General features: G+C 38.5%; 1 protein-coding gene and 1 pseudogene across 2 annotated transcripts; both read left to right on the top strand.

Moving 5' to 3' along the window:
• Nucleotides 1-42,441: 42,441 nt before the first annotated feature.
• Nucleotides 42,442-95,604, top strand: Lnpk (lunapark, ER junction formation factor). 2 transcript variants are annotated; one of them, XM_036185183.1, is made up of 13 exons: nt 42,442-42,570; nt 47,770-47,858; nt 51,290-51,331; nt 52,270-52,457; nt 60,432-60,490; nt 65,697-65,737; nt 68,937-69,020; nt 69,105-69,156; nt 78,841-79,038; nt 84,720-84,825; nt 86,297-86,367; nt 87,082-87,252; nt 94,647-95,604. In XM_036185183.1, exons 2-13 carry the CDS (start codon nt 47,832-47,834, stop codon nt 94,883-94,885), a joined length of 1,278 nt encoding a protein of 425 aa, XP_036041076.1. In that variant the 5' UTR covers nt 42,442-42,570; nt 47,770-47,831; the 3' UTR covers nt 94,886-95,604. The 2 variants fall into 2 exon arrangements, with proteins under 2 accessions (XP_036041076.1, XP_036041077.1); XM_036185184.1 differs by lacking the exon at nt 94,647-95,604 and adding an exon at nt 88,730-89,193.
• A 22,261-nt stretch (nt 95,605-117,865) lies between these two features.
• Nucleotides 117,866-118,017, top strand: LOC118583292 (annotated as a pseudogene).
• The last annotated feature ends 26,162 nt before the right edge of the window (nt 118,018-144,179 follow it).

Genomic DNA, 144,179 nt, shown 5'->3' with positions numbered 1-144,179 from the left:
AAAGCCCTAGACATAAGTGCAAGACAATTACAATGGAAAGATGGGGAAGGGCATTCCGGGACTATGCAGCCCTATGTGCTGGAACTCCCGATTTCCCTGTGGGGCAGAGACCTTTTAAAAGATATGGGTTTCAGGTTAAGTAATGATTGCTCCCCAGCATTATTTACGATGATGAATAACATGGGTTATCACCCAGGTTATGGATTAGGGAAATTTCTGCAGGAAAGAAAAGACCTCATTAGGGTACAACACAGGAGCCATAGACAAGGCCTGGGTTTTTCCTAGGGGCCACTGAGGGAGGTATCCCCATATCTTGGAAGACAGAGGAGCCCATATGGGTTCCTCAGTGGCCGCTTTCCCCTGAAAAGCTGACTGCTGCTAGGGCACTAGTGGAGGAGCAACTCTCTTTGGGACACATTAAGCCTTCAGTGTCCCCATGGAATACTCCTATTTTTGTAAAAAAGAAAAGGTCGGCAAATGGTGCCTGTTACATGACTTGCAGGCCATTAACAAGCAGATGCAAGTTCTGGGCCCTGTACAGCGTGGCTTACCATTACTTTCCTCCTTGCCAACCTCATGGCCTGTCATCGTCATTGATATTAAAGATTGCTTCTTTTCTATTCTGCTATGGGCTCAAGATAGTGAGAGATTTGCCTTCACTGTTCCTTCCCTAATTATGAGGAACCTGACAAAAGATATGAGTGGGTGGTCTTGCCTCAAGGCATGGCCAATAGTCCCACCATGTGTCAACTTTATGTAGATGAGACTATTGCTCCACTTTGGCAGGATTATCCTGCCCTGAGATGCATACATTATATGGATGATATTTTACTAGCAGCAAAAGAAACACAAATGCTGGAACAAGCCTATGTAGATCTGGTCAAGATGCTTGAAGGGAGGGGGCTGTTTATAGCCCCTGAAAAGGTACAAAAGGACAAAATTATTAATTATTCAGGAGCAAAGGTTAATGAGAGATGTATCATCCCACAAAAAATAAAATGGAGAAAAGATAATTTACGAACCCTAAATGATTTTCAAAAATTGTTAGGAGATATAAATTGGATTAGATGTTATTTAAAGTTACTAAATTATGACTTAAAGCCTCTTTACAACATCTTAAATGGGGATTCTGCATTAGATTCCCCGAGACAATTAACTGAGGAGGCACGGAAGGCTTTACAAAAGGTAAAAGAGAGGTTACAGGGTGCCTTCTTACAGAGGTTACAAGAAGGTAAAGATATTATCCTGTGCATACTTCCTACCTATTACCAGCCCACTGGGTTGTTATGGCAGGATGGGTCATTATTCTAGATTTATTCCAAGATTTTGCCAACTAAATCCATTGAACATTACCCTACTGCTGTGGCAAACCTTGCCATGATTGGAATCCAACAATGCCTACAGTATTTTGGGGTTGCTCTGGTTACCATTATAGTGCCTTATACCAGTCATCAAGTTCAAACATTGTGTGCTACATTAGATGATTGGGCCATTTTGCAATGTAGCTTTACTGGATGCATGGATAACCATTACCCCAAACACCACACCCACTATTAGGGTTCTTTAAGGAACACCCGCTGATATTCCTCAGGATAACGTCATCACAGCCCATCCCTGATGCCCTAAATGTGTTTACAAATGGATCTAAGACTGGATGTGGCATATACATGATAGATACACAAGAGCCTGTACAACACCAATTTCAACCTGGCTCCCTCAGATTGTAAAATTAAAGATAATGATTGAAGCCTTTAAGGCTTGTCCTTTCCCTTTTAATTTGATATCAGACTCTGCCTACATTATTAATGCCCTCAAAATTTTGGAAGTAGCTGGACCAGTTAAAAGCTGCAGTCCGGTCTACATTTTGTTTCAACAACTACAACAATTGATTTGGCATAGGAAGTCCTGCTTTTATCCCCAACATTTTAGAGCTCATACAGGCCTGCCAGGGTGCCTGAACAAAAGTAATGATATACTAGATCAATGGACTCTAAAGGTATGGATATTCATTAGCTCTGCCTTAGACAGAGCCAGAACCTTTCATAAAACATTTCACGTCAATACAAAAAGGTTACAACAAAAGTTTCAACTTTCTCAGCTGATGCTCAACAAATGATTTTAGATTGCCCTCCATATGTAGTTTATCAACATCCACCCAGTATTGGGGTAAATCCCCGGGGTCTACTCCCGCTAAAGGTCTGGCAAATGGATGTGACACACATCTCTAAATTTGGACACATAAAATATGTGCACGTGTCTATGGACACCTGCTCAGGCGTCTTGCATGCCACACCTTTGACTGGGGAAAAGGCATGCAATGTTATTGCCCATTGTTTGGAGGCCTGGGCGGCCTGGGGAAAACCTCATCAACTTAAGACTGACAATGGACTTGCTTACATGGGACAACAGTTTGCCTCCTTTTGTCATCAGATGGAGGTGCAACTTGTACATGGCTTGCCCTACAATCCCCAAGGTCAAGGCATTGTGGAACGTGCTCACCTCACATTAAAAGAATGCCTGCAAAAACAAAAAGGCTCGGCCATACCCCAAAGGAAAGACTTTCTCTTGCTTTATTTACCATCAATTTTTAAAATTTGGATGCTCAGGGCTATTCCGCAGCAGATAGGCATCATGAGTCTCATGGTACAGCTAAAGGAATGGTAAAATGGAAAGATGTGTTGACAGGGCTCTGGCGCGGGCCCGATCCCATGCTGACATGGGCACGAGGTTCTGTTTGTGTTTTCCCTCAGGATCAACAAGATCCGGTGTGGGTGCCTGAACGCCTCACTAGAAGAGTCCAGTATGGGAAAATCCACGATGGTCGAAATGACGATCCTCCTGCTCTTCCTCGTGACAATGCAGCCGGGAATGCTGGAGAAAAGATGGGGGATACTGTCCATGTTCCCGAGACCGATGCCAGTTCGCCATGATACCAAGTTGTTTCCATGGTTATTTAGCATTATAATTGGACCGGAGAGTTTGACAACCTGATGGAACAGCTGAGGGTGGCTATTGTCATGGTGAACTTGACCCGGGTGGATGCTGGATTGGCGGAGGGATTGTCTTTGTGGATCTCTAATGCCATGAATCATCTCAAGGAATGGGCGGGTCTAGGAGCCTTGATGGGCCTTCTGGTGTGGGTCTCCTTAGTTTGTCTGTGGTGTATTTGTCAGATTAAGGTTTCCCAGCATTGCAATGCAGCCATGATCATTCAGGCCTTACAGCTGTTGAGTCAGGACAGTCCCCTCAGGCCTGGCTGGCCACCCTTAAAGATTATTGAAGTGCAGGATGCGAGGCTGGTGCACTGCACTTGGGGCACATGCCATGATCAAGTCCCGAGAAGAGCATGTCTGATTGCATGTGGGTTGATACCCCATTTCCCACCTCTAAAAAAAAAAAGGGTATCAGACAGGTCAAGTGTTCTCTTTGTGGATGACACCTGGACAAACACCAGTACATTGTCCTAAATTTTTTCTGCAGAGATCGGACCTCTACTCTTACCTGTTGCTATAATAAAGAAGGGGGAACTGTAGAGAGCTGTGCACAGCCACACCCATAAGATGGCGCTGTCTTCCACCCCCACTTTCCCGATAGTGAGTGCTCTCGGGAGTAAACAACTCCATATTTGGCTTGGTCCTAGGATCTGGCTTGCTTCTGTGAATCTGGACCTATCTGCAGTGCCCACGTGGCAGGCTGGGGTTGGCCACCCAGGGGCTATTTAGGTCATGGGCGGGCTTTCCCCAGGGTCAGAAGATTGTTCAAGGTTCCTGAGTAAACTGCTGAAAGAAGAGCTTGGTGTTGCGTCTTCCTTGCTGGTTGAGGCGGTCGTGGCACTGAATTATAGTTAGTCAAGTGTTATTGCTTTATTCTGATGGTACTGTTTGGCCTTCAGCTGCTATTCGTGCCTAAAAGAGATCAATGTAAGAAGCATCCTTCTTAAAAGAATATTATGACCAAGATTAGAGAATTATAAACAAGCCCCTTAATGTTTGGAAAAGGGAGTAGCCCAAGAAAAAATATTATATTGTGTTTTAAGAAACCTAGTACGAGGTCAGTTTCTCTGTGGTCCCTTTGAAGGAATTAACAGTTCCTCGTAATATGTAGAAATTGGGTATGGCTGAGAGGCATTTGTTTTTCTAGATGTCCTAATAAACCTACATATATTCATATATATTTTAGTCATAGAAAGACATAGAACATGTATGTTTTGTTGACTTAAACAACTACCTTGGGACAAAATGTAGAAACAGTAATCTGGTGTCTCATTGGAATTATGAGAACAATGTTGTGGATATCACTCTGTATAAATAAAGTGCTGATTGGCTAGGAGCCAGGCAGGAAGGATAGGGTAGGTGGGACAAGAAAGAGGAGAAGGCGGGGAACAGGAAGGCTGGGAGGAGACACTGCCAGCCGCTGCCATGAGAAGCAACATGTAAAGACACCAGTAAGCCACAAGCCATGTGAAAAAGTATTGACTAACAGAAATGGGCTAAATATAAAAGTAAGAGCTAAACAATGGTAGGCCTGACCTAATGGCCAAGCAGTTTAAATAATATAAGTGTCTGTATGATTATTTTATACGTGGGTTGTGGGACTGAGGGGAGCTTGGTGGATCCTGGAGAGAAGCTCTCCAACTACAGAACAATGTTAGGGTCTGAGAGAAGACCCCAAGAAAGACCCAACAGTCATGTATGCAACTTAGCAAGGGCGTTTATTGTTTCCAACAGTTGGATGGCCAATAGGACCCCAAGGGAGGTTGCAAGCTCCTTTTAAGCAGAGTTAGGGGAATTCCAGGGAGGAGGGATTAATCTGGTGCTGATTGGTGGAGGAAAGATTAGTCTGGGAACTGATTGGTTGGAGGCTGTAATGGTTAGGGACCGGGATGGTAGAAAAAGCCATCTTTAGCTAGCAGAAGGCTGGGTGGGGCCATCTGCTGAGCCAGCCAGAGGGGCTTCAGGGTACCTGCTGAGCCAGCAGAAGGCTGTGGGCCGCCTGCTGATTGGTTGCCCCTGAGTTGTGTGATCGTCTAATGAACTGCTTGCTCAGCTCCAGCCAGATCTGGTAAAAGGAAGCTAAGGCCTGGTCCCTGTCAGGGCTGTTAGAAACCCGTCAAGGCTCTGGTCTGCCTTCCCAGCCCTCTCAAACAAAAGGTTTTTGTCTTAGGTTTTTTGTTGTTGTTGATTTTTCAACAAGACAAGAGTTTCTCTGTGTAATAGTCCTGGCTGTCCTGGAACTTGCTTTGTAGACTATGCTGGCATGGAACTCACAGAGATCTGACTGCCTCTGCCTCCCAAGTGCTGGGATTAAAGGCGTGTGTCACCATTTAGTTTTTTGTTTTTTTTTTAAACTTGGGATGGAACCCTAGGCCTTGTATCTGACATGTGACCACTCTACCACCAAGCTACAGCCCCTGAGAACAAAAGGTTTTAAGAGTCGGATTTTTATATTAAAAGTTGAGATTTGGAAACTGGTGACAGCTCATCAATTGTTTTGAATTGGTTGCCAGGCAGCCTGAACTATGGCAAATTCTGTAATTCTCATGTAATTTTATGTCTTAATTTACTAGTGACTTCCAATAAAAATATTACAGACACTAATGACATGACCTTGCAAGATGACTTATCTTCTGAGAGTCTTGCTTGTTTCTGAATGAGTAGTTAACTATGCATCTTCACACTCCCACGTTTTTATTGAGTGCTTAGAGGGTGCAAAACATGTTGCCTGAGTTATCTTTGCTCATTCCACATAAAACCTTCATAACATAAGCATTATTACTTCCTCATTATACCAACAAGGATACAGACTGAAAGAAGCGAAACCTTCCCAAGGAATTGTTTGTTCATAAACTCAGCAATGGGATTAAGGCAGGTCTGGTGGGCTCTAAACTAGAGCTCTTTGAAGTATACTGTTGTCTAGATGGTAAACTCATGATAAATACAATTTCTAAAAAAACTAGAGGAAGGATTTTGAGTGTTTGCACCATAAGAAATGATGGTTTAGGGGCTGGAGAGATGCTCAGAGGTTAAGAGCACTGGCTGCTCTTCTAGAGGACCTGAGTTCAATTCCCAGCTCCCACATGGCAGCTCATAACTGTCTGTAACTCCAGTTCTGTAGCAAAACACCAATGCACATAAAAAAAAAAATTTAAAAAAAAAAGGAAATGATTGTTTAAGGAGATAGATCTATTCCCTTGGAAATACAAATTACACACCACACAAGTATTGAATAACCACATGACATTCCATAGATATTTATAGTTTCTATGATTTTTATGTATCAGTTAAAAAGAAAATGAAATTAAAAAATAAAAATGAGGTTTTTTTTTTGAAGTTGAAGTTCTCAGGCTGTGTGGTCGTTCTTAGGTATATAATTTTAAAGTGACAGGAAGTGGTGATGGTATCATGGGCCTATGAGGATGCTGGACTAAAGTCTATCAAATTGTGCAAACAGGAAAATTGTATACTATGTGAGTTATCTGTCAATAAAGATCTTATATATAAAAAAAAAAACAGCAACAACAACAAAAAAGAATTTTAAAGTGGAAATGGAACACAGACACCTTATTGTCAGGTTTTGTGGTCCAGAGCGTTGCTCTGGTTTCTTGCAAAGTTGTTACAGTATGGGTTTGTGGGTGTGTTATGTAGGCTAGGAGTCATTCATTAGCAACTCAAGAACAATGGTTTTACTGTGTACTTTGTCTTTACATATATATTTATTTATTTGTGATTATTTTAAAATGATTTTAGGCTAGCATTATTTAATTCTAGAAAAATCTGTTCTAAGCCTTTCTACATGAGAAAAAAACCTAAGGAGTAGGAAGAGCAAGTGACTCTCCTGAGATGTAGAAACATGGAGACACACCTTCAAACCACACCTCTTAATCTTGATATTATTTATATGTACGGTGCTTGTAAAGCAGCTAAGTAAAATTCTGTCTGATGATATTAATTAATAGTGATTTAAAACTATCCAAGTAGGAAGAAATGTAGTATTATTTTCACATACAAGCTGTTCAAGATAGAATGACATGTGGCAGACAGGTAAGTGTTAATGTGTGAAGGAAATTGTTTTAAACAAGGTGTAATTATTACTCGATACTTCTGAAGGCATAGAGATTGTCTACCCCAAGCTTAACAAAGATGCCTAAGGGGGTGAGGGGATGGTTAGTTTCTCTGTAGAGGCAAGGAGCTTCTGAGGACAGTAGTATCCATCCTTTTCACTGAAGAAAGACACTGACATGACCTAGTTTCTGGAATCTCATTTGCTCACTGGAAATATAGACATAAGCCTTATAGTAAGACATCATAGACAACTTTCTTCTAAGTTTCTCTTTCTTTTTCCCAGAAATCGAGATAAAATAATTCCTTTTTCATTGTCAACTTCTCTGGGACCTTCAGTAGTTCCCTTTCTCTGCTGAAATCTAATTCTTTCTCTTAAGATAATCATGAGCGGGTTGGAGAGATGGCTCAGCAGTTAAGAGCATCGGCTACTCTTCCAGAGGACCTGGGTTCAATTCCCAGCACTCACAACTCTCTGTAACTCCTGTTCCAGGGGATCTAACACCCTCGTGCAGTCATACATGCAGGCAAAATACCAACGTATATAAAATAAAAACAAATAATTAAGAAAAAAAAGATAATCACAAGGTACAACTAACAATAAAAAGTGCCTCCCAAGAACACAGAGAAGTTTCATGGGTTCCATAGGTGGTTGTTTGTTTTACCATTGACATAACTTCTGACCATATGCTTCTAGACACGGAATGAAGTAAGGCCCAGGATATTCTTGAGTCTTCAAACGGCTCTCTACCCCACACCTGCCCAAAGTACTTGCTCCATTTCCTGAAGCTGGGACAGCAATTAGGCCCATAAAAATGAAGTTCATTAATGAAAACTAATTGAAAATTAATTCACCATGACTCCAGGGAAGAGCTTGCATTTAAAACATTGTGTTGTTAGCAAGTGAGACTGTAATCATCAGAGCATGGCAAAATACTTCAGAATGACACATAGGTTAATGAGGTGGCAGAGCGTCAGAAAAGCAAAGGCTTGTAACATTAAAAGAGCCACCATGCTTAGAATGCTGCCCTGCCCTTCCGCCTGCCTTCCCTGCCCTTCCTTGCCCTTCCCTGCCCTTCCGCCTGCCTTCCCTTCCTCCTCAGCCCACCTTCTTTATTCTGTTCTCACCTGACAGAGCAGATGCCACACCACTATCCCTTCACCCAATCATCTTTCCACAGGAAAAACTCGATGGTAATTCTCCCATTTTTGAGTATTAAGTATCATTTCTGCAATCTAACCACTTTTTAAACCCTTAGGAAAATTATTTTATGAATTTTAAGTGTGTCCTTATAGAAAATTCAGAATTACATGAGAGAATGGTGGAATAAAATCCTCTCCCCTGCTTCCAACAGTCATCTACCACAGACATATTTTAAGACCAAAATTCAAATTCAAAGACCAAGATTCAGATTTCTGAGACTTTTGTCTTTGCAAATTAGATATTGCATCAGAAACACATTGACTTCTTTTTGTCTTTATTTACTTAAAAATTGTTTACTGGGCTTGAGATGTAGCTCAGTTGGTAAGGCATTTGCTTAGCATGTGCAAAACCTTGGATTTGAGCCCTCCCACCAGGACACCAAAAGTGTTAAAGGTGTGCAGGTGTGACTATAAGAGTGAATGGGCACTTAGTCCTTCAAAGTTCATTTACATTTCTCCTAAAAGCTTATCTAAAGCACCCTCTGAAGCTGTTTTAATCTACAAGTTTCTAATTTTTTGTTTGTGTGTATGGATTTAAATTAAAATTTTGTTGGTTTTATTCACTTTGAGTGTGATTGTTATCCATGAATACAAGCTTTCAAGCTTTCTTTTTTCTTCTTTTCCTTCTTTCTTTTTCTTTTTTCTTTCTTTCTTTTCTTTTCTTTTTTTTTTTTTTTTGGTGAGAGTGGGTTCAAGACATGGTTTCTCTAGCTCTATAGACCAGGCTGGACTCGAATTCACAGAGATCTGCCAGCCTCTGCCTTCTGATTGCTGGGATTAAAGGCATGAGCCACCACACTTGGCTGAAAGTAATCTTTCTTATTTAGCTCTTGATATCATTCATAGTTAGTTTTGACATAGAAATATTGGTAAGAATCTAAGGAATGGCTACCTTTCCTCTCTACATGTGTTTATTTATCTATCATCATCATACATGACATGAATTTTGTCATGTATGAAAGAAAACTCAGTAGATTGGCCAATGTGATAGTAGAGAAGAGATTGTGGTGTGATGAATCAGTTCTTTTCAGATCACAAAAGAAAAAAAAGATGTCTTAGTTAGTGTTCTTATTGCTGTGAGAAAACACTGTTATCAAAAGCAACTTTGAGAGGAAAGGGTTTATTTCAGACATGTCTGATCACAATACCTCATGACAAGAGGTCAGGGCAGGAACCGAAGGCAGGAGCTGAAGCAGAGGCTGTGAGGAAATGCTGCTTACTGGCTTGCTCGTTATGGCTTTCTCAACCTGCTTTCTTTTTTCTTTTTTAAATAATTTATTTATTTTTATTTTATGTGCATTGGACTATATCCATGTGAGGGTGTTACAGACAGTTGTTAACTGCCATGTGGGTGCTGGGAATTGAACCTGGTTCCTCTGGAAGACCAGTCAGTGCTCTTAATTGCTGAGCCATCCTTCTAGTCCCTCAGCCTGTCTTCTTATACAACCAGGATAACCTGTCCAGGGATGGCACCACCAGCAATGGGCTGGTTCTCTTGCATCAGTCATTAATCAAGAAAATACCCCACATTACTAAGCAAATGTGTTATTAACAGTATTTCAGATCTGTAATGTTTTGAAACAAGACTTTGTTTTGTTTTGTTTTCTTTTTCTTTTTCTTTTTCTTTTCTTTTTTTCCCAAACAGGATTTCTCTGTGTAGCTCTGGCTGTCCTGGAACTAGCTCTGTAGACCAGGTTTCCTCAAACTCACAGAGATTTGCCCATCTCTGCCTCCCAAGTGCTGGGATTGACACCATGTGCCACCATGCCTGTCGAAACAAGAGCTTTTAAAAACAAAACACAGATGAAATAAGGAGGTGTGGCAGAGTAAAGAGTTAAACAGCAGATGACATTCCCAGCACTGTCCAGGTGGGAAGAGACTGACATTGGGTTCAGATTTTGACTTTTTTCCTTAGAATTTAACTGCTAAGAAAAATTCTATGTACTTCAATTTTTAGAAGACTTGATATATCATATGAACACCCCAAATCTTACTTGACCCATCTTCATAGAGGAGCCAGAGACACAAAAATGATGTTAAATGTACCTGCTGTACTTGGTCAGATGTTTTCCTCCCTGGATTGCATTTTTCCTATGTTTACAGCGTTCGGGGGCATATTATGCTGTCTATTTCACGGGACATCTTTGCCCTTCTCTGGAATGTACAAGAATGCGGCTTTTAGTACAAAGCACAGAGTAAGTTAGCAAGAGTCAGGGGCCGTAAGGGAAGGGGGTGGTTGAACTACAGAGTCATACTGTGAGAGGAGTCCAAGGCTGACTGAAGACAACAGCATAGAAAGTTCTGCTCTGTTTTACAGGAAGGCCAGGACAGACACGGAGTGTGTGCCTTCTGAGAGCTTTGCCAAATGGAACGCATCTGCATGTTTCTTGAGTTTCCCCATGTAGCTTCCTAAATGCTGCACTTCCTGTCTATTAGTCTTTGGCAGATGCCAACATAGCGACTTTTAAAACAGGAGCCATGTATTGAATGACAGCATCAAAGAGACTATGTCCAAGTCCCTTTATTACCAGCAGCTAGGCGATTCAATGCCTCCACTTTTCCTTGGATAACAGACATGGAACTTACAGCAGAGACTCGCTCTTGGAAACAGTTACTGGTGAGAAAATAGAAAAAAAGAGACCCTTGACTTAATTTTAGTTTGAGCATTTCAAAGCTGGTATTTGCAAACTCAGAAAAAGGGGCGGGGGAGCTTTTCATTAATCCAGTATTTTGGAAACAGTAACTCCTAGCTCACAACTGCATACAAATACAAAATTCCTAATGGGACTATTTTCTTACTAAGCCAGTAACAGTTTACATTCACCTAATGGCCTGGGGTTATGAGCAAACTACTCAATTAGAGAATTTAGGCTGCTTGCCCACATATTTTAGAGCAAATTATCCTTTCACAAATGCAGAACCCCCTATATAAAAAGCCTAACTAGTATTTCCTGGAAAAAAAAAAAAACAACATACTATTCCCCAAATTCCCACCTTGAACCTGCTAAGAGTTTGTCTTTCTGCTAGGGCAAAGATTTTTATGAAAATATTTGTTTTTATGTCACATACTTTACTGTTGGTCTTCCTGCTGGCTTGTGTTTTGACTTTAAAGTAGCTGTGGAATTATAATCAAAACACTTCTAAATGAGGACTTTCTTTCTAAGGCCTTTTCTGAAGTTGAGGATTTTAGATTAGAAAGTATTGAATCTGGCCAATTCTTTGATAACAGATCTCGGCTTGGGGGGTTAAATGAATTTCATGGTTATTCTTAACACTTACTATTTCTTCTTGGGCCTCTTTCATTTAAAAGGGGGTCGGTGCTTCCAATCTATAAACACCCATTAAAAGTTGTCCGCCCTTTTATACTTGGCTGCTGGTCTTAATTGTCTGCAGATGGGTGGAGCGCTGCATTTTATTTCAAAGGTAGAGATTTGCAAAATGTAAACGGGCCTATTAAAAGTACTAAATCAAGACTCTCAACATCCATTAAAAGAATCCATGTGTAAATGGGAGTTGAACTCAACAGGAAAGTGTCTTTTGCTATCAAACATTTGTAGCTACTTTAAAGAAAAAGTATCTATTACCACCAGTGAGTTGCTCGTGTGTTCAACACAATGCATTGTTGGAGAGTTATCTTAAAAATTCCTGCACAGGTTGGAAGTAAGGAAACAGGAGCTGCTGTGCACCTTATCAATTTACATTGCCTTTAAGAGGAATAGAAACATTTGTTACACATTCCATAATAAAATAAAATTCTACATATTTAGTCCTGTAGAGTATTGAATAGAGAATCTTAAAACATGACTATTTCCAGTCCATCTATTGAACTATTACTTTCTATCCTATTAAAATTCCTTCCAAAAAGTGAATGGTTCTCACTTCTGCCCAGGGACTGAGAGCTGAACCCAAGCTCACTGATCTTGCCACTGTAGTGTTCTGGCTTATCTTGCCTAAGGGGGTTGACAGTTTATCTCAGATCCTACCGTTTCATTTACCCCTCCTGCACCAGCCTTTGTCTTGCTTCTTTCTCATTAGCCCACCCTGAGGGCTGACAACTTCTAATCCATAAACTAAGCACACCTTAAACCCATTGCAGATGTGATTTAATTTGATTTTCCTGGATTTAAAATGAAATATTCTGGATAGTACAGGACAATGCTGGAATCTTTGTCCTTAGAAAAGCAACCTTATATAATCACCTTCCAGTCAAGACTATAGTGGAATTGCTGTGGAATATTTTGTTCACTTGGGCTTTGAGACCCATAATCAATACCCAGTAGTCCAATAGAGCCTTGAGCATTTGATACGTATATTGCCTTCATCCTTTCCCTAAGTACAATGAACCATTTAGTTTGAGACAAATAATATTTCCCCCTAAACTCAGTTTCAACAGGGAGGTTACAGTGACAAGGTTTAGAAGATGTTCTAATCTTTGAGATTGCTATTTATTTATTACATTTGGGTACCTCAACAGAAACACACACGTGTGTGTGTGTGTGTGTGTGTGTGTGTGTGTGTGTGTGTGTGTGTATGTTTGCAAAAACACATAAGCTTTAAACAAAATTTTATTTTCAAAAACCATTTCAATATTTGTTATCTTTTTTTGGGATAAGATCTCCAATACTTTTCCATGTGGCTCTTATTATGTGAATAGCTATCTAAACTTGCATATGTAATTGTATGAATTACGAACTGTGACTTTATTTCTTTTATAATCTTTGTAGTTCTTGCCATGACTTTTACATGTCTATGTCTGGCATTATGTAGCTTTGAAACTGTGCCAAAAATATTTATTGTCGTATATCTGGCGTTCTCATTCTATGTGGTTGGGTTTGGTCCCCAAGCTGGGTAAAGCTTGTTAGCAGATACAGTTCTTGGCATTTGTGTGAAAATGTCTTAAGTAATTTTGGTATGTCCCTGAACTATATATAGCCTTTTGCATTCCTTGAAACAAATATGAAATTGGAATTCAATGCTTGAGTTATCTTTTTTTTTTTTAAACTCATAAGGTGGGGAAAAAAGAAACAAAAATAACAATAACAAATAAATAAAACCACCTCAGAAAATAGAAGTATAGGTTTAACTGCAAACTGGAATATTCTGAAATATTCACATGACAAGACTGGATAAAATATTTCCTTATATGTAAATCCCAGAAAGCTGGGGCAGACACTGATACCTGGCAGTGTTGGTGTTCTGTGGTTGTGTGAACTGATGATGATAATAAAAAACAAAACATCCATGAACAATCCTTTCCTTAGTCTCCTGGCAGCACGATTGCTTTATGGAAATATTGCAAAGACATTCAGATCCTGTGCTTAGGTTTGTATGTATCTTACTCTTCTTCACACGGCTGTTTATTATATTCAGACGCAGCACCATGTCCTTCTACAGTTCATTCTCGATATACTTTTGTGTACATAAAAACAGTAACCTATTAGCATTGTTTAAAGTGTTTCAAAGGTATTCTTAAGCTGTAAAGTTCTTTACAAATTATTTTTCAATCATCTTATTGCGTGAATGTTTTGCCTGCATGCACACATGCACACCATGAGCATGCCTGGTATATGAGCAGGTCAGAAGAAAGCACTGGGTTCTGTAACTGGAATTGCCACTGCTTGTGGAGACATCTGTCATCTAAGTGCTGGCAAGTGAACCTGCCTGTGACTCCAGGATAGCTGACCCCCTTCTTCTAGCCTCAGTGGGTGCCCAAACTCACGTGTTCAAACCCCCACACAGACATACACACATACACATAATTAAAAGTAAAATAACATTTTTAGAAAGAGGTGAGAGACTCTAGACCTGTGGGCTGAAGACAGATGCCCCAACTTTACAAAAAAAACTTTGGATGTTGTCTAGGCTGCCAGCTGTCTCTGTCTACTCTTGCAAGAAAGTTGCTTGAGTCCATCTCCCATTTCTCAGGTAGTATTATATCCTTCTGAGGTCTTTGATGTAGTTGAAGCTAGATAGTTACAATTTTCCTTAGTTATGATAAAAGATAAGTTAGATATAAAACCTTAGACTCACAAATATAGGATAGATTGAATATCTTTAATTTTGCCAAATATAAATAGACTAGATATTATAAATAGACTAGACAGCATAACTGTAATTCTTGCTTGATAATTGTTTTGTTATCTGTAATTTTACTATGTGAAAGTTAAAACCTTCCTATTTGAAAAAAAAAAGAGGGGAAGTGCTGTGGGATGTTCTGTTTGTCAGATGTGTTGCTCTGATTGGTTAATAAATAAAACACTGATTGGACAGTAGCCAGGCAGGAAGTATAGGTGGGACAAGCAGAGAAGAGAATTCTGGGAGGTGGAAGGCTGAGGCAGAGAGATGCTGCCAGTTGCTGCCATGACAAGGAAGATGTAAGGTACTGGTAAGCCACAAGCCACATGGTAACTTATAGATTAATAGAAATGGGTTAATTTAAGGTAGAGAAGTAGATAATAAGAAGCCTGCTACAGCCATACAGTTTGTAAGCAATATAAGTCTCTGTGTGTTTACTTGGTTGGGTCTGAGTGGCTGTGGGACTGGTGGGTGAGAGAGATTTGTCCTGACTGTGAGCCAGGCAGGACCAGAAAACTCCAGCTACAAAGAGGGGCTTGAAAGATGACTCAGCAGTTAAAAGCATTTGCTGCTCTTGCAGAGGACCTGAGTTTGTTTCTCAGTGCCCACATGGCAGCTCACAACCACCTGTAACTCCATCACTATTGCATGTAACTCCATTTCCAGAAGATTTGATATATACTTCTGGCCTAGACAGTCATCAGGTGCCAGGCACACACATGGTGCAAATACATATGCTCGGGAAAAACACTGATACACATAAAATAAAATACAAATTAAAAAAAAAATCCTTCTGGAATCAGGGGTACCTCGGTGGTAAGGTATTTGCTGTTCATGTCCAAAGCTCCAAGATTCAATTCTCAGCATTGCAAAGAACACTCTCCTGAGGTTGGCAGGAGGACCAATCAGGGAATGTGGGAAACAAGACAGGAAGAGAAGACAGAAAAGTAGGACAAATACCAGACTGATTCCATCATAGGAGGTGGCTTCAGCCTCCCTCGACCGGCCCATATCTGGAATGTAACTTAGGCCCAGAACTGTCCTGATTAGGGAGAAGGGACTGACCCTCATATGCCTACACCCAGCAGTCCCCCCAGAGGAGGGAAAAATGGGGGAAAGGAAATGCCAGTCACTTTCCAGGGTTGGCAAAATGGGATACTGTGTCCCAATGACATCTTAGGAAAAAGAGTTGGGCGTCTGCTGTTGGAAGCAGAAGCAGCAGACAGAGAGGTCAAAGAGGATTCGAAGCTAGTGCCAAGAAGTGCCACTCTCCTGAGGCAGCCTCATGGGAATAGTGTTTCTCCACCTTGATGGTTGGAATTCAGGGTGACGCAGCCTAGAGATAGTAACAGTGACCTTAAGAATTTGATATCCAAAGCAAGATCCAGGAAAGGCACAAAACTTCACAGAGAAACCCTGTCTCAAAAAAAGAAAACCCGCTTTGGGGACCCTTTCCCTTCTGCTGGTTTGATTCCTCCAGCCTCCATGAGGGACTGTACCGAGTCACATTGTAACTGGATATGCCATGTTCAGCTGATATCCCTGGGAGGCCTGGCCTTTTCTAAAGGGAAACAGAGGATAAATGGATCTGGGAGAGAGAGAGGGGAGGTTGGGGGAGGGACTGGGAAGAGAGGAGGGAGGGGACACTGTGCTTGAGATGTAACACATGAGAGAAGAATAAATAAAAGTAGACAATGCTGATACAAAGTGATAGTGACAGAGGGTTCCCTGGAAGATGCCATGGAGCCGAGTTTTTTTGATGTAGAATATACACCTAGGAAAAGAAGGTCAGGGCAATAGGCCACTTTAAAGCCATTGCATTGTTTCTGCATCTTTATCACAGCAAACCTGCACTTTTCCAGTCAATGCAAGATGTCTTATTTTTTACCAAAAATTATGTGTATTGTTATTTTTCCCTACTAGAATATGTGTTATAAGAGAGTAGGAGATTTGCATTGTTCCCATCGGTACCAGGTAAGTATTTACTTAGTGAATACCTGAAAGTATAGGGCTGAAGTCGTAGCTCGGTGGTGGGGCACATACTTGCAGCCCTGGGCTCTACTCCCAAACATCACAGAAAACCAAAAATGTAAACTGTCTGTCTCTCCTCTGCTCTGCAATAGTGGACATAAATTATATCATAATGGGAGAACTTACTGCAAAGCTAGGTATGAGTGATATGTAACAAGTGAAAAAGGTCAAGGAAAAATAACCTAGAGAAGAAAGTGAAGTAGTGATATATTAAATATGGAAAGAAGATAAATTGCATACTGTAGAAAAAACCAGGTGCCAGAGCGCCTTGTTATGTGCTGTAGTGTATTGGAAAGGTGATTACAAAGTGCTTGCTGACCAATTGTTTCCCATGTCTTCAGAGGAAAACTCAGCAGCAAAGAGCTTAAGCTGACCTGACAGTGATAGTGATTAAACATTAGAGAAGGCTCCAGGGTGATGTTGTAAAGACTCTGTCTCAGGTGAATTTTAGGGAGAAACCATCAGTCTTAGACATTTTAGGCAAAGCCTTGCAAGAAGAGAGAGGTCTGGATTAAATGATGCCTTGCTCTGGCTTCTTTTCAATTTTAGATGCCATTGCCACTATGTAGGGCAAGGAGGGGGGGGTCTGGTAAGCACATCGTTCACTACAAGGACCAATCTGATCAACTGGCATTTCCTGTCTCTAACCAGAGAGCTAGATCTTAGGTTTGAGTTAGAGTACAGGGAAATGAAAGATTAGCTGACTAAATAACAATATTAAAAAGTATTTCTTGCATCTAGACCTTCTAAGATACTAAGCGATTCCCACACAATAAAAATGAACCAGAGAAGTCTTAAATCTTATTTGATACATTTTAAGTGCTATGCTTTATTTAGTAAGATTAAATTTAATAACAATGATATAAGCATAATGCTTTACTGTTGACAGGGAAACACCACAGTAGAAAATAAAACTGTTTATGTTTATTTGTAAGGTTTATTTACATTAGTGGTAGAACTATAAAAAATGTAATATTTATTAAAATTATGGTATTTTAATACTAGGTTGGCATGATGGTCCATGCCTTTAATTCCAGCACTCAGAAGGCAGAGGCAGGCAGATCTCTGTGAATTTAAGGCCAGCCTGATCTACATAGTGAGTTCCAGATCAACCAGGGGTACATAATGAGATCCTGTCTCAAAATAATTGTACTGTTTTAATGTTTCTCATTAATAATCATTGTAGTAGATTTCCCATCACTCTGACAAACACTTGAGAGAACAACCCAAAGGAGGGAAGATTTTAGCTCACAGTGCAGAGGTTCATGGCCAGTTTGCTTCATTTCTGTGGGCCAGTGGTGAGGCAGAAAACCATGACCCCAAGAGCACATACTGAGACAAAGTGATTCACCTCATGGAAGCCAGGAAGCAGATGGATGGACTGGGACAAGTCATTTCTTTCTAGGGCACATCCTCTACCTACCTTCTTCCTCTAAGTAGCCTCTAAGTAGCTGGGCCCTTTTCCACCAATCACTAATTAAGAAAATGTCTTACAGCCAGCTCTTATGGAGGCATTTTCTCAATGAAGGTCCCTCCTTTCAGATAGCTCTAGTTTGTGTGTCAAGTTGACAGAAGACTTGCCAGCACACCCTCATCCTACTTTTTGCCACTGGCCAACAGTGCCATCTTATTCTGAGCGCATCACAGTACTCATCCATGGACGAAGCCAGAGCCTCCACGCTCCAGTCGCTTCTCTAAAGTACCAGCTCTCACTATTGATGCTCTGCAAAACAATCCTCTGACTCCTGAGTCTTTTTGCTCATACTTCATGTCCAAACCATAGTTATGTTAGAAGCTCCGTAAAGACAAACTTTCATTAGAAGAGGGTGCTGCCTCTGTGAGAGTTTTTTCTTAAAGTTTGGTTTCTTATTACTGAATAGTACCATAACAATTGCTTTCAAAGTAAACATTTAAATTTTTGTAACTTCAAAATTCTACTTTGAATTTTTATTTTGTAGTACTCAAAAGAAATATACAAGTAACTTTATACTTTTATATAAAACTGTATTTTATACTTTGGCACAGTGTTGTGGGAAACAAACACTAGAATTTATTTATTTTGGCAGATTTCCAATTTTATTGTTACATAATTTTACATATCTGTTTTCGTTCCAAAGATGGAATTTTGAATTCTTCCAGAAATAGCTGGAAATGTGTCTCTATTTTAAGAGACTATAGTATAGTTCTTTCTTTATTTAAATGCCAGATGCTGGAAAGTTACAACTTGGTAGGTCTTTATTTCATTGAGGGTGAAATGAATCTAGTTAGGTGTAGTAGGAAATCGTTGACTGCTCTTCAAGCAATGAAGGTGAGAGTGAACAGTGCTCCTTTAAACACACAAAATTATGTTTAACCTCACTCAAAATTTTAAGAGTACAAATTAAAACTATAAATTTTTATCCTCTCATTTCTACAAAGTTAAAAAATGATCACAATCTGGTCTGAGAAAGAGAGAAAAGGGTACATTGATGAAAGGCATGTGATTTAGGACAACTTCCATGGGGGGGGATGTTTGTCAACATATGTCAAAATTATAATTACACATATCTTTTAATTAGCAATTATACTTCCAGATTTTTTTGTTAATAATGGATGTTGACACATAAAGAAATAGCACATGTACTATGTGACATACTGAAGTGTTTATTGTAATCGTGGGAGCCCAGAAGGTCAATGCCCACTAAGTGAAGACTAGCTAGAAATGCTACATCTGTTCAGTTGAATACAATAGAGACACCAAAATGAAAGAAAATATTTTTCCTTTGAGAATAATTCTTAAGATATATAGAGTAGTGCATTAGATGACCCCTGTGTTAAACAAATAATAAAAGCCAGGGATGTAGCTCAGTAGCAGAGTGCTTGCATGAGAGAAGTCTCTTAGTTCCTAAAACATTACAGAGGGAGGCAGAAAGAGGAGGGAGCAGAGAAGGAAGGAGAAGAAAAGAGGGGGAGGAGAAGGAGGAGGAAAGATTACATCTAAAAGTCTACCCAAGAACTGATAATACTCATTGCCTCCAGAGGAGACTGTCACATGTGTGTAGGCAGAGAGGCTAGGAGAAAGACTTAATTTCACTGTACATACACTCTTTCTACAATTTTAACATTTTGTATATGTGGTGGTTTGAAAGAAAATGGCCCTCCAAGGGAGTGACACCATTAGGGGGTGTGGCTGTATTGGAGTAGGTGTGGTCTCATTGGAGGAAGTGTGTCACTGTGGAGACAGGCTTTGGGGTCTCATATATGCTCAAACCACGCCCAGTGAGATAGTTCATTCCTGTTCCCTTCAGACCAAGATATAAGGACTCTCAGCTCTGCTCCATCACCATGTCTGCACACCAACATGTCACATCATGAGGATAGTGGAGTAAACCTCTGACCTGTAAGCCACTCCAGTGAAATGTTTTCCTTTCTAAGAGTCGCCATGGTCATGGTGTCTCTTCACAGCTGTAGAAACCCTAAGACAGAAGTTGGTACCAGAGACTGGGGTGTTGCTGTGATAGGCTGGACCATGCTTTTGTTTGGAGGAAAGTGGACTTTGGACTAGACAAGCAGTTGGATACTTGAAGTGGGCCTGAATGGGCCATCCTAGTAGGAACATGGAAGACAATGGTGCTGAGGGTGAGTTGAACTGTGGGGGCCTGTATCAAGAGGGTTCACAGGAGAATGTTAGTATGTGACCTAGAGACTGGTCTTGTGATATTTTGGTAAAGAATGTGGCTGCTTTTTGCTCTTGTCTAAAAAAATCTGCCTGAGGCTAAGTGTTTTGGATTAATTCCATTGGCAGAGAAAATCTCAAAACAGCCTAGTATAGACTCTGCTGTGTGGTTATTAGTGTTAACTCTGACAAAGATTTATAATGAAAAGGAGCAAGCTGAGCAAATAAAAATACAAAATGCACAGATTGAGAAAAGGGACACGGGGAAGTGGAATAGAGCTAAACCTGTGTTCAAGGAGATGACTGAATTAAAAAATGAATAGAGAGTGGTGACCTCAGGGCAAGATCCCACCCAACTTGTGGGATTCCAACTGCCTAAGGCACCTTCTGATTGGTTTAATAAAGAGCTGAATGACCAATAGCTAGGCAGGAGAGGATAGGCAGGACTTCTGGGGGGAGAGAGAGGCACTTGGGGGAAGAATCAGAGAGGCAGAGTTTCTCCAGTGAGACATGGAGGAAGTCAGATGTACAGTATGGAGGAGAGGTAACGAGCCAAATGGCAGAATGTAGATGAATATAAACAGGTTAGTTTAAGTTATAAGAGATAGTTGGGAACAAGCCTAAGCTGAGGCCAAGCTTTCATACTTAATAAGAAGTCTCTGTGACATTATTTGGGAGCTGACAGTTCAAAGAAAGTCTGTCTACAGCAACTCTTATAAAGGAAAACATTTAATCAGGGCTTACTTACAGTTTCAGAGGTTATGCCATTATCATCACGATGGGAAGCGTGGTGGCATTCAGGCAGGCCTGGTGCTGGAGGGGTAGCTGAGGGGTCTGTATCCTATCTGCTGACTGAGAGAGAGAGAGGCCTCAAGTAAGGGAGAGGAAGGGGGCAGGGGAAGTGAGGGGAGAGAGGGAGAGAGAGACAGAGACAAGACTGCCATGGACTTTTGAAACCCCAAAGCCCACCCCTAGTGACACCCTTCCTCCGACAAGGCCACACATTAGAATGCTTTCAAATAGTGCCACTCTCTGGTAACTAAGCACCCAAGTATATGAGTCTATGGGGACATTCTTACTCAACCCACCACAGTCCTAAATACAATTTGGCTAAATAATTTTCATGGAAAGCAAGAGTGCTTGGTTGGTATGCAGTGGACCATCTACAGGAACACAAAAGTCTCTCACTACTGAATGTGATCAGTGAGCCATGTTGCATGCATAAGGTTGAGAGGGACATTTAAATTATTTCAATATAAAGGTACGTTTGTCTAGAATGAAATTGTGTCCAATAAAAAGTTAAAAAGATATTCTTGGTTTTTCCTTTAATTACACTTGTTGTTGTTTTTTTTTTGTTTTTTTTTTTTTGTTTTGTGTGTGTGTGTGTGTGTGTGTGTGTGTGTGTGTGTGTGTGTGTGTGTGTGTGAATGGTATGTAGTCAGAGGACACTTTGCAGGAATCAGCTCTCCCCTTCTACTTTATGGGTTCAGAGACTGAACCCAGGTACTCAGGCTTGGTGGCAAGTAGCTTTATCAGCTGAGCTCCTTCTCTGGCCCTTATTAAAAGCTTTTAAAAACAGGGGATTACTTTTCAATATCATAATATATTTCAAAGAGATTTGATTGCATTTGTCTGTCCTGTAGGCTCAACTTTTAGGATAAAAAAATTACTATTGATGATGTTAAAAGTTGGCATCTGTAAAAATACAGATGTATTTTTGTAATGAAGATAAAATTTAAAAATTTCTGGAAGTAATTCTGAAGAGAAAAATTATTACAAAAATTTCAATCAGTTTATGGTCACCAGTATGAAGCCAAGCCATACTGAAGTGTATGTATGTGTACCTGAGTGAATTTATGCATGACACATGTGTTTATGCAGGTACCTACTGATGCAACGATATTGGGTAGTGCATGAGTCTTGAGAGATTGTGTGTTATTGACATGAATACAGCTGTGTCAAGGACCCTAGTGCCTCAGACTCTGGGAATGGCAAGGCCTTTCTCTGGTGGAGTGTGGATATTTACACAGTGTATAAAAAGTAAAAAGCATCAACTCCTCTTCCTCTTCCTGGATGTTGACAATGTGTCAATGTGGTTGAATATATCAGCCACGTGACTACAGCCTGATTCTACTTTCTTACAGAGCCCACTTACTGAAACTGGCTACTTCTGCCTCCTCCGTGCTGCCTATGATAAATGCTTTGGGCTGTGGCTGGTACCTCTTCATAAGAGCATGTGGCCCACTTGATTCTAGCTTTTCTGGAAATGTGACAGCCATTTCTGCATTCTCCCATCAGCCCAGTCAGGTCAATGACAAAGTCATGCAGGTTGTGGCACCAAAGGATTCCCTGGAACTGGAGTTACCACCAGATGTGGGTGCTGTGAACTGAACGTAGGGCCTCTGCAAGGGCAACAGGCATTCTTAATCCTTTAGCCACTCCCCCTGTCTCTCTCAAGCACCCTTTGGCTGATATATGAAGAATACTATAAAGATGAATAAATATAAGGCTACTATAAAAATAAATGACAAATAATGACTTTATGAACTATTAAGTTAAAAAAAAAATCTGATCCTTGGGTGGTGGTGGCTCATGCCTCTAATCTCCTTGCTCTGCCTTGTGAGTTTGAGGCCAGCCTGGTCTACAAAGTGAGTTCTAGTATATCCAGGGCTGTTATACAGAGAAACCCTGTGGTGGTATTGTGTTCCCCAAAATATTCTGCACCCTAATAAATTTATCTGGGGTCAGAGACAGAACATCCACAATATTATACATGAGGATAGGCAGTGGTAGCTCACGCTTTTAATCCCAGCATTCCAGAGGCAGAAATCTATTTGTTCAAGGATACAGCTAAGCATGGTGACTCATGCCTTTCATCCCAGGGAGTGATGGTGGAAAGGAAAGATATATAAGGCGTGAAGACCGCAAACTAGAAGTATTTGGCTGGTTAAGTTTTTAGGCTTTGGAGTAGCACGGTTCAGCTGAGACCCGTTCTGGATGAGGACTCAGAGACTTTCAGTCTGAGGAAACAGGATCATCTGAGGAACTGGCAAGGTGAGGTAGCTATGGCTTGTTCTGCTTCTCTGGCCTTCCAGCATTCACCCCAATACCTGGCTCCGGGTTTGTTTTCATTAATAAGAACCTTTAAGATTCCTGCTACAAAACCCTGTCTTGAAAGATAAACCAAAACAAACAAACAAACAAACAAAACAAACCCCCAAACCAAAAAACCCCAGACGATTCAGGAAATTATATGTCCTTATCTATATTTGTCTCCATAAAAATGGTGACAAAGAAGTGAATAATTTGCTTCTGACACACAGTCTTTTCTTGAAGTCTCCAAATATGTTAGATCCTTCCTCAGGAATTAGATATTTGAGCCATGCTCTGAAAGAAGTGTGTGAATTCACCAGAAGAAGAAAAGAAACAGGATATTTTGAGCAATGAGGAAAACTCAGTAAAACCTGGAGCTAAAGTCTGTAGGAAGTTTTACCCTAAAGTAAACTAAAAATTTAGGACCCCTTTAAAAAACAGTACAAAGTTCTATGGAAGAAACAGTAATTCTATACTTAAAAAATTATTAAAAGATTTTTCCTGCATGTATGTATGTGTACCGTGTGTGTCTGCTATCTACAGAGGCCAGAAGAGGGCACTGGAGCCCTGGAACTGGAGTTACAGTGGTGAGCTGCCAGGTGGGTGCTGGAAACCTGAACCTTGGTCCTCTAGAAGAGCAACAAGTGCCCTTAGCTTTTGAGTGCTCTCTTCATTCCCAAGAATCTGTATGTTTGCAAAACTTGCTTGTGCTGAGGTATTTTAAGTACTGTTAGTTAAGATTGTGTGCCTTTGATTTCTGGCTTTCCTTTCATCACACTTGGCCTTGATGGTGGGGTTCTGGGACTGTCAAGATTTGCTTCTGACACACAGTCTTTTCTTGAAGTCTCCAAATATGTTAGATCCTTCCTCAGGAATTAGATATTTGAGCCATGCTCTGAAAGAAGTGTGTGAATTCACCAGAAGAAGAAAAGAAACAGGATATTTTGGGCAATGAGAAAAAAAAATCTATCTATTTGAGATAAGAGTTTCTCTGTGTATCCCTGGTTGTCCTGGAATAAACTCTGTAGACTGTCTTGGTCTTGAACTCAGAGGACTGTCTGCCTCTGCCTCCAGAGTGCTGGAATTAAGGCTATGTGCTACCACATCTGGCTCTTTTGTGATGTTATGATTGGCACCTGGACAGCAGGGATAGGTTGATAGTGAGATAGAGACAAACTTTGCAGAATATGGAGACAGAAAGTAGTCTGGAAAATTCTTTCAGTCATCAGACAAGCAGAGTTGTAAATTGTAGGTTAAACTTTCACCAGCATGTAATGGAATTTGGTTACTATAAAGAACACTTGTTCATACAATGTACACAATGATGTACATCTCACATAGTTTTTTGATAGGAATTATGCAAATTATTTTACTTTTATCTTTACTTTCGTGTGTGTGTGTGTGTGTGTGTGTGTGATATGTGAGTGCATGTGTGCGGGTGTGTGTGTGTGTACATGGGTCTGGAGGCCGGAGGCCAACTCCTTGATTATTCTCCTTTCTTTGTATTGAGACAGGGTCTCTTGCTTGGACCCAGCGCTTGCTTCCTTGACTTCTCTAGCTAGCCAGTTCCCCCCTAGGACGTCCTGTACCTGCCTCCTGCACCGGGATTATAGATGGCTGCCAAGCCCACCTGCCATTTGTGTGGGTGCTGGGGATCCAAACTCTGGTTCTCAAGCTTTTCCTATCGAATCATTTCCCCAACCCCAGCATTCCGATTACATGTTCGTAAGTACTTTTAGAAAGTCTTTTTGTTTGGTTTTGTTTTGTGACAAAGGGTCTAATTCCATATCTAGGCTGTCTTTGCACTCAAGGCAATCCTCTTGACTTAGACTCTCAAGTTTTGACATTATAGGTATGATCCATGACTCCTAGTCTAATCCTGTTTTATTAATAGATTATTTTCATGTTAGACATTATTTATATTTATACATTGTATTTATGTATTTATTATAAATATATTTATTATTATTATACATTATTTGCATTTGAAGACTGCAGGTAGCAACAGAGAAGCACATTTTCTTGTATTACACATAAAGAACAGGTGGTAACTTTCCCTTTTATTCTGAAGTGCCGAAAGAACAGTCGAAGCTGTTATGTCTTAGAGGGAACTGTGGACGTTATTGATGACAATAATGGACATGATGCAAATTATTAAAATCCAATGCAACTCCTAGAGCTAGTTATTGATTTCAGCTAATTTTTGCATGAGACTTGAAGGAAAGATGTTCCAAATGAAAACAATGGCAATTTGTGAATGATTAATTGAAATAATGGGAAATATGTGTACACAGCGAGGCACTCAGCAAATGAACAGTTGCCAACTACCGCTCTTACGGTGTAGATTCTGTCAGATGTAAGCAATGCCGTTAGTTATTGTGCTTTACTGCTCTGACTAAAAAGCTTATGAGTCGTTTTTCAATTTTGTCACCAATGGAAAACTGGCCTACAGCTTTATTCAAGAATGTGGAGCATGGGCCAGGTCTGGTATGCACATCTTTAATCCCAGCATTGGCGGTGTGTGTGTGTGTGTGGTGTGTGTGTGTGTGTGTGTGTGTGTGTGTGTGTGTGTGTGTGTGTACAGGCAATCTCTAAGAGTTCAAGGCCAGACTGGTCTATAAAGTAACTATCAGGATAGCCAGGGCTACATAGAGAGATTTTGTCTCAAAACAAACAAACAAACCCCCAAACAAAAACAAAAACAAAAATCTTCCAAACAAAACAACAATGAAAAAGAATGTGGAGCAAAGTTTGGACAATAGTACCCGGTGGCTGAAAACATTCGACAAGACCGCAGCTGTGAAACTTGTGGAGAAGCCCCCAGTACCCTTTAAAGATGGTAATAAGCCTGCGGTATGCACATCGCTTGTAGCTCAGTCCTTCACTCCACTGAAAATCTATGAAAATCTTTGAAAAAAAAATCTATCTCCACAGTTGCTAACCACTCTGGCCTTTACCTGCTTCTTTTTCTTTTCGGGTTCCCCTCAGAATTGGGGATGCTAAATACACATGCTAAGACGGGTTTTTTAAGTTGAAGTATAATCTAAGGCACTAGCTATTATAAAGCCATTCAAGGCTTGCAGCACAAAAGTCAAGTACATTTATATATTTTTAGATGCAAAATTTTGTTTTTGAAGGCTTGGAAGGAACATACAAACAAAACAAAACAAAAAACAAAAACAACCCCTCTCTCCCCAAAACCGCCCCCCCCCAAAAACAAAAACTAAAAAACCAAACCAAACAAACAAAAACAACAAAAACCAAAACCAGAAACAACTACAAAAACTTATTCTAAAAGCTGACAAAGACCTGAAATTCATCATTTTGATTGCAACCCAGAAAGACACTTTGGAACATTCCAGCAAGTCACTTAGGGAAATAAAATTTGCATGAAGGGAACCTCTTTTATGTCTTTAAAAGTATTTATAAAGAACCAAGAAAGTTTATAAAAAGTGGAATATGGAATAAAAATAAAAAGACATTGGCAAAAATCACTCTAACATTGATCATAAATTGTAAAAACCAAAGATTTGAAATCAGAATGAAGTCAGGACTGTACTAGAAGGAATACATTTCAGAGAGAACCAATGAAGAGGTTCTTTGGTTGTATGATAATCCAGTTAATGAGAAAAGGGGATCATACACATGCGCATTGGAAAAGGATTGAAAATTCTACTTTATTTGACATAATAAAACAGAGCAAAAATAATAAAAAAAATAATGTTACTGCAACAAGAACATCAAGGGTGGATAGTAATTGTCACTGATTAAAAAAAGTTTCTGATTGATTGTTGCACAAAATTCTAAAGCCCTGAATTAAAAAAAAATCTATGTGTGTGTGTGTGTGTGTGTGTGTGTGTATGTGTGTGTGTGTGTGTGTGTGTGTGTGTGTGTGTGTGTGTGAGTGTGTGGGTGTACTCGTCTGGAGGCCAGAAGACAACTCTGAAGTAGCTTCTCTCCTTCCACCTTTACATGTACTCTAGGGCTCAAACTCAGGTCATTAGGATTGCACCAAAAGCAGCTTTACCCACTAACCCATCTTGCCATCCTGAGCCCTGCATTTTTATAGTACAGATACAAAACCCTAAAGCACTCTTCCCACATTTGACATCTGTCCTAAACATTTATCCATTATTAATGCAAAGTTGAAACATCACTATCAGTAATAATTAACCAAACTACTCAATTACGTTTCTCTTCTTTATAGGAGATATTAAAAAATCATTGTCAAATCAACAGATTATCAAAAAGTGTACAGGCTGAGGGGCGGGGAATTTTATTAGTGGGGTGGGAGTGTGGCATAACCCTTTAATCCCAGCACAAGGGAGGCAGAGACAGGTGGTTTGAGGCCAGCCTAGTCTACAGAGTGAGTTCCAGGACAGCCAGGGCTGTTACACAGAGAAACCAGGTCTTGTAAAAGAGATATTACTGAAGCGTTGGAGCTTGGAGCTGCAGCATAGGTCAGTGGTGGAGGATATGTTTAGGGAACTCGAGGCTTTAGTCAGATCTCCATGCTCTGCCTCCATCACAGCAAAGGAGGCAGGTGGAATTCCTGATGTCTGATATTTGATATCTGTTTGATAATTAACAACTTGAAGTTCTAAACAAAGCCCATGAAACAATTACCTGGCAACTTTAAAGAGTGAAGCATAGTGGGGGCCATTGGGAGGTGAGCTATTCAGAGGTGAGTGTCTCGTTACTCTCTTTTACTCATGGCCAAGGGCTCCTGAGAGGACCACACATCTGAACTGCAGACAGTTACAATTCTCAGATCCTAATTTCTGTCCAGAAGACCAGGAAAAGCACTGCTCACAGGCCAGACTGCACATGGTAATGTATTTTTTTTCTTGGCTAGTCAAAGGCAGACAAATAGTGGAGATAAGTCTGTGTTCTCTTTTTCTGTTCAGAGGAGTTGACAAACAGGGATGTACTGACTCTCAGAGAGTTCATAGTTCTAAAAATCATTCTTTTTTTCTCTTGCTATTTCCTTTGTGGGTGGCCCCAGCTTGAGAAGCCTGGCAGCTTGGATAGGAAGAGGAATCCTACCGTTCTACCAGAAGATTAGGAAAAGGACCCCTGTGGACTGCAAGATGAAGGAGAAATCCTGGAAGATAAAGGCTTGAAGGTGATCCTCCAATTCTGATAGTAAATCAGCATAATACTTGGTTTCACTTTTGAGCTGCACATGTGCAGAACAGACCCAAAGCTACATAGCCCACGGCTTTGACGGCTGACTATAAATCTCCAAAGTCAGACTAAACAATAGGTGGTACATGAGACAAACATACCAGCTTAGCTAGACAAAACAAAAAAGAGCAAAGCAGACACTCCCCGACCCTCAAACATTGGCCCATTACTTACAGGAGAGATAAAGTCTGTTTTCTGATACATGCCAATGAACCAAACTATGAGGAATCAGTCAATGCCATCCAGACTTCTGAACACATTCAAATCAGGGTCTCCCCAAAACCATGCTTTGTTTATAATTCACTGGAAATGGTTTTTTTTCTTTCTTTCTTTTTTCTTTTGTGTAGCCCTGGCTGTTCTGGAACTTGCTCTGTAGACCAGGCTGGCCTCAAACTCGTAGAGATCCACCTGCTTCTGCCTTCCAAGTGCTGGGATTAAAGGCGTGTGCCACCCGCCGGACCATGCTCCACATGCTTGAATAAGACTATAGGCCAGTTTTCCATTGGTGACAAAGTTGAAAGCAACTTGTAAGCTTTTTAATAACAGCAGTAAAGCACAATAATGGCCAACTAATGACATTGCTTATATCTGACAGAATCTACACTGTAAGAGCAATAGGTCCTTTTCTGATAACTATGTTTTCTAATTCAAAATTAGATGTGTATTGATGTATGTTTCCATGTATCGTATGTGTACCTTCACAAGTCAGGAAAGGGCATAGGATCACCTACAGCTGGAGTTACAGTTGTGAGCTGCCATTTGGGTGCTGGAAATTTAACTCTGGTTCCCTCCAAGAACAAGTGTTCTTAACCTCTGAGCCTCCTCTGCAGCCCCCATTATCATTTCTTTTGAAGACAGGGTCTCAGTAGTCCAGGCTGCCTTGAAACTCTAACTCTGTAGTCTATGTTAGTCTTTAATTTGTGGCAGTGCCTGTCTCAGCCTTTCTGGTATTAGGATTATAGGTGCGAACTGCCATACCTACCTGCTGCATCACCACCACCAACCACACATCACCACCACCAGCATCATTCATTGTGTTTTGCATTGTTTGGTGTCCAGTTAAAGATTTGAGCATGCTAAGTAAGTGCTCTATCAGTTAGCTCCATCTTCAGCTCACACACATGTTTTATATGTGTATATATATGTTAGCAAATAAGTAATGTGTTTCATTTCAGCATTTTCACAAATAACTTGTTCTTATTCACCTCCCCCCCACTGCCTTCCCTGTTCCATGTCATCTGTCCCAAGTCCTCCTTTGCTTTCACGTTACATCTATGTGATTGCACTCCTTGCCTGGTATACACAGAGGCCCGAGAAGGGTGGTAGATGCCCTGGAACTGGAAGTAAGGATGGCTGTTTGCTGCCATGTTGGGGCTGGGGATCAAATGTGGTCCTCTGGAAGAGCAGCCAGTGCTCTTAACCACTGAGCGCTCTCTCTAGCACCCTGCATGTTTGATTCTGAATGTTTTTTTTTGTTTGTTTGAATGTTCATTTATTTCTCTAGACTTGAAAATTTTTCTGCTGTAATTTTATAACTAAATTTTCCATGCCTTTAATACTTAGCTCCTTCCCCCCATCTTGTAGATTCTTAGGTTTGGGCTCCTGAATAGTTCTAGGAAGTTTGGGTCATGCTCATTTTTTCCCTTTCTATATGTCTGAATGCAGTATTGTCTCAATACTATCCTCTGTCTCCAACATCTATTCTTTGGCTTGGTGTTGTCTGGTAGTGTTTGAATTTTTACATCAGTGTATACTTTGCATTGTAAAAAAAACAAAAACAAAACAAAGTCTAGTGGTTGAGGAACAATGTTTTAAAACTAGAAAACAGAAAATGTGTAGACTGAACTTAAGTATACCTTGTGTGAGGGGCAAAGATGACAGGTATGTTTGAAATGTGTGGTGGAGAGAAAAATGCTGTGAAGTGAGCTTGGAGGATCTGACGAGATCCAGATCATGGAAGATCAAAGCTGGAGTAAGTATTTCATAGTAGGTGAAATGGAAGCTTCTATAGTGGAAGAATAGCATAATAGAAACTGTGTTTAGAAGGTCACATGCTGTCATATGGAGTTCGGGTAAGAGGAGAGGACAAAGTCAGATACCTAGGAAGCTGCCATACAAGTTCTTTAGTGTGTTAGCTTTTATTTTTGAGAGTGGGCCTCCCTGTGTGGCCCTGGCTGGCCTGGAACTCACTCTGTACACCAGGTTGGCCACTGTGTTGATGACACACTTTCATTCCAGCATGTCTGTTTCCTTACTGAAAATGTCCTCTATGATTCTGACTATCACCTTCAAATTTCTTCTTCATTCATGCTGTTTAACTTTGCTATCTAGATTGCACAAATTGATTTCCTTATTCATCTGCTTATCGAGTCCTCTATGTGGTCACTGGTCCTTTTAAAAACTTCTGGAATTTCAGCTCATCTTTAGTCCCTAGCGCTGGAGGTGTGAGCTGCAGAGGTGCGGTGGCTTCATTTCTCTGATTGTGTTTCTTCCATGTATTTTGTCTGCTGGGGAGGGTGTGGCCTCCAGTTTTCACCTTCCCTTTTGGCTCACTTCCCACTAATTGGTTTCTGTGTCTGTGGTCCTTCCTAGTAAGCTGTCACCTGAATTTATGGTTCCCACTCTGCTTTGGGAAGGAAGCCTGCTGCAGTAGCGCCCACAATGACTTGACAGCAGTGCTGTTGCCGGCCTGCAAAAGTAGGCATTTACTTTACATGGATCCCAGAGAAGGTGCAGAGACAGCAGCCCCAGGGACTGGACTGAGAAAAATGTAGTTGACAGTGTGTTTAGAACCATCATGATTGATAGTTAAGATGTAAAATGATGGGAAAAGAGGGAGCAAGGAATGAGCAACATGGAAACTGCATGGTTAGAGGAAAGAGGATGATGAAGGAAAACAGTGGAGACACAGGAAAAAGGTCATAAAACAGCACAGAAAGGGAATGGTTGGAGGGAAGAGGGCTACAAGGGGAAGTATTGTATATACTGGGAAAGTGGTCAGAAAAGTCTTTTCACGTGAGTTATAACCTAAAACAAAATGAAATCAAAGTGTGTGAATATGTATATTTAGTTATGGGGTTAGTGGGGATAGTGGCCAGGAAGCTAGAAAGGGCCATGGAGTGGGCTTTAAGGCAGGAGGTGGGAGGGGAGCAGAACATGTGATATAAAGAGGGATATTGGAGGGAAGGTTAGAGCAGAGATGGTGGTGGAATGGGAAGGTGTGTGTGTGTGTGTGTGTGTGTGTGTGTGTGTGTGTGTGTATGAAACAATCAAAATCCATGTTAAGAAAATACCATAAAGAAACCTGCTACTTTGTAAAATAAAATAAAAAAAAACAAAAAATGAAATTGAAGCTATTTTATTATCGCTGTTTCTTGTAGCTGGGGTGAATGTGGTTTCTCCATCTCATTTGTAGCAGGGTCTGCAGGAAGAAGAGGGCTGTTAGCCTCAGTTATTCAAATCAGAATGCTTCTCCAGCTTACTACACGGAGCTCCACTTTCTACAGCAATTCCCCACTGTGAGACTCTTGCCTGTCCTTAACAACTTTGTCTCTGGTGTGCTGGTGTGCTGGTAATCATATTTCCTATTCTTGGCTTTCTGTGGCTGAGGCTATGAGGAGTGTGGCAAGCTTGTCCACACTTGTGTTTACCTTGGTTACTGGGTATTAGTGTCTTGCTGGATCTTGGCTTCCCCCCATCCAAGTTCAGCATACTTAAGTTTCTGTGTTGTTGCTTCCCTGACTGTGGTGAGTGGTAGCTTCTCTGGGCTGCTCTGGGCTCCTCATCTTCAGGTTCCTGACACACTTCTCTCCATCTCTCTGCCTATAGTGTATCCTGCCCCTGATCATATCTCCACAGTTCACTCAGTCATTTATAGATTTCATTCAACTTTAGTGTATAGGCATTCTAAAGGTACACTTATCTTGACTCACCTAGAATGACTGTTTACTTCAGAAGAGTGTGATGGATAAATCCAAATAGGCAAACAATGCATACCACAGTGTGATCTTGCAGATGCCACTCTACAGAAAAGCCTCTCTGATGAACTATCAAAGATATTTTGCTTGTAAGAAAGGATTTTCTTTTTTCTGCAGTTAAAACATTGCTATGTTTAAAAAATTTTGAAATAGTGTGTTCGAACACATCTCTATGCCATGGCACATGTGTGAAGGTCACAAAATAATCTGTGTGGGTTGTTTCCCTTCCTCCACCATGTGGGTAACTGGATCAAACTCAGGAAGTCAGTCTTGGTATCAAGTGACTTTACTCACTGAACCATCTAGCTAGCCCCAGCCATACATTTAATACCTTGAAGTAGCATCATCATATTGTTCTGTAGGTCAAGAATCCAGACAGAGTAGCTTAGCCTGTTCTGTTTTAGGTTTCACAGAATTTGAATATCAGCAGGGTGTGCTCCTTCTGCTGCCTGAGAAGAAAGTTTCCAGGTTTCCTTGGAGTTTGAGTTTAACTCTGTCATTGGCAGGGCTGAGTTCTTACTTGCCAGCCGTTAACCAGGCCAGCCTCTGAAGGGTAACTGCACTCCTTGGCTCCAGACCCTTCCCGTTTTCGAGTCACAGATGAAGCACCAAATCCTTCTTATGATTTGACTGCCTCTGATTACTTCCTATCTCATGGTTTTGCTCATTTTTCCTCTTGTGCCATATCTCTCGGACTCCAGCTAAACTTCTCTTCTTGCCAGGGAAGCAGTTCAATTGGCTCCACTCAGATGGTCCAGGAGAATTCTCCCTTCTAAAAGGTCTATAGCTTCAATTTCTTCTGCACATTTCCTTGATAGCAATACTTGGATTATTATTTTATTGACTAACCAGAGGTGAGAATCTTACAGGAATACTTTCAGAATCCTGTCTTTTACAAGGTATGGAATATAATGAAAACGAGAACAAATTTGGAGATTAAGAGGCTTATATGGGAACATTGTAGACACAAACCATGTTCCAGAAAGGCTTACATGAAAGGAAATGAATATACACAAAGAAAGTTGAATGAAAGTCCAATTGGATTTTTTTTGGGGTGGGGTGAGGTTCTTGAAAACTTGATTCCAAAGACAAGACAAATAAAAGGCAAAAATAGTAATTGACCACAGAAAGGCAAGTATATTCTGTAACTCTTTTTGTGAAGTTAGCTAGGCTGCCCTTGATACTAAAAGCAGAGAAAGACCTTAACTGACAAGTAATTACAAGTCCAAACCATTTGTGAAAGCTCTCTACATCTGAAGCAGAATAGCATATCAATCCAGCAATATACAAAAGGATAATAGCTCAACAGAAAAGAAAACCAAAGTCAGAACTATTTCACACATGTATTACTTTTCCAGTTTACAAGCAAATGCTATGGCTATACGTGTCCCCCAAAGGCCCATGCATTTAAACTTGCTTGACAGACTGCTGTTGGGAGGTAGTGGAGCCTTTCTGAAGAGAGTCCTAGTGAAGGGAGTTAGGTCTTTTGGGCTATGCACAGAAGAAGATACTGGGAGTCCAGTTCTGTCTTTTCCTCTCTTTTTTGCTTGCTTGCTATCACAAGGCAAGGTAAGGAGATTCTTCTACCACATGTTCTTATTGTGATGTGCCTTCTTGTCATAGGCTCAAAATGAAACCCCAACAAAGTACTGCAGAGCGGAGCACGTCCCCTCTTCCTATTGTTCATTCTCCCCAAGGAGAGGAGTGAAGAACTTCAGTGGTCACCTTTTCTCTAATTTAAGAAAATACATTTCTAGAGCAAAGGAAAATACTAAAATTTTAGAGAAAAAGTCTTAATGTAGAAAGGCAAGAAGAGATCTCTGAAATAGGAAACAGGTATTACTAATAAAGGAAAAGACCAATAAATTGATTTCATTAGGAATTTTTTCCCATCAAGATATTATGAGTGAAGAGATGAACCATAAAAGTGGGAAAAACCACTCTTAACATATAATCAACATAAGATTTATTTCCCCAGTATGCAATGCACTAACACAAATCAATAAGAAAAATACCAACAACACACTATACAAATGGGAAAACACTGAATAATGAGAAAACTTTCAGGTGAAGGTGATTGGCTTTTCATTACAAAGAAATGCAAGACAGACCATTTCTTTGGTTGGTGTACTATATCCATTAGATGGGTGAAAATCGAAATGTCTGAAGACATCACGTGTTGGTGAGGGCAGGCTGTGGTATGAGTTACAGTGCCTTTATTATAACATTTTCTTGTCTTTGGAAACTTAATAGCTTAACTACACAAAGCAAGGGCTTTTATAGGAGTACTTCCATCCATCAATATTTCCATCCATCATTGCTCAGCATGTGTCAAATTAGCATGGCTTTGATTGTATTATGTTAGAATACTTGATTTTCAAAATTACTGCTTGAGTTGCTGGCTTAAGCCTCATAAAAACTGTTAAATTTTGTGTGGATTTAGGACAAAATTTCAAACAATATTGGAAATATTGGAAATAGTCCTAAACATACTTCTGTCACTTTGCACTGAGTATTTATCATAGCACTGACAATAAAAATAAAAATCCTGATAAGCTCTGAAAAGTGTTGATGATATTCTTTTATTTTTTTTAATAAATAATTTTTTTATTATTATGTGTTTTAAATTTTATACATCAGCCATGGGTTCCCCTGTCCTCCCCCATCCCGCCCCCACCCCGGCCTTCCCCCCAGTCCCTCCCCTCCATTCCCATGTCCTCCAGGATCAAGGCATCCCTGGGGATTCATTTAATCCTGATAGATTCAGTACAGGCAGGTCCTGTCACCTCCTTCCAGACTGAGCAAAGTGTCCATGTGTAAGCCCAAGGTTTCAAACAGCCAGCTCATGCACTAAGGACAGATCCTGGTCCCACAGACTGGATGCCTCCCAAACAGATCAAGCTATTCAATGGTCTCACTTATCCAGAGGGCCTGATCCAGCTGGGGGCTCCACAGCCTTTGGTTCATAATTCATGTGCTTCCATTCGTTTGGCTATTTGTCCCTGTGCTTTTTGCAATCTTGGATTCAACAATTCACGCTCTTGCAGACCCTCTTCTTTCTCGACAGTTGGACACCTGGAGCTCCACCTGGGGCCTGGCTGAGGATCTCTGCGTCCACTTCCATCAGTTATTGGATGAAAGTTCCAGCACGACTGTTAGGGTGTTTGGCCATCTGATCACCAGACTAGGTCAGATCAGGCTTTCTCTTGACCATTGCCAGCAGACTACAGAGGATATATCATTGTGGATTTCTGGGGACCTGTCGAGCACTCTGCCTATTCCTGGTCTCATGTGGTCTTCATTTATCATGGTCTGTTATTCCTCATTCTCCCTTTCTGTTCTTGATCCAGCTGGGATCTCCTGATCCCCTAAGCTTTCTTTCCCTCAAATCTTGCCCTTCATTACTCCCACTGTCATCCAGGTTGTTCATGTAGATCTCATCCATTTCTCTGTCATTGGGTGATCCTTGGATCTTTCCTAGGGTCCTGTTTTTTAGGTAGCCTCCCTGGAGTCGTGTAGCAGTCTAGTCATCTTTGTTTTACATTTAGTATCCTCCTATGAGTGAGTACATACCATGTTTGTCCTTCTGAGTCTGGGTTACCTCACTCAGGATGATTTTTTTCTAGATCCATCCATTTGCCTGCAAACCTCATGATGTTATTGTTTTTCTCTGCTGAGTAGTACTCCATTGTGTATATGTACCATATTTTCTTTATCCATTCTTCAGTTGAAGGGCATCTAGGTTGTTTCCAGGTTCTGGCTATTGCAAACAAAGCTGATACGAACATAGCTGAGCAAATGCCCTTGTGGTATGATTGAGCATTCCTTGGGTATATGCCCAAGAGTGCTATAGCTGGGTCTTGGGGGAGATGGATTCCCAATTTTCTAAGGAAGCGCCATATTGATTTCCAAAGTGGCTGTACAAGCTTGCATTCCCACCAGCAGTAGAGGAGAGTTCCCCTTGCTCCACATCCTCTTGAGCATAAGCTGTCTTCTGTGCTTTTGATCTTAGCCATTCTGGCAGGTATAAAGTAGTATCTCAGAGTCATTTTGATTTGCATTTCCCAGATAATTAGGGATGTTGAGCAATTCCTTAAATGTCTTTCAGCCATTTGAACTTCCTCTGTGGAGAATTCTCTGTTTAGTTCTATAGCCCATTTCTTAATTGGACTGTTGGGCATTTTGATGTCTAATTTCTTAAGTTCTTTATATATTCTGGATATCAGCCCTCTGTCAGATGTGGGGTTGGTGAAGACCTTTTCCCATTCTGTAGGCTGTTGCTTTGTCTTGTTGACCGTGTCCTTTGCTCTACAAAAGCTTCTCAGTTTCAACAGGTCCCATTGATTGATTGTTTCAGTGTCTGTGCTACTGGTGTTATATTTAGAAAATGATCTCTGGTGCCAATGCATTCAAGAGTACTTCCTACTTTCTCTTCTATCAGGTTCAGAGTAGCTGTATTTATGTTGAGGTCTTTGATCCACTTGGATTTAAGTTTTGTGCACGGTGACAGATATGGATCTATTTGCAGCCTTCTACACATTGACATCCAGTTATGCCAGCACCATTTGTTGAAGATGCTTTCTTTTTTCCATTGTACATTTTTGGCTTCTTTGTCAAAGTGTTGATGATATTCTACAGCCTATTTAGAAGCTGTTCTCGACTTGTGAGTGGAGAACCTGGTGTCGAGTGACCTTTCACAGGGGACACCTAAAACCACTGAAAACACAGTTATTTACATTATGATTCATAACAGTAGTAGAATTACAGTTATGAAGTAGCAACAAAAATAATTTTTATGGTTGGGGGTCACCACATCATGAGGAATTGTATTGAAGGGTCACAGCATTGAGAATGTTGAGAACCATTGTCCTATAGTATTAAAATACTTAAACAAGACTTAAAAATAAACAAAGCATATCTACCTCATGTAATGTGAATATTTTGTCTTTTTTTTTTTCCCTCTGAGACAGGGTTTCTCTGTGTAATAGCTCTGGAAGTAGTACAAAAAAGTTATCTAAGTGGGCTGAGGGCCATTTCTGTGAACAGGGCAGGAGTCCCAGGCTAAGAGCCAGGAAATTTATCTAGCTTGTAGATTGCAAGGCCCAGTTTCCTCAGAGATGCCTTACTGTGGAGGACCTAGGCTACCTCCATTAAAGATGAAGGGGGGTTGGGGATTTAGCTCAGTGGTAGAGCACTTGCCTAGCAAGAGCAAGGCCCTGGGTTTGATCCTCAGCTCAAAAAAAAAAAAAAAAAAAGATGAAGGGTAAAGCATTATCCATAGGAGATGATACCATCTTCCTTTCTCTATGTTTTTCTTCTTCTAATTCCTAGTGATTTTAATTCGCAGGGCCCAGGAATCTGTATTTTTAAAAAATAATTTGCTAATTTATTCTGAAGGGTAGAGCTTTTATGGCACAAACACCACCTTTGAAGTAAATGTAATACTAGTTGTCTATAGTATGTTAAAAACTATAAAGCAGAGATAATGTTTAGAATTTCTATGAAGCCAAGAACATTAACAGTCTAGTGCTCAGGCCAGAGAAAGGCATTACTACAAAGGAAAGGATAGTGATCACATCCTTTATGAATTAAAATTGTAAGTTCCAAACAAATTATTACCAAATAAAATCAACTATGTACAAAGAAGTATATAGTTAAACCAGTGAGATTTTTTTCTCACTGTCAAAGTCTGTTTCATTCTTCAAAAATCAACTAAGTAATTCATCACATTAACAGTAACAAGGAAAATCATGTTAATCAGGTAAATACACATAGGAAAATATTGACAAAACAGAATAGCGATTTGCAACACCAGTTTTCTAAACTTCATAGAGAAAACTGTATAGGAATTGGTAATATAACTCAGAGATAGACTGCATGCTATCATGTTTGAGGCCTTGTATCTTCAACAATGCAAAACATACCAAGGAACAAACTCAGGCTGGTCAGTGGTGGCGCATGACTTTAATCCCAGCACTCAGGAGGCAAAGGCAGGTGGATCTCTGTGAGTTTGAGGCCAGCCTGGTCTACAGAACGAGTTCCAGGACAGCCAGGGCTGTTACACAGGGAAACCCTGTCTAAAAAACCAAAAACCCAAAACCAAAAAAAGGAAACAAAAGCAAAAGTATGCAAAAAAAAAAAAAAAAAACAGAAAGAAAAAGAAATGGCTGTATCTTCTTAATTCTATTTTATTTGTCTATTTATTTGCTTATTTTAATATATAATTAATGGAACCCAGGTCCTAGTACATGCTAGACAAGTGATCCGCCAATGAGCTACATTCCCAGTATCTCAATAACGGTTTTTTCTTTTATTGAAAAATAGATTTTCCATGCACTACATCTTGATTACCATTTCCCCCCTTTCCTTCTCCCAGCACCCCCTACTTCTCTTCCAAACGGACCCACTCCCTTTTTGCCTCTCATTAGAAAACAAACAGGTAGGGCTGGAGAGATGGCTCAGTGATTAAGAGTGGCTGCTCTTCCAGAGGACCCGGGTTCAAGTCCCAGAATCTACATGGCAGCTCACAACTGTCTGTAATTCCAGTTCAAGGGATCTGACATCTTCACACATGCAGACAAAACATCAAAGCACATTAAAAATAGTGATTTTTCTCATTTCTCAAAAGAGAAGACAAACAGGTATCTAAGGAGTAATAAAATACAAGATAAAATAAGACCAAACACATTGGAGTAGGTCAAAACAAACAGCAGGAAAAGAGTCCAAGAAAAGGCAAAAGAACTAGCTACTGATGCAGAAAACCACTTGTTTGAACACTCAGGAATCCCATAAAAACACAAAACTGGAAGCCATCATAGATACAAAGGACCAGCAGGGTAAAAAGAGAAAAAAAATTGGAAAAACAAGAAAAGAAAGAGCCTAGACAGGACATTTATGAGGCAAGGAACCTTGAAAGATGTCCCTGAGTTAGTTTGCTGTTGGCCATCGACTGCTGGGCATGCGGCCTACCCTTAAGAGTGCTTTGTTTCCCCACCCGCTGAGAAGAGTCTGTATTTTAGTAAGTACCTTGGTATTCTCATGCAGTTAGTCTCTGGCACCATAGTACATGCCTTGAATAAACTTAGTTATAGAAAGGATCAATAGTGACACTTATTAAAAATACAAATTTCAGGCCCCATAACAGACAAGTTAAGGGGAAGCCTGAGAACTGTTTTTTTTTTTTTTTTTTTTTTTAACAAGGCCCTGGTGATTCTCAGGGAACCCTGGGAAACTGCTATGGTGACTTCTATTTTGTATTTTCTATTCTAAATGTAAGACCAAACAACTTACTTAGAATGAGGACACTCCATATGAAAGAAAGTGGCTACAGAAAAGGCAACACATTTTTGTCTAGCCCAGACTTCTTGGTGTTTCAGACCCATAAAACCAACTGTTTATACTTCCCTTTGAAGTCGTAAAAACACCCTAAACTCTTTGTTCAAGTCAAAGTCCCTATTTTCTTCTAACCCTGGCTCTTTTCCAGTGTTCCCCATATCTCCATGATGGCATTAGCAGTGATCTAATGGGACCACCAGAAATCTCCAGTTATTTTTAATTTCTCGTTCCTTAAATTTTGATCTGAATCTGTCACCAAGGCCTCTCATTTTACTTTGTAGTTTGTTCCATTTGCCCTACTTATTTCCACTTCCTTGTTCTTATCTCCCTTCACCTGCACTATATCCAACTGCACTCATCACTTTCGTACCCTAAATGGTCCAGATTTGACCACATTTTGTTTGGATCCATCAAATCTGCTGTTTTCTCAAGGAAAGGATTAACTTTTGTTTTTTAAAAAACAAGGCCAGAAAAAAAGGTCTTTCAGTGTGGTGCCCAGTTTCACACTGTATCACTGTCTCCCTGTAGTCTATGACCCAGTCACAATGGCCTCTTTTTAGTCTCTTAGGCTTGCAAATGCCTGCTTCTAACAAAAGGCCTTTACATATGACATTCCTTGTGTTTTTCCAGTTATGTTTCTTATTCTTTGGATCTAATTTGAGTGTGACTTCCTTAAGGAAGCTTTCTCTAACACCTCTGACCAGATTGATGAATGCCCCTCCTGTAAGTTTTTATAACACTTATTGAAATTGATTTTTTTTTTTTTTTGCTGAATCAGACCACTTAGGATTCCACCAGCTTGAACAGTTTGCTTCCTCTCTCAAAGCATTCTCTGGATTTCACTTCTTTAGATGCAGTCCTGTTAAGTTTAGGCTTAGTAGGGAGCCATTTTTGAGATCTGGATTTGCTAAAGCAGCCGTTTCCCTGGCTCTCTGACATGGCCCCTGGCTGCTGTGCTGTGTTCTAACACCTTGAACACAGGTTTATACCACAACACTTAACTTGCAGGTTTTCTCTCACTCCTGTTGGACGCTTCATTACAGCTCTTGTACATTTCCTTATATTTCACACAGGGCCTTGTTTGTAGTCTGTAGTTTAGCAATCCATCCCATGATTAGTTCTCTGCTGCTCCCCCCCCCCCCCCCAACTCTTCCTATTTACTTCCTCTTTCATTGTACTGAGGACTGAACCCTGGGCCTTGTACACACTAGTGTCCTACCATTGAGTTATATCCTCAGTGAAGCTCTTACCTCCCCATATAGAAGACAAAACGGTATAGTGCTTTCTTTAACAGCCTACATATCCTACTTAGTTTCCTCATTTAAAAAATGATACTTACTTTGAAAGATTTGGGGGATGATTTAGAGTTTATGTTTTCCTTTCAAACCTGACTAGGCTAAACCTTTTTCTAACTTTATTCCCCTAGGACATTTTCTCTCAGGATTAGATTTTTAGACTCTCTTGTAACCCACTAGCTCTTCTCTGTCTTGCTGTCCTGTTTTTGAAACTCCCTTTATGGCAGTCCTTGATGGCCCATTGAAAAGCTAGAGGACAAAATATTAGCATGTTCTTCCCTGTTCTCTTGAGGAAAGACCCGAGACAAGATGCAGCTAGCTGCACAGCAGCACAAGATTTCAATGCTTAGAAGATGCAAAGGCAAGGAAACAAAATGGTAAAATTTCCAAATCAAACCTGGTGAAACATGTGTTTATTTTCTTCCACATTTGTGAGGTGACTCAAACTGCACACTAAAGTTTAGAGCTCTCCTTCAATTCTTTTTACAGAGCCGTGGTGGAAGATTTTAACAGAGAATCATCTTACCAATTAGATAGACTGTCATCTTCTCCTTCTTCACCTGTGTCATCATTGTAAACATAGCATATTATACCTGTTATACCTTGAAAATCAGTAACATTTTATTTAGTAACTAAAGTACAAGAACCCATAAAAATGATTGCACACAGGATAAAACATAAAAGCCTTTGTTGAAGTTTCCCTTCTTGTTACGGGTACACATCTCTAGTTCGTTCTCTCTCTCTCTCCTCATTCAAGTGTCATTTATTATTGATACTTGACTAGGAAACTTAACATTCTTTAGGCAGTTTTCAACTCTTAGGAAAATACATCACGATGGTTTCAGGCAGGCTCAGTTATTTAGAGCTTTAGGAGAGTGTTCTAGAGGTTAAGAGTGTAAAGATGTAAAGCTCAGCCTTCGTTGCTACCTACAGGTTTGAAAAGGCCATCCTTTGCATTTGAAGTTCATCTCATTCTGGTGAGGTAAGCGCCCAGTCATCAAAGGACCCTTTTTGACGTCCACGAGCAACAGACGACTCAAGCTCTCATAGGGTCTAGCCAGGCCTATATATATGTCTCCACTGGCTTGGCTGGGACTGGTCTCTTCTGAGCTATGTAGTGTAAACCTTTTTTGCTGCTTGCTGGATCCGTGACAGCTGATCTGGGACCTCAGGTACCTCGTTTAGACCTTCAGCGCCCCTCCTCTTTGTCCTCTCCACTCAGAGGGACGGGGCAATCGGGATCAGTTTCTTTCCCCGGCGGGACCTGGGGGAGGGCGGTTGTTCAGAAGGAAAGGAGGCAAAGGAAGCCTAAGAGTCAGAGACTAGTGAGAGTCATCGGAGCGGCCATACCCTGCAGGGATCTAAGGACCGACAGCCTACCCGGGCCGCAGAGGATACGGAGCCCGAATCCCCAGGCCAAAGGCATCGCTCCGAAGCACCAACCCCTGGGCGGGCCGGGTCACGTGACGGGGGAGCGGCGCGCGCCGGCCGCGGCGCCCATTGGCTGGCGGCGGGAGCGCGGGGTTTGATGGGAAGGCATTGGCCGGGCCCAGCTCTCGCTCAGTAGCTGCTGCTGCCTGCTCTAAGAGGCGGGCTACGCTGTGGCGACCCGGGGCCTGTGGGAGCGGACGCCGGGGCCGGGCGGTTCCTACTTCCCTCAGGTAGGACGGTGAGCGGGGAGGGCCGCGTAGACGGAGGCGTTCCGGGCTGCGGGAAGCAGTTCCCGGGTTCCTCGGCGCGCCGGCCCGGGTGCCTCCGCCCATGCCAAGTGGCCTAGGGCTCGGCGGCGGCGGCGGCTGGGGACACGCCGCGGGGCTGAGCCCCCCGTACACGGTTGCCACCTTCTCCCGTGGATTGCCCAGCACAGCTGCCCGAGCGGCTCCGGAGGGCACGAGAGCCGGTGTTCTCCCGGCTGTGTTCTCAGGGATTCCGGGCAGGGGTTGTCCGAAGCTCGAACCCCTGGCCCCACCTGTGTTGAGAAGTGCCCGAAGGTCCCAGAAAGCGCATCCCTAGCTGAAATAGCCACCCCGGGCCCTCTGATCACCTCCGCGTCCACTTGAGCTGGCCGGATGGGAAAACTGTCAGTGTCATGCTGCTCAGACCGCGGTGTGGGCGTGGATTGTGAGCGACTTGGAGGAGCTGCTCCACGACCATTGTCCTTATTTATTAGGAGGACAGCGGCCGGCCCGAGGGGTGGGGAGGAAGGAGGAAGATGAGTAGTGTTAGCGACAGCTGGGGCAAGGCAACTCCAAACGACATCAGTAGATTTAATCCTTTGATGATCTTTTCGGACGGAGAGTTCGGATTGGTGAATTTAAGTTTTGTGTGTGCAGTTGTAAGCAACACCTGTGACTCACTGAGTTTTCCATGTTCTTCTCTTCCTTGTTGGCTTCTGGTTTGTTGTGCTGAGAGTCTGTTTTCTGTCCCAGTGGCCTCGGCCTCAGCGTTGACAGAATTGTCCAGACGAGTAAAGGATTATGAGTAAATTTAGTGTCATGCATTTGTTGAAGCTGGCAGCAGCACTAATCCCTAGTCCCCAAAGCTCTCCATAGTGCCTTCTTCGGGGAACGGAGTTGATTGTGAATACATTTTCTTAAACAAGAGTGGCTCGTTTAAACGTTGAGTTTTAAAAAAGTTCCTTGACGTCTATTGTCAGCACAGTAGTGCTATTAATAAACGTATATTGTATTTATATGTTGGAAGAATGCAAGGTAGGACAGGTGACTATCATGAAGGTATGATCTCATATAGAAATCCCCCCTTTTTTGTGGCAGTCATCTCACACATCCAAAGTGCTTTTAGAGGTGTGCTTCTTTTCATTTATTTTTGGGCAATAAACCTGGTATAAGAGATTTCAGAATTGCCTATTTGGATATTTGAAAGCGATTTTGAACAAGTTACATTGAATTCTAGATTGTGTAGTAACATGAAAGTGCTATTGAAGATTGACTAGTTTATATTTAAGTTTGGAACTTAGAGTTAAACACAAAACTTTTGCTATTTCCTATGAAGGCCTACAAGTTTATTATAATGAGAAGTGCCTGAAGAATATTGTTATTTATTCCCATGCTACAGTAAATGAGAAAAATATTTTCAGTAAAGATGCAAACTTATTTTTAAACATTTTAAATTATGAAATAAGTGCTCATTTTTATAAAAAGTTAGGCATGTGCTTTATTTAAATTTTACATGTGGGTTTTTTTTTTGTAATAGCAGTAGTAATAGCTACAATTTATTATATACTATGTGCTGCACATTGCTTAGTGATAATTTCATTTAATTTATACAATTCCATGGAATGTAAGTCTTTTCACTGCTTTATAAGCCGAGGCTTAGAGTGTCCGTGGTCTACCCAAGATCATATAGCTAGCCTATAGCTCAACCATGCTTTGAGTCACCATCCCGTTGTTGTAATGTGATTTGAAATGAGCTGAAAACTCAAGAAAAACATTTAAGATTTTAAGTTCTGTCACTTAAACTTGAGTGTGAACAATAGAAAATGTCATGTAATTTGGTAGGCATTGTTGTTTATTGAGAAACGTTGTTAGGAGAGATGGCTTAGAGGTTTGGAGCACTCAGGACCCACATGGTGGTTCACAGCCATCTGTAACTCCAGTGCTAGGGTATCTCACATCCTTTTCTGACTTCCCTGGGCTCGAGGCACACATATGGTGCTCATATACATGCAAGCAAAACATACAAATACAATTAAGTAAATCTAAAAATTAAAATACATTTAGATGTACTCAGTCCTTAAGGTCATACATGCTAAGTCTCATTGTGATATCAGAGTTGGAAAGAAGTGGTATAGTTTGGAGACAAGCAGCTTGAGGTCTGGTTAGTGACAAGTGAGTGATTTGAGCTTTAGAAAGAAATGCTAGAGTTACTTGGCAACACAGTAGAGATGGATTAGAAAATGGCAATAACTACAGTAAGAGAAAATTTATTCTGAGTAATTACTGTATTATCAGGCACTGGAGTAAATAGTGTAGGTCATGTTATTTAAGCCTTTCAGCATTTAAGAGGATTCTAACTATCCCTCTTTTGCAGAAATCGAGAAATAGGGATGTGTAAGTAATTTATTTGCTCATTGTTTCACAGTAAATGATGGGCAATCAGAATTGGAGTTAAGATGTTTAGTTGGAAAGGACAGAAGTAGTGGGTGAGATAGAAAAATGAACTTAAAAGTATAGAAATGTTTACTCTTTTTGTGTTTCATATCTATTAAAAACTATATGTGCATATCATTTATAGTAAATCAGCTTCTTTAATAATAGAATTTGGAGGTTGGGGATTTAGCTCAGTGGTAGAGCACTTGCCTAGCAAGCGCAAGGCCTGGGTTCGATCCTCAGCTCAAAAAAAAAAAAAATAGAATTTGATAGAAAAAATTTCTGAATCAATAAGAATTGATTCTTTGCTTATGAATATGAAAGCATGGATTTAATGACTATCACTAATATTTCAGAGGGTAGATTTAAAAGCACAACTTCTTGCTTCAGGGAGACTAGATACTAACTCATAGTTTGTGTCTTTAACACAAAACATTCTCCAAATAAATAATTGATATAAAAATAGATATTTATTATGAATTATGAGTATAGTTCATACACTCATTCAAAAGGTAATATACAGTAATGACTGCTTTAGGCCATTGCTCTAAAAGTTCTAACTGGAGTCTTAGAAATTTAGCAAGCCATTTAACTTCTCTCTAATGCAGATTTTGGCACTCGTATTTAATCTGATAAAGGAGTTGGGCTACCTGATACATTGCCATAAACACTGTCTTTTGTGTTTATAACTCATTCTCCACTTTAGCAACTCTGTTTATCAACTATTTGAGATGGTCCAAGGTGCTTTCCTATATTTTATTTCACTTGCTTTTTATTTTTGTTTTTTACGGTGCTGAGAGTTGAGCCCAGGACTCCACATGTACTAGGCAAATGCTCTGCTTCTGACCTGTATCCTCAGCTATCTATATCTTATACATAGATAATCTAGCCTATTTTGATATATTCCAGCCTATGCTATATAAGTTTTCTCCATTTCTGATTTTATGCTGTTGGGAATAACTGTTGCATTAAAAAAAATCAAAACTAGAATGCAATGTTTGGTTTTGCTACTTAATATCTTTGGAGCTTAACATATTACTTCTCTAGCCTCAGGCTCTTAGTTTGTGAAGCGGAGGGACAGTATCTAAATGATAAAGTTCTTGCAAACCGTCTGTTTTAGGGCCCTTTAGAGATCTAGAGCCAAGTGAGTAACTGATGTTGTCATTAATTTCAAACAGTAAAAATCTGTCTAAGCCAGGCAGGGCATGATGGTGCAGGTTTGTAATGTCATTACTCAGGAGGCTGAGGCAGGAAGGTGGAAGTCGAGGGTAGGCTAGACATATAGGGAGACCCTGTCTCCAAAAATCCAACCAAAACAAAATTTGGTCTCAAGGTGTGATGGCTACAAGCTTGAATTGGAAGGATGTAGTTCTTTTAGAAATGGAACTATGTAGTCCAGTTGTGCATGAAACACTGTCAGATATCACATGCTAGTTTCAAAAGAGCAGGGTGATGTGTAATTTGAGAATATCAAATTAAGTAGTTCATCTGAATCTCTTTCCTTCTACCTTTCTAGGTAACTATTTTTAGAATCTTAAGAAGGTTTTAAGATTTGTTTAATATCTTGTCTCAGAAATGTATTCTTTTTGTTCGTTAGAGCTCCAGAATACCTCACTGTCACATTCTAGAATTTTGAATACTGAGCTAATATTGCAGGATTAATAATTGCAACTTATTTGTCATTTATAAAATTATGTTTATATGTTTCAGAAAGTCTTAGAACAGATATATTTTTGTCCTGAAGAATCACTTTGTACATGAAAGTGCTTTAAAATTAGGCATTTATTACTTTCCTAAGAAAAGAAACTCTTAAAATAGGTATGCCTTGAGCTAATTCTGATATATAAATAGTATTGAAGTTCTTACTGGGTACTGATAATTATTTTTTATGGATAAGATATGGGGGATATACCTATGAAAATAAGTGAGTGTGTGTGTGTGTGTGTGTGTGTGTGTGTGTGTGTGTGTACGTGTGTATAAATGAAGTAGCTTCACACAGATAAGCATATACTTCTAACCTGATAAAAACATGTCAATTTGAAGGTATAATTTTACCTTTTTCAACTTAAAAGAATAAGAAATTATATAATGATTATCTGTTAAATTGATTTATGATATTATTATTTCTGAGTGCTTATACAATGTTTAAGAATCATAGATAACAAAGGGAATCCAAAGTTAGCTGAAATGAAGGTTACCCAGCTTGAGAGTCTTAGAATTTTAGTAACACATACTTAGCTGGGTATTGAACAGTAGTGTTTTTAGAGATGGGAACCAGAAGTCTGAAGATAGAGGAACTTTAGGCAGATTTCTTACGTGCTATTGGACAAATCACTCACTCCATTGTCATCAAGTTTTCTTGTCTCCAAGGTGACTTATGCTAAAGGCTGTTCTGTGACAAGCTATTGACATGATTCACTTTAATTGACAAAGCAATTAAGGCTCAAACTATTGAAGTATTCATTCTTTTATAACAAGAATAACATAGGGAAACTATTATAAAAAATAGAAAGTCTGTAGATATGTGTATACTTCTAAAGTGGTTCGTCATTAAAAAATTCCAACTCAGTTTTTACCTTTAAATATGTCCTCACTTTGAATATACTAGTGGCTATCTGGATTCAAGTTTCATTTAAGTGGAAGCTAACAAATACTTTATGGTATTTTAATGTAGTACTACAACATAAAAATTTTAGAGAGAATGTGATGGGTATTTAACTTAAAAGTTTAAATTATTTGCTTTGTTTCTAGCTGTGACTTCTTTTGGACAATCCATGATATTTATTATTGTGCCAAGTTTCTACAAATAAAAGATGGGTGGATTATTTTCTCGATGGAGGGTAAGAAAACATATTTTCTGTATTGCAAGTTTTCAAATCTAACATAAAAATGTTTTTTGTAAAGGTCTCCTTTGGGGTTTACTTTTCAGTGAGTTATTTATTTAATGTCATTTAACTCCATTTAGAGTTACCTCTTTGCACATTATTTTGGTAGTTCTGTATATTTCATGGGTATCTAATGTCTCTAGTAATTCATTCTTATTTATGAGTCTTATACAAGTAGTTTTCTTCTCATCTTGCCCCAGTTCCAAGTTTATTTTAAAAGTAGTTGAATTTAAAAGTTTTATAGTTATGGTTTTTATAGACTATATAATCTGTCTATTAACTTACTTAGCTGTCTGTTTATTTAGTTACTTATTTTGGAGATAGGGTTTCACTGTGTAGCCTTGAACTCACGGAAATCTGCCCTACCTCTGCTTTCTTAGTTCTGGGACTTAAGGACTTGTAATTTTTTTTTTTTTTTTTTTAGCATGTCACATAAATTTACTGATGTCACACTAAATATGCTTTTAAGTGTTATAGGTTGAACTAAATTAAAAATGAAGATTTTATTAGTTAAGCCTTTAGAGAGAATCTCAAATTTAGAGATATAAAATATAAATTATATTGATAAATATTCTTCTTTTGTAAGAAGAGATAATATAGTCTAGGACCAACTAATTTCCTTATTTTTTCTTATTCTTTATCATAATAATAAAGACTAGTGATGATTTATCCTTTGGCTTGTTAGATTAATCCATGTTTTAGATTTGTGTTAAATTGACTTCCTCTTTTTTAAAAATCCACAGGTAAAATTGTATGTATTTATCATATGCAACATGATGTTTTAAAGTATGTACATTACATTGTTTGATCTAGCTAATTAACATATGCATTAGCTCACATAATTATACTTTTTTGTGGTGAAAAAAATAATATTGCCTTTGTTAGCATTTTTCAGGAATATAGTATATGAGGACTAGAGAGATAGTTAGGGTTTAAGAGCACCTGTTACTCTTGCAAAGAGCCTGAGTTCAGTCCCCAGTACCCCAATCCAGTTATTCCACCTGCCTGGAGTTCCAGTATCAGGGATGTGGCACTTCTGGCTTGATACCTGTACTTGTGTGTGTATACACAGGCACACGTGTATGTGCATACTTAAAACTAAAATAAACTTTTTTGAGAAACTCAGAAAAAGATATAGTATATCACTATAAGCTGTAGTCATCCTGCTGTATGGATCTGTAAAATTTATTCTAGAGTTTTGTATCCTTTGACCCCTAATCTTTCAACCCTCTAGCTCTCTACCTCCAATTTCCCTAGACTGGTAGCTTTTTACTTTCTTCTTCTGTGGGATCAACTTTTTTCATTCAGTAGATGAATGAAATGACTCTTCTTTAAAAACCTATTACAGACTGAAAAATATTATTATTCCTTTGTTTTTCTTATTTGTTTGAATTATATGAATTTCAAGTATTCTGCTTTGACATACAAAAATGGCATTTTTGTGTGGTTCAACCTATGTTAACAACTCTAGGGACTATAGTGTTGCTGGAGTTTCCCCAGTTCTGCCTGGGCCCGCAGCCACTCAGTCCCAAATAAACACACAGAGGCTTATATTAATTAAAACTATATGGCCTAATGGCTCAGGCTTCTTGCTAGCTAGATCTTACATCTTAAATTAACCCATTTCTATAAATCTATACCTTGCCACAAGGCTCATGGCTTACCGGTATCTTTACATGGCGGCAGCTGGCAGTGTCTCCTCATTCTTCCTTCCTGTTCCCAGAATTCTTCTCTCTGCTTATCCTGCCTGTACTATACTTCCTGCCTGGCTACTGGCCAATCAGTGTTTTATTTATCAATCAATCAGAGCAACACATTCACAGCAGGATAAGCAGAGAGGAGAATTCTGGGAACAGGAAGCAAGAGTGAGGAGAAGCCAGCCCGCAGTCCAGGGAGCAGCATGTAATGGCACACAGGTAAAACCACGGAAAATGTGGTAATTTATAGATGAACAGAAATGGGCTGAGTTTAAGTATAGGAGCTAGTCAGTGTAGGCCTGAGCTAATGACCAAACAGTTTTAATTAATATAAACCTCTGTGTGTTTACTTGGATCTGAGTGGTTACAGGACCAGGCAGGACACAGGAATTTTTTTTTTTAAATACTTTTTTAAAATTTTTATTTATTTATTTATTATGTGTACAACATGAATGACTGCAGGCCAGAAGAGGGCACCAGATCTCACTACAGATGGTTGTGAGCCACCATGTGGTTGCTAGGAATTGAACTCAGGACCTCTGGAAGAGCAGTCAGTGCTCTTAACCTCAGAGCCATCTCTCCAGCCCTCAGGACACAGGAATTTTATAAGTGGCTGTAGGACCTTGGTGCTAGGAGAGCACAGAAAAACTTTCAGCTACACTATTGCATTGACATTTGTTATTGACTTGATAAATGTTTTCTCAATTGTTATTTGAACCATTCTGGCTTATATAAAAATACCTTTGGCAAATAATCTCTATTATAAATTATTCTTAGATACTCTTTAAAAATCTGATCTTTACAAAGCTGTGTACTTGGGGCTGAAGAGATGGCTCAGAGGTTAAGAGCACTGGTTGCTCTTCCAGAGGACCCTGGCTCAATTTCTTGCACCTATGTGGTGGCTCACAACTGTCTATAATTTCAATTCCAGGAGATCCAGTGCCCCTTCTGACCTCCATGGGCACCATGGATGCATGTGTATGCAGACATACATTCAGGCACACACCTATACACATTTAAAACAAAACAAACAAGCAAACAAGCAAGCAAACAACCCTCCCAAACTGTGTACTTTAGGAATCAGAATGAACTTTTAGCCTATAGAGTTTTGACCTCCGGAGCCTTGTTGTGTGTCAGTGTTGCATTCAGTTAGTTTGGTGCTTAAACAGAGCCCAAGGTGAACTTTTAACATTGTTGAATTAGACTGTCTTTAGTCTGTGAATATTTTGGTATATGAATCCCTTTGGATGAAAGTTTATTTCTCTCTATAAAAGTCTGTTCTGTTGAGGTTAAGAATGGTAAAAGTAGAGCTATCACAGTTGAAAGATTTAGAAAAAGTGTTATTTTAAGAATCCTACTCAGGCAGTGATGGCGCATGTCTTCAATCTCAGCACTCGGGAGGCAGAGGCAGGTGGATCTCTGTTAGTTCAAGGCCAGCCTGGTCTACAGAGCGAGTTCCAGGACAGCCAGGCCTACACAAAGAAGCTGTCATAAAAAACAAAACAAAAATCCCACATAGATTTAGTAATTGTAATTTTTATAATTTTCCAATTTTAGTTAAAACAGGTAGACATATACCTTGATAACACTGAGAAGCCTAGTTGTGAAATAAAATGTTTTAATGACTATAAATCCAAGTGTTTTTAGTAACAAGTTTTAATGCATGTCTTCTTTCTGTTTCTAAAACAGGCAAAACCTTCAACAGTCGAAGTTCTAGAAAATATAGATAAGGTATGTTTGTTGACTCTAAAGTATTTAATTTAATATTTTAGTAATTTTATATTAGTGAAGAGATATGAGAACTTAAAGATCTTATAGAGGAATCCTGAGATCTTTAATGTTACATGATCTCAAAAAAAAAAAAAAATCTGGTCTCTTAGTGACTTGCGAAGCCTGTATCAGGTAATAGAATATCAGGTAATAGAATAACCCAATAGAATGCAACTAGAGCTAGCTAGCACGGTGTAAGTCAGTGTAACAGACAGCATAGTAAAGGCTGCAGGCGACTGCACAACTTTTATCAGTCTGCAACAGTCTGTAGATTTGACATTTTTCTCTTATTTAACAAGTGATTTTTTTCCCCTAGGACTATCAGGAATAGTGAATATATGATGCAGTTTCAGCCACTGTTTTAATTTTGTTGTTGTTTGTTTTTGGAGACAGACTCACTGTATTATTCTACCTGTCTGGCCTAGAACTGACTATTTAGACCAGGCCAGCCTCAATATTGGAGAAACCTGCCTGCCTCTGCCTCCTATGTACCAGGATTAAAGGTGTATACCACCATACCTGGCCCTACATTGTTATAATTTTTATTCTTTTTTTTTTTTCTTGCCAGATTTTTAAAGTCCATATATGCAGAATTATGTTTTTTTTCACTCAATAAGTATTTGCTGATAACTGTTTAATTTCTCCAGTCTTTACTAATTTGAAAGATTAAAAATAATATTTAACATTTAAGTTTAAAAATTAATTTGTTGGGAAAAGCTTATTTAGTTTTTAACTTAATTTTAATTTTCCTTTCCTTATGTTTGCTTTGAAATATTAGAGCATTGAATTTCATTGAATTTTAGGAATCTTGTATGATCTTTCTGTCATGTTAGTTCTTTCATTTTAATTTTTAAATGATTTATGAGATTTAATAATATAGAATACTTCTCTCTTAACAGGAAATTGAAGCACTGGAAGAATTTAGAGAAAAAAATCAAAGATTGCAAAAATTATGGGTTGGAAGACTAATTATCTATTCTTCAGTTCTTTATCTGTTTACATGCTTAATTGTGTACTTGTGGTATCTTCCTGATGAATTTACAGCAAGACTTGCCATGACACTCCCATTTTTTGCCTTTCCTTTTATGTAAGTATTCTCTTTGCTGATCTTTTCCTTTTCTGACAAGATACTTTTAATATATTCATTTTCTTTTTATTATAAAATAGTAATGTCTTAGATTGAATAAATTTGGATTGTTTTTGAAGTTTGATAAATTAAAAAAAAATTGTAGTATAATTTCTATTCTATAGCCCAAAGGGTATATCTTAGGGATATTATCATTGTTACTAGTAATATTTTATAGTTTTCTGATAGGTGGCCGTGGTTCCTGTAGGCCAGTGGTTCTCAACCTGTGGATAGCGACCCCTTCAGAGGTCAAATGATCCTTTCACAGGGGTTGCATATCAGATATCCTGTATATTACGATTCATAACAGTAGCAAAATTACAGTCATGAAGTAACAACAGCAATTTTATGGTTTGGCAGTTACCACAACATGAAGAATGGTATCCAAGGGTCATAGCATTAGGAAGGTTGAGAACCATTGCTATAGGCATTGGGCATGGTATATGGTGTATAGAGTATGGTGATGAGTAGAGAGTGTTTGTAAAACTGAAATAAGTGTCCAAATGCTTCAAAGTATGTATCTTTCATCCTAACTCCTCTCTTGTTAATTATTGCTATAAGTTACTCATTCCTTCTTAAGTATTTCATAATTTGGCACTTTATAGGAGGTGTATCTCAACTGAGGATTTTGGGAAACAAGAAGTCTTTTCATTTAATTAGCAAACATTTATGAATAACAATTGGGTTATAATAGTATATGGTGAACAAAATTGGAAAATCATTGGCTATAAATTTTAGGCTATGTATATTAAGTAATAAATATGATTAATGTTATGACAGAGAAATACAAAATGCTATGGAAACATTTAACAGGGGCCCAAACCCAGGCTTAGTGTGGGGACAGGGTTCTAGAAATAATCTTGGTTATGTTTCCCATTGCTCTCAAGGTAAGCAGCTTAAAACAGCACTCATTCAGTATATCAGAGCTCTAAAGTTCAGAAAGTCAGGCAGATCAACTGGGGCTTTGCTTAGCATGTCATAGGCCTAAGTCTCCAGAGATCAGACAGCAGTCTCCTTGGAGTCTCTGGTGGGAGAAACTGCAGACTTAGATTGTTGGTTAACTTCTGAATCTCTGATTTACGTGGGTAATCCATGATAACCTCCCACTTAAAATCAATAACTTTGATTATGTCTGTACAGTCCCTTCACAGTACTTGTCTAGATTACTGTTTTATTTATTATATCACCCAAGGCTGCATTGGGAGGAAGGATATCTGTGGAATTGTTTACTCCAGACTCCTGTAAAATTGATGTATAATTTGAGGCTTGCAGAGTGGATATGTGTAAGGTGGTGTGACTTGGCAGCAAGAGGAGTTGTAGCCATGGCTGAAGGAGCATGGTCTCATTGCATCTGCAGCTGGGAAGCAGAGTGAGGTGAATGCTGTTGCTACATTTGCATTACCTTTTTATTAATCTGGGACTCAGCCCAGAGCACAGGTCTGTCCACGTGCAGTGTAGCTTTTCCTACTTTAGGTAAGCCTCTCAGACATGTCCAGATGTCTTTCTCCTAAGTGATTCTAAATCCAGCCAAATTGACAAGATTAACCACCACATCATTATAGCCACTGAGAGTGTCACTCTAATAATTAGAAGGAAGTAAGAGTGGATTTAGAGTAGGAAGCTAGAAGGATATTATAGTTGATAAAGAGAAATGATGAATGCTTTGATTTGGGTAGGTGGGAGAGGAGCAGATGGATTGAATGAAATTGATGGATTGGAGATTTGGAAAGTAGAATTGAGAGACTTTTGGTGATTGGTTGATTATAGGGTGAAGAGGAGGAATTATTTCAAGGGTAAAATTCAGGTTTATAGTTTGGGATATTTGAGAGTATTATCATTCATCAAAATAGTGAACAACATGAGTAGGATCATGTTTGGTGAACCATTGTATTTTCCAATGGAGCTGTCAAATGGATGGTTGAGTATGAAACTTAGAGAAAAATCCAATAGGAGATAAGAATTGAGGATTTTGTAGCTTATAAATGTTAATTGAAGTCAGGCCTGCAATCCCAGCTAGTTGGGGGAGTCAGGAGGATCACAAGGTCAAGGCCTGCCTAGACTATAGGGAGAGTTGATTTAGGCTGTGCAACCTACTGAGACCCTGTCTCAGAAATAGAAAGTACAGAAGGTATTGGGGCACTATAGCTTATTGGTAGAACATTTGTTAGCATATGTGAGGCTCTGGGTTCAAGTCCTAGTAACACACACACACACACACACACACACACACACACACACACACACAGATTTACCAAAGCCATCATCTCTTTATAAGTATTAGGCATCTGCAATGTGTTAGATAGTGGTCTAGACCATAATGATGGGAAAAGTATTGGTAAGATTCTGCTTTCATGGACCTTGAATTCATCAGTGATTGACAGATAAAAAATAGAGACAAATTAACAAAGACATAGTTAATTTGGAGAGAAATATGTGCAATGAAGGAAGTCAAATGATGTGATTAAAAATGATTTCTTAAGGAAGGTCCTGGTCCTGGGAGACCTTCTTTTAGGAAGTGGTGTTTGAATTGAAGAACAAGTATGGAAAAAGTTGAAATTTGTTAAGACTATATGCAGCATATATTGGCACATACACCTACAAAGTTACATATAAAGGATTATTTCCAAAATATTAGTGGTAATTCTTTCTAATGGTAGAATTTTAAGTAGTTCTTTTTGCTAGGGGATGTCTTTCTGTATGCTGTGAATATATGTTGTTCCCATTGGTTAATAAATAAGCTGCTTTGGCCTATGGCAAGGCAGCTTAGAGGCAGGCAGGAAGTCCAAGGAGAGAGACAGGAAAGAGAAAGGTGGAGTCTGGAGAGATTTAAGCCAGCCACTGAAGGAGCAACATGTAACGGGATGCAGGTAATGCCACGGAACATAATACAAAACATAGATTGATAGAGATAGGTTAATTTAAGATATAGAGCTAGCTAGCAAGAGGTCTGCCATAGGCCATACAGTTTGTAAATAATATTAAGCCCCTTAATGATTATTTTATAAGTGGCTGCAAGACCACAGGGCTGGGCAAGACTAAAGAAAACTGGCTACGTCTTTTATTCTGTGTTTTCTGGTAGATTTTGAATTTTTTTACATCAGTGTATACTTTACATTGTAAAAAAAGCAAAGTCCAGTAGCTGAGGGACAATGTTTCTAATATAGTAAACAGAAATGTGTAGACTGTGAAAATGAGTATATACCTATGTGAGGGGCAAAGATGACAGGCATGTTTGGAATGTGTAATGGAGAGAAAAATGCTGTGAATTGAGCTTGGAGGATCAGGCAAGATCCAGACCATAGAAGATCAAAGCAGGAGTAAGTATTTCATAGTAGGTGAAATGAGAAGCTTCTATAGCGGAAGAATAGCATGTTAAAAGTACATTTAGAGGCTCACATGTATGTTGTCATATGGAGTTCGGGTAAGAGGAGAGGACAAAGTCAGATACCTAGGAAGCTGCTATACAAGTTCTTTTGTTAGCTTTTATTTTTGAGACTGGCAGTGGCTGGCCTGGAACTCACTGTGTACACCAGGCTGGCCTCAAACCCACAGAGATCTGCTTGTTTTTGCCTCCTGAGTGCCAGGATTAAATGCTTATAACACCATGCTTGGTTTAGTAAATTTAATCTAAAGATAAAGATGGATTACACTGCTCAGTAACACCAGAATTTACTAGATAACTTTGAAATGTTTTGGGAAGTTAAAGCTGATACAATATGATAGGAGAAAATGGGATTAGAAAAAGAAGGTATTTTTAGGGACTTAAAGTTCTTGTCATATAGGTCCTTCACATGCTTAGAGTAACCCCAAGATATTTTATATCATTTGTGGCTATTGTAAAGGGTGATGTATCTCTGATTTCCTTCTCAGCCTGTTTGTCTATTGTATATAGGAGGGCTACTGATTTTTTTTTTTTTTTTTTTGAGTTGATCTTGTATCCTGCTATGTTGCTGAAGGTGTTTATAAAGCTGTATCAGTTCCTTGGTTGAATTTTTGGGGTCACTCATGTATACTATCATGTCATCTGCAAATAGGGAAAGCTTGTCTTCTTCCTTTCCAATTTGTATCCCCTTAATCTCCTTATGTTGTCTTATTGCTCTGGCTAGAACTTCAAGTACTATATGGAATAAGTATGGGGAGAAGGGACAGCCTTGCCTTGTTCCTGATTTTAGTGGTATTGCTTTGAGTTTCTCTCCATTTAATTTGATGTTGGCTTGCTGTAGATTGCCTTTATTATATTTAGGTATGTTCCCTGTATTCCTGATCACTCCAAGACCTTTATCATGAAGGGGTGTTGGATTTTGTCAAATGCCTTTTCTGTGTCTAGTGAGATGATCATGTGTTTTTTTTCTTTGAGTTTGTTTATATGGTGTATTACATTGACAGACTTTCGTATGTTGAACCACCCTTGCATCATCCCTGGAATGAAGCCTACTTGATCCTGGTGGATAATTGTTTTGATGTGTTCTTGGAGTCTGTTTGCTAGTATTTTGTTGAGTATTTTTGCATCAATGTTCATGAGGGAGATTGGTCTGTAGTTCTCTTTCTTTGTTGCATCTTTGTTTGGTTTAGGAATCAGGGTAATTGTAGCCTCATAGAAGGAGTTTGGTAATATTCCTTCTGCTTCTATTGGTTTTTCAAGACAAGGTTTCTCTGTGTAGCTTTGTGCCTTTCCTGGATCTCGCTCTGTAGAACAGGCTGGCCTCTAACTCACAGAGATCCGCCTGCCTCTGCCTCCCGAGTGCTGGGATTAAAGGTGTGCGCCACTACTGCCTGGTTAGTTGGTTCATTTTAAAGTGAACAAATTTAAGTGCTTTTTGTGTGTACATGGTCATTAAATCCAGTGCCCTATGCTTGCTAGACAAACTCTCTTTCACTTAGTTATACCTCCAGATACTGTATCATTTAATGTCATAAGCATTCTTACAGACATATTCTTTGTTTCTTTTCTTTCTTACCTCTTCCTTCCCTCCCTCCATCCTTCACTTCTGTTCTTTCTTAATAAAACTTTCTAGACATTTTATTTCCTATGATTTCAGAAATTAATTACTGTCAAAAGTTGATCTTCCTAGAGGAGTTAACCATTGTCTTCCTCCATGGTGACTTTTTTATTTTAATTAAATAAATCTTTTTGTTGTTTTCTCTGGGACTCTGAGGGAAGAGGTTTAAGCAAGGGAATAAGAAAGGTGGTCATTTTCATATTTCTTTTTTTATAGCCCTACTTCAGTTAGAAGCTGTTAGGAATAGTTACTTTGATAGTATTTACTTTTCTGTTGCAGTGAGAAAACACTGTGACCAAGGTAACTTATAAAAGAAGGAGTTTAATTTGTGACTCATGGTTCCCAAGGTTAGAGTCCATGACCATCACGACAGGGTGCCTACTGGTAGGCAGTCAGGCAGGAATGGTGCTAGAATAGGAGCCGATAGTCCACAGCAACTATGAGGCAGAGAGGGGCATACCTCAGAGCTCGTCCTTGCTGACACCTTCTCCAACAAGGCCACACTTCCTAATCCTTTCCTAACAGTTCCACCAACTAGGGACCAAATATTCAAGTATGTGAGCTGTGGAGACCATTCTTACTCAAACTTAATCATGCTTCCTAGCTGCTGGCTGTTTCCCGAGTTTAGTTAGAAGACTGGCAAACACAAGTCCCAGCCTTTTGAAGTAAATTCAGTACTCGGCCAGCCTGCTGCTGCCTGCATGCCCCCTCCCTCCCTCCCTCCCTCCGTCCCTTCCTTCTTCTTTCCCTTCCTTCTGTCTTTCCACACAAACCCACAGGTGTGGAGGTCAGAGAACAACTTGAAGGAATTGATTCTCTCCTTCCACCATGTAGGGCCCTGAGGATATACTCAGGTCCTTAGGCTTGATGGCAAATGCCTTTCTCCATCTAAGGGTCCCGTAACAGTTTTTTTTTCTTTTTCTTTTTCTTTTTTTTTTAAACAGAAATTTAAATTTTTTTTGATGAGATGCTGTTTGTCAGTTTTCTTTTTATGAATCTTGATTTTCTTGTCAAGTTTAAGAACCTCTTGCTTAATTATATGCCCTGAAGATTTTCTTCTGTGTCTTTTTCTAAGCCTTTTAAAAGAAATATGTTATACTTGTTTGTAATGTACTTTTAATTGATTTTTGTATAGGGATGAGGTGTTGTTCCCCCCAACCCCCAGATGCTGCCTAGTGGGCAAATTTCTAGAAAGGAACTATACCTTTAAAAACTATTTTAATAGATCTTTTAAAAGTACAGTATGTATATCTGTAAAGAAACATTATTTATACAACTAATTTGTGGGAGTAAAATAAAAAAAATAAGTGACTGTATCTAGTTAAGTCTTTCTTTTTGTGGTATTAACATATGCACTTTCTATATTATTTGTCCCTGGTGTGTCTGTTCATAATTTTCAGTCTGAGAAAACAGTTTGAAAGTTAGTTCATGTTAAGGATTAGACTTTAGAAATCTTATGATCCAGTATACTAATCTCTTTTTGAATTTCTGGTTTAAAGTTTAGTGCATTTTGCTGATAAGAAGTTAATTTTAGTTTTGAAATATAATATAGTTTTTATAGTTTTATAAAAAAGACTTACATATATTTTGCTTACTTTATTTTGTGCCATTATTTGTGGGAGATTTGTTTGGGATGAATGGAATATCTTCACCTGTGTTCTAGACTGACTGGAATTTTCCTTACTATCTAGGCTTTTGTGTGAAGTGTTTGTATCTTTTCCTTGCCAGTAAAGTTAGGCAACTGCATTTTTCTCACAGGGCTGAATCTCTTTTCTCTCTCTTTGTCATAGAAACAATGGTCTTTGTAAAAGCAATATTTCTGGATAATTTTAATCTCTGCCTTTTCTGTTATTTTATTTTATTTTTCCCCCCAAGATAGGGTTTCTTTGTGTAGCTCTGGCTGTCCTGAAACTCACTCTGTAGCCCAGGCTGGCCTCAAACTCTAGAGATCTATCTGCCTCTGCCTCCTGAGTGCTGGGATTAAAGGCGTGCATCCCCCCCCCCCCCCCAAATCTCTTTTTGGCTGCATCCCGTAAACCTGTGCTTCTGTGTGGATATCTTTTCCTTGCCACAGTCATCCAGAGCTAGTTGTTTTGCATTGTTCAAAGTAGGTTCTGAATCCAAATGCAGTGATGATGCCTTATATGGTTTTAGGCATTTCTGCCATTTTCTCATCTACTTCTAAGCTTACACATTGTTAGCAAGCTTCAGTCCTTTGTTAGGTGTTTACACAGGCTCACTGACTTTCAGAGTTAGTAATCCAGGAAAGAAAAGACAAAGAGAGTGACCCAACTCTGAACTCTTATGGTTTCTTTGCTGTCACATCTGCCACAGACAGTCAGTCATAGAGAGTCTGAGTATGAGGAGGCTGTGATAGCTGCCTTGCAGATGAAGTTTCCAAATAGCAGTGCTATGTCTTTCTTAGATTCTAAATTTATATCCAGACAAAATGTGTTTTTTATATTTTAATTTTCAGGAGTGTCTATTTGTTGTATAGGGTGCTGGTGTTCTATTAATGTTATAAAATAAGTGAAGTAGGGTGTTTGTCTTTTTTAAAATTGACTTCATTCTATTAGTATTATCTCTAGCTGCATTCATTTTCCTGAAAACTACATATACTTTGTTATTTAATTATTTATTTTTTTTGGTTTTTCAGGGCAGGGTTTCTCCCTGTAGCTTTGGTGCCTGTCTTGGATTTCACTCTGTAGCCCAGGCTGGCCTCAAACTCACGGATATACGCCTGCCTCTGCCTCCTGAGTGCTGGGATTAAAGGCGTGCACCACTGTCGCCTGGCTGTTTTTCTTTATGACTGAAAAAAATTCCATTGTGTGTATGCCACATTTTCTTTATATGTATAAAACCCTAATTCAGTTCTCTGGATTCTGATTCACCTCTTGTAATGATGACTTTATTTTGAATTTTGCTTCCTCTCCAGCATCTGGACCATAAGAACTGTGCTTATTTTCTTCTTTTCCAAGAGAACAGAGAGAAATAGTAAGTTTAAGATACATAATTTTTTATAAATATGTATTAAATAAGCAAACATCTTACTGTATGATATTTTATAAGTTATGAAATGGTTTATGAGATCATAGTGTGTATGAGATCATAATGTGGTATCAGAATTGTTTGCTATACATAAAACAAAGTTTATAAATATAAGAAATTTCTGTTTTTAATAAGTGTCAGTTCTTATTTAGATTTTTTTACACAAAACATTTTCTTAAATAAAGGCAAATTGTATTTCTTAAATTAATCTTTGTGGGAAACATTGGTACAGGGTAAAATCTAGCACACATATTCTTGTTCTTTTTATTCATTTTATTATTTTATATATATGGTATTTTACCTGCATGTTTGTCTGCACCATGTGTGTGCTGTGCTGCCTGGTACCTGTGGAGTCCAGGAGAGGTCACTGGGTCCCCTGGCTAAAGATGGTTATGAGTGGCTATGTGTGCTGGGAATCAAACCTGGGTCCTCTGGAAGAGTAGCCAGTGCTTTCAACCCCAGAGCCATCTCTCCAGCCTTCTAACTTTTAACTGTAGTACTCTCATCATCCTCCCAGCCCTTTAGCTTTCTTTTAATTGAAACATAAAAATATAATAATCAACTTCTGTGTATGTTTTATATATGTGCAAGTTTTAAAGGTTTTCAGGTCTTACAAAATATCTTAATCAGTTATACATTTATTGAAAAAAATTTCATACAATATGTTCTGATCACTCTTTTCTCTCCCTCAGCTCCTCCCAGCTCCTCCCCACCTCCATACCTAGCCAACTCCACACCCTTTTCTCTCTTTCTTTAGAAAACAGATAGACAATTTTAAAAAGGCAGGAAACAAAGAAAGCAAAAACAAAGAAAAACCACAAGAAACACTCATACATACCCTCAGATACATGCAAAAACAAAACCCATAAAAACACAAAATCAAAAATTATAATATATAAGTAAAAGACCAGTAAGACCATATATATATATATATATAAAATGTCCAAACAAAGCAAATATGAGACAAAACCTATAAAAATAACCCTTAAATGTGGTTAACATGCCCAGTGAGACTACATTGGAGAAACTAATTTTTCCTTTACAAGAGGATGTCATTTGGAGATAGCGTTTTGGTTAGGGATGGGAGATAGTATCCACTTCTACCTTTGTGCACTGAACCATGTCTGGCTTAAATCTGTGAGAGCCCTGTGCATGCTACCACAAGTGAGTTCTTTGTGAGTTCTTTGTGAGTTCATATCCATCCTGCCGTGTCTAGAAGACACTGTTTCCTTGGTGCCCCATCCCCTCTGGCTCTTACATCTTTCCACTGCCTCTTCTGCATAGATAGCTCTGAGCCCCGAGGGGAGGAGCTTGATGGAGACCTCCCATTTAGGACTGAAGGCTCCAGAGCCTCTCACTCTCTGTGTTAGTTCCCATGTGCTACATGAGAAAGTTTCTCTGATGATGGTTGAGTGAGGTACTGACCTATGAGTATGGCATAATGTCATTAGGAGTCATTTTATTGCTAGATTCCTTCAGCATAGTGGTTCTCAACCTTCCTAATACTGCTACCCCCTTTCCTCATGTTGTGGTGAGCCCTAACCATGAAATTATTTTCACTGCTACTTCATAATTGTAATTTTGCTTCTGTTATGAATCATAATTTAAACATTAGATATGCAGGATATCTGATATGCATACCTGTGAAAGGGTCATTTGACCTCTTAAGGAATCGGGGCCCACAGGTTGAAAACCACTGTTTTAGCAGAACAACAGTATTGGTTTTCTCCTAGGTCCATGGCATGTCTAGTCTCAGGTTTTTGGCCCCCTGAGCAGTGTCAGGCATGAGTTCCATCTTGTGGAGTGAGCCTTAAATCCAAGCAGGGAGCGATTGGTCACTCCCACAACTTTTGTGCCATTATTGCATTAGCTTGTCATGCAGCCAGGTCACTATGTAGATCACAGGGCTGGTAGCTGGGTTGGTGTTTGACTTTTTCCTCTCTAGTGTGTGCAGTATCTTTCAGTACCATGAGCACTAGTTTTCACTAGGAGTAAAGGCTCTAGCTAAGTACCAGCTTGACTTCTCAGTGTTCAGTGAGAAATATACATCCCCCTTAAATGAACTTCCATGTGGTCTGCTGCTTTTTCTTTCGTTTTTCCCCACTGTACGAAGTTTAGTATACTGAACTCTTGTATACCTATGATCCTACTTAAACAGTTTTCAACTCATGGGCTATCTTCATTTTGTTTTTGCCTTCACATTATTTTGAAGTATATCTTATAATAGAGTAATTATAATATAATGAATTAATCATACTTAGAAATATTAATAAAATATTAACATCAAATATTAAATATTAAATTTCCAGTAGTTTTTTAAAAAGTGCTACTTGCTTTAAAAATACTTTGTTTGAATCAGTATGTAAATAAGGTTGTACAAATAGATGGCCTTTAAAGTATCCTCCTTGCATATGGCCTCACTTCTGTCCAGTTTAGGATATGTGCTCTAGCCCAAACTTATTTTTAGACACCTTGGTTGTTGTTGTTTTTTTTTTCACACTTTTCCTTATCATACTTATTTGGGAAACCCTACCCTGTTTAAATATAATTACTTGCTTAATCTTCAACAAACATTATTTGAATACACTTAATTTTTCCACTTAAAAACAGTTTTATTTATTATATGTGTGTGTGCCTGTGTGTGTTTATATACCACATGTATGTAGTGCAGGAGTCTGCAGAGGCTAGAAGAGGGCGTTTGAGCATTGGAACTGTAGTTACAGATGGTTGTGAGCTGTTTGGATATGGGTGTTTGGAACCAAGCTCTAGGCCTGTGCAAGAGCAGCAAGTGTTGTGTAGCTGCCTTTCTCCAGGTCCTTAAATACACTAAACTTAAATCTGATTAACAAATCGAATCTGTATGTTAGTTGTTATATAGTCAATGTCTTTTTTCTTTAAAAACCCTATATTTATTTATTGTGTTGTGTGTGGGCATACATGTGTGTGGGTATATATGTACATACTGTACATGTGTGGGTGTATATGTCCACATTGTACATGTACCAAACTGTACATGTGTGGGTGTATATGTCCACACTGTACATGTGGGGGTGTATATGTCCACATAGTACATGTGGGGGTGTATATGTACCACACTGTACATGTGGGGGTGTATATGATATGTCCACACTGTACATGTGGGGGTATATATGTCCACACTGTACATGTGGGGGTGTATATGTCCACACTGTACATGTGGGGGTGTATATGTCCACACTGTACATGTGGGGGTGTATATGATATGTCCACACTGTACATGTGTGGGTGTATATGTCCACACAATACATGTGGGGGTGTATATGATATGTCCACATTGTACATGTGGGGGTGTATATGTACCAAATTGTACATGTATGGGTATATATGTACACACTGTACATGTGGGGGTGTATATGATATGTCCACACTGTACATGTGGGGGTGTATATGTCTATACTATACATGTGGGGGCTGGAGAACAACCTGCAGGAGTTACTTATTTTTACTAATTATTTCTACAGAAAAACTAGAAACTTAATACATTTGTAAGGGGATTCCTGTTTTATTAAGGTCTTATTTAATGTATATGTGTGTTTTGTCTGCATGCATGTATGTGCACCATGAGTGGAGGTCAGGAGGAGGGTGTCAGGTCTCCTGGAACTGGAATTAAAGATGGTGGTGAGCCATCATGTGGGTGCTGGGACGTGAACCTAGGTCCTCTGCAAGAACAACAAGTGCCCTTAATTTCTGAGCCGTTTCCCCAACCTTTCCTATTTTTCCAAAATTATTTATTTTTACTTAAAATATTATTATTTTGGGGACAGAGTTTCAGTTTGTAGCCCTGGCACCTAGAAATCCTTATGTAGACCAGGCTGGCCTTGAACTCACAGAAATCTTTTTGCCTCTGCCTCTCCCTGGGATTAAAAGTGTACAGCACCATGCCTGGCTTAAGGAATATTTTTTGAAGTGATTCTTCATGTTCCATTATGCCAACTTAAATAAGCAGGCAAATTTTAGAAATCTTTAATTTTGAAAAGCTACTGATATCCCTTTGTAAGTCTCTTCTCAGGTATAATAAAGATTTTCAAAAGCTTATTTTTTATTAAAATAAGTAACATGCTTCTTAGAAACAGAATATCTTTATTACTATATAAAAAGACACCTGGTATTTGTAAATTAATGTGGGTGGAATGTTAAAAAAAGCAAAAGTGTTGTTTCTGAAAACATCAAGAATTTTGTCTGTGGGCAAGAGAGATGGCTTAGCAATTAGGAGCACTGGCTGCTCTTTCAGAGGACCCACTTTCAATTACCAGCACACACATTGCAGCTAACAACTGTGGTGATATATTGTGTACCCCAATAAAGCTTGCCAGAGGATCAGAAGACAGAGCCAGCTACTAGATTAGATATAGAGGCCAGACAGTGGTGGCACACACCCTTAATCCTATTACTCAGTGTGGATCTCTGTGAGTTCAAGGCCACACTGGAAACAGAGCCAGGCAGTGGTGGCACACACCTTTAATCCCACTACTGGGAAGCACACTCGCCTTATATCCCAGGAAATGACAGCAGGGTGGAGGAAGGTATATAATACATTAGGAAACAGGAACTATGGCAGTTCAGCGGAGACCCTTTCAGGTGAGGACTCAGAGGCTTTCAGTCTGAGGAAACAGGATTGGCTGAGGAGTTGGCGAGGTGAGGTTGGCTGTGGCTGGCTTGTTCTGCTTCCCTGATCTTTCAGCTTTCACCCTGCTATCTGGCTCTGGGGTTTTTTTTTTTTTTTTTTTTTTTTTTTTTTTTTTTTTTAAAGACCATGTAAGATTCAAACAACAACTGTCTATAACTCCAGTTCTAGGAGTTCTGACACTCCCACACAGACATACATGCAGGCAAAACACCAATGCACATAAAATAAAAATAAATTGTTAAAAAAAGAATTTTGTCCATATAAAGTCCATTTAAATTTTTCCTGAATCTTGAAATGTATAATACAGGTAGAATATGAAATGTATGGGTAAATATTAAGATAATTTTTATCTCTACATATGTGATAAATTTAGAGAAATTCTGAACATTTTCTTGTTTGTCTCATGTATATTATTTATGATGATTGAGTCTCATATCTAAGCATCTTAATGTTTGACTTAGCTCACATTTAAATCTTGTTTTCTAGATGAAGCATTGGATGATTTAAAATCCCAGAAGAAAAAGATAGTAAGTTAAATTGTATTTAATGTTAATTTATATAAATAAGTTAAGAAGTGGATAATTAGTGCTTATATATTATACTTTAGTGACTTCAAGGAATACTTCTGACAGTATTTTAATGTTAAATTATTATGGTTTTTTTTTTTTAGTTAATAATAATACTCAGGAAGAAGTAGGTTAGGTGTGTGGAATTTTGAGATTTTGAGTAGTTATGTTAATTGGAAGCTAAGAAGTAAGCAAATAGTTGAAGAACTAAATGAGGCAAAGAAGGTATAAAGGTGAGCTCCAAATGGAGGAAATGTATACCTGTGTAAATTCTTAGGTTTCCTTTGTACCATAAAACAGAGCGGGAGAGAGAGAGAGAGGGAGAGGGAGAGGAGAGAGAGGAGAGGAGAGGAGAGGAGAGAGAGAGAGAGAGAGAGAGAGAGAGAGAGAGAGAGAGGGAGAGAGAGAGGGAGGAGAGAGAGAGGGAAAAGAATATTAGTTGTAAGAGACAAATTCAACGTGAAAAGACTGAAACAAGAGGGAATATGATATTTTCTTCTAGTATCTTTGACTTTACTCCAGCATTGGTGAGCACATGGATACCTGTTGTGAGGCTAGTTAGTGGATGGTTTGCGTGTTTTGGGAAGAGTACTAGAGTAAGAAAAAGGCTGAGGTGTTCAGAGGTCGGCATATGAAAGTCTGTAAGTGAGTTGATCTTGGGGTTTGTCTTAGTGGTTTTACACATTTTCTTAGTATTAAAGTGTGGAAATGGTGATTGTTGAGAGTATGATGTTATGTAGAAACTCATAAAATGAAGTTTAATCAAGTATTTAAGTATATATGGTCTGTTTAATGTACTTTTGCCTAGAGTGTAAGTTGTATTAGTTTTCTGTTGCTGTTATAAATAACTGAGGTATTTAATGTAAACCAGTGATCATTTATTTTGGTTCCTGGCTTGAAAGGTTTCAGCCCTTGATCACTTGCCTGAGGTAGCATAGTACCTCAATGATGGGTGCCTGTTGTGTGAAAAGGGGTCTAACTAAAAGTTAAAACATAAAGGGGAATGGATTTGTATCTATTAGGGCCTTAAGAATTATCTTATTTGAAATAAATAAATGAAACACAGACACACAAGTGAATACTTAAGGCTGACTGATCTACTAGGAATTACAGTTGTTGAAATAGCATTTTGTCTTTGAGTTCTATGTTAAAGATTATAGTTGTATCTAATCTTTTAAAAAATTTAAAACATTTTTATCTTTTAAAAACTTTCACTGCATATATTAATTATATTTATTATGTTACATAAGGACATATTCATACAATTTAAAACATTTTTATCTTTTAAAAACTTTCACTGCATATGTTCATTATATTGTTACATAAAGACATATTCATACAAATATGTATTGTGTATTGAGCACATTCCCCTCTCAGATCTCCCTACTCACCCCACTTCCATTAGTCCTCTTTGTTCCCATAGACAGTTTTACTTTTTCTTCCTGTCATGCATGTACACATGGTTTTGTGTTTGTATAAAATCTGAGAACCGCATACAGGAGAAAACATACAATACCTGTTTTTTCTGAGACTGGCTTAATTTTCTTAATATGCCAATCTTTGTAAAACTAGCAGTAGATTTCATCCATACTTATACTGTCTTAATATGCCAATCTTTGTAAACCTATCAGTAGATTTCATCCATATCTATACTGACCCAATGAGTAGCTTCTTACCACATTGACTATTTACATTTTCATTATTTATAGTGAAATGAAACTGTAAATTTAATTTGGAGGTCATAAAGCAACAATTTACGTGCTCACTTACCATATTCTATTGTGCCAGTGTAGAGCATTTCTGTCATTACTGAGAGGTCTATTATAGTACAACATATCTAAAAGTTATTAGCAGAGGTTAAATTCTTTCATATCCATGATGACATTGATTTGGGCATATATTTCATGATACTCTTTCTCTACCTCATTCGTAATTTTTCCCTAGTCCAAAATGAATTTTACATCATAAAATTGAACTTTCTTGAGAATTTATTATAATTTTGAAATAATTAGTAAAATATTTTAGTTTTACTAAATTAGATTTATAAATTGTCAAAGGACTTGGCTTCTTAAATGTTGAACATTTAATGGGGAATCAATTAACTTCTATTGTGTTTCTTTTAAAGCTATGCTTTAACTAAGTATATGTGGTCTGAGTTGCTTTTTAAAATAAGTGTCCTTGGAATGAACATGACATATAATGAATTATAAGTGGTTATTGGTCACTGAGAAGGAAAAGATCCTGTTCCAGTTTTTCCAAAAGCATTTTATATTGCACAGTAATTTGTTATAACTGATTATTTTATACTAAATTTCAACTTTTTCTGCTGAAATGATATTTTACTAGTGATTACTTTTAAAATCAAACCCCTGTTTTAGGCTATAAAGTGACTTGAGAGCATTGTAAATAAAGTGCTATAACAATGAAGTATTTTAATTACAGCCCCTAGTGTGAGCATAAAACTCAGTAAAAATTGACTTACATTCTGTGTTGGTGTTTTTCTTCTATAGTTGTTTGAATCTAAGTAAAAAAAGAGGAGGGGAGGGCGTTAGCTCTTGAGTCATTTGAGCAAATTCCATGGCTGCTCTCCCAGTTAGTGAGTTTTCACTGCATTTGCAGCAAGCTAATTGCTTCTGCTAATAAATAATCTAAAATCGATGCTGACAGCAGTTAATTGGCACAGAGATTTTATTTTGTAAAGCTCTTGGCTAACGACCTTCTTAAATTAATAGCATTAAGTGCTGTGAGGAGATAAATCTGAGGAATTGCCTGTCATTTGCTTGTCATGTCTAATAACTTCCAATAATGATGGCTGATAGATTTTTGCACATTCCATTATTGAAGTTGGTGCATGTAATTATTCTCCTCATTATATGTAAACAATTAGCGATATTTGGTATTTCCTTGCAGTAAAGCTGCTATAATACAAGCAATGTTATTAGAGGTTAGGAACTATTTTAAAAGCTTGGATTTTAATGATTTGATTGTTGGAAATCTTCCTATTTAGATACATTTGCTGAATATAAGTACAAATAGGAGAGGAGTGACTTTATTTTGTTTGATCCCAAGATTGATACTTTAATACCCCTTGAATAAGATTTTTAAAAATAAATAGTATATGTTTTAAGATAAAACAATTTATGGGAATTTTTGTTTGTAGCTTGAAGAAGTCATGGAAAAAGAAACTTATAAGACAGCTAAGTTAATTCTTGAAAGATTTGATCCAGACTCAAAGAAAGCAAAGGTAAAACTGACATCACTGTTTTTTCATTACAACTTATACATTGTATTAGGAACTCTATAATTTAAACATTATTGTAATTGACAGGAGTTTGAGCCGCCATCTGCTGGAGCAGCTGTAACTGCAAAACCAGGACAAGGTAAATAACTTTGTAGAAACTGCTGCTGCTGTTGGGAAGATCCATATTTACCCAAGTGAGTTCACAAGTGTGTGTTGGTGGTATATAAAAAGTTAAATGCTTTTATGTTAATTTATACTTGATAATCTGACACCTGACATAGGATAGATAACAATAATTTTGTTTTTATTTTGTGGGAATATGTTGATAAGTTAGAATATTAAATATTTATTGAGATTAAAATATATAATTGAAATTTAATTGATTTCACCTATATTTTATGAGCTTTTTTCCCTTGCAAATAATATTCTTTGGAATATCTGTTATTAATATCTCTTCATTTTTATGATTTCCTTCTGAAGGATGAAGATTTTTGTGATGGTTAAAAAACTTTAAAATAAGATATTTACTTAGTGCAAAAGCAAAATAATTTAAAAATGAGAAAAAAGAAAATTGAATATATATGAAATTTTTATATCATTTATATAGAAATATATAGACAGAAAAATTTCATGTAACAACAAATTTTTGGAGTTGTATTACCTATCATACTGTCATCACCAGTACATTAAATGTTATATAAAATTTCAAGTCACTTTATTTTTATTGTGAATTATTTAGATTTAGTTTATTATTATTATTGTGTGTATGATGTGTGTCTGTGTGTGGGAGGGGGGCATGTGTGCCAGGGCTTACGTGTAGAGGTCAGAGGTAACTCTGGAGTTGACTCAATCCTTCCACCTTCCTGTGGATTGTAGAAATTGAGCTCAGATTCTCAGGTTTATATGTAAGACTCTTCATCAGCCCACAGAAGTCATTTTAAATGGTATATAAAATGTCTCCTAAAGTAGAGTGTGAAGATATCTTGAGTTTCATTAGTTTTTAATCTTCTAGTTTTTCACTAGAGTCTGGTAAGTTTTTAAGATTTTGTGGCATTGAGGAATATAAAATACATAGAAAACTGCAACTCTCGGCCTTGCAGAATTGAAGCCTGGTTTTGAAGTTACAATACCATTTATAACTTTGAGAAGGGAATCTTTTATAAATATCCACAAGGACCATGAAGATGAAATGAGTCACATTTTAGATTTTCTAATTGATATTGCTTGGGGGAGGAATTTACTCAGTCTTTATAACTAGGATTTTGGGTTAGAAAAATATTAGCTTGTTCTTTCCTTATTTTTTTTCATTGCTTTTTTGGTAAAGTAAAAGTTCACATATGATGAAAATAAATTACATATATGTGTTTCTAGTGAAATTTCCATATTTATAATCAGTGTTAAGTTTTTCTATAGTTTATACATTTGTTAAGCAATCCTAGAAAAAAGTTTTGTTATATATAAAACATTTTTTGTGTATATACTTTTAAGAAGTACTACTTAAGAAATACTGAATTCATAGAAGCAGAGAGTAAAATTGTTGTTTCCAGAGATATAGAGGTGATGGGAGCAATAGGGAGAGATTGGTCAAGGGACAGAGTTTTAGTTATATAGATAAATGTAATACATAGACAGCTAATGGATAGGATAGTGACTATACTTAGTAATGCTTTATTGCTTACTTGAAATTTGCAAAGAACACGTTACGTGTACTCTTCACATACAGGAAAACTGACATGATGGATATGGCTAATAGCCTGACTGTAGGAATCATTAGATAATGTGTAAGAAATGCTTTGAATAAGTAATAACACTAGTAAGCATGTTTTTCAGTGTGGTATTTTACAGAAAGCCATGGCTGTTATTGTCCTAGGTATTTTAGTACTTAAAGTAGCAATTTTAAGAATTTAAATGTTTCTTAGAAACTCAAATAACATTTTTCTTCTGACACGATAATTATAGAAAAGCTGCTGCTAATTTCATTTGCTTTTGGATAGTCTTAGAATATTTAGCTATTTTGTGATCAGTCATTAAAAAAATGCATTTTAAGGAGCAGGCAAGATGACTCTGTAAAGGCACTTGCTGCAAGCCTGATGACTTGCGTCTATTCCCAGGATCTACATTTTGGAAAGAGAGAACTGACTCCTGCATGTTGTCCTCTGACCTCCACATATGTACCATGGCATACAGGACACATTCCTTTCCCTCGAACTAATAAAGACATTGAATTAAAAATGTATTCAATACTTGCAGGCAGATATCTTGGAGAATAGAGATGAGGGTATCATTTTTTAACCTAAAAATTGATAACTGTGTGCAGCTATACATGCATGTGTGTGGACTGGGTACACTCATACTGTCACTTCAGGTGCTGTTCACTTTTTTTCGGAGGCAAGGTCTTTCACTTCCTTATAGCTCTCCAAGCAGGCTAGGCTGTCCTGCTAGCAACCTAGAGATCTACCTGTTTCTGTCTCCCCAGCACTGGGATTACAAGGGCAAGTTCCATGTCCAGCTTTTAATTTTGTGGGTTCTGGGGACTGAGCTCGGGTCATGCTACTTGCATGACACACATTTTACGATTGAGCCATTTTCCTAGTCCCATCTCTCTCAAAAAACTTAAAACTTTAAATAAAAAACATTACTTCTTTTGGGTGTATTATTCTAGAATATCTTACTCCTCTTGGCATATAATTGCTGTTTTGGATTTTTTCTTAACATTTAAAAAGTTCTAAATTATGTTATAATTTTCTTCTACCTTTCAGAATTGCATTTTAGTTATTTTGAATCTTATTCAGTATCTTTTAGTTCATATCTTTATTTGTTTATTGGAGACAGGGTTTCACTCTGTAGCTCAAACTAATCTGGAACCCGTGACAGTCCCTGCCTCAGACTCCTGAGTGCTGGGATTGCAGGTGTGTGCCACCTTTCTTAGCTTCCTGTTGTCCTAGTTGTTGGTTTTGTGTGTGTGTTAGTTCTGTGTTTGTTAGTTTGAGTCTTGAGTTTTTGCTGCATTTGCATGCTAGTTTTCCCTCTTTCCTCCCTCCTCCTCTTTCCCCTTCTGCTCTCCTTCCCTCTTACCTTCTCTTTTTAGTCTGATTTTTGGTTAACAGAAAGCGAAATAAAGTACTGAACACATATATTGCATTCATATATGGCCCTTGAAGTGATCTACTCTTCAAACGGATTTTAATTTGAAGCGTCTATTTTGCTAGCTCTCTTGAAAATTGCTGAATTGCAAAAACTGATGTGTGTATAATAGATATCTTTCTTTTGTGTAACTGAGTTGTTAATGATGTTCACTATACTTAGACTGATTACAGACTTTGAGAATAGTATTGTTTGAGTTGCCTATTGTTTGATTTATGTTAGAAGAAACATTGTAATTACTGGATGATTAACCCATCTTCCCTGACATTCTCTTTCAGTCTCAAGTAGATTTCAATTTATGTTTTTAAAGAACAGCTTTGATTTGTAGACAAATGTCAAAGTAAGTGTAGGTTCCTGTTTGTTCTTGTGCCAAGTTTCTCCTATTATAACAAGAAGGTATGTTTGTAGCATGTGATACATACATGTTGTTAACTGAAGGCTGTACTGTACCCTTTTCTGTTCCATGAAACTATTTGAGTTCTATGTTATGCTTAGTTGTCTGTTCTTCTTAGACTGCTTTTAACTGGAATTGTTTATGGATTTTTCTTTATTTTTTGATGACCTTGAGAGATCTTTTCCTAACTTTTTTGGGAAGAAATTTTTAGAGTATTTAATCTTAAAAAAAAAATTAGTTATCACTTGATATAAGGATTGAGCATATAAAGTAGGGATCTGTGTGTATATACATTAAATAAACCATATGCTACTTAGTTGCTTGTATTGTCATGGACTAGCAGATGGAAAGATTTTGTCTCATTATATTAAAAAGCAATAAAGCTTGGACAGAAATAAAAAATGAAATTTGTCACAGTATAAACTCCCGAGTACCCTCTATATCATAGTGAAATATAAGTATTTGGGGATGATGACAAATTAAATTTCTTTCAAGATCTTGATTATACAGGACTAAATTTTTCAAGGACTGAGCTTTTCCATTTTCAAGAGCTTGAAATCCAGGACTATATTTAATTCTAATGTATTGTCCTTAGGGTTATTATTGCTATGATTTAATACCATGACCAAAAGCAAGTTGGAGAGGAAAGGGTTTATTTTTACTTGGCTTACACTTCCATATTGCTATTCATTATTAAAGGAAGTCAGGGCAGGAACTCAAACAGGTCCAGAATGTGGAGGCAGGAGCTGATGCAGAGGCCATAGAGGGCTGCTTACTGGTTTTTCCCTCATGGCTTGCTCAGCCCACCTTCTTATAGAACCAGGACTGCCAGCCCAGGTGTAGCACCACCCACCATGGGCTGGACCCTCCCCATTGATCACTAATTGAGAAAATGCCTGACAGCTGGATCTCACTGAGGCCTTTCCTCAACTGAGGCTCCTTCCTCTGATGACTCCAACTTGTGTCGAGGTAATACACAAAACTACAGTACAGATGAATAGGAGATTTTTAAGTTCACATGTGCATCATTCCTCTTGTTTTAGAGGGTTGTGTTTCTTTGGTATCCTCTATCCCTTCTGGTTCTTACACTGGATCTCCCTCCTTTTCCATGGGTTCCCTGATCCCTGAAGGGAGGGATTTGATGGAGAGATCTCATTTAGGGATGTTTTGAGTCTCTCTCACTCTGCATATTGTTTGGCTGTGAGTCTGTTTGTTCCCATCTACTATAGGAGGAAGTTTCTCTGATGATGGCTGAGCAAGACACTGATCTATGAGTGTAGCAGAATGTCACTAGGAGTCATTTTATTGCTGTATTCTTTTAGTAGAACTGAAATACTTGGTTTTCCCCTTGGTCACCAAAGCAGTGCTAGGTATGGGTTTAATCTAGTGGAGTGTACCTGAGTCAAATCAGATATTGGTTGGTTATTCCCACAAACTTTGCCCCACATTGCATTAGCATATCTTGTGGATAGGACAGTGTTGTAGATCAAAGGGTTTGTAAGCTAGGTTGGTGTTTATGTTTCTCCTTTGGTAGCACGCAGAGTACCTTCTGTACCTGAGACAATAGCTTGTAGGGGTAAAGTCTCTATGTAGGTACAGGCTGGATTTCTCTACATTCAGTGATTTGTTGTAGGTGTTGTCTTAAGCAGTAGGGCCTTGGCATCAGTTTGTGGAGAGCAGCCTATAGTGTTGGCAACAGACTAGGTTGTTTGGGGGTTCCCATAGGACCCTTTTGGCTAATAACTCAAATGTAATCCATTTCTGGTGCTGGAGGCTTCATTTGGTGATGAGAGCTGCCCAGTTGGAGTTCTGTCCCCCATTATTTGGTGGTTTTATTTAGATTGCCTTCATGTATTTATATATTTTAGGAAACTTCTACTGCACTAGGCTGCTATACTACCCCTCAAATGGCCCTTCATTTTAGCTGTCTATCTTCCTATCCCTCCCTCATCTGTTCCCTCCCCTCTTCCTCACTTGATTCCCCTGTTCCAGTTGTCCTCCCCCCATTCCACCTATAATTATTTATTCTGTTTCCCTTTCCTAGGGAGATGTATCAGTTCCCTGCTAGTCCCTTACTCTATATCTAACCTCTGTGGTCCTAGATTATACCTTGGTTGTTATTGACTTAATAGCTACTGTCCACATATAAGAGAATACATACCATTTTTTGTCTTTCTTGGGTTACCTCACTTAGTATGATTTTTGCCTAGTTCCACCCATTTACCTGGGACTTTTACAATTTCATTTTTTAAAAAATAGCTGAGTAATATTCCATATTGTAAGTGCACCATATTTTTGCTTTCCAGTCATCTGGCTATTATGACTAAAGCAACAGTGAACGTGGTTGAGCAGCTGTCTCTGTAGTAGGACACTCACGAGTGGTAGAGCTGGATCTTGAGGTGGATCGATACCATCTTCCCTGAGGAACCTTGCCACATTGATTTCCATAGTGGCTGTACAAGTTTGCAGGCTCACCAGCATGGATGCATGCTTCCCTTACTCCACATCTAGCACGAGTTGTCATTTGGTTTATTGTCTTCGTCACTGTGACAGGTGTAAGATGAAATCTAAATCAAGAAGACTTTTTCTTTTCTCTTTTTTTTTTAAGCTTGGAGATTGGATGAAACAGAGAACAAAGCTGAGACATAAACTTAGGATATAATCTAGTGTAGATATGAGAGGAGGACATCAATCATACAAAGTTATGGCAATGTCAATGAAAAAAGCAGCTAGAGCAGCGGTTCTCAACCTATGGATTGCCACTCCTTGGGGAGGGCTGAACGACCTTTTCACAGGGTCTCATATCAGATATTTACATTATGATTTACAACATAGCAAAATTGCAGTTATGAATAGCAATGGAAATTTTGTGGTTGAGGGTCACCACAAGAGGCACTGTATTAAAAGGTCACAGTGTTAGGAAGGTTGAGAAGCATGCAAAGTAGACTGACATTTGGAAAGTAGGGGGTGGTAAGAGGAGTCAGTAAATCATCTAGATTATCTACTGAGACTCTTAAGAGGCATTACAAAATAATGCCTGGTAGAATAGCTTCTAAGACATGGTGTCCTTTCTATGTAAGAATCTATCTTCAAGCAACTATGTGCTTACACAGTCTTTCCAGTATTGCTAAGGAGATACTTCCATGAATAATCTATAGTGTCTATGAGCCAGGAGCTGATATTCAAATCACTATTGGAAATGCCTAGGTCAATTTTGAAAAATTAAGTTATAGTTATTTTTATTATAGAGTATTCAGTTCAAGAACTAATAGAAAACTACAGATTTTAATTTTTTTCCTGTTTTTTTCAAGACAGGGTTTCTCTATGTAGTTTTGGTACCTGTCCTGGATCTCACTCTAGCCCAGGCTGGCCTTGGACTCAATAGCAATCCGCCTGGCTCTGCCTCCCGAGGGCTGGGATTAAAGGCGTGCGTCACCACCACTCGGCTCAGATTTTAATTTTTGCATAGTTAGATTTTCACTAAAGAAACTCAAATAACTTGTGAACTATTTAGTGTATAAATTAGTATCTATATTTTATTATTTTATTTAATCTGTATGAGTGATTTGCCAGCATGTATATCTGTACACTGTGTGTGCGCCTGGTGCTGGAAAGAGGGTAGAAGATGGTATCAGATCCCCAGGAACTGGAGTTACAGACCATTGTGACTGCCATGTGGGTCCTGGGAATCAAACCCAGGTCTTGTGGAAAAGCAACCACTGCTCTTAACCACTGAACCATCTCTTTAGTCCCCTAATAACCATATTTTTTTAAAAAGAAATTTTTAGAGGCTGGAGAGATGGCTCAGTGGTGAAGAGCACTTGTTCTTAGGGAAGGAACCTGGGTTTCCTTCCCAGAACCCACATGGTGAGTTACAACCATTTGTAACTTCAGTTCTGGGGATCTGATGAAGACACCAGGCATAGATGTGGTGGGCATACATATACAAAGGCAAATACTTACATATAAAATAAATAAATAATTTTTAAAATATTTGTTTTTGTTTTATACATATACTTTTTTTTGTTTGTTTTTGCATTTATGTACGTGTGCTGCATGCCTTCCAGGTACCTGTGGAAGACCGAACAGGGGACCGGATCCCCTAGAACTGAGGTTACAGACAGTTGTAAGCTACCATGCAGGTGCTAGGAACTGAACCTAAGTACTCTGCAGGAGCAGCCAATGCTCTTAACTGCTAAGTCATCTTTCCATTCCCTATAAAATGTAATCACTGTAGATACTAGATTGCTTAAGAGCACTTACATTCTTTTTTTAGTTTTAATTTTTCCAGTATTAGGGATTGAACTTAGGACTTTGCTTGTTCTTGGCAGTTGTTCCACTACTTAACTGTAACCCCAGCCCTTGATTTTTTTGACCCTGGGTTTCCCCATGTAGTCCGAGCTGACTTTGAGTTAATCCTTGCCTTTGCCTCTTTATACTACTGGGATTCCATGTGGATTACTATACTTGGCTTAGATTGCTTGGTTTTTGGTTATTGTAATCTATAAAATCTGTTTATTAATGCTAATACTAATAATTACTACTTATTAAGTACTTTTCATGTGTTTGGCTAAGCTCTTTTTGTTGATTTTTCTCATACTTTACAATAACCATAGTGATTAACTATTTTCATTATGAGGAAGCAAAATTGAGAGATGTCATCAATTTAGGAAAGGCTGTGTGCATATGAAGAAAACAATATAGCTGAAATTAAGGAGGCTTGAATATAGAGTCTTCTTGTCATCACATGATGTTTTATAATTACTTTCAAACTTTATTTTCCTCCTTTTTGTTTATTCTAACATAGTTGGATTCTATTGGCTTAATTTTGAATTTAAATCCAATATAGCTGGGCATATTCTCATACTTGGTAACTGAATTTTATTGACTGATTATTAATAAAAGTGTTAAGTCATCCTTCTGTCAAGAATTTACTTTAAGACTGGAGTGTAGCTCAGTTGGTAGAATGTCTGTGTAGCATATATGAAGTCCTGGGCCTGATGCTGCATACCTCTAATTCTACTACAGGGAGATGGAGGTAGGAGGATCAGAAGTTTCAGGTCCTTCTCAGTAACCTAGGGAGTTTGACATATGTACCCTATCTAAACAAACAAAAACATTTTTTAAACTGCCAGGTAGAATCCAAACCAAAAGTGTTTAATGCACTTTTACTGTTTAGACCAATGAACATATGATTTCTTTAGTTTCAGCCCAGTATTTTAGGTTTGTGATCTATAGAATTAAAAGTTTCAGAGGGTCTCTTTACTTGATATCTAATGCTGAGGTGTAAAAGGAACTGTTAGAATTTCATTGATGTCATCTAGTAGGGATTGTGAAACAGTCTGTGTAGCTAGTTAGTAAATAGCTTTGAAAGCCATATGGTCCTTTTTGCAACTCGCAAGTGTTTGAAAGCAGCTGTAGATAATATGTAAACAAGAGAGAGAATATCATCCAATAAAGCTACAAAACCAGCAGCAGATAAATTTTGGCACATTTCACCAATCTCTGCTACAGAGAATCTTCTAATTTCTAAAACTGAAAGCTAAGGTTCATGTATAACAAAACATGTATACACAATGGAAGTTTTCCTTCTCTGAATGTATTGGTGCAAATAAATGTGCCAAAAAGTCACCATAGTATGAAGGGATAGGTACTTAAATAGTGAAGCATACTTTTTTAATAGCATTTTTATGACTACTTAAATTATTTTATTATTCCAGAATATACATGTATGTATTTCCTCTCATTAAAATTTTTACTTTCAGTCTTGAAAACCAAATCTACTGTTTGAAATTTTCACTAATCCTGATGTTTCCTTTTCCGTATCATAGTTAGGAAGGCTTAATATAAAAGAATGTGGCACATAATTGGGTGGTGATTTTGAATCCATTTTTAAGATGTCAGTAGATAGACAAATTAAATTGCTTTGTTGTTGTTTTCCCTCAAGACAGAGCTTCTCTGTGTGTAGCCTTAGCTGTCCTGGAACTCACCGTGTAGATCAGGCTGGACTCGAACTCACAGAGATCCACCTGTCTCTGCCTCTTGAGTTCTGGGATTAAAGATGTGTGCCACCACCACCACTTGGCTAGTTTTGTTGTATAAACATGTACAGTTGAATTACTGGTTATTAAAAGAGTTCTCTAGTTTTGATGTTATATATAATTGTATCATAAATGGTTAGATACAGTGCCTTTTGGTGCTACAAAATTTTAGCAAATGTCATTTATGGTTGTGGCTAATATGGTATATTAGACATTAAGTATAGAATATACTTATTATTCTCAGAGATTCGTCAGCGAACTGTAGCTCAAAGAAACCTTTCCTCAGCACCAGCAAGCTCTTCTCAGGGCCCTCCTCCACAAGTTCCAGTATCTCCTGGGCCATCAAAGGATGCTTCAGCTCCTGGGGGACCTCCAGAAAGGACTATTGCTCCAGCCTTACCCAGGCGCCTTGGATCCCCTGCTACTTCAGTGCCTGGAATGGGTAAACAGAACACTTAATGTTATTTACAGTTTATATTGTTTTCTCTGGTTACCAATAAAATGGGCCATTTTCAGACAGTATGGAAATGGCATTTCATTTGGAAATAGCAGAGCAGTTATCTGATTAAGCAAGAGTTCCATATTCAATTAGCTATAACTCTTTACAGCTGGCACCTTGTGATACCAAAACCTATTTCTTGAGCTCATTTAACTGTTATGGCTTCTTTGTTTAAATGGCAATAAAACTTTGTAGCATTCTGTAGTCTACAGTGTAGCATTATCTTTTTATATTCAATTCTTAGAATGGCTCCAGATTTATATATGGTAGGGATAGAGGAGAGCACTTTAGCAAGTACTCATATTCTTTGTGAATTCCTCATATAGACACTAAAACGTGACAATTACCATATTTCAGGAAAAATATTCAAGCATTGTAGTGTCTGATAATTACTTTTGTAAATATGAGCTAGTAGATTTTTTTTCTCTTAAGTCATGGAACTATAGTGTTTTCTGATAGGTTCTTTTTAAGTTCTCTTAAGAGTGTGATAGGAGGCTGGGGATTTAGCTCAGTGGTAGAGCGCTTGCCTAGCAAGCTCAAGGCTCTGGGTTCGATCCTCAGCTCTGACCAAAAAAAAAAAAGAGTATGATAGATCTGTAGATTTTATTCAGGGGTATAACATATGGCCAGTTACTTTTTTTTAAAGTGTGATTAGGGCATGGAAATCTATTCACTGCTTTAGCAGATGATGTTTCATGTAGATTTCCATGTCAGATTATTAAATAAGGGTAAACTATATTTTATTTATGGTATTTAATTCTAATACAGGTACTTCAGTACTTCATAACTAATTGCTACTATATAAATAATGATTTTTGAGAGTAGACACTACTTTAATCAGGTGAGTAATTAGAGCATTTATGTAAATAAAAAGCCCTGGTGTTATTTGTGGTAGATTCTTGCTTGTGTTCCTGTAAAAATGCAACTAACATTTTAGAAGACTAGGAAACTATTGATTTACAAATTAAAAGAACTGACTATAAATGGAATGCATAAAAATCTTAGTATATAAAATGATTTTAATAATACATCAAAATTTTATGTGTAATGATAAAAACAGGCATATATTTTGTGAAATTGAGAAAGTTTAATTGATTGAAAACAATTCATTTTCCAGTTGTTATCTAGGTGATTTGAGATACCTATAATTTGTAAATTCAGGTTTTGGTCATTTAATGTAAGAACTTCAGGTGAGAGTCTTTGACTCACATGCAACTTAGCCACTTAAATAGTTGTAAGGACTACACTGTATAGCATAGGGCTATACAAGCAACTGTAGCTTAGATTTCATGTACATGTAAATAAAGCATGTTTTGCCTAAGTTTCTAATTAGTTTCTGTGGAAATACTGTTTATATTGTACATTGCCAAAAATATGAATTAGTTAAATAATTTATTATAGAGAAAATTAATAATTCATTTTTCTATTCCAACATGTTTGTGAGAGAATCAATTTAATGTATATTACCGCAGTGCTCCCATATGTTTGAAAATTAATAACCAGCAGGTACTTGATAATTTGCCAAACTGTAAAGATGCCCAGTATTCCTACAATAATTGCTTTTGATGGTTATTATTTACTGTTCCCCATGACAACATGAGTAATTAAGGTGCATTATTTTCAGAGTTACAAAGTTACTTAACCAAGTTATTACCAAGATGCAGGAAGCTTAAGATACTTTAATGAAATCTTTTATGTATCCAGATTGCTTTGTGTACATTTTCATTTTAAATATGTAAAAGTAAAATACTCCAGCAAGTTAAGTTGGTGTGAATGCTTTCAAAATCCAGTTTGGAAACTGGGAATGTAGCTCAGTGGTAGAATGTTTGCCTGAGTACTATACTAGCTACACATATACTTTTGTTTCCTTTTTTTTTTTTTTTAATTTAGCTAAGTATTTTCTGATTTCTGTTTTGATTCTTCTTTTCATCCTGAGTTAGTTAGATATGTTACATAGTCTTAAATGTTTTGTGAGCTTTAAGATGTTTTCTGTTGCTGATTCTAATTCTTTTGTAGTCAGAAAATATACTGGGTGCTGTTTGGATCTGATTAAACGTATTAAGACTTGTATATTGACCCATTACGTCATACCTTGGTAACTGCTTTCTCTCTGCTTGAGGAAAATGTTAAAACCTTCAACTGTAATTTTATATTTGTCTATCTTTTCTTGAATTTCTCTTAGTTTTTGTTTCATGTGTTTGAAGTTCTGTTATTATGCACTTACAAGTTTGGCATGGATCTTTAAAGAAAAACTGTAACATTTATTCATTTATGGGTGTGTATGCATGGGTGTGTGCATGTGTATGGAGGTCAGAAGAAAACTTGCTGGATTAGGTTCTCTCCACCGGGTGGGTTCCAGAGATTGAACTCATGACATCAGGCTTGGTGGTAAGCACCTGTACCCACTGAGCCATCTTGCTGGTTCCTAGTTCCTGATAAGTTGATGCCTTTGTCCTTGTGAACTGTATAGTCATTTTTAAGGTTTCTTATGCTTATTGTTAGCATATTTTTATATTTTACTTAAAATTTATTTTCCCTATTCTTAAAAATACATACATAGAAGAGTTGCTTTTTGTCCAGTCTGACAGCCTGTTTAATTGTGCGGTGCTGACCATGATGCAGTGCTTATGTTTGGGTTTGAGTTTCAATGTTTCATGTGAAAATGGACTCATTTGTCCCATGCCTGTGCTACCCTTCTCCTCATTGCCTGCCTCCCTCAAACTGAAGATGTTTATGACTACAGTTTCATCTTTCTCACTGCTGTATTGTTTCTAACACTTCTTTTGGCCTGTGATTTTAATGGCTGTGTGAGATTTAGTAAATATCTCTAATCACAGTTGTTCATGTGATATGATAACAGCTCACAGTTTTAAAGATCTGATGAAAATACATTTAACGTTTCCCCACTTGGCTCTTGTACTATTTATTTAGTATTTATTGTAGTTCTCTTGCTTTTATTTTACATTTTACTTCTACACATATTATAAATCTCAGTTATTTTTTATTTAATCAGTTAGCAGTCTCAGTATGTAGCCTTGGCTGACATGGAACCTGCTGTGTACACAGAGTTCCACATGCTTCTGCCTCCCAAGTGCTGGGATCAAAGGTGTTCACAACCAAGCCCACCCTTCTATGTTTGTGAGCCTAGCTCCCATGGAGGACAGAAGAGGGCATCAGATGTTATGGGACTGGAGTTACAGATGGTTGTGAGCCTCCATGTGGGTACTAGCAAACAAATCCAGCTCCTCTGAAAGAGCAGCCAGTGCTTTAACAGCTGAGCTACCACTAAAGCTTAGACCCATTTCATACACACACACACACACACACACACACAATATGTCTCTCTATATAAATATATATATTGTCACTTCCTTTGGCTTCAAGGACTTTTAAAAATTATTCTTGAAATGTGGTTTGGCCAATGATGAATTCTTTGTTTTGAACATTTGGAAAAAGACCTCATTTTGCCTTGTCTTTGTTTAAAAAAGACATTTTTGCTGGATACAGATTCTAGTCTGACAGCTTTCATTTTCAGAATGTTAAAGATAAGTTTCATTTTAGCTTGCATCTGATGAAAAGTCTGCTCTCATTTTTTTCTCCATAATGTACTCTTTTGGCCTCCTATTAAGCAGTTTGAACGTGTGTGTGTGTGTGTGTGTGTGTGTGTGTGTGTGTGTACACAAAATTGTGTGTCTTGTATTTGGGATTTGTTAAGATTCTTTGATCTGTGGTTTTAAAACTTTCAAGTCTGGAAAAAAAGTTATATATTATTTCTTCAATTATGTGTATTTTTTCTTTTCCCTACAGAACTGTTCATTTGACTGAAATTGTTCTACAACTTACTGATTCCTCCCCTGCCCTGTTTAACTTTTATTTTGTGTGGTTTCTATTGCTATGTCTTCTTTATACCAATATACACCAATATCTTCTTTATAATGTCTTAAGTGTCTGTATGTCATCTGTGGATTTTTTTATCCTACACATTGCAGACTTCATCTGTGAAGTTTAGTGTACTTGTAGTTTTTTTCTCATGTCTTTACTTAGAATACTTAGATTCTCAAACATGTGGAAATGTTTTAGTTTTTTTACCTACCGATTCAGTCATATCTCAAACAATTTTTCTCCTTATACATTGTATTGTTTGTTTGCGCAGCTAGTATTTTTTGAATGCCAGACGTCACAAATTTTATATTACTAAGTTTCTTCTTTCACCTCCTCTTCCTCCTCCTTTTTTTTCCTGTTTTTTGTTTTATTTTGTTTGTTTTGTTGTGTTTTGTTTTTTGAGATTTTCTATTCTAGCTCTTGGAAATAAGCAGTCATTCTGATTGTGTGTGAATACTGTTTCCTTTATCTTTTAGAGGAGATTTTTCTACTTTCAGGTAGTTTTTTAGAGACATGGGCTGGTCAGTAATCTGCTCAGTGTTTTCAGAGGCACTCTAGTGCTTAAGTGTAGCAGGCTTTCTTTTGGGCCACCAGCCAGCTCCCAGATCATGACATGGAGACTTATTATTAATTCTGAATGCTGGGCTTTAGATTAGGTTTGTTTCTGGCTAACTTTTTTTTTTTTTTTTTTTTTTTAAATCTGAAATTAACCTGTTTTGCTTCATCTACATTTTGCCTCAGGGCTTTTACCTTTCTTTTACTCTTTATGTCCTACTTTTTCTTGCTACTTCTGTGTCTGACTGGCTGGTGGCTGCCTGGCTGGCTGGCTCTGGTCGTTTCCTTCAATTTTTTCTCTTGCAAGCCTAGATTCCTCCTGTTTATTCTCTGCCTGCCGCCTATCCCTCTATGCCTGGCTCTTGGCTGTTCAACTTTTTATTAGACCAATCAAGTGCCTTAAGCAGGCAAGGTAAAACAACAACACATCTTTACATAATTAAATACATGCAGCATAAACAGATGTAGCACATCTTTGCCTAGTTAAACAAATGCAACATAAACAAATGCAACACACCTTTACATAGTTAAAGTCATATTCCACAACACTTAAGTGATTTTTTTTTCCCTTCATGTCATCCATCTTCTTTGACACTGTCATGTGAATTTGAGCTGTGTTGGTTTCCCCAGACTTCTAGTGCTATCTTTTCAACTCTGGGAGACAGCTGGAGTTCCTCTGGGTTAGCCCCCTACCTCTGCTTAGAAACTGACCGTAAGCAAAAGGCTGGTCCACTTGCTGGGTTTGTCTTGGTTTTTAGTTTTCTAAGGGAAATTTAACCTATATTGCTTGATACACATTGTTAATTCTTATTATACTTCATATATTTCTGACAAACTTTGGGGAAGGTAACCCTAATCTGTTACTCTGATTCCAAAGTAAAAGTCCCTAAATTATTACCATAGGCTTTCAGGAGTAGGGTATTTTAAAAATTAGTTTGTACAAAACCCAGCATAGTTTCATATCCTAATAAATTACATTGGTGGTTCTGATGCACATATATAGTAGATTTTTTTATAGTATGGTTCATTAAACATTTAATGCTATATAGAGATTTAGAAGAGTTAGTATTTTATTGTTTTAAAATCTTTTAAATGTTCTAACACACCTAAATCACTTTGGCAGTTGAATTAAATCTTGTGTATGTATCTTTATATACAAATTTTATGTGTTTTTATTTATTTGCTAGGCCATCATCCTCCAGGTCCACCCTTAGCAAGACCCATTCTCCCCCGAGAACGAGGTGCTCTGGATAGAATTGTTGAATATTTAGTTGGTGATGGTCCACAGAACAGGTAATGTTTGCTAAGCTAGTAGATAAAGGAACATGAAAAAAACATTGGAAGTGTATGTATATATGTATATATTGGAAGTGATGTTTTGGGGCTTGTATTTGTACATTTAATTCTGCTATCATATTAGAGAAATTGAATTATTTTGTTCAAACTATTAAACTTGAAGAGAGCAAAAATAGCAAAAACCTGGTAGGTTAATGAGAAATGGATTTTTTAATGTGTATCACTGTTGGTGGTAATGATGGAAATACTTCCAATAATAATGAAAACAACTTACATTATTTAACTCTTACTATTTTTCAAATGTTTTTCAGATTATTATATTACTTGGTCCTTACCATAAATCTAGGAAGGTAGTTATGAGTGTGCAAAGCATTTGTAGGCTTTCAGAAAACTCATGGGATAGTAGAGTACATGTTTGATAGCTTTATTTGTTGGTATTAGTTTCATAAAGGGAACATGTTTTAATTCTAATATAAGTTGTATGTTATTCAAAAGAGAATGATTTTATTAAGCCAAGAATCTGTTGAGTTCTGATTATAGAACAGAAAATGAGAGTGATGCTTAAGTGTAACTGATAATGAGAAAGGTACAGGAACCACGTCATGTAAAAATTTACTATTGGCCTTAATTATATAGAATTAAACATATTTATTTTCTGCAAGATTTCTCAGGACTTCTTTTTATTTTATTTTTTATATTTGTTGTGAATCTCTAAGAAGGTTGTATCATTTCCAATTTTATGAAATCACAAATTTGGAAGCTTATCATACCCAGGAATAAAATCCTTTGAGAAATTTAAGTATTTTGTTGCTAAACTTTTTTTAAACATTTATTTTTTTAATTATTCTTTAAGTTGTGTGTATGTAAGTGTGTCTGTGTATATTAATGTAGGTACACAAAGAAGCCAGAGGCATGAACCCCTGGAGCTGGAGTTACAGGTGGTTGTGAGCTGCCTAATGTGGGTGCTGGGAATCAAACTCAGGTCTTCTGGAAGAGCAGTACATGCTATGATCTTAACTGCTGAGCCATTTCTCAAGCCCTTGATTACTAAACTTGATTCTGTTGACTTAGGATATATTCAGCTGTTCTTTAGTTTATTTTTAATATCATGTACAAACTATATATAGATACATATGCCCACATACATATGTATATCTATTTATATGTATACATTTAAATGCTTTATGTTCTGTGTTTATTTTATTTTTTAAGTATTTATTTATTAGGTGCTGGGAAAAGAACTCAGGATCTCGCACATGCTAAGCAAGCATCATATCAATGAGATATACTCCCACCTCTTAAATTATATTTCAGACTGGTTGAAATTTTGATTTGGTTAACTTCTGCTTAAGGAGTGTTAGTAAGGATTTGCTAATATCTGTTTACTATGGCGTAGTCATGTGTTTGATAGCAGTCATGATGGCTGAGCGGCCCTCTAACCACAGTGCTATTCTCCCTTGTGGCATAGGTACGCTCTCATATGTCAGCAGTGCTTTTCTCACAATGGCATGGCTTTAAAGGAAGAGTTTGAATACATTGGTAAGGAACTTTGGATAGTCAGGTTTAAGTATGTTACTCTTAAATATATTATTCTCATCTACTCCCATGTAATATCATTTTATTTTAGGTACTGCCTGTACATATTGACCAGGTACATTGTCTCCTTTATTTAATACTAAAAATGAAGGAGAAAAGCTAACTCAGTTCCTTTTTATAATGCACAGCTTCTAGGATAGCTGTTTTCAAATATTCTGCTACCCAGACCCACCTACAGGGAGTCTGATTTAATTACTGAGGTGGCATCTAAGCATTAACATATACTTTTAAGATCACCAATTATTTTCACATGCAGCCATTATTAAATGCTCACATGATAAATTTTGCCTTAGGGATATAATGTACTATATCTTCTTGGACAAGATTCTGGGTTTTAAAATATGTAATTACTCTATTGACTAGAAATGCAAGTTCAGTCAAGTATTTAATAATTTATATAGTTTTGCTATTAAACTGCTATTTAACTTGTTACACCTTTTCTACTTTAAAATTAATATTTGAATTCTCATAGTAATCATGTAGTATGCTTTCAAATTAATGTTGATTAGAACACTGATTGTAATAGTAAGGTAACAAATTCAGAAGTTAGAAATTTATAACATGAGTCTATTTATAAAAGTGATCTTGTGAGTTATCTGATTAGTTCTTGAGATTTGGTTGATTTTTTTTTCTTTATTCAAAAAAAATTCTATGCAGCTTTTCGATGTGCCTACTGTTTTTTCTTGAATCCTGCAAGAAAAACCAGACCTCAAGCTCCACGACTTCCAGAGTTTAGTTTTGAAAAGAAGCAGGCCGTGGAAGGCTCAAGTTCAGCTGGTCCCTTGTCATCAGAAAGTGTACCCTCCCCAGAGAGCCAGTTCAGTGAAGGTAGGAATATGTTAACTGAAGTGTTTGTCTTGGTTCTGTGTGTAGCTTAATAGTAAGAACACAACACTGATGAGATGACAATGGGTTAATTTATCAAATTCTTCAGCATGCATATGTCAGCTACTGCACTGATAGCTTCTTCTGTGATTGATCTGATGTGTTTCCGTTTTCAAATGCAGACTATGTTGTGATCAACAGCATTTAGCACCAGCTGGCTAAGCGGTGTATATGGAATGAACTCTTCTCAAGTCCAAGAGACTCACTAGGATGCTCTTGTGGGGTGATTTGGTGTGTCTGAATGCAGCACTGAAACCATGAAACAACTGTTCCAAGGACAAAATATTTAGAATATGTGTGGGCAGAATAGGTGTATGTCTACCATTCAGATTGGTCATTGGTAGAAATGACCAGGAAGCAGGAAACTTAGGAATTGGAATGTCATCTTTGCATGTTTTGGACAACTTGGTTAATAGTAATAGCACGTTGTTTCATTTGGACAGTTTATTAGAAGTCCATGAGCTTAACATTGCCTGTGATAAAGGAGTCACTTCATTGTATAGAAATAAGATTTATCAGAACTTGTGTTTTAGAATTATTCTTGCAAGTCTATCTTAGGAATTCTTAAGGAAGTTTCATGAAAAAATGGAAAAGGTGAAATAGAAAACTGCCAGCTATTTCTCGTTACTAGTATTCACTCATTTTTTTTGTTACTCAGTTCTAAATTATGAAGATGGCTAAAATTATGAAACAGACCATAATATTTTGGTACTGTTGCCTAGTGTATAAAAACATCCTGGAAGTTCCCAGATTTAGTAGCAATTATTATTTATATACTTTTGATTTATCTTTTATAAAAGCATTAAAATTGCTTTAGCTGGATTATATGAAGTAGTGAATATTTTAGATATCAGAAGGTTAGTATGAGAGTCAAGGTTTTTTTTAAACTTTGAGGAATGAACCTGAAATATGTGTGGAATTGGGCTTGGCTTTTGGCTTACTAACAAGTGTCAAAGTGAACATGAATACAGACAGCTGTGACTGAGCCTGTGTACTTCCAACGCTGAGTGAATGCATCTTCGTCTCCAAGTCTGCAGCATCAACTCCAAACACAGTGTCAACCTTTTTTTTTTTTTTGCTTAAGTCATGCTCTGAGCTGCATGCTGACACATGCAAACCATCTGCCTTGGGATTGCGGCCTCTTGGAACTGAGAATAAAGGGTTTTATACCGAAGATGCCTAGAGGAACAAACTGAAGTCTCTTCCATGAGTTAACTTGCTTATGAAAGCTAAAGTGAATGCTTGAAAGCCAGTAGTATTTTTTTGTTTGATTTTTTTTTTTTTAAAGAGGAGAAGAAAAAAACCTCCAATAAAATATAAATCTTGATAATGGGTCCTATTCTTTATTTCTTCTACTAAGGTCAAGATGGATAGTTAGCAGACAACACACAGCTATACCTTTCCTTCTCATCTAATCTAGGAGGAACAATACCTCAGATGTCTCATTTTCTATCTGAACTCTCCGGAATGAAGTCTAACTGGCTCAAAGTGAACCCCAGTAAGGTAATGTCAATAGGTGAAGACTAAACTTGAGGCAGGTCTCATGACTCCCTAGTACTAAAAGCTGAGACAGTAAGGCATTTTGCTAAGGACGTTTTTTAAAGTCGTAACTTCTTCATATTTCTCTTTGGAATCATCAGAGTGGCCAGCCACCTTTTTACTTCTTGTTTCTTCAGAAGACGGAAATTTTTCTCCAAGAATCCATTATTACATCACAATACAGTTATCAGTTCAAAGCTGGATCCTATAGTAAATGATGCCAAGTATTTCAGATAAACAAAGAGAGCTGCATTTATTTTAAACATTGGTGGTTAAATCAACCTATTAAATAAGACAGTATGATTTCAGTCATCAACTTTATGCTAATAGCCAGTGTAGTTGGAGATTAAAGTTCTAATTTCTAAATTCATCAGTGTTATAGAAAAGTGAGGACTGGACAGAAATTTTGTTTTCCTTTTGTATTTTTAAAGCATATTGAAATAGCTTCTTGAGAGCAGGAACTGGTCTGATACATTGCTGAATTACAGAATTTACACTGGAAAGGTAACTTGCTTCTCATCAATGATCTGGAACTAAGAACTTTGCCTCCCAGTCTGTGCCACATGTCTCTGCAGTTAAGTTTTGTCTGGATCCTAATATTAGAAGAATCCATACTTAGGATGAGGTTTTAAAAAGTTTTCTATCATTTAGAATTGTAATCTTGTCAAATTTTTACCAAAGAGACCTAGAAGAAATTCCTGTTAATCCTTGAACTTTTTTACATTCTAGAATTGTAATCCAGATACTTTGCTAACAGATAACAAAAACACAAGAAACTAGGTGTATTAATTGCTATATTCTTAAAACTGTACTAGATAGCAAAAAAAGGACTTGCTTTTAGATTAATTACTTCCTTTTATGATGAGATGATAATGTATAAATTTACAATCCATAAATACATAAGGAATTAACTCTGCCAACTGACATTAAAGTGGCTTTTTTTTTTCCTATCCTCCAAACTGGGTCAGCAAACGCACTTGCCATGAAAGTTGATGAGTCAAGTGTGATCCCTTGAGTCTGTGGAAAGGTGAAAAGAGAGAACCTCCCCACAAGGACGTCGTCCTTTGGTTTTGACACTCATGCTGTGGCACATGCTCCACCCCAGCACTAGTAATAATGATAAAGAAAACCCTTTCCAAAGTGCTTCATAGCGTTCTATTCACAGATGTTGTCATCAGTCAGCGAGGTCCCACGTTCTTGTCTGAGTTTAATGGTTCTGTTTTTGCTGCCATGTTTGAAAAAAAATATTGTTTCCATTATTTAGTTATGTTGTCTAGGTCCCAGGTAGTTGCTTTAGTTGAAAATAATCTTTTATTTATTTATTTATTTTAATCTATTAATATTTTATTATTCACTCAATAATATGAAAATTCATGGCTTCTATCCAATACTGATGATTAAGTAAACTTTATATAATATAAAAATTTGATAACCTGATATCTATTCTTTTTTTCTTATATACAAAATACTGTTACTATTAGGTTACATGAATGAATAAGAATTGTCTGTAGTGTTTTCTTATGATGCTCTAGGAAATTTTACCATTTGATAATGAAAATTTTGGTGGCTCCTGTTTATATATAAGACTCCTCATCAAAGCTTCAACCTTTGTTTATGTTGAGTTTTCTGAATAATTTAGTCTTCTGATACCTTTTTCTAAATACTTCCACCAATGGTTTAGTTGATTTAGTCATTGCTTTGTAATGGAACTCTTAATTGTTTTAATTGAATTGTTTACCAATGATAAATAACTAGATAATAGTCTATGTTTTGAATTTTATCTATTTTTTAAAAACTGGTTATAATTTAATTAGGTTATTTATTGAGTCATTCTTATGAATTGTGATGAAATTCATGCCTTTGTTCCTTAAATATACTGACCCTGAGGAAGGCAAAAATGCCTTCTTTACAACCTATGTCTTAAAGACTGAAATTGTCGGTTTTTAACTTAATAATGGGAAGGAATATGTATAGTGTACATGTATAGTGAGCACTGATATGTTAAGAAGGCCAAGTTTTGGTTTATCCACAAAGCAAAACCAAATTGTTTTTCTAGATTATTTAGTTTTCTTTTTTAAGAGCTAGGATAAAAATCTAAATTTAAGGTAAGGCTCATATGTTTTTACATGTGTGTGTGTTTAGGTGAAGCAATAGTATTTTTATTATACAGTTACATTGTTTTGAGTTTGAGTTGTCTAGCTGATTTGGGGCTAAGCCTAAACAGTCAGTTACTAATTGCTATTTTTTGGTAGAAAAACACTGCTGTCTTAGTAATATTGGAGTGGAAGGTGGTGGATAGGATGAGGACATTCAGGTCACTATTTTGAGTCTTTGTCTTTTGGTATCTTATTGTCAAATACTAATGTCTTTTAAACTGTATTTTTATATTACCAAACTAGTTTAAACTGAAGTGTCATTAAACAAAACAAAACTAATTTTTGTTTTTGTTGTAACAGGCAAATGATGCTCCCATAGAAATAAGGACTTTGGGAATAGTACGTGGTCTTCTTATAATGCTCTAATGTTTAAATGTAAAATTGTTACATATCTGTTAATACTGTGCATCTGGTCTTTTAGATCTTGTTTGTATAGTTTCCTGTAAGGTAGAATTGGCCTCTCAACATCAATGCTAACTGATTTATGTCATAGGTGTGTAACATGCCACTGTCTTTTTTAGTATTGTTCCCATCAAGATTGTTTTCTACAGATCAATCCAAGAGAAGAAAAGTACTTAAAAATAGGCATTTCAGTTATTTAAATCCTTATCATTTCATCAAGTTTTTAGTTTTTCATATATTTCCTGAAATATGATTTTGACTGGAAACTGTATCATTTTCTAATTATTGAGACATAGGCTATTTCTTTTAATTCATGTATTATAGATGTTTAAAATTTCTAGTTCCATTCTTTTCGTATTAGCTTTTTATGCAAACCTAGAATTTTAAAATTAGCTTTGACTTGTTAAAGTTTTTAAAGTTAGTAATATTACGAAAGTTTAATATAGTAAACTTTGAGCTTTGACTCCTTTGCTGTTGTGTTGGAATTTAGCCAATGGTGTGTGCCTGTGTTCACTTAAACATGGTGTTGGTTTTGCCCTATGTTATTAGCTTTTTGGTTTTTCATTTTAAATGGCTTGATGGGTTGGTTTCAGAAGGCTTACTAAACAAATGACAAAGTTCTTGCTGAATAAATATTGGTTTATGGTTAGAGAGTTGTGGAAAACTAATGACTCTTAAAATTCTACTGTGAATGTATTGTGTTAGAGTTGAATTACAAATGGTTATAACTTCTAAGTTTTCTGTAGAAGAACTTGCTTTTGTAGCAGACATGATTTGTTTATATCCATAGAGTTTCACTTGCCCTTTCTGCCTGCTCATTTAACAAAACTGAGTGACCTACTGCTTTTCTTCCGTGGTGTGATGATGCCATTTAAATTCCATATTCTAACAACCAGATTTCTATGATTATGTGTCACAAGTATGATTTATGATCATTCCTCGCTACTTTTTGTGATCACTACTATTTGGATTGTCATACAGTAAGATATCATTATGTGGATGCCCCTCACTATGGAATCTGGGCCTTTTATTCTGTAAAAGGAGAAAGTTGTAACTCATTCTGTAGATGGGAGTCCAGGATATCTGTTTTAGGAGATCATACTTTAAAAACATTTTCCAAGTTCTGACAAAAAGTTTGTTTGTGCTAAAACCATGGATTTCTAGTATTTCTATAATGGTGTATGTATAATGCACATATTTTCTTGCAAAACTATTTAGTTTGTGAAATTTTGGCTATATGTTACAAGGAATTTAGCTAGAATCTTTCCTTAAGCAGGCTGGCCTTGCCCCAGATTTTTTTTTTTTTTTTGTATCAGTAGCACTTGTAGTTTATCATAAAGAACATTTATGATATAGGAAATTTTGTCTTTTGCTTGGCTAGTGTGGTTTAATTACTTTTCTGCTAGCAATCCCATTGGGTTTATTGTGGAAGAAGGGAGTGCCTCAAAGCTGGAATCTCCCTTTGACTTGAGAACTAGGAGACTCCTGGCCGCTTCTGCCACTTCCTGCTCCAGCTCGTTCTTCAATATCTAAAGAATTGAGAGAGTTTACTTCATAAACTTTATTAAATTATTATTGAGAGATTTAAATCAAAACTCAAAAATAATTAGAACTTAAAGGGAGTAAATTTTTGTGTAGAGACAAACTTTCTGTGTATAGATAGAAGGAAAAGAGGGTTCTCCTTGTCCTAGCACACTGAAGTATACAGCGTATTCTGATCCCTAAGTTTCAATAGTAGGGCTTGGATAGGCATAAAGATAGACAAGGTCTATAGTTGGAAAGATGGATCTTGACTTCTCTCATCCTTGAATAATGGAAATGTATATAACATCTGAAGAGTACTGCCTACATATATGTCCATATCTACACGCACATATATGCATATACACAAAAGCATACATTTTTACATTGCTTACAGTTTCGCTTAGGTGTAAGGAAAACAATTTTCTGTTCAGTAACATGGGAGGTTGTACATTTGTTTTGTTTTCTACACTCTTGCCTTATTGTCCTGGTTAGGTTTCTCTATTGCTGTGATAAAAAAAACTTAAAAAAAAAGTTTTCATGGAAGAAACGTTTTATTTCACCCTATAACTCCCAACTCCCTGGTCACAGTTCATCATTGACGGACTCTGGGTCAGGAACTCAAGAACCTGGAGGCAGGAACTGAAGTAGAGATTGTGGAGGGGTGCTGCTTGCTGGCTTACTCCCTATGACTTGCTCAACTTGCTTTTTTTTTTTTTTCCTATTATTCCTTTTTTTTTCATTTTTATTTATTAAGAAATTTTCTACTCACTTCACATACCACTCACAGATCCCTCCTCCCCCCCCCCAGCCGTCTTTCCCAAGCCATCCCACATCCCCCAAATCGAGGTCTCCCATGGGGAGTGAGCAGAGCCTGGCACACTGAGCCTAGGCAGGTCCAAGCCCCTTCCCACTGCACCAAGGCTGTGCAACGTGTCACACCACAGGCACCGGATTCCAGAAGCCTGCCCATGCACCAGGGACAGATCCTGATCCCCCTGCCTGGGTGCCCCCCAAACAGTTCGAGCCAAACAAACCGTCTTCCATATCCAGAAGGCCTAGTCCAGTCCCATGGGGGCTCCACAGCCACCAGTCCACAGTTCATGGGCTTTCACTATTGTGGCCAGTCATCTCTGCACGTCCTCCCATCATGATCTCAACACCCTCCCCCCCCCCCCAACCTCCCCACCCCCACCCCGCCTGCAGAATCCCTCTTCTCTCTAATCAACTTGCTTTTTTAAAATATGACTCAAGGTCACCTGCCCAAGGGTGGGCGCTGTCCACAGTGGGCTGGGCTCCTCCTGCATCAGTCACTAATCAAGAAATGCCCTAAGCCCACAGGCCAATCTGATGGAGGTAGTTCTTCACTTGAGTTCACTCTTCAGGTGTCTCAAGTTTGTGTCCAGTCATAAAAAAAGAATCAGTGCACTTACAGTATCTCATCCTGGTGGAGCCTTGAGATTGGATGCGGAGCTTGCAGATGGACCTTTAGAAGCTTATTGTATATGGAATTATAGAAGTATGGGTTTATTTTTTTCCCCTTATACTAATTCCTAAGTGGTATGCTATAGTTCAGTACTTGTTGTAGAAGATTTAAAAGGTAAGACTAAAAGGTAATAAATGTGTCTTAGTACATGTGTATGTTTATCTTTGATTTTGCCTTATTTAGCAGTTTCGACATTTCAATATTCCTGAAGTCTTATGTCTTTCTCTTTTCAGAATCTTTAGAAGAACAAGATGTTCTTGGTAGTAGTACAGAACAGGGAGATGACAGAATACCAGTGGCAGAGCAGACAAGCCAAGTGATTGAAAAAACATCTGGTTCAGAGGAGCCAGAGGCGAAACAAGAAGAGACAGAGAACGAGGAAACGTCAACAAATGAAGCCAAGTCAACAGTTCTCAGAGCTGATTCTGTTTCTAGTGTTGAACCAAGTGGAGAATCTTTGGTGACACAGTAGTAAATAACTCCATGTGCCTTCTACTGGATATTTGTAGTCTTGTTGATGTCAGTTACTGCTCTTTTTTTTTTTTTTTTGTGGTACTCAAAAAAAAAAAGCCTTTTGGATATATGCTTAATACTATTCAAATTCAGATTGCCTAGCAAGTTCAGTGTGTTCCAGGCCTGTCTACTGGGCATTGAAAATAAAAGCATGTGGTATCACTGAATGTGCAGAGACCCACATAGCTGTTAGATACTTTGTGCATTCTAAAGTAAAAAAAAAAAGCATTTTTGTTTTCTACACCTATAACTTGTAAATAATACCTATTTTGACATAGGAACAACTTTGGCTAGGAATAATTTCTTTAATGGTATTTAAGGATTGAAACATAATTAAGATTTTGAATACTTCATCATTGAATTTTAACTTCTGAGATATTTGCCAGTGGGAAGGATATATCTGTTTAGGTGTTTACATTAAGTGATACTGAAAGCTGTAATCTTAATTACATAGGCATTGGTACGAATTGTCAATAAGAATGCAACTGAACAGTCAAGTGCAGTGTTTCTTTTGATGTCTTTTATTTTGCAGCTGGGCCAAAGGCACATGATGTATATAGTTAGTTTATGTTTACATATTAACAAATAGGAACTACGTCTGCACTTGACTGTACTTGAATTCTTGGTATTATTTATATTTGTAAAATAATGATATATAAATGAATTTGTGTGTGTGTGTGTGTGTTTTGGAAAATAAAGATAACCTGGCAATGTTTTTTCTTTGTTAAATATCTAGACTTCTTCACATAGTGTTTTAATAGATGACTAGCCATCTGAAAAAAAAAATCTTGGTAGGGAGAGTTCACTGTATGATAAATACATAGTAAATTATGATGTTTTTGTTTTTCATTTACATTTTCAAATTCAGAGAAATAAGAAATTTAGTGTTCTTAATCAGAAGTTAAAATTTTCTGATTTTGGAAACACATTATGCCATTTGTAGTTTTTAATGTTGAGAGACAAATACGTTTTGAACTAGGAAGTTAGCTGCTAATAAGGTCACTGGATTGAGTATGTATAGCAAGGATCAGGTGTGAAGATTTTTGATGTAGACTAGTGAATCTTAAACACAATCTGATAATTTGTTCTAGCTTCTTTTTATGTGTCTTCTCCAATATTGAAACAATTAGAGGTGAAGTTATTATGCCATAGAGGAGACATGTTAGCATAGTGTGTCTGGTTTAAATTAAATATACTTTTATCATTTAAAAGTTTATTTTTATGATTTAATATCTCATCTGACATATATTAAAGAGCCCAGTTTGTTAATAGTCTGAGACATTTTAGTTTAGAGCCCATAAATTCAAGGATGTGGAACTAGACTTGGATGCCAGCTTTGTAATGCTGGCATTTCTCCTGACCTCTCCGCATTTATTTCATCTGTGAAATGGGAAGAATAATATCTGTTTCCATAGGTACTGGGATGATAAAAATAGTTACATGATGTGCCTAGCTTTCTTGCTGGATAATTAATAGATATTAGATTACACGGTATAAATTATTATTATTATTAATTATTGAAACCCTCGTGAAATATGGAAGGGCCATAGATTCCTTCTGTGGCAGGTAATGAAACTTAAAAAACATGAACATATAGTTCAGTTGCTCTGAACAGAAACTGCTTTCTGCATTTATGTCATATGAACGTGTCTAAATGATAGATTAAAGAAATGGAGAACTGAAACTATGGAAATTAACCCTTCTTAAAAAAAAGCTGTGTTTCTTTTTTATGAGTGTGAATGTTTCACTTGTTTGTGTACAGCATTTGTGCCAGGTACCTGCAGAGCCCAGAAGAGGGTACTGGATCCCTTGAAATGATAGTTACAGATGATTGTGAGCTTCCATATGGGTGCTAGGGATCAAACTTGGCTGGAAGAGCAGGAAGTGCCCTTAACCACTAAAGCCATCTCTGAAACTTCATGTGACATTTTTTGTTTTTAATTTTTACTAGCTCTCTCTCTCTCTCTCTCTCTCTCTGTGTGTGTGTGTGTGTGTGTGTGTGTGTTAATCGAACCTTGTTGAGTCTTTTTAAAAACATCTGATATACAGTGCTCGAATATGAGTACCTCAGAGAAAAGGAATTTAATGATGAAACTGAGGAGATATTATTAAAAAAAATCTCCAAAAAGAAATACAAAGGGAAGTCTGGAGAGATGATGGCTCAGTGGTTGAGTGAGTGTGTTCTTACAGAGTGCAGGAGTTCGCGTCTCAGCACCCAGCTTGGGCACCTCACATCCACCTGGAGCTCCTTCTATCTGGCCTCCTAGGACACCAAACTCTTGTGCATTCTCTTCCCCACAGATACACATAATTCAAAATAAAAATCCAGATCTGAAAAGGAGGTCAGTAAAACTAACACAGCAGAGAAGTAGTTGGTGTATTCAAAATCAGGAAATCTCATTCTGACGTTATGACAATGGCTGAAGAGAATGAGGCGCCCCATTTCTGATTGTCAAGACTAGTGTGAGTGAGAGAAAGCAAGCTGTGAAGCCCCCGTGATGGCTTCCCTGTCCACAGTCAACAGGTCATCGTGTTATGTCCCCTCATGTCCAGTGTGACCTATGGCTAGGGTTGGCTGCTTCTCCCTGTCTTTCCCCACCTCCTCCTATAGCCGTATGAGTCCCTCAACCCCTGGCCTGTGCTTGTCCCTTCCTGCCTTCAGTGTCGCTTACATTGTTTTCTGGCCCTCCGCCTTTTAGTCCTGCATCTCTGTGTCCCTTTGTCTTCACTTAGGGTCCTTACTGCAGGGTGTGCTGTTTCTTCTCAGCTCTCTCCACAGTTGGCCTCTTCTATCTGTGTTGAGGGTCTAGTAGGGCTCCACTCATTGAAGACTCATTTCTTCACCCGTTCTCCTGCTTGGCAGCTTGATTTGCCTGAGTGCTCTTTTTTTCAAGACAGGGTTTCTCTGTGTAGCCCTGGCTGTCCTGGATCTCACTCTGTAGACCAGGCTGGCCTCGAACTCACAGAGATCGGCCTGCCTCTGCCTCCCAAGTGCTGGGATTAAAGGCGTGCATCATCACTGCCCAGCTGGCTGAGTGTTCTTTTTCCTTTGAGACATCTTTTTCCTTTTGGTTCTGGACAGACACTACCATTATCTTCTGGTTTCTTGGTTTTGGTCCTTTGAATGTTGGTATTCCCTGGCTTTTACCTCCTGTCAGCTCGTCTCTCTGTACATTCGTTCTCTGGGAGCTCCCATCAATGCCCAGGGATTTAACAATTACTGTCTGTCTATGAATGTCGGCTCTCTAGCTTGCTCTGTTTCTTTTTCCTCATAGCTCCGTATTTACCCACCTACTGCCACGGCATTGTGAACTCGGTATATTAAAAAAACCCACAAAAACAAAACACAAAAAAACGCTTGTTCAAACTTGTTTCTCATTTCACCAAATAGCATCAGTATTCGAGCTATAATTTAGAGTCTGTTCCTTCTTCCTTTCCCTCTGTAGTCCAACTGTCTATTCCAACTTCTTAACCTCCCTGCCCCAGCCCCTCCCCAGAATATTGCAGTATAGCCCAGCTTGGGCTGGAATTTGTGACTTGTGGCCTCAGCTTCCTGGGTGCTGGGATCATTTCTGTGAGCCGCTCTGCCTTGCTCTCTTAAACACCTTACATTTATTTTATTTCTGTCTCATTTGAATGGTATTAATAATAAATTTGCATTGTTCCATCAAACAACATCTGCCTTCTGTATATATGTGTGTTTATACACAAGGTGTTTTTTTTTTTTTTAAACAGTCATGTGAAGATTTTATATCTTGAGTTATGGGAAAGAAACAAGATGTAAAGAGAATAAGCAGTTTTCTCTGAGTTCTACATCTGGTGTGTGTATAGTATTTAGTGACTTACATTACATTACATTCAGAGATCTGAATGCAAACCAATGACTAATGCTGACTTTTTCTTTCTAGTCTTTGGCGTTGAACCCACAGCCTCATACATGTTAAGCACGGCTCTTCTATTGAAATATTCCTCCAGCTCCTAAAAGCCTTACATTTAATCATCATAGGATTGCCTTTTAATGCATGCCTCTGTGGCCTCAGGTTATGAAATCTACCTTTTAAACTGTTTGTCTGTCTTCATCTTGATACTTTCCTACCTATTCTATTCAGTTCAGACCTTTGCTTCTGCCTTCCATGATTTCCATGTTTGAGAGAGATCTGAACTTGGAGTCTGCCGACAAAGCCAGTGTAGTTTCCTTCCTACTTGGCTCTGTCATCTCTTAGCATTACACTTAGTGTCACTGTTACTTCCCCCTCACCACACACATACTTTCAGTATACATACATTATTCTTCAGTGCTGATCTATACAAAGTTTCTCTCAGCCTCCTAGATGTCTCAAGTCTGGCTCCTGAAATACCTCCTGTTTATGTAGATCCTCAAGGAACTCAATATATAGCTGTTGAATTGGAGTAGCTCCATTTGGAATCCAATTTTATTTTATTATTCATTAAACTATGCATTTTTTTTATCATGTACTCATTGTGCATACATGCATGCCTTCAGAGTAGAATCAAGTCTGTAGCTGTGTGTATATGTGGAGGGGGGAGACTGATTTTAATTATGTAATGATTGTCATTAAATATTATATGCTGAGTTCCAGTGCTGAATGATTGTCAGTTTTAGGTCAGGGACAGCGGGCATCTGAGCCAAGTCAGATCTAACTTACTGCAGGATGATTCTATTGAACCATTAACTTTTCAGTGTTTCAATCTTGGTAAGTTTAGGATTTCTTTAGCAACTTTACTTCTGTTTCCTACTGACAGTGCCTAAATTACGAGACGACCTGTTAGGTTTCTGTATGTCTCAGTTGCAGGGTAGAAGGTGGACAGCTGATGTGAGGGGCTGTGGTAATGAAACTGCTCTAGGACAATGGCAGAAAAAATGGAGAAGACATTAGCTACCGTTCACAAACTGAAGAACCATCAGAAAAAGAATTCAAGTTCCAAGTAATAATGAATCAGGGTAGAAATGGTTGTGTACTGATACCTGTTAGATCATAATTTTATAATTTGATGTATTTCAAATTTATTAAATTTGTAAGTGTGTTAATACTACTGGTCAGTGGATAAATATAATTTAGACAGATATATAAATATGGAAACAATAAATACTGAGTACAGAATTAAAACATTATTTAATTGCATCAATCTGTGGGCAATTTGTCTTATTATTATTAGCTTATTTGAAGTAGTTGGCATTTTGTACTCCTAGTTTTCTTTTTACTGTTAACCTTTAATCTTTCTAGGGCCCGAGAGATGAATCATCAGGTAAAGGTAGGCACCTGCTGCCAAGCCTGATGACCTGTTTGATTTCCAGGACCCACATGGTACAAGGGTAGAACCAGCTTCCTCTCTGACCTCTGCATGCCTGCTGTGGCACATGTATGCTCACACATATATACAAATGAAATCAATGGAAAAATATAGACTTGAAAAGCATTGCTGAAGTCAGAGCTGAGAAAGCGTTTTTTGTAAGCATGAGGACCTGAGTTTGGGTCTGGAGCTCCTGTGTAAAAGCTGGGCATGGCTGCCTGGGGCTGTCATCCCTTCACTGACAGGTGGTGACAGATGGGTTCAGGAGCACTCTGAACACCCCCCCTCCCTCTGGCATCAAAACTGATAAATGTTGCAAGTACTCTAGAAGATTAAAAAGTGTCCTTAAAGCATCCCTCAGTCCAGAATTGTGTGAAAGAGGCCAAATTTTTAGCTACTCAAGACTTTTACCAGATCTCTGGCATTTGATTTAGGAAACCTTGGGGAAAATGTATTTTCATGGAAATAAGTATTTCTTAGTCTGCTTTGAAGGGTGTTGCAGGCAGGGTGTTTGGTGCACATATTTGTAATGCCTCCTGTTGGTCAAGCTTATGCTCTAGGTACTCTCCCATGCATTCTCTTAGGGTTCTCCCAGTGACTTCAAGGAGAGAGCAGTGTCACATGGAGATTAAATTCATTTCCTAAAACTATTTGGTTTATGGGGCTGAAAATAGGATTTAAACATGAGCACTGCAGTTGCTTTCCTTCTTCACCACCTGTGAGCGCTCCTTTAGCTGAAGGCATCAGGCTAAGGCTCTTCGGTTTCCATGCTTGTGCAGTATTTCACATGTCATTTGTGCAGGAAGCACCTGGTTGCTTGTTATTTCTGCTTCTCAGTTCTCACCGAATACTGGAGATAGACCATGTTTCTTAGTTATTGTCTCCCTCTTGATCTCAAACCAAAGTAAACCAGAACTTGGCACAGGATGTGCTACATCTATAATCAGAAAGCAGACCCCTATTACTAAGCGCTGGACTTGTCTTTGCCAACACCAGAGGTCGATGTGCTGTTTCTGCATGAAATTCCTATGAATGATGGAGTTAGGACTAGCCCAAAGCACAACTGAGGGCGAGGATATATTGTCTTTGTTCTCTTGGTGCCTGACATAGAAGAGCCTCAAGAGCATGAATGAACTAAGCTGGAGACAACCTAAGCACATGTGCTAGGGTGGGAGAGTGGAGAAACCTGGCCCTTGCTCAAAAGAGCCTGTTAATTGGGCTGGGTTTATGAATTGCAGGAAAGTTAAACTGGGTTCAACAATCCTGTCCCTACTTCCTCTAAAACATTTAAAGAAACCCATAAATATTCAGTTTTACTATATACCTCTCTCTGGCCTTGAATTTGCTCCGTAGACCACACCTGGCCTTAAACTCACAGAGATCCACCTGCCTCTGCCTCCAGAGTGCTGGGGTTAAAGCCTGTGCACCACCACACCAGGCTCTTTATTGATTTTTTACTTACCTACTTCCAACCCATTTGATGCTATGACTAATGTTAGCTTAGAGCTTTTCTTAAATTGCTACTTTTTAACTTCTGGATCTAGTGGGGCCTAGAATCACATGTCCCCTTGTATGCAATAATTCAAGAATATTTCCCTTCTCAAAGTTGGGTACTTGCCTCAAAGAAAAACATAGCAAAAGGAAATGGATCCTGTGCTTGTTCAAGTATAATTAAAACATTCCAGTGTGTGTTTTATGAACTATAAGCTGTTTGCTAAAAATGAACCTGGCTACTCATGTTTTATTGTCTATAGCAAGAATTCCAAAGGCTTTCTTTACTTTCTAGGAGCTGACAGATTTTTTTTTTTAAGTTAATAGTGCTTTGCTTTATACAATCTTTCAAAAAAAAATTAAATAAAATTTGGAACTTTTATTCTCAACTGTGTGTTCACATACCTACAGTATATGGATTTTCAGATTAGAATGCTTTGGGTCTTGTAATTAAAACTGAATACAGATTGAAATAAAATTGATATTCTTGAGACCTATTTTGGTTAAATGTTGTGATGAATTCTTGCTATTCCTATCCAGCACATTTTTTTCTTTTGGGTTTTGAGGACCTTTTTTTGATTTTTTTTCCAATTCTTTTTAATTGTGAGACCTTTCTTCCCTTAAATACAGCAACCTCCAGTTTATTTCAAAATGATGATAGTCCGGCAAAATTGCGCAGTTGTTAAAGGCACTTGCTGCCATGTCTGACTACTTCAGTTCAATCCCAAGACCCACATGGTGGAAGGGAAGACCCGATTCCAGAAAATTTTCCTCTGACCCCTATATATGGGCCACAACACAATACTCCCACCCCAAATAACTAATCTATTAATAAACCATAGAGATTTTCTTTCTGCTATTTTCCACTCTTCCTTCCTAGTGACCCCTGGTCACTGATGGAGAGACCAGCAGCTGTTCAGATTTCAGGAGATTCTGAGAAGCAGTTTGTCCACCCCACAAACACTGGTTTTGAATTCAGGATGCCACACAACTACTAGATTGTATGTCAGCAGGAGTGTGTGTGAGGAGTGTGAGATACAATGACTTGTCTTCTGATCAAGAAGCCACGTTTCAGGCTGCTGCATTCCAGATGAGTAGTGAGGGGTATGGCAGCTGACACTTCTGGTCTCAACAGTGCCTTCCACAGGCGTGCAAATGATTGGTGTACTATGGGTTTTTATTATCTCTAAAGAGTGATTTATGTCCTTATTTTTGCATTATTGTCCACCAGGTACTGCCCTCTGTCAGAGGGCCTGTGCTATTTAATTTTGTAGATCTTTGTCTTCATTAGTATAGCAATTTTTGCTTGTAATCATTGTACTAGACCTCGCTGATAGCTAAGACACTGTGAGATTCATAGTGCCGACATCTCACCTTGCCCACTGCCTTCTTGACCCTTCTGCTTCTGAAACACGGGTTCATTTTTTTTTTTTTTTTAAATTTATAAAACCAGGGTAAAACTCCATCTATTTTTCACACATATTGTGGGCAGTTTAAAGGTTGGTCAGAATCAAATATTGTGCTTTCAGATCTGATAATGTATGAGTACAGAAGGTTGACCTTTGCTCCATAGTCATACATCAATGTGACATGAGCAGTGGATGCAACAATCACCTTTAGTGTACTGGAATGGTGCTTCGGTTGCTATCTTCCCTGCAGTTATTACACAAAGTTTAAAAATCCGTTTAAGTTCCAGGTATGAAATGTGTAAAGATTCCAATTCCTGAAAATAGTTGTAATTTATACGTTTATTTCCAACACAAGCTTGGTCTTCATAAGATCCACTTGTTTACTAATAAAGATTGTTAATTATTGCTCTTATAACAGGCAGATTAATGTAAAGCTATTTTTTGTTTTAGGAATAAGTTTTAAGACAGCTCAAAGGAGTTTTACGAAATGATTTTTGATACATATGCCAGTGGTCAACTAAAAGCATTTAGTGATGATAATAGCACAATGCTGCATATAGGTTCTGCCATCTGTAGGAGTTTTGTTCTAGTGTGTTCATTTAATTATTCATTTTCCCTTTGATGACTGTTATCTATGAGCCAGGGAGATAGAAATGAGATTGGGGTCCTGTTCTCAAGAGTTCATAGTGCCTCTGTTTTGTCTGATGGCCTGGTTCAACCATAGAAGTTCTGAGATGAAAACACAGTGACTTCACTTAATGAAATGCTAAGTGAAATGTGCATTGGCCAGTGTGGCCCAGAATGGTAAAGTTCTTTCTGTAGTTTTCACCCTGTCTTCATTGCTCCATGACTCAGTTTACCCCTTTACTATTTCTCTTTAAATCCCTCCTTTTCTGACACAGAAGTTAGTAGGAATTGAAGGAGTTCAGAGGCCTCTGGGATTTCTTTTCTTTTTTCTTTTTCTTTTTACAGTTTTATATGTATTCACACATTGATCTGGGAAGAGAACACAGATGTCATTTAATTTTCTAAGAGGACCAGGAGTCAAAGGGGGGAGGCAGTTGTGCCTTGGGGAATACTTAACTGCTAAATGATTACTCAGCATGATGGTAGTGTTTAGACTGATGTAAAAAGTTGAATCTTTCTTCAGGCATTAGAGAATTCTTTAAACTGTCCTCATGGACAGAAACCACACTAAGTGGTAAAATTAATGGAAAAGTGTGTTCAGTGTGTTTTGGACTCATGGTAGCTTTTTTGACGATCACTTTTGTATGGAAGAAAGGCTTGAACTGTGTCATGTTGTTAAGTTTTGAAAATGAGATGGAGTACTGTGAGAAATCCTAGTACATTTGCTATAGTAAAAACGATATTTCTGCGTACTCCATTCCATTTTGTTCTTTAGTTGTTCCCATTTCCTCCCTCCGAGGAAGCTCCTGCTTCTGCAATGATGTCATGAAACTCATTTTTCTCTCATGTCTGCTTTTCTCTGTCTTGTTTTGTCCTTTCTGTTCTGGAGAGTCAAGCCAGGGCCTGGGCCGCATGCCACCACCGAACTTCATCCCCAGCACCGAACACTTCTGTGAAGCCAGTTGACAGCTTTCTATCTTTTTATCACATTGTTTTCTTGCCTGTGGGCTTCCCTCTTAGTATTTAGTCCTTTTGGTTTGTATACTTTACAAATTATTTAATACTGCTATGTAATTAACTATATTCTTAAAGCAAAACTGGGTCTGAGCAAGATACTCTGTGGGTGCCACCAGAATTTGCTTCTTGTAGCTATTTTTGCATGAACTGTGGTTGGCAAACTCCAGAATCAATCACTGTCCACTTGTTATCATCTGAGACCTTGTAGACATCTGCCACCAAGAAGAGACTGCGGCCTTTTAACCTGCTTTTTACAGACCTAGAGCAGCTGCCGACGGTAATGAGGTTCCCTCCCATGTAGACAGCCGAGGATGTGGATGCACGGATGGATAGTCTCAGTTCTTGCCTCAATTTCTTCTCCTTAATTTCTTCTGCATTTGTTTTTCTTTCAGTTTGAATTATTTAGTATAGTGGAAAAAATAAATGATCAGAATGGAAGGGGAAGAGTCTTTAATTCCTTTAAAATACTTTTAAATTGTAAAACAATGGTGTGAGAAATGTTTGTTTAATATTAGAAGAAAAGTGGATACAAAGTTACAGTGCATATGGTATGAACTTACATGTAAGAATTCAGGTGTGTGTGTGTGTGTGTGTGTGTGTGTGTGTGTGTGTGTGTGTGTGATGTTGTTGGACATACATAAAAAGAACTTGAAAGAAATACAACAATGTTTTGACTATTCCCACTGTGGGATATGCATTACTTTTTCTTTTCTCCTTATGTTTTCTAAATTCACTATCAAAATTCACTACTTATTTTTCATTTCTAGCTATCTACGTCTACTACTTTAAAATAAATTAAAAATCTAGAACGATGGCCTATAGCAAATCACTGTTTCAGAATGATTGCCAGACCTCAGTTCATACTCTTAGTTTCAAATTCAGAACATTTTTATATGTTTAAGTCTTTTGGGAAAGAGTTGACTTAAATTCAACTTTAAAGTGGAAGAGACTCAGAATCTGGGAAGAAAAAGAGTTTATGTGAGCAATAAAATCTAGCGACCTCTGTTACCTGGAGAATGGAGAGGGGGAATGAATGTTTCATGCACGATAAGGGTTAAGAATTAGGAAGGAACTAGAGCTCAGGTCACTTCAGTAGCTCAGAGCACTCTCAGCGTGTCTGGTGCTGTGAAGGGCCTTCTCCCCACATTTGCATATTTCCTTGGTCTTCTTTTATGTGCACATATATAGAGATGCACAGCTCATTAATTCTTCTAATTAAGAGAAATGAGTCAAGGCTTTTGTCTTCTAGTAAGTACTTATTTTATTATATTCAATATGGTGCCATAATCTTTGATCCCTTAAAATATTTCTTTGGACATCTCACAACTAAGCTCTTATGGAGACTATTTCTTAAGTGTGTTTAAATAATTTCCTAAAGTTCACTTTGGGTATAAATTTAGAAATGATTATGCTACAGTATGTAGTAATGCATGCTAAGTATAGTTTGGTCTAGAATTCTCAGGCAACAAAGAACAGTTACTACAAAATAATGCAAGCCTCACCAGTTGAGAATTTATGACAATTTGTAATAAATTTGAAAATTAACTTCACTGTTTAGGGGATTAAATACAGATAAATTTGTAGTATATGTGAGATTTTGTAGGGCTATTACTTAGAGTTACATGTTTTAAATGTCTGACTATGTATAACAGTGTAATTGGAGGCATTTTGATGTATTAATTTCCTATGAGATGGAACTATTATTCATTAATTAATATCTGTCCAGCCTGTTGTAAGACCTTTTATATTCACAGTATTATTTGATCCTTAGAATGATTCTTTTGAATGTATAATTTTTATTCCTATTTTGTAGATAAGGAAACTGATGTTCAAAGTTAACTAACTCATGTAAGGTCACTCAGTAAGTGGTAGAGGCAGGGTTTGAACTTAGGTATACATTTTGAAAGTATTTCATGTATCTTCCACTCTTTTTTTAAACCTATTTTTTTTTTTTATTGATTCTTTGTGAATGTCACATCATGCACCCCATCCCACTCATTTCCCAGTGCTTCTTGTCTGTCCCCCACCCTTGTGGCCTCCCCCTAAAAGAGAATAAAAGCTATAAAAATGATTTAAAAAACCCACTTTGCTCCTCCATCTTGCCCTTCTCTCCATCACATTTTGTTTGTCATAATGGCACTGGAAGCTGCAGTGTGTCACACAGTACACCCTTTTGCCCAAACGGTTTTACTTGCAAATATTTACTGCTATGAGTTGTTGGTCTGGTTCAAGGTCTCCAACTTCTAGTACACCATCAATACTGTACCCTCGCCAAGACTCTTCCCGGTTAACCTGTTGTCCTGTCATGGAGATCCTTTGGCTATGGCTCTGCAGGACTTGTCCCTTCTCATGCTCTAGCAGGTCATAGATGGTGTAGATATTGGCTTGGGCTAACTCAAAGCTCTGGATGTAAGCCTGGGTAGTAGCCTAGGTTGGTCCGCCAGGGCCTCCTCCTGGAACTGCCCCTCAAGTGAGGGGCGGGGCTCTCTCTCCAGCACCCACACCACGGGCCAGCTCTCCGGCTGCAGTGCCCACTGAGGGGTAGCTCCAGCTCTCCCAGGGCTGGCAAGGGAGGAGGCCAGCTCTCCTGGGCGCAGGCCTCTGGGGCTAGCTCTCCTGCATCCATGCCACTGGGAACAGCTTTCCTGCCACAGCAGCCACTGAGGAGCAGGGCCAGCCCTCTCATGGCCAGCAAGGGGCAGGGCTAGTTTACACAGCCCTCAGACACCAACATAGCTTTGAGTGACAGTCCGGACCCCTGCATCCACATGGCCTTGGTGGTAACACAGGCCACAAACGTCAACACAGACCCTGGCTGCAATAGGGCCATGAATCCAGATGTGGGGCCCTTGGCGCATCCCAGACCACAGATATCTGCTGGGCCTTTGATGATAACATGGGCCATGAGACATCAGCACAGCCCCTGGCTGTGATAGGGCCACAGCTCCAAATATGGCCCTTGGTGGCAGCACAGGCCCAGACATCAATTGGCCTGAGGGGGCAGCTCAGGCCACTCACACAGGTCTGCCCCTGCCATCATGTCCCCAGTTCTGCCTCTCTCCACAGCACACAAACCACTTTGCTCCTCTCTCTCCCAGTTCTCCACCACATATTTGCTCACTGTCTCTTGAATCTTCCACTCTTTTTTTTTTTTTTTTTTTTTTAAATGTGGAGCTGAGGACCGAACCCAGGGCCTTGTGCTTGCTAGGCAAGCGCTCTACCACTGAGCTAAATCCCCAACCCGAATCTTCCACGCTTAACCATTTGGTAAGGTTGGATTTTTATAACATTTTTCTTTACCTAATGTGCTTTAAAATGATTAAAATATACTCTGTTAATAATGTATAACGATGTGTCACTCAGTATTTGAAGAAGTAAAGAGTACACTGAAGAATTTATTGACCAGGTTTTCTGAAGCTCTGTTGCAGATAATTATTAAGAAACTGAAAAAGAGTATCTACTGCTTACTGACTTCGCTACTTAGCAGTAGGGGGTACTGTGTGTGTTCTGCTTGCACTATTCACTGTAACTCTTCTAAGATATCACAAAATGGAATTAGTTTGCAATAACACAAAAGATAAGTGACGTTACTCTGTGCACAAATGCATAAATTATATTTCTATTCTTGATGTTGAATAAATTTCTAAGACATTTACATTCTTTGATTCTGTGTCATTTAATAAATTGTCTTTCAGCTAAGCATGATGTTGTATGCCTGTAATCTCAGGTCTTGGGAGGCTGGGGTAGGTAGATCACAAGTTCCAGGCCAGTCTTGATTACAGGACAGTTCTAAGACTAGAATGGACTATATAGTGGACAACTGTCTGGAAAACCAACTAGCCAACCAACCAACCAACCAACCAATCAACCACCAACCAACCAACCAACCAACCAACCAACCAACCACCAACCACCACAAAGCACTTTTGTGGAGTATTAGCTTCAGATGTTTTACATTCTTTTATGCTGTGGAATATTTGTTTAATGATGCAAAGATGTATTGCATTCTTTGATGTTCCATTTGTTTAACTCTGTAAAGCTGTGTTACTGTGTCTGTCTAAAACATCTACTTGGACTAATAAAGAGCTGAACAGCCAATAGCTAGACAGGAGAAAGGATGGGTGGGGCTGGCATGCAGAGAGAATAAATAGAAGAAGAAATATAAAGAGAAGTGTGAGATGCGAGAAAAGGAGGAGAGAAGGACCTTAGGGGCCAGCCACCCAGCCATCCATGGAGTAAGAAGGAAAGATATATTGAATAAAGATAAAAAGCCTAGAGGCAAAAATGTAGCTACAGAGAAAAAGGATAATTTAAGTTAGAAAAGCTGGCTAGAAACATGCCAAGCTAAGGCCAGGCATTTGTAAGTAAGAATAAGTCTTCATGTATTTTTGGGAGCTGGGTGGTGGACCCCCAAAGAGTAAAAATCCAACTACATTTTAGTGCCCAATGTGGGGCCATATTTCCATGTTGGGCCTGAGAAGGTAAAAAGAAAAAAAAAAAAAAAAGGTGATACAGCTCCTTTAAGAGTTTTTACCTTACAGCAAGCCCTTGAACTGGGGGTCCATTAAGTTAAAAAAAAAAGCCAAGTAAAAACCGCTCGACTCAGTACAAGCATGGGCATTCTAGATCTCTGGAGGGTTGAATGCAGTTCCTGTCAAATGCACCTCTGACTGGGTCTTGAGCTTTAGGCTTGGCTCTCATGAACCTAGAATCGGGCAGAGCCAGCCACCAAAAGCCACACGGGGGACCCAGTTGTACCTTAGCAGTTTTAACTTTGGTCACCTGGTTAAAAAAGGCTAAATGATACCTAGTAAAAGAGGTCCAGATGGAAAAACTTCTAAACAGGTTCCAGTGTGTTTTACAGTGTGCAGAAGCTTAAGAAAGAAATAAAAAGAGTATGCACAGTCACAGAAAGAAAAACAGTTTAAAAATAATAAAATCTTTAACAAGAGAAGTAAAGTAATATATAAAAAAAGAATAAGCCACATAGAGATGCGAAATACACAGGGAGTCTGTATCCTGTATATTATTATGTTGATTTTAAATTTTTTTGATTCTTGATAAGCAAACAATAGGTGCTAAGAGATATGGGATTGAAAGGACTGTTGAAATAAACCAGCCTAGATTTTTTAAGAATGCCTTAACTTTACAATGGAAGTAAAAAAGATGTATTTGTCAAATGGAAGTCAAAGATGCTTGGAGAAGAGGTTTTGCTTTCGTTTCCATAGGAAACAAGAGGCTGAGGATTTGTTCCAGGATAATGTGGATCAGGTTTGATCAAGGGAGACTGCCTGATATATATCAACAAAGATTACTGATGGTCTTCCCAGGTCTTGGCCATTATCTCAAATTTTCTCAGGGACCCTTAAAGATGTCTTTGCCCACAGACAACAGGAAGCAGTCTGGAGAGCATGATGCTCACATTCCCAAGAGATGGGATAGGTGGTCTTTAGTTATTTGGTGGGTTATAAATGTTTGTTATTTAAGAGAATATAGGAATATAGGATAAAAAATGACTTATTAATCTCAGATATTTTGCCCGGGTATGGATTTTGGTATATTGATACAAACTTAAAGTTAATTTTGTTATACTGAATGTATGTTTCTACTTTTGTTTGGGGTATTGTGCTTATGCACAATTTAAAAATGTAATATATAAGTAAGAAATGAGTTCATAGTTAATCTTTAATAATCAAATTTGTAGTCACATGCGGCGAGCTCCTCGACCAGCGAGGAAGAACGACCACCATTGGAGGATTCTTCTCAGATCACACTTTATTGGAGCGCCTCTTGATTGAGGGACAGCAGGAGGTGAGGGGCCCCAAGAACCAAAAGGCAGCTGCTTATATAGGGAACCAAGCGAACGGGTCAATCTGTGATTGGATCCCACCAGAATGCAAGCACGGGGAGCCACGGGATAGGCTGAGGACATAAGGCCAAATTACCATATACGCGCATGCGCAAGCCTCGAGGTGCGCAGCCCAGCAAGCACAGCCAAATATGGAGTTGTTTACAGCAAAGCTGTCAGGAAGTCAGCGCCATCCTAGAATGGCGGCTCCCCACAGTCACATTAGGTATGTTTTCAAGATTAAATGGGTATATTTTAAACAGATGATTTTCAAACACTTCAAAGACCTACAGAATATGGTATTTAAAATGTTTAATAACCTAAGGGTTTCATGTCAATAAGACACATCTGCTCCTGGAAACACCAATTTACTTCATAAAAGGATGATGGACATTGAAGAAATTCCATAGGAGATTGCTTTCACTGTGGCAAGGCTAGCCATTTGGTCAAGAAACTGCTTTTGCCTTGACTGCTTGACAGTAGGCTATCTAAACTGGGCATGCAAGACCCACAGGAAAGTGACTGTTGAACTTTGCCAAAATAAGGTAGGATGGTTCTTGAGGGTTCCTGCTTTATGGAAGAGTTTGCCAGGCATTTTGTAGGACACGGAAGAAATTCCTTCAAATTTCCTGCTTGACTGAAAAATCTGCCAGATACTCTAGGCCTTTAGGCTGAAGATGGATGTTCCAACATTCCAGAGGAACTTTGGGTGACTGTCCAGTTAGTCAGATGTCTGTCATTTCTAAAGTTTTGGAAGTTGCTTGCAATGCACTTCCTGTTTACTTAGGTAATATTACATCCTTTTGATGGAGTTAAAGACTAAATAATTAGAGTCTCAGTTTTTCTCAGTTATGATAAAAAGTAAAATAGGTATAAAACTTTGGAGTCACTGAGATGGGATGGATGGTGGAGTATTTTCTGAGTTTGCAGAATACAAATGGACTGAATATTGTAAATGTAATTCTTACTTGAGAACTGTTTTTGCTGCATATAGTTTTACTATGTTAAGGTCAAAACCTTTCATTTTTATTTAAACAAAAAGGGGAAGCACCTTTCCAATAACGTATTTGCTTAAATCATTAAAAGAATTATGTATTTTATCATCTCATCAGAATGTTTGTTCTGAGTCCACATTGTTGGTTTGGTTTATACAAAACATGTAGACTTTTTCACAGACTGGATGTTCCCTGGGGAACCAGTGTTGCTTAGGTAGCTTCAACTGTCTGTCTGTACATTGCTTAGCAAACAAACATTAGTTCTCCACAGTTGAACTTTTTTTTTTTTTTGTTTGTTTGTTTGTTTTTTTTGTGTTTTGCTAGTAAGGCTCTGTGCTAAAGTATCAATATTCACCTTTGCTGGGATTTAAAGTTTTTCACCAGAATGCTAAAACCTTAGGTTTAGAGTTTTGTTTTAGAATTTCTTGTCCTCCAAGTCTTTGCTTTGGTGTAGTAGAAGCTAGGGAGGGAAGGTATGGGTGGCTGCTAGCCATAGATCCCAACCCCAGAGCTTTACCCAGAGGAATAGACGGTTCTTCATTTAATTTGTGGATCTATAAAGCCTGTGTGCCTGGTCCCTCTCACCTTATGTTCTCAGGTGTTATCCTTATGTTTCTAGACTATGCTCACTCAGCACATTCATCTCTAGGACTTTACATGTTCTGTTGAGTCTGGGGTGAGGATCAGCCTTTCCCTTAGTTCTTTATGAACTTACATGTGTTTTTCATAATTCCTATTTATATGTAATTCTTATACTGTGCTAGTTGCAAAAAGCATACTTTCTACCAATGCATATTGTATCAGATTATTGTCAGATGTTTGATAGATGGGCAAATGTGAGACTCTGGGAAGAGAAGTGGATTGTCCTCTTCCAACAACTTCTGTTGACACTCCCAAGGGCAGTCCCGAGACCTGACAATCAGCCTTTGCAGGGAATGGCATCCTTTCCAAAAGCCCAGGGAACTCTTTTTTAAAAACTTATTTTAATTTTTATGCTGTGCTTCATAGAACCTCCAGATTCCATGTAGTTATTTCTCAATCATTTGACTCAATTTCTTTTCCCTGAGAGGATTGTATCTTTAATCATTTAAGCATAGCTATTACAAGAGAATTGTAAAGTGAGATGAAGCTAAGGAGTGTTGTTGGGGTTTTTAAATTCTTTTGAGGGTCCTGCCACCAGCTCACAAATTAATCACACATGGAGGCTTATTCTTATTTATGAATGGCCAGCCTTCGCTTGGCTTATTTCTAGCCAACTTATCCCATCTACCTTTTTTTTTTTTTTGCCCCCGGGCTTATCCCTTTCTCTATTTCTGTATACCTTCCATTATTTCCTTTTACTCCGAGGCTTGCTGTGCAGCCGGGTGTCTGTCCTCTTCCTTCTCTGGCTACTTCTTCTCTCCTCCCAGATTTCTTCTTCTATATATTCTCTCTGTCTGCCAGCCCCACCTATCCTTTCTTGTGCCTTGCTGTTGGCCATTCAGCTCTTTATTAGAACAATCAGGTGTTTTAGGCAGGCAAAGAAATACAGCTTCACAGAGTTAAACAAATGCAACATAAACAAAAATAACACACCTTAAAATAACATTCCCCAACACAAGATACTCCTGATTGAAAGCTAAAATTACAAATGCTTAAAAACCTTTTACAACAAACCTATATAAAAACTTTCTTGTATTTGTTTCAATGATTTATAATGTTAATAAGATACAGCACAAGATGTAGCTCAGTGTAAAGAATTCATGCCAGCATGTGTGAGGTCCTGGAATCCATCCTTAATGCCACAAAAGTGAGTGAACAAAACCAAAATTTTTACTTTAACTTTTGATTTTAAAAGTTATGACTCCTTTTAGATCTCAATTCTTATTGATTCAAAACAATCATTACCTCTTTACTTAAAGGTGTTTGTTCATCTTATTAAAATTTCTGCAGAACTAGAGAGATGGATCAGTTGTTAAAAGCACTCGATTCTCTTGCAGAAAACCCAGGTTCACTCCCAGTATCTACATGGCAGCTCAGGAACATCTGGTGATCCCTGTTCCAAGGGCTCCATCACTCTCTTCTGGCTTACTTGGGCACCAGACTTGCACTAGGTGCACAGGCATATATACAAGCAGACTCATACACATACAATAATAAAAAATAAATGTCTTTAAAAATCATGTCTATTTGTTGTTGTAACAATATTCACACTTCATAATACACAAGCATAAGACCATAAGATGTGTCATTGTAATTTAATTATGTGATAGCTTAACTTGTAATTATTTTCTTTTTTAGCTCTGAGGCTTTGCTTGCTATGATTATTGACTCAATCTTTAATGTAGATATGTAGCAACCTTATATCATGCACACACAAATAGATTTTATAATAAACTTTAACACCCAGAAGCCACTAATTTGTATCCTTACTGAGGATTTATATTTTATAATGTTATGAATTAGAATTTATAATATAAATGTTTTTGCAAGATAGACAGTGATGACTCCAGCTGTGGGCTCAGCTTTTCTTTCAGATCTAAGGCCCTCTCATATCTCATCTAGGTTGTTGTAAAGGCACTTACCTGCTCTCCTGTAAGTTACTGTTTATATTTATAGTGGAAGCCTGTCTTCACAATGGCTTTTAAGCCCTACACTGTCCATCCTTATGTGTCTGCGTGGTGGTCCTCTCCCTGTATTCCTTTTTTCTACCTTAAACTACTCTGGGATACTCAGATACCAGCTTGCTGTCTCTGACTTGGTCATATCCTTTTAAAAATATTCCTTCATTCCCCTTTCTTGCTTTCTTTATTCCATTAAAACCAATTTCACTATTACTAGTATCCACTAGCAAAACTGGATCATCTCCCCATCCCCAACCAGTAGAAAAAGTACTTGTTGCCAGAAATATCTGAAGTTTTGTTCTACGCCATGTTTACAAAACCTATAAGATGGTTGGTTGTCAATAAATATTTGAATTGTCTAGGTACAATCTATGAGCTCCTAAGTATTAGTAAGTAGGCTAGACTTTCTTGGGTCTCCTGCAGGGGAGAGGAACAGGATGTTATGTGGAGGAGATTCTCCTAACTACTCCTTTCCTGGAGCAATTGTAACCAAAGTGTTTCGGCTTAAGAGAGCTGCTCTTTTTTGTTGCTGTTTCGTTCCTTTTATTCTTTGAGAATTTTGTGAAAATTTTTAAAATCATATTCACCCCTCCTCCAACTCTTCTCAGATCGCCTCCCTTCCCAATCCACCCACTTTGTGTCCTTTTTTCCCTCATCGAGTCCAATTTGTGCTGCCCATCTATTATTGGATGTGTGGCCTTCTGCTGCAGTGTGATCGATTTACCAAGGGCAAAACCCTTAAAGAAAACTGACTCTTGTCTTCCAACAGCTATCAATTGCCAAAATCTCCTTCGACAGAGGTGGGACTTCATGTCCACCTTCCCTCTCCATGCAGGAATTTTGTCTGGCTTGAGCTTGCATGGGGCTTGTGCATGATGTCACAACTGCTGAACTCACATGTGGCAGCTGCCCTGCTGTATCCAGAGGACACTGTTTCCTTGCATTCATTCACTACCTCTGGCTCTTATAGTCTTTACACTCTGTTTTTTACAATGATACTTGAGCACTGTTAGGAAGGAATGTGATATAGATATCCTATTTAGAGCTAAGCATAGTTCAGTCTCTTGTTCTCTGTACCTTGACCAGTTATGGTCTCTGTGTTCATTTGCATCTAATGCAAATAGAAGCAAATCAATTTCTCTGATGAGGATTGAGATATGTATTACTCTATGGATATAATAAAGGATCATTAGGAATTGGTTTAAAGCTATGGCCATTTAGTAGAATAATAGTAGTAGCATCTTCCCTAGAGTCTGTGACCTGTCTAGCCACAGATTATTGGCCTGACAATGGTGCCAAGGTATGGGTTTCATCTTGTAGAGTGGAACTTAAATCTAATTAGAAAGTGGTTGGTCATGCTACTATTACACTAGCAGGTTTGTCTTGCCAGGCTAGACATTATTGTACCTTTCAGGGTTCATGGCTAAGATTGATGATTAGTTTTCTCCTTTGGTAGTGTGCAAAGTTAGTCAGTAGGGATGAAGGCTTGAAGCTTGATATAGCCACGCTCTGTGACTCAAGTACATAGTGTCTTCAGCAATAGTCTTACCATCAATTATGGAAGTTGATCAATAGCATTGGCAGTAGCCTGTAATATTTGGGGGGTCCATGGGACCTCACTGGTCAACAACTTCAAAAGAAATAACCTATTCTTGGCACTTTTAAAAAAGTGCCTGTCATGTCTATATATCTAGTAGGATCATTGTCATCCTGTTACAGGGTAGACCTACTCTATCTATCTATCTATCTATCTATCTATCTATCTATCTATCTATCTAATGTAAATTCCATTAGGAAGCTTCTACAGTAGTAGGTTTCCATTTGGCTTTTCAAAAGACCTTTAGTGTTGGTTGTCTCAACTTTGTTCCTTCTTTACCTTGCTCTTCCATCCCTTTTCATTCAATCCCCCTACTTTCCCTATTATCTCTTTATAACACCATATTCTAGTTTTCCTTCCTTAGAAGGTCCCCTCATCTTTCCTTGTTATCTGTCCAACTAATATCTAAATATAAGAGAAAACATTATATATATATATATATATATATATATATATATATATATATATATTCATATTGATGGCAAGGTCCTATTGCTGAAGAGAAAATTTAGGTCATCAACCATGGAGAAATTGAATTGGTGTAGTAGCTTCACTCCTACTGACTAGTGTTTATGGTGCTGGAAGGTACTTTGCATTACTCTGATAGGAGGAGAAAAGTAATCATCAATAGCAAGTCACGATGACTGTTTCTAGCTCCATCAATTTATATGCAGATTTCATTTTTCTTAACAGCTGAATAATATCCCATTGTGTAAATAAGCCACACTTCCAATTCATTCATTAGTTGATGGACATCTAGGCTGTTTCCATTTTCTGGCTAGTATGACTAGAGCAACAATGAACATAGATAAGCAAGTACCACCATAGTAGAATGTAGTCTTTTGGGTATATGCCCAAGAGCAGTATAGCTGGACCATGTGATAGATCTACTTTGAATTTCTTTGGGAGTCTCCACACTGATTTCCATAGTGGTTGCCAGTTTGCACCCCACTAGCCATAAATAAATGTTCCCCTTGCCTTACACTCATACCAGCATTTGTCATCATTTTGTGTTTATCTTATCTATTCTGACTGGGGTAATCTCAAAGTAGTTTTAATTTGCATTTTCCAGATGTCTTAGGATATTGAACATTAAAAAAATGTTTCTCAGGCATTTGTATTTCATCTTTTGATAATTCTTTGCTTAGTTCCATGCAACCATTTTTTTTTTTTTTTAAATTGGGTTGTTTTCTTGATTTTAATTTTTTGAGTTTGGTTTTTCTTTTCTTTTCTTTGAGATAGGGTTTCTCTGCATAGCTTTGGAGCCTGTCCTAGAACTCACTTTGTAGACAAGGTTGGCCTTGAAATCACAGAGATTCACCTGCCTCTGCTTCCTAAGTGCTGGAATTAAAGGCACCACCACACCCGGCTGAGTGTGTATATTCTAGATACTCTCTGTTAGATAGCTGATAAGGATTTTTTTCCCCATTCTATAAACTGCTTCTTCACTTCAATAATGGTGTCCTTTGCTGTACAAAGCATTTTAGTTTGATGAGGTCCTATTTGTTGATTGTTGGTCTTTTAAACATTTTATTTATGTGTATGTTTATTTGACTACATGCATGTCTATGTACCATGTGTGTGCCTGGTGCCTGGTGCTAGAAGAGGCCAGAAGAGGGTGTTGAATCCCCCAGGACTGAAGCTATAGAGAGTTGTGAGTTATTATGTGGGCATTGGGAATGATCCCAGGTCCTCTGGAAGGGCAGTCAGTATTCTTAAGCACTGAGCCATCTCCCCAGGTCCCAAACTGTTGATGTTACTTCCTGTGCTATTGGAGTCCTGACCAGAAAGTCTTTCTGTTCCAATAAGCTTAAGTCTATTCCTTACTTTCTCCTCTGTCAGATTCAGGGCCTCGGTTTGGAGTTCATTTCTGTGAAGTGTGATAGATGAGGGTAAAAGTTCCATTCTTCCCCATGCAGCTATTCGATCTGACCAGCACCACACTTGGATAGCACTGAAACGTGTTTTGTAGGTTAGTGCAGCATCCTCAAGCACACTGATCAAGTTAATGAAAGTCTGAAATTAAGACATGTGAAAGTATACTTACCTGTCAGGGGCGATACTATGATCACCAAGGTAGTTTACCCAGGGCGAGGCTTATCCATATGTGCTGACCCCGGCAATTTTTCCAAATGTGGGAAACTCAACTGCATAATTTGTGGTGGGGTGGACTGTGTTCACACTCTCCCCTGGGGGGTAGGGAAAGATGTACAAAAATCCCAGGATGTGGTGGCTCACACCTATAGTCTCATTGCCTGAGGCTGAAGTAAGATTGCTTTGAGTTTGTTTGAGGCTAACCTGGGCTTCATTGTGAGTTATATGTCAGCTTAGGTTACAGAGTGAGACTTTGTGTCAATAAAAAGATAATAAAATGGAACAAAAGGTGAGAAAGAATTTTGAGGAAAAGTTGTATTAAAATGATTTTTAACTAAAACAATTTTATTTAATGTATTTATTTAAAATGCTTTTCAATAGTAATATCTTCAAATGGTATGACTCATATGACTCAAAGATGTAACTGCTCTCCCTTCCCCCACTTCCCTTCATTTATGAACAGTCTCTACTGCCATCCCATCAATGATGGTAGGCTAAATTTATTGTCAAAATGGTGGATTATCCAGGCTTCCTTATCCTTTGTTTGCTTCCAGACTTCTGGACATTTCTCAGCTTGTTATTTTCCACTGTGGTAAGTTGAAATTAAGGTAGTCAATGTTACAACTTCTGGCAAATAGCTGGGTGGAGGGAGAAGAGCAATTACTGACTGGAAGGAAATTTAGAGTCCAAATGGATTGTAGTTGCATGCATTTCATTAGCACACATAATTGATAGCAACACTAATGCATTAAAATGATTATTCTTTAATGCCTAGCTTGCATTATTAGCACATGTGTATTTCATTAACATACATAAGCAAGAGCATTTATACATGTGGTAGCAAATGAGCTTTGAAAAGTCATTTTGTAGTTAGTGGGTGTTTATAAGGCCGATCCACTAGTGTATATGTAAATGTAAACACCTCTGTATGCTATGGTGACATCTTTAAGTAATTGGAAAGTCAGTATAGAAGTTGTGTCCAGCCTTAAGACCAATCTCCGTTAAAAGGTTATACCTTTTAATAGCTGAATAGGCTGCCCCCTCAGACATACCTCAGAGCAGAGAATTTATTATGTAAGGTACAATCTCATTGGGTATGCAAGGTAAATAACCTCATTAAGAACGGAATCTGAAGGAGATGCAGTACTATTCAAATAGGGCAAAGAGGGGCCAACTAGGTAGAACAAAGGCAGTTATGGAAGTCAACCACCGCTTTTAGTTCGTGGGGAATAGATGACCAGAGCTATCAAGACGAGCCAAAGGAAGAGGTCTGGTAAGATTCATTCTTTTGTTCAAAGCAATGGATTAGAACAGAGCCTGTTGGTCATGAATTAACTAAGCCATCCCCAAAAGGTAGAAAATGTTTGCCCTCACAAGTATATCTTTAAGGGGCTGTAAATAAAGACATTCTCCTGGGCATGTTTCCCCAAAATGTGGGCATCCCCTAATAGATGATGTGAGTACCATTTTCCTGTTTCTCATGCCTTCTCTTATGCTAGAATTTCTTTATTTCATTCCATTTTTTTGTTATTTATTATATTTGTGTTTTAATTTTACACATCAGCCATGGGTTCCCCTGTCCTCCCCCCTCCCGCCCCACCCCCTCTTTCCCCAACCCCTCCCCTCCATTCCCATCTCCTTCAGGGCCAAGACTCCCCTGGGGATTCATTTAAACCTGGTGGATTCAGTAGAGGCAGGTCCAGTCCCGTCCTTCCAGGCTGAGCAAAGTGTCCCCACAAAAGCCCAAGGTTCCAAACAGCCCGCTCACGCACTAAGGACAGGTCCCGGTCCCACTGCCTGGGTGCCTCCCAAACAGTTCAAGCTATTCAATTGTCTCACTTATCCAGAGGGCCTGCTCCAGCTAGGGGCTCCACAGCGTTTGGTTCATAATTCATGTGCTTCCATTCATTTGGCTATTTGTCCCTGTGCTTTTTGCAATCTTGGTCTCAACAATTCACGCTCTTACAGTCCCTCCTCTTTCTCGACAATTGGACACCTGGAGCTCCACCTGGGGCCAGGCTGAGGATCTCTGCATCCACTTACATCAGTTACTGGATGAGAGTTCCAAGACGACTGCTAGGGTGTTTGGCCATCTGATCACCAGACTAGGTCAGATCAGGCTTTCTCTCGACCATTGCCAGCAGTCTACAGAGGATATATCAGTGTGGATTTCTGGGGATCTCTCCAGCACTCTGCCTATTCCTGTTCTCGTGTGGTCTTCATTTATCATGGTCTGTTGTTCCTTGTTCTCCCTTTCTGTTCTTGATCCAGCTGGGATTATTCCATTTTTAATTGAAAATAAAGTTATTTTCATACAGTGTATTCCAATCACAGTTCCCTCCTTCATTTCCTCCCAGATCCTCCCTGCCTCTCCATCCTTCCAGCTCCATGCCTTCTCCTTTTCCTAAGAAAACAAAAAGACAAACTAGAATAAATGCAATGAACAATCTAAAGAATGGAAGAAAAGAAGGAGAAAAGAAAGAACATGAGAAATGCGTGCGCACACGTGTGCGTGCACTCGTGTACACACACACACACACACACACACACACACACACACACACACACACACACTAAAACTCAAAACCATAATATATAAGCAAAAGACCAGCAAGGTAAAAAAAAAATGCGCAGACACAGTAATATGAGACAAAGAAAATCTCCCCAAATCCTTTGAGTTCATTTTGTGTTGGCCATCTACTTGCCCTTAAGTGTGGTTTGCATACTGAATGAGACCGTTGGAGAAATGAAGTTTTCCTTTTTGAGTTGTTGTTAACTTGAGTTAGGACTGGGAGCTTGTGTCTACTTCTCCATCTCAGCACTGGGACCCTGTCTGGCTTGGACCTGTATAGGCCCTGTGCGTGCTGCCACAGTGTCCGTGAATTCTTCTGTGCATCAGTCCTGTGGTGTCTGGAAGGCCTTGCTTTCTTGGTATCATCATTCCCTATGGCTCTTAAAATCTTTCTGCTTCCTGTTCCCCAAAGTTCCCTGAGTCTTGAGAGGAGAGCTTTGATAAAGATATTCTGATTAGGATTGAGTGTTCTGGGATTTCTCACTCTCTGTACATTGTCTAGTTGTGCATCTCTGTGTTAATTACCATCTACTGCAGGAGAAAGCTTCTCTAATAATGGCTGGGTGAGACACTTACCTATGAGTATAGCAGAATGTTGTTAGGAGTTATATTGCTAACTTCCTTTAGTAGAACAACAGTATTTGGTTTTCTCCTGGGTCCATGGCCTATCTAGTCTCAGATTCTTGGCCACCCAAGTAGTATCAGACATGGGTTCAATCTCACGGAGTGGGCCTTAAAGCCAATTAGATAGTGGTTGATACACAGCTTTTCTGCCACTGTTGCAACAGTGTATCATTCAGTCAGGTCACCATTGTAGACTGGACAGTTTGTAGCACGGTTGGTGTTTACCTTTCTTTGCTGGTATGCAAAGTAGTTTTCATAAACATGGTAGGACCAAGGCACTAGGGTGACTTCTTCATGGTCATTGAGACATAGATAGGTATTGTCTTCAGCAATAGGGTCTTATCGGTTAGTTTGCGGAGAGCAACCAATAGCCTTGGCAATAGTCTGAGTTGTTTGGTAGTTTCCATGGTTTATATTGGAATTTTAAAATGGAGAATGTTTCTTTTTATTGAGGTAACAAGCAGTATTCTGTCACCAATTACTATTCAAATGTATTGTCTTCTATAATATCTATATTTATTGCTACTTACTCATCATCCTTCTTTTCTTCCATTCTTTAGATTGTCCATTGCATTTATTCTAGTTTGTCTTTTTTATTTGTCTTTTTGTTTTCTTAAGAAAAAAACCAAGCCTGAAAACCTGAGCAGTAAAGGTATTTACCAGGCTGAAAACCCGAGTTTGACCTCTGGGACCCACATGATAGAAAGAGAGAAGCAATTCTCTAAATTTGTTCTCTGTTCTCCACATGTGTGCTGTGGTGTGTACAAGAATGCATGTGCACACAAACAAGTGTTAAACATTAAATTGCATTGGAGTTTCTAGAATGAAACATTTCTAAAATAGAAAAGCCAGTTGGATATTGGAGGTTATTTTGTGTAGGCTTCTTACATTTTCAGATTGTCAAAAACTAATGCACATAGGACACTTTAGATATCTCTTGTCTTCCAGAAATACTTTATCTACATCTGGACAACAACTTTTCTAGTAAAGTCTATCCCATGTTTTCCATGGCACTAATGAGCTTTTAGGCAATACAAATAGGAGAAAGGGCCTAATAAAACTCTGGAGGCATCTGTTGGTTATATATGATATTTTCTCAGGTTATTATTTCATCCCAAATCAACAGTAGGAGAATGCAGCAAGTTTCAGAACAACATAGAATTTAGGTCTTAACTACTAAGAGAAAAGTAGCCACATGCCTAGTACAGGTACTTGTTCTGTGTCTTTCAATACCCTTCAGGTGCTTTCCCTTGTTTCTACAAATTGGCTCCAATTCCTCATTTTATTCCTTTAATCAAACTTTCTATCCCTATCTATCTTCTTACTATGGTAATGTATTCATTTTTCTTCAAGGTAAAAGTTATTATTTTTATAGTATATTTTAAATCAGGATGTTGGCTTTTGTGAGAATATATTATTAGGTTTATTTTTTGTTGATATTTTTGTTACAAATGCTTAAGCTTTGGGAGGTCTGTTTTTAATTCAATTTTCTCTCTAAGTCCAGTGTTATCATACATGTGAGTATTGAGCCACACATCTCTATCAGGAGCATCTGCATCTTGTTTGTTTGATGCATGTTCATATGGCTGTTATAACTGGATATCTTCAGGACTTGTCTAAGGAAGCCAAGCTAAAGATGGACCAGAACCATCCATTAAAGAACCTAAGGTTTAAGATTAACAGAACGTCTTCAAAACTTGTTCAAAGTCTTGTAATTTTAGTGGGCTTTAACTTTTTTAAAATTAACATCTTAGGTTAAAATAGGAAGTGTGTGTTTCATGATGGAATTTCCATAAATAAATGCTTTATGCTTTGCTCTAGGTTGTCCCCTCCTTCACTGTCCTCCTTCCTATCTTCTGCCCCCCCCCCCTCAGCAGGTTCTCCTCCTTTCCAGAAATGCCCCGTTCTGCTTTTATATCACAGTAGTCCATTACCTTCCCTCCCATTTCTTACCTTCCACGAACACAGTCCCCTTCCAGCTTTACACACATGAATACAAACATACACATGCATGCCCTACAATAACTTCACATCCAGGTTTTGTGTATGGGAGAACATGTGGGAATTAACCTTTGGAGACCAGCTTATTTCACTTAATATAGCCTATCCATCGTCCTACAGATATCACTATTTTGTTTTTCTTTACAGATACATAAATTTGGATATATATGAATACAACGTTTTCCTTATCCACTCCTCTACTGATGGACATTTAGGCTAGCTTCATTTTCTTGATATTGCAAAAATTTAACTGTAAGTTTTCAAAATGTTCACCAATTATTGCCTGGATTTCACTGGAATCTATAACCTCCTGTTTCAATCTCTAATGTTATTAAGTAGCAGAATCAACTCTTTGATTGATTCTATGTATTTTTTTGTCTTTATTACATTAGTTTCTGCTCTGAAATTTAATTGTTGCCACCTACTGCTTTGAGGTTTGAATTGTTAGTGTTTTTCTAGACTGCTCAGGCACAGTATTAGGCTACTTCTTTGTGATCCTTCTGATTTCCTCATGTATGTACTTGCAGTTATACACTCCTTTCTTAGAACTGCTTTAGCTGTCCTTAGCTGTCTCAAAGGTTCTGTAAGTTACATTCTCATCCTGTTTAAGTTCTTCCATGGTTTCTTCAGTGACTTACTGACAATTCAAGAGCATATCGTTCAGCCTGCATGTATTTGTGTAGCTTTTTATGCTATTGAATTCTAGTTTTATTGCAGTATAAGCTGATAAAATACAAGCAATTGTTCCAATGATTTGTGATTTAGAATGAGGTCTATTTTAGAGACAGTGCATGCTCTATTAAGAAGAATGTATGTAGCTTTTCCATGGAATGTCCTTCACATATCCATTAAGTCATTTTCTCGGTGGTATAGTTTAACACTGAAGTTCTCTTGAGTTTTTATTTTAGATGGCCTGGTAGAGCTGAGAGCACCACCTGCTGTTAATATATCAGAGCCCACCTGACCCTTTATGTGCATTGATGTCTGTTTGGTGCATGTATATTGAAACTTGGTGTGTCTTCTCCATGCATATCATGGGAGTTCAGAAGTTCCACAGAGTTTGAGTCTTGGGGTAATGCTCACACTCTTCAGCCCTCCTCTCCCCAGCAAATAAGAATGTGTAAAATGCTGCCAAAGACTTGAAAGGTACCTTTCTGAACTTTCTTGCAATCATTAGAAGTAATTCTTGATGCCAGGAATATAGTTAATTGCCCAAACCTACTGAAAAGAATTCTGAACTAGAATCTCAGCTTTTGTTCCTTTCCTCTTGCCCACTGCCCTAACCCTCGAGACCCATACGTACTCTCTCTGCTCATGATTTTCATAGCTGAGAACACAGAGCGATTGTACACACATGATCCTGTGAGTCCTATTTCACCTCAACACAGATACAGTTTCCTGAAACACCAGATGTCTAAAGGAAACCCTACTTGTGACACACTATATTAACATTCCTAAATTAAATATCAGTGCATTATTAGGGACCTGATAAGGCAGTACCTTAATTCAAGATGGCAGCTATAATGGAACAGGGTATATGTATCTCTTATGTTTTGCTAGATGACAGAATTTGTATGATTTTTGCAAAACATCTGGAAGCTGAGACAAGAAAGATGGTATCCTACATCAGAAGCAACCCTATTTTATAACTAGTTTCATCCATGATGACATGTTTAGTGACTGGTATGCAACAGATATGCAAGTGTGGACATGTTCAGTTACTCCAGAAAAGAATCACTGTGAAATCTTAGGTGCTCTGAACTAAATTTCTTTATATGACAAAGCCACAAAGTCAGCCTGGAATAGTGAAATTCCCATGAAATTAAATTGATCCTCGAATTATTGCCTAAATGATAGAACAGTAGGAGCTTAAGAACATATTAATGTTAATGGGAATTGCTCACCCAACGCTGTGCAAGGCCAGTTGCAAAGTGCACCAGGCATGTTACAAAAAGCCATTATGCTCATCTTTTCATAGATGCATGGTTTGTTTTATTCTAAAAACATTTGAGGTTTAAAGTTTTTATACCATGTCTTATGAACAAGAGTGTAATGAGGTTGAAAACCAAAATAGTGCTCACCACTGTGCGCAGATAGGAAAGAGCAGCTTTAGCTGAATGGTATTCATTTGAATCTCCTTTTCTAAAAATCCAATTTAATTTTTTTTGTCACTTGTCTCATTAACCCCAAGATTTAGAGACATCAAATGCTACTTGAGTAATACAAGACTGACAATTCAAACTATCTCAAAAGGGTTTGGTTTTTGTATCGATTATGTTCCCAAACATTTTACAATTAAATGTTCTCACATTATCAAATTTCTTTTTGCAACATATATGGTTTATCCCTAAGTTTGAATCCACCTGTCTTAAATGTATACTGAGCTTTTTATTTATGCTTTGAAAATATAGCAGATAAAAGGAATAAGTGTTTCTGATATTATGTTTTGTCATCTCCAGCTAAGAAGATTGAAATCCTGAGAAACAATTTTCTGAAGAAATGAAATCGTATGCCCTCTGAACCCTTTGGGGAAAATAGCCTTTGTGTTTGCTCAGAATGCGAGACAGTGAGACAGGACAAGCACAACAGCCATCCGTGCCCCGCATGTGACATTTGTCTGGGGTGTCTGAAACGATGTTTTAAAAAGATTTTGAGGGTTTTGTTTGTTTGTTTAAGAAATCACTAGTAGAGATAATACTGGCCCAATCTTGCTGATAGGAGATTTTTCAAATCAGATACATGTGTTTCCTGGGGAACTTGGGAGATTGCTTTGAAACCTTGATGTTGAATGACTTCCCAGAGAACATGTGGAATGGAGGTTTGGGAAATGCTCTGTCATAACAACCTTTCTGAAAGCATTAGAGTGCCTGAACTAGTCACTCCAGTGTTTGAGTGGGTGTCTTGGTCTCAGAGTGTGTGAAAGAATTCCTTAAAAAGGAAGGAAATGTTTTAAAAGCCAGCCCCCAGCATTATTAATGTTATAACTGCTCTATTTTTCAAAGAGGAAATAATTACATTTAGAAATAAGAACCTCTGCACATTGTTCCATCTTGTTCCTAATAAAATTCTGTCTGGCTAAAAGATACTTCATTGTTTTTGAGGTTAAAATTTTGATTGGAAAAATAAGCTTACATAGTATATACAAAAGCATATGGCAGTGTATGTATTGGTGTTATTATCAGACTTTAGGCTTAGGAAAAATAGTTTTACTTATTTTCATTTATGAATCTGTTAGACAAATGGGATAAATCACACAAATAATATTTTGAAGTTTTACTTTGTAGCTAAACTATATCTAAAATTTAAACAGTATATAACTGAGTAAAACTACCTGTCAAAGGCAGTTCATAAATAATGAAATAGAAAACCTATCTTCATGTTTATATTCAATATTATTTTAATGCCAAATGGTTTTCTAAGCTCAATTACTCACCTTAATCAACAACTTTGGCTCTCAATATTTGGCTCACTCCAAAAGTTTAGACTCATCTCCAATGGTAAAACCTTGGTACTGTTAAATATTCAGAGACTAGGTGAGACTCTAGGAAGGCTATCCCCAAATAGAGTTCTGGTATTGCTTTGAGAAATGGCTGCCTCTGAAGACTGAGTGAATTGCTGTAGACTAATGACTCTGGAGGGAAAAAGTGTACGTTTGGGGTTCACTCTCTGCTATGTTTAGTTAAAAATCAGTTTCTTCATGGTAGAATTGGAGTTTATATAGCACTTGGACAGAAGGCACCTTTCCCAGATTCTGTAAGAACTCAGGAAACTGGTGGGGAAATGCTATAGTTTTTAGTAGATAGAATTCACCTACCTCCCAAAGTCCTGGCAATGGAGGAGAGGGAAGCCCCAAGAACTTCAGACAAAGTTTGGCAACATTAATTGAATTTTCAGTTGCTAATCACATTCATGAAAGAGTTTTCTGATTATTTATCTACCTATCTATATATCTCAGTATATATCTATATATCTCAGTATATCTATCTATCTATTTATATAATTCTATCTGTCTGTCTGTCTTTCTGTCTATTTATCTATCTATTCAGTGACACAGCAACTTTTGTTTATAAAGATTATTTTGAGTATTTTTATAGGCTTTTGAATCTTTTATATTTGTGTTAGAACATTTTTTACTCTAAGTGGCTGAATTCAAATGAGTTTAAGACAGAAGAGACTATTTGGAGGACCACAGGGTTGTATCATATGCCTTCATTCAAGAAGAAGAGGCATGTTAGAACTCAGGGACAATAGGATCTAGGCATTCAAATCCCTTCAGAAATGATCTCTTCAGTTTTCAACTATATTTCTCTCTGCCTTCTGGCTTTACCCCCAACAGCTGTAGGCAGTGTTGCCTATGTGGTAAAGGAAACAGTCAATGATGCCAACCAAGCATACCATATTTCAACACAATGAAATTCACCAATTACCATTTCAATTCTACTACAGTGAATCACAGATACCAAAGACATCTTGTACAGACATGGCTGTCCCTGTTGTGAGCACATGGTTGAAAAGAGAGGAGCTTAGGGAAAACATTCTCAAGAGAATAGGAGTTTTGAGCAGAAAACATGACAGCCATCTACCACAATTTCTAAACAGAAAGCAAAGTCCCTGGCACAGTCAGTAGTATCTCCCAGGCAGTACTGTAGAAACTCCAAAACATATTTGGAGAATGACTACCTTTCCAACGGCTTTGAAGTGTTGAAAATGTTCTCTAAATTGTAATATTAGTGAAGCTAATCTCCCACATTTCTTTCACCTCATCCACTAAAGTATCTATGGAGATGTTTCAGTTAACAACATGTGAATAGATCCAGCCTGCCTGAGTTGAAATCCACCCTCTGTGTGACCTTGGGCAAGTACCTAACCCATTGTGCCTCAGCTTCCTCACCAGTTAAATGGAGATAATACCTACCTCAGGGAAATCTGAGGATCTAACAAGAAGGCAAGAAGGCGATATTATCCCCTGACAAAAAGCTAAGGGCTTAATTTATATTTTCTTACCATTATTTTCATAGTTACATAATTAGAGGAATAAAATCTACTGGAAAATGCTGTCTAAGGGTCTTTCTATAAGCTGATCATTCTCCTTGGGTACCCCTTGTCATACTTCATTGGTGTGTGAAGTTCCTGGGGTGCTGTAAGTCTGGCTTTGCTCTTTTGATTGCTTAAAGCATTTTAAAGGCAGACAACACTGACCTACTGTTTGCTGGGTTGCTGATGCCTCTCCCCACGCACTGATAACTATGAAACTGGGTACTGGGCCTTAGGACTCATTGCCATATTTTCAGAATTTAGTAGATGAAAGGAGATCTTTCTCTTGCCTTTCTTTGAATCTTTTTCTTTTTAAAAATGTATTTATTCACAATTTCCTATCTACCTACCTATCTATTATCAATCTACCTGTTATCTATCTATCCATCCATCTATCTAATGTTGATCATAATCTCTCTATAAAGGCAATTTGATGATAACTAACAACATATCCATATCAAATTATTGTTCTTGATATTGCCTCTGCCATTCTAACTGGGATTCCTTCATTTAATTTTTATTTTATGGAAGTCCTAACAACCTTCAAAGTTCATTTCAAGTACTATATTTTTATTTATTCATTGAATAGCCAACAAGCTCTCTTAGCTCATTTTCCCCCATAGACAAAAGCACTGTCATGTATTTTAGATATCAGTTTACCTAAGATTAGATGTTTTGTCCTTAGAGTTGCATGAGGAAACCTTGCATAGTCAAATTAGTGCAGAATATGTACATTAATATGTACTCATATGCAGAAGGAGTACATATTAATCCTGGATTTGAAATTATTAGCTTCATATTTTTTAAACACAACTTTTTGTCTTACAGTGAGCAAGGGACATTCTTATTTCTTACATTCTTACACTTACTTTAAAACATTTTATAATCTTGGTAAAAAAAAGATTGGGCTTGTTGAAAGATTTATCTTATAAATTTTGATCCTTAATTCTATTAGACTTTAACTTAATTCAAATTGTTAAACATCGAGAAGCCAAATAATATTAAGAAGTCAAGAGAAAACTGCCAAGAAAAGAAATGAGTGTGATTTGTGCTATCTCCTCCTAGGTGTCAGTGATCAGATTAAAGAAGAGCCAGCAGTCCATGGAAACAGCCCAGCTGCAAAGTTTTAGAAACGTGTGCTGCCATGGAGGATATCTGATAGCTTGGCCCCACTTGACTGGGCAGAATCCTTTACAGTAGCATTCACAGTACCGAGATAGTTAAACATACAGGCTTATCTGCATTTTTGATGGTTTGTGAGGTTGCCATCCCTGTCCACAGATAGAAGAGATTGTATCTGACAAATATGGAAAAAGCTTTGACTTGGTTCCAGTTCCTTCTACAGAGACCCTTGCCTGTAAAGAAAAAGAGATACTCTCTGCCTTGGTGAGAGTCCAGAGTCACAGGATCTGGGTATGTGTGCCCAAGTGGCACAGTATCCTTCAATAACAGCACATTGGGGGCTGGGGGTAGAGCTCTGCAACAGAGTGCTTGCCTAGCATGTGCAAGACCTGAGTTTGACCCTTAGCCCCACAAACAATTTTCTACTTAATTGTTGACACGCCTTTATTTCTCCCTGCCATAAATAGTAGTAAGCATTCATTCTTGGGGTATTTTAATCTTCAGTGGTTATACTAAACCTTTTAAATTGGGGTTAGAGAGATTACTTAATGTAACACTCATTTACATAAAACAATCTAAGAAATTTTTTAAAATTTAAATAAAAAAATTAAGGATTGCAAATCTCTCCAACTACTGCTGAAGTTTTCCAAGGCTAATTTACTTAACAGCAAGAAATTTTTGTTTTGTTTGTTTGTTTTGTTTTTTGAGATAGGGTTTCTCTGTGTAGCTTTGCACCTTTTCCTGGAATTCACTTGGTAGTCCAGGCTGGCCTTGAACTCACAGAGATCTGCCTGCCTCTGCCTCCCAGCGCTAGGATTAAAGGCATGCCCCACCACTGCCTGGCAGCAAGAAAATATTTTAAAGGGCATGGAGAGATGGCCCAGAGGTTAAGAGCACTTGCTGCTCTTCAGAGCATCCAGGTTTGATTCCCAGCACCCACACGACAGCTCACAACTGCCTGTAATTCAGTTCCAGAGGATTAGACTCCCTCTTCTGACCTCTGCAGGTACCAGGCACACACAGGGTGCACTTACATAACACAAGCAAAGCATTCATACAAATAAAATAAAGATAATAAAGATATTTTAAGATATTATTGCTGGCTTATTATTCTATCGGCTGGCTTTTGATTAAGTGTTTATGGCTGGATCCTCAAAAGTCTAACATAATGAGCTGTGTTTTCACAAATGTAGACATGCAGAGTTTCTTTTTGGTGCTTTCGGCATCGTTTATCTTAGTGATCTGATCTGACGGATATCTAGAGAGAATTCCTTTGTCTGTTGTGAATCTCCTGGCTCCCGTCTCAAGGCCTGCCATAGGCCTTTCTATCCCCTGTCCCTGCTGACCACCTCTTCTCTCTCCTGTGCTAACACTCTCCTCATCAGCCCCGAGGCCTAAGCTTTCAGTCTTCCTGAGAATTCTTCCTCTTCGCCATCTCTCCTATGCCTCTCCTTTGCTTTCTCTTCCCTCCCTAACATCTGGAAAAGTCTATTCTTGCTTCCTCCACCTTCTGCAGTCTGCCTCTGCCTCTACTGTGGACTGCAGTTCCATTTTAAAAACTCACAATGGCCACCTAATGACATTTTCTCACCGCCCTACTCTAGTAAGGAACAGTGGACAAACCCTTCTCCATAAATTCTGGTCCTTTTGTGACTATCCCTCCTTTGTTTATGATCAGTTCTGGCTCTTAGATCCTTTTGCAGTCAGCAAATGGCCCATTTTCCTCTCTCCACCTCACTATTAGGACGTTGCTTTTGGTCTCTGCCTCATTTCTGCTGAGCTTCCTTTTCCTGGGTGGAGAGGACTCGCTAGCATTGACCTCTAATCCTCACAAACACTCTCCATCTGTGCTTGCCTTTTCTGGTTCCTAGCTTGCTCACTCTTCCCACTGTTCACTGATATCAGGAAGTTAAGCAAATACTCACATATGAGACAATGAACGCTGAGTTGGAAAACAGTCCAACAATGAAAAACGTATAGACTTAAAACCATATGTCAAGTGCCAATATATACTTAAAAAAGTCTTTATTTACCAGCAAAGAATGATTGAAGAGCCATGCAGCAGAACATTTTCTTAAAGAACAGGGATTCCAAGTGTACATTGGTGCACATGTAATCCTTTGAGTATGAACTGCTTGCTACCTCTCAATGTCCATGTAGCCTCTAATGGACAGCTTACTTGGGTGGGCTGTGTAGAGTTTGGCTCTCCCAAGGTCAGCATTCGTAGGCTGAGTCCCGGCATGGAATTTCGATTGAAATATTTCTTCCTGTACATTACCACAGGTGCCAAGAGTGCTCTGGAAATGACATGTACGAGCAATGGTGGCTTAGAGCTTCCACGTTTCTAAGTGTCTCTGGGATCCTGTTTCTGGTCTGTTTCTTCTGAGGAAGGCTGAACTCAGGCAACTCATTTTTCTCTTGAACATCATTACTATTAGCAATTACTGTTCATCAGAGCTGAGGCAGATTTTCTAACTCTGAAGCTGTTCTTTGCCTGGAACCTGCCAGCCTACTGACTGGACTCCAATGTGTAACTGAATCTCATTTACCAGCTGTGGAAACTTAATCAGGAGATGGAGGATCCTTGGAGTGTTGTGCCTTGCTCTCTCTAAATAGAATCTCCCTGTCACACCAAATACTCTGGGAGGCCTTGATGGAACAAAAAACAAAGCAGAGTCCACAACAAGAAACCCTCCATTCTTGACAGCCAAGTCTCCACTTGGCCTTAACAAAGCTGCTAAATCAGAACCTCTGTGGATAATTGGCTTCGGTGACCTGAGCCTCAAGGTTGGTCAGCCTCTCCACCTGCCCCTGCTCCGACCTCCCCAACCTTTATGGCGAAGGGGTAGCTCTGTCCTGGCTCTCTGGGGGTGATTCCTGAATGCTCACTTAGACCAGCTCTGGGTGACTGCTGTCACTTCCTCACGCCCGCCCGGTACTGTCCTCTCCTGACTTCCCCTGACTCGGGAGGTCTGGAGAGTTGACGTCCCCTTCCCTCCTCTGGTGTTTGCCAGAAATGTGATCGTTGTCATAATGAGAAACCTCCTTATTTGCTCCTTAGGCAAATAATCCTTGTGTGTTTGATAAGTAAACAACAAATAAGCCACCGTGGAACTTCTTTGACTTTCAGGAAAGGTGAGGTGTTATGGGTTCATTAATATGTAAACTGTAGTATGTAGATCAAAATGAAGGTGACAAACTAGTGCCACGCTGGGTATTGCTGAACACAGGAAATGGTTGGTTTGCGCTAATATATACTTTTGGCACCACTTCATCTTAAAATCATACATAGCATCCAGCAGCAGCAGGTTGGTTTTATAGCTTCATCTATTTCTACCCTGTCACTGTTAATTGTCTTCCTTTACCTCTGCAGTATTCTACAAATTGGGCCTATCCAAAGTGACAGGAGGAAGAACATTAAGCATCTGACAAGATGATATCTAAGTTCAATTTCCTACTCTTTACCTGATTTATACCTGCAGAAGATAATTTTCCTTTCTGTCATAAACAGCCCTATAAATCAGCAGTGCTTATGGAGCAGCCGCACCAAGAGCCCCCCGGCTTTGCCGCTTCTGTGTTTCCTATTAGGAAGCCATTACTGCAGAATTTTCCTCCTTCAAACAAAAATGATGAAATTTAATACCACTGAGATTACAAAGATTAAGAGCTGAAGTACTGCTGGGGCTTTTCAATTGAAGCAGCTATCTGAGCAATCTTTGCAAAACTCAATAAAAACAGGGTTTCTGCCTTTGACATCATTATCCATCTGTTTGGATGAAATTGCTGTATCATGGTATAAATCTGTGATACAAGTGACATAACCTCTGAAATAAAAGGGAACATTAACTGCTCTATCTTCTGGAGGCCCTGGGACCGGCTGGCTATAAGCTCACTCAAGTGTGATAGCAGTTATTCTGTGTTTTACTAGACTGGAGACAATTATCCTTTGCTCTCCCTCCCCTCTTATGACAAACTGTCAGGGCTTCTGCAGAAATGATCTCAAATAGATTTTCTAAAATGCTTAGTACTAGATTGCCTCCATACATTATTTCTTTTCAATGGGCTGAAAATAAAAACCTAATCCACAAATCAATTGCTACATCTATCAGATGCACATTGGTGCACATTTTATTTTGTTCTATCAAGATTTTATACTGCTTATATCCTCTTTGCAGCCTTTTACATAGATGGGCGTGCTGTGGGAAGGAGCCTTAGCTCAGGGTTCAGTGGGAGTCAAGAAACAGTTCACTTGGGGGCAAAGAGCTCTCTGAGGGGAGCATTGACAGTGGGGAGTGGGGAGTGTTCTCAGAACCTGTACTATGGGCAGGGGCACCAGCCCACTCAAGCCCTTCAAGCCACATTGGAGAATGGGAGTGGAGGAAGGTGGTACCACCATGGATGAACTCACTTCCTGATTTCCTCGCTCTTCTTGAACTGATAGTCCAGTTGAGGTTCAGTCTACACATAGGAATGGAATGCCACAGTCTTGCCTGCCAAGCCTGGTCCTTGACTAAAGACTTGAGATGCTTTTAAAACCCCATCTGTAGCCAGAATGTTATTCACTCAGATAAGTGGTTGTGGTACCTCTGTGGGCACAGAACTTTTACAGATTTAGACTCATTCTTTTATTTAATCCTGCTTCACAGGCCTTTGTGTGAGGCTAATACTGTTGGTCTCTGAGGAGCTGGTTCCATAGCCTGGCAGACAAATGGGCAGAAGCAATGAGTTCCTAAATCGGCAGCACAGGCTGTAAACTCTCAATGTGTTCTCATCTGCTGCAGCAAGCATTCACTCTCCAGCACTTTTCCTGTATTTACAGATTCCGCCCAAAACATTAATGGGAAAATTCCAGTTCTCCATACGGTTAATGTATCTTGTACAGGACCAGAAAGCTGGCTTTGGCTGCTCTTTAAGAGGACATTGTAGCTACATTTGTCCTTCCTCTCTGTTTTGGTCTTGTTAGTCTGTTTTCTCTCTCTCTCTCTCTCTCTCTCTCTCTCTCTCTCTGCACTTAATTTTATTAATTTGCAAATGAGGACAAAAGGAAAAGAATTACAGTGGAAAATGTCTTTATAGACTCTTCCATTTTGGTTAGACAGCAAAAAAACAAGTCAATTACTAAGCAATCAAATTTACTTAATACCATAAATTGCTCGGGGAACTCTTGCAGTCATTGATACTAGTTGCTTAAAAGGTTGAATCAGAAGAGGGTAAAGCGGTTTGTTTTTGTAGGAATGTGCTGGCATGGGCTCTGTTAATGAAATCCCATCAAAATGCACCTTTTTTTTTTTTTTTTTGGTTAAATATTTGAATCAGTTCAAACATCTGGACAACTGTAAGAGTTTTATAAAATGTCACAGACTAAATGTTTCACATATTTTCTTACTCTTTGATGGCACTAGACTGGAAAACAATTTGGAAAAAACCAATTTTGGTGAAAACCCTGTAGTCGAATATGCAAAGCCTAGTTGATGGTCCTTCCGATGCAGACCATCATCTGAGTGAGAGCTTCAGGGAGGGAAGTGAGGTTAGAGTCTGGACTTTTAAGAGATCCCTAGGTGATTGTGATGTGCAACATGGCTAGCTGGGGAACCACAGACACAGGGCCTACCAGCTGCTCTTCATCTCCATGGCAACAGGGGAAGAGACAGGCATTAACTCTGGCATGAGGTATTTAGACTAATGTGAGTTTGCCTTTAATTACTAGGTTTGCATTTGTCGTTATAACCCTTTAGTGAATATCTTCTCCATGGCCCTGCGCCTAAGATCTGGGTAGCTGCCACCAGGTGGATGCTTTTGGTTATAGATTCTTCTAGGCATCTACTGAACACACATAAAAGATAGCTGTATTAGAAACCAAGTCAATAAAACTTCTTCTCTAGAGACTCACTCTGTTAAAATAAGAGCATACAAAATAAATCTAATTTTAAGTATAAACAATGGGACAAAGTAGAGCAAGACATGAATAAATATAAAACACCCAGGTACACATTAAAAAGCATTGCTTACTAAGCCTCAACTATTGCAAAGTGTATTTAATCTAAGCCCAGTGCACCCTACAGGAACCAAGCCAAGGTGAGTATATTTAACTTGGCATAGACAGTAGAGTTCTCTGTCACTTTTCCTCAAAACCCTCCTTTTTTGAGTTGTTGGAAATAAGTGTATGTTGGGAGTCATGGAGGGAGATTAACACTAATATTGTGCCTGCATTTTTCTCTGGATGTTCTGCATTTTAAGTGCTTGTTTCCCCCTCTCCTTTAATTGAGATATTTCCTTCTTCCACAGCATCAACTTTTTAATGATTTCTCTTTTCCTCCTTTCAAGACAAGTTTGTCGCTCAAGTCAACTCTTGTTCCTACACGTTCTGTGACTGAGGTTTTAGCTGCTTTAATGCTTCCTTTGCTCATTATCAAAGCCATGACGGTTATGAATATACTAAGGCATTCTTGGAACACTGCTCAATTTAGTTTTTTTCTTTTTCAAATCAGGAAGTGTTTTTAGACAAAACTGAGCATTAACTGTGTGTTGTGTGTGTTCCCAGCTCCACCTTAAGGAAAGGAGTTCTTTATTGCTTTTCCATCTTGAGTTCATGCAAGTCACATGGGGAAGGCTAAGGAATGACTACATGGTTTTGTAAACAAGTTTAGTTAATCTTGTGGGAATCTACTTAAATTAGTTTTTAAAAATGTGGAATCCAGCTTTCTCTACTGTGGTCTTGGATAAGCAAGAAGACAAACAGTGTTTGCACTCTATGGTGCCTTTTTCTAAGACTGTGGACAGGAAGAACACATATTACTTGGCAATCTTTTATGAAACATTGTCAAAGTGGCATTATGTATGTTGTAGAAAACTGGGGAAATGCAATTTTAAAAGAAAGAAAAGTAGAAAAAAAAAACAAGCTTCATTTCCTAAGGATAGCCCCAGTTGACAGTTTTAACAGAATGATGCTATAGAAAATGGATTCATAATTCAGAAAGGCCTTGTAGGAGATAAAAGTTATTTGTTTGCTAGTATATTAATATTTAATAATATATATTTAACAGTAGGATACACTGAAAGGATACTGTAGGAATTTAAGTAAGGATTGCTAACTATTATTTTGTCTTTTGATTAACCCAAACCAGAACTTCCTCCTCAACTGTGAGTGCTGGAAAGCTGCCCTCAAGAGGCAATCCGATGTGTGTCAAGAGAGACACAAAGGTATTTATCGCGGGATTACTTCCCGGGACATTATTAACTAATGATGTCACATCCGTGAGATGTGAAATGGCTATAGACCAATGTTATGAAAAACAAATCAGATTTTTAAGCTGTAAGTATATTATCTGAAATATGTCTTTAAGAATTAGAAAATGCATGCTACAAAACACACCGTAAAACACCAGAAGAGTGAACACGGCATGCTAGGATCTCCAGTCTGAGCTTTCTCTACAGTTTTCTGCATGTTCAGACATTTCTGTAGTGAACACTCACCTCTCTTATAATGGTCTTTTTGAAAACAAAATCAACAACACAAGTTCACACTGCTTCATTTTCTGGGTACCATACTTGGGATGCAGAGGAAGAGATTGAGAACACCAAGCATTCCCTCTTCAGAACATTTCCTGTGTGTCTAATGACACGGCAGCTGTTTGCTCTGTAATAGTCTGCCCTGAGTTTTATAGAAGCAACATTTTTTTTAATTGAGTGCTTTGAAGAGACTTCAGAACCATGTAGAGAGCCGAATAGGGCCCCTCTGTGTGGCGGCGCTGCCTTGTAACACAGTTTGAAATGGTTTTCAGGCACAGTTACAGCCCTCCCTGTTGGTTCCCGCCATTCTCAGCACCGGAGCTCCAGCCATGCTTTGGATAAAAGCTCACTTATGCAAAGAGAGCCTTGGGAACCAGAGCTAGCCTGGGCTGTGCCTCTTAGTCCCTTCCCAAGCCTCAGCAACAAGAAGGTCTCCAGAAGCCAGCCCAGGTACGGCTCTGTAACAGTAACTGTCTGGGCTGGGCGGTCTCACTCGTGTACGCTCACTGTGAAATTTTCCTGGAGGGCACATCACTGATTGCCAGTTACCTCTCCTTTAACTATAGACCCCACAAAAAGGAGCCTGGGGTGTTACCTTACTTTGGTGGGAGCAGGTAGTCAAACAGTGAGGAGCTTACACTACAGACAGAGCATTAGTTTTAGTACACCAGAAAATACATTTGGTCTTTGGTAGTCATGGTCCTATATCTTGAACTCAGCCAACAGAGGATGGCAAATACTTAATAAATAAATAAATAAACAATAAATAAATAAATAAATAAATAAATAAATTGTACCTGTATTGAGCACCTACAGACATTATTTACTTGTCATTATTCTGTGAACAATTTAGTACAACAATGATTTACATAGTATTTATGTGGAGTTAGACACTGTAAGTCACCTAGGGATGGCTTGAAGTCAGTAGGTTCTATGCAAACATATCATTTTATGTGAACAACTCAAGCATTACATATTTCAGTATGGGGGCGGAGTAGGTCTTGCAGCCCATCCCTCCCAGACAGGGAAGGAGGACTGTGCTCCAGTTCTCCAACTGGCTTGTGTGGGAGGAGAAAACACAAGTAAGTTCTTGGAAGAAAGGAATGCAGGGATTTTTCAGAGGCCATTCAAGAGCGTGGACTGTCTGGTCCGAGCAAGCTTTGTGGTATCTGTCCTCACAGGTCTGTCATCCGGTCAGTGGCAACCTTTTACAATAGGGACATCACAGAGTCATAGAGTCGCTGAACTGAAGAGACACTGGATGCTTCAGGCTTGGAACTCAGGCCTCAAGAGCTGCTTGTCAGTTATGAATGCTTTCTCATGCCAACAGAGGCCAGCAAATCCAAAACCAACCACTCAATGCAATGAGAGAGGGACTTGCATGTGCGTGTGACAAAGCACACCCTCCATTGACAGTCAAGCTTTGGTGGCTGAGGTAAAGCAGCAGCAGCTGTTGAGACATGATTGATAATTATTTTTTAAAATAAAAATCTTAGTTAATACATAGTAATTTATATACTTACATGGTACACTGTGACATTTCAATACACATAAATGATCATATCTATCACTTCAAATATTTATCATTTCTTTGTGTTTGGAAAATTAAAAACCCCTTCTGTGAGCTATTTTGAAATATAATGAACTGTTGTCAACTATAGCTCCTACTGTGTTATAGGATGTTAGACACTATTCCTCCAGAGCTGATGAGAGAGCTCACTGGGTAAAGGCACGGGCTGCCAGACCCAGCAATCTGACTTCAATGCCCAGAACCCATGTAGTAGACAGAACCAATTTCTGCAGATTGTCCTCTGATTTCCACAGGTACACATGCGTGCACACAACACACACACACACACACACACACACACACACACACACACACATAATATATTCTTAAAATTGGCACACATGACTTTCTATATTTCAAACAGAGTTATATTAGATGCTGTGGTCTTAAAAAATTCTTGTTAAATTTATAAACCTCAGTAGCGTGTCTCTAATTTTTCTTTTACATTTAACAATGTGCCTTAATTTTCTTTTTATGTTAGTAAATATAGAATGAAATCATTATTTTTTGTGATTGAATAGTATCTACATGGTATGATATATCTTAATTTGTTTAAAATACCCTGCTTATAGACTTTTCATTTATTTTCAGTTTATTTTATTAATAGTATGTCATTATTTTTAAGTTATTGGTGGTTATAGAATAGCAGTGTGAGAATGGTATGCACTGACATTTCAAACGTCTCCTTTGCTTACACGTCTGAACGTAGAAGCCGTGGTCTGAAGCAGTACGCATTTGACGTCTGACTTCACTGGCCAAGCTTCTGTCACAGCTTCTTTCATTTTGTCATAAACCAGGCTCCAGTCACAATGAAAGCGTATGCTGCCATCAGCTGTCCCCTCGCCTGTGCTTCGGTATACCCATGAGAGCACCCTCCAGAAGCTACTCATCATTCAATATTCCCAAAGAAATTACATCTGTGTTAATGTATAAGTTGGCTTGTTTTGGGGAGGGTCTGTATCTCATCCATGTATTTCATTCCAAGATCCTTTCTGTGTCTAAGATTCTATACTTTTAGCTGGGGCCATTGTGGCACACACTTTTAATCCCAGCACTCAGGAGGCAGAGGCAGGAGGATTTCTGTATGTTTGAGGTCACCCTGGTCTATAAAGTGAGTTCCAGGACAGCCAAGGACAGTCAAGGCTACACAGAGAAACCTTGTTTCAGAAAACCAAAAAAAAAAAAAAAAAAAAAAGAACAAGGGGTGGGGAGGAAAATTCTGCGATTTTATGATATAGGGATAGGTTGACGAAAGTGAAAAAATATCCTGTTGCTTATCTGACTTTTGTTTCAGAATTCTAAGTGGATTTTTGTTATTAATTTATAAATGGTTAGTGTCTATGCAACACTGATTCTGCATGCCATCATTGCATCATTGAATGTTCCCAAAAACAGTGCGTGTGAAGTGGAAATTCTTTCCTTTTGCCATTTATCTGTACTGTTAGTTTAGCCTTTACTCTAGGGTTCTTATTCCCAAAGTACCTGCCCAACTTTGAACAGTGTGTGTGTTCTCTGCTGTATATAATTATCGGCAGGGATATGTGTTTGAATACATCTTGCCTGTGTGAGATTTTTGCATCTTGCTAGCAGTTTGTGTGACCCGGAGGTGAGGCATCCTGCTAACCCTTTATTCAAAGTGTTCTTGTCACTAATGAGTCTAGTTTCACTCAAGGAAGTTCTAAGCTACCCCGCTTCTCTCTTCCTGCAGGAATCTCACCTTCTCTGTCTAACATGGAGCTCTTCACATCTTCCACTCTTTTTTTTTTTTTTTTTTAAAGGGCAGCATTGTGGCTTGGTGTGTTACTCTTGCTTCCTCTCTTTCCCAGGGCCAATTCTGTCCCTTCTGTCTGCAGAGAGGTAGGACCAATGTCTGACCACAACTCACCATCTCACTGGACATCACAATCCAAGTCAACACCACTTTCACCTGGATAATCACATAAACCTTTGGATGGGCTCTCTGGTCTCATCCTTCTCCCCTGAAGTCCCCAACCCCAGAACAGCCAGAGTGATTAAAACCCCTACAACTTTATTGACAAATTATTTTATCTACCATAAAGTTTAATTGTCCTAAGTATACAATTAAATTATTTTTTAGCATTTCACAGAGTGGTGCAGCATCCCCAGGCCAGTTTATAAAATTCTCAGTTGGTTGGTATACAACTGTACTCCCAGTAGTTGGGAAGTGGAGGCAGGAGAATCCCAAAGTCCAGTCTATCCTGGGCTAATAGTGAATTCAAGTCTAGCCTGGGATATAGAATGAGAGACCTTGTGTCTAAAACCAAGGCTACAGAAGTTACTCAGTGTAGAGAGCTTGCTTAGCAATCACAAAGCCCTAGTTTTGATCCCTAGCACTGGACAAAAACAGACCTCACATTTCCTTGTGGTCTACCACAGTCCTCTCTGTAGCACCAAGAACCCCTGCTCTACTTCATGCCTATCTCTGGTGTACTTTGCATCTCATATAAATGGAACCAGGCAGCATGTGATCAATCATATCTGCTTCCTTCATTTAGGATGATGTTATTTAGGTTTATCTGTGTTACAACATGCATCAATGCTTCCATGGTTGTTATTTTTGTATTTTATCTTGTTTTTTTTGGGGGAAAATTATGCCAGTATTTATTAGCTATTAACCTTTTTGTTTGGTTTTTACCTCTGCCTCCCAAATGCTGGGATTAAAGGCATGCACCACCACTGCCCACTATTAAACTTTCACTATGTAATGATATGAAAAACTAAGCTGTTGTTTTTTTAAAAAAATTTTGCCATTAAAAAGAACTTATTTAATATTCATGCATGTATGTAACATTTTGATCAAATCCATCCCTGTTTTCTTCTTTTCAATTCTTTTCCTATCCCCCCAGAACTTTTCCTCCTGACTTTCTTTCTCCTCCTCTCTCTCCTCCTCCCTTTCTCTCCTACTTCACTGTCTTTCTTTCTAATACCCACTGAATCCATTTAGTGCTGCCTGTATATACACGGCTGTGGTACCATTTCCCAGGGCATGGGTGGCCTCTCAGGGCCTGCATCCCTGAAGAAAACTGACCCTGCCTCCCTTAATGGTCATCAACTGTCAATAATTTCCCAGCTAGGGGTGGGACTCCATGATCCCCTCCCCCACCCATGCTGGGCTTTTGACTGGCTTCATCCTGTGCAGATCTTGCACATATACAGTCCCAGCTGGTGTGAATTCATGTGTGCAACTATTTTTTCATGTCTCACAAATAGGTTTGGTGCAGACCTCTATTCCCTTTGGTTTTTACAATCTCTCCACCACCTCTTCTCCAATGATTTCTGAGCCTCTGGGGGAGGGAGTGTGATATAGGCATCTTATTTAGAGCTGAGCCTTCCAAAAACTCTTCTTCATCTTGACCAATTATGGGTCTCTGTAATAATTGTCATCTGCTACAAAAAGAAGCTTCTCTGATGAGGATTGAGAGACACACTTGTCTATGGATATAAAGACAAGAACTTAGGGGTCAGTTTAATACTATATCCATTTATCCGAATAATAGTGTTAGGTTCTACCCTAGAGTCTAGGACCTAGCCAGCCATGGGGTTTTTGTCTGGTTAATGATACCAGGTATAGGTTCTATTTTATGCAGTGGGCTTTAAGCCTAACCAGAAAGTGGTTGGTTACTCCCATAAGACATGCCGTTATTGCACCAGAGGGCCTCTCTTGCCAGGCCAGTGGTTAGTGTAGTTGACAGGGTCCACAGCTTCATCTACAGGTTCACTGCTGATTTCCCCTCTTGTCGCACTCTAGACGCCCCCAGCACCATGAAAGCTAGCCAGTAGGGATGAAACTTCTGGGTTGGTACCAGCTTGATCTCTCCTTGTCCTATAACACAGGTATGTGGTATCTTCAGCAATGGGATCTTATCAAGTTCTGAAGGATAACTAAGAATATGGCAATAGCTTGTAATATTTGGGAGAGTCCAATAAGGGAGGACCATCTACTTGAAAAGAGGTACCTAGCATTGAACTTTTTATTTGATAGCTTATTATGTCTGGATGAGGTATTGTCTCTTTATTATAGGGTAACTCCATTGTTTGAATTTTCAGACAAGAGTGTACTCTATGGCCCAGACTAGCCTAAAATTTATAGGATAGCCCAGGTTGGACTCTGGGCAGTCCTTTGCTTCTCTCTCCTGAGTGGTGAGATTACAGGCACAAATCACCACACTTTCATTCCTTTTAATTTCTGGAAAACATGGCAATGCATGGATGTACTACATTTTATTTATTTCCTTATCAGATAATATACATTTAGATTTGTTTTCAAGTCTGTCTATAGAGAATAAGGCTTTGAATGTTCATGTACATATCATGGGGACATAAGAGAATGGTTTCTTAAAGCTTAATTCAGATTATACCAATCCTATGTTTAAATTCTTCATTGGTTCCTCTTTCTACTTGGATTAGAAGCCAAAAGTCCCTTTGTGGCCTAGTAATTAGCCAACAGATGGTGTCACTTCCTGTCTATCATTTAGCTCACTGGAATGTTCTCTTCCATCAGTCAGCTCCCTGTACTCTTCCCATCACCCTTCTTCCTTGTGTATTCAGTCCCAGCCACACTGCCCCTGCTCTCCTATTGCACTCTGAGCACATTACGCCCAAGGGCTCCTGACTCACTCTTCTGTCTGTCTGAAATGCTCTTCCTACAAGTCTGAATGTGGCTTACAAGTCCATTTCTTTCAGATCTTTACCCAAATGTCACTTCCTTAAAATTTCCTTGATCACTACTATATCAAAAACAGGATCCACATCACTTGCTAATCCCTCTACTTTATTTCATTTTCTTCATAACAGCAACATCTGGTGTATCATGTGTTATTTATTCTGTTCCTTTACCCCACTAGAGGTGAACTTCACAGAGACATATGTCATAACTAGAGCAGTGCAGGCACATGGGAGCCACTTGGATGTATGCCCTGGGTGTGAACATAGAGCAGAGTAGATTGGGTATACTGCTGGCAACACCAACCCAGCATCTGAAGAAATTGTGGATGTCAGCATCCAGAATCAGACATGAAGGTTTCATGTAGATGAGCGGGGCTGTCATTTGAGAGTGTCATTTTAGTCATAGACTGATATTTTGGTGAGTCAAAATTTTCTCAAGGGCCAGCCAATCTTACAACGATAGGTAGAGTTAATCAAGAGAGAAGGGAGCCACTAGATGAGGAGTTTTAAAAAGGCTTTTGGCACATATAGCTTGAGCATAATCTCCTTGTGTTACTAAGCAACCTGGATTAAACAGACCGACTAAAGGGCCTGAAATATCCAGGGAGGTAACAACCAGGCAACTGGCCAGGTGTTAGGGAGTAGCAGACTGTTGAGCACCAGCAGCTCAGCCTAGTCCACCAAGGTCAGCTGCTGCTCTCTCCCTACCTGCCAGGATAATCTGAAGGGAGGGGCACAGTTCCTGTGTTGTGGGATCATCTGACTTCAAGACATGTGTATTCTACATGAGATCTTATGTTCATAAAATACTCAGAACACATGGAAGCATTTTAAAGACACTGCACCAGACAAGCAGGATGAGGGTGTGTGTGGTGTTCACTGGCAGAGGGATCTCTCCATTAGAATAAGTTGTTCAATGGCACTGTCATCATGTAGCCCAGCCTCCAGGTTATGTGTTGGAAGGTGTCTCATTCCTGCTGACCGTTGCACACCCGTCTCACGTTGTTGGGTTCTCAGGCATGCTAGTTGGAACTGGCAGGCAGTTATTTAGAATTTCTACTCAAGTGCTCTTTCGAAACACCTTTTAAATTAAAAAGTTAGATCTCCAAGATTCACCAAATACCCAGTCAGCCTGAAGTTC

The sequence above is a fragment of the Onychomys torridus genome, chromosome 4 (genome assembly GCF_903995425.1).
Source record: "Onychomys torridus chromosome 4, mOncTor1.1, whole genome shotgun sequence".
Lineage (NCBI taxonomy): Eukaryota > Metazoa > Chordata > Mammalia > Rodentia > Cricetidae > Onychomys > Onychomys torridus.
The sequence above is the reverse complement of the archived record's forward strand: the minus strand, read 5'-3'. Positions and strand labels throughout refer to the sequence as shown.

Coding starts and splice junctions, on each gene's coding strand:
- Lnpk (XM_036185183.1), top strand. CDS start 47,832: ATGGGTGGATTATTTTCTCGATGGAGG. Junction 60,491..65,696: donor CAAGAGAACAGAGAGAAATA/GTAAGTTTAAGA, acceptor CTTGTTTTCTAG/ATGAAGCATTGGATGATTTA. Junction 86,368..87,081: donor GGAAGAGTTTGAATACATTG/GTAAGGAACTTT, acceptor AATTCTATGCAG/CTTTTCGATGTGCCTACTGT.